Source organism: Hyalella azteca, unplaced genomic scaffold (genome assembly GCF_000764305.2).
Source record: "Hyalella azteca isolate HAZT.00-mixed unplaced genomic scaffold, Hazt_2.0.2 contig15055, whole genome shotgun sequence".
NCBI classification, from domain to species: domain Eukaryota; kingdom Metazoa; phylum Arthropoda; class Malacostraca; order Amphipoda; family Hyalellidae; genus Hyalella; species Hyalella azteca.
In genome coordinates, this window is record NW_025944920.1 from 56,999 (window position 1) to 201,177 (window position 144,179).

A 144,179-nucleotide genomic window follows, 5' to 3' on the forward strand; every position below is an offset into this window, starting at 1 on the left:
CACACCCAGGCAGTAGAGTCACCCACAGTAACGTAACCTTTGTTAGGGGCAAAACAAATAATAAATAACAATATAAATATTAAATAATTATTAACTAGTGATATTAATTTCTATAAATAAAAGTAAACGGGAATACAATAAAACGAATAAATGAATAGTGCTGCCTTGAATGCATGCCGCCATAAAACGTGCAGAACTGTGACGTCACACCCGTCGTGACGACACACGTTTTTTAGGGGCTACATAAACTTCGGTCACTGTACCGCGAACCAGTCGCAGCTCGCAGGGAATCAGCCTCAGACATGGATTGTGATGGTGATAGTGATGTAATCGGAAGAGAAATAAACGAGGATCATCACAATAAAACTTTTGGACAGTCGCCTTCATCAAAATTCAGTGGTCCCAGCACTTTCTGTCACTCCTCTGGCTCTGGGAAGGTATCGTGCATTTTCGAATTTTATAATTAAAACTTTAAATGAAATTATTATTAAAATTATTCTAGGAAATATTTTTTAAATTATAATCAATATTATTAATGAAATTATTATTACCATTATCATTAACATTATTATTACAATTATTATGACATTATCATAAATTATTATTGAAATAATTATTATTAAATTATTACGAAACTGGAACGAAGTTTTTTGGGTCAAGTAAATATATTTTTTCTAGTCAAGAATACTTTATTTCATGTCAAGGACGATTTTTTTATGGCAAAGATATATTTTTAAAGTCAATGATATATATTTTTATGTTAAGTAAATATTTTTTTCACGTCAGTGGTAGATTTTTTAAGCCAAGAATATATTTTTTCCAGGTTAAGGATATGATTTTTAGAACTGTTATTAAATGGAGGAATGTAATAGTTTTTATTAAATTATTCTTATTTTGAACTGTAAAGTGATGTTTTATCATTTTAAACCAGAAATTTGCAATCGTGGTAAAGGGACCATGGGGTGGGCGCCTTGCCCCAAGCCCATGGGCCCATTTTGACACTTTTTACAAAATAGTGTTTAATTACAAATTGGACAACTCTATATAGGCGTGTAATTCTCATCATACATTCCTCATTAGTTTACATTCCTCACTTTAAACAAAACAAAGAACTGCCTCGTATTAATTAAAACTTCATCAAAAATTTAGTTAAAAAAAGGGGGGGGGGCGCTGCCCCATCTAACCCTACAATTTTTATTGAAAGTTTTGTGAAATTATTATTGATTAGTTATAGAAATTATTGATTGATTATTATAATTAATATTGAATATTATTGATTAATATTTATTATTGTAATTAATATTGAAATAATATTAAAATTACTACCTATCAAAATTATTCTTATAACTATTATTAAAATTATTGTGTATTATTACAATTATTTACCAATATCCACAGGGCTCTGTTCTACGGCCTCTCTTCTATAACATTTTTACAAATGAGATCGCCTTTTCTTTTAACGTGAGCAACGTGAGCTGTAAGCTTTTTTGCTGATGACGCTGTATTTATAAATCTCGAGGAAGTACCTACGATTAGGGAATGGCTATGATGACGTTGCTAGGCATTTTAAGACTGAACGAACATATATGCTCCTGTATTGCTTCGTCTAGTATGTTCTCGAAGGCATTCATACTCAGAGCGTCAACGATACTAACAGGGAGGCTGTTTCACATGTCGGTGACTCGAAGCGAAAAAAAATGTCGCATGGATGTGTTATAACGCAGTCTGATCTCATAAAACTGACACGCCGTCGTCTACCCACTATTAAATATCTGATCCATTGGAGTGAATAAAGCGTAGGTAACTCTGATTCTATTTTTACTTTATTATTGAAAAGAGCTTGGGTGTGAAGTGGAGATGGGATTTAACGATGTTAAGCAATTATAGGCAGGATGTGACTTGACCGCAAAGTTAGGGTAGAAAACCGTTAGCGAGTTTGTTTAAAGTTTGGAATGGCCGAGGGTATCGAAAGGGCTGACCCTTGTGGAACTCGAAACTGTTGCGGCGTCCCGTGGTAGGCTTATGTGTGCGCGACTTCTGCCTTATACAAGCCTACAAGGACCCTAAAATTAGCGCCAAATGATTGTTCTACATTGGTGACCTTCGCGCCAGTACGGTCTGCAGCTCTCTCCGCAGACGTAGGTGATGGCCAGGGCCGTCGGCCGGCGGGGTCAGAAATAAAGGCAGCGCGAAACTTCGAGTTGCTCATGCCACTGTGACTCCGATATAATAACGCGAAAAATCTTCAAGTGAAGGCCGTAACTTCGCTTATTTGTACGGTCAACATTCATTGCTATGGTTGTGACTTAGCCGTGCAACAACGCGACAGGCCAAGAGACGTCCAAGGATTATAACGCTGGCAGTCAGAAGATTCACGTTATCGAGAACTTTGCAACAATTCTCATCGGTATAGTCATCAGCACAGTAAGGTCACAATTTGCATCAGAAGAAGCGGTGCGGTCACTATCACCAACAGCAGAAGCACGACAACGAGCTTGGAGTAGCATCATCGACTATGAAGACGAACCCCACTATTCAGAAATACGTCCCGAAATCTTCAATAACGTTATAAATTTCCATCCACAACCACCGAGAAAAACATCTCTTTAATCAGAAGAACATTTCCTTTTATTCCCAAAGACTTCACTTAAAAAAACAATGCATTACTTTACGCAACAGCGAAACTATGCGCAAATTACCTAATGGGTTTAATTTTATCCTATTGATCTAATTAAAATTAATCATTGCATCAGTGCAGGTTTGTTTCTACAAGTTTGTGCTTGGTCCGGTAGAGTCAGTTGAATATTTATCCCATCGAACTTGTTGTAGCAGCTCTTTATGAATTTACGGTCAAAGAAAATTTATTTCAAGGAAATTGTTTTGGGCTATTACGATGATATGTGAAGAGTCGAACACTTACCGTTGATTTTAATACTGGGCCTATTACGGAGCCGTAGCAATGCAGGCGAATCGCTAGACAGTGCGGTCAAAAAAGGCGTGCAGCAGGATCAAGTAATGCATCAACAGTTCAACACTTGAGTTACATTCTGTCTGATTCAGAAACCAAGATGCTATGGAAAGCAGCATTTGCACAGTCCACGAAGAAAGTCTGTAAAGCCTAACTGAAGGTCCAGAGCGTGATGCAACCAAAGCATTGCAGAAAGTGTTAAGCTCCGTCCACACGTTCAAACTTATCGTCAGTCTTGCATGTCATGCCAGGTTTGAGCGATTTTGACGGAAGACTGAAGAGCGTCCACACGCTCAAACTTTCCTTCAGTTTTTAGTGCGTTCGCGGCAATGGAGGAGCTAGTGCTGCTCGCTGCAGTGAGCGCAGTTTGTGCCACCATAATTAGGTTAAAGCGATGCAAACGTACGCGGTGGTCCCGAAAATGGTTAAAAAAAAAATACAATGAGGTTGATAGACAGCATACCTACCAGACAGCATTGACGACTTCATTTTGGCACATTCTTTTCGATAAAGATTTTATTTTCTTCGTTACAAAGTCTTTGTTTGCTGTATGATCAACTTCTTTGCACTTAGCGATCAATGCCGCATTGGCCAGCGCTCTCTTGTTCTTGTCACTGTAGCTTTTCGATCGAATTTACCATAACATGGGAAACTACGATATAACTCCATAAACTCACCAAAATACATCGCGAAACCAATGTCGGATATCCTGGGATATGAAAAACTAGAGCTAGCGAGGAACAATGTCACAGCTCTCATCATCAATATAGACTGAGATAGAGTAAAAGTTTGACCAATTAGTCGGTTGCCCGTCCACACGTTCAAACATATCGTCAGTCTAAAGCCCCGTCCACACGTTCAAACTTATCGTCAGTCTTGCATGTCATGCCAGGTTTGACCGACAAAACGGAGCGTGTGGACGCTCAAAGTTTGACGTCTTGCATGACGGGTGGGCGGAGTTTGAGATTTGACAAACCTGGAAAAGACGGACGGGCGAGACCTTATTTAAATTTTAATAAAATCCGTTCATAATTGAAGGAGTTATGAGTGCCACAGTTGAAAATGAAGTTAGGTTTTCCGTATTAACAAAAAAGTTATTGATATAAAAATCTGAAAAAATTCCCCCCGCAAAATACTGATATTATCTACTTATATTTGAAATTTGAATAAAATCCGTTCATAATTGAAGGATTTATGAGTGCCACAGTTGAAAATGAAGTTAGGTTTGCATTCGAGTTCGCAGGCCAGTTCGCACGCGAGTTCGCTGAAGTGTCGAATCGGTCATGCAAGACGTCAAACTTTGAGCGTCTTGTCGGTCAAACCTGGCATGACACGCAAGACTGACGATAAGTTTGAACGTGTGGACGGGGCTTTACATGAACCCAAATCTCACCCGTCCGTCTTTTCCAGGTTAGTCAAACCTCAAGCTCCGCCCACCCGTCATGCAAGACGTCAAACTTTGAGCGTCTTGTCAGTCAAACCTGGCATGACACGCAAGACTGACGATAAGTTTGAACGTGTGGACGGGGCTTTAGATGCTGCTGCCTAATTTTCGGCAGCTAAGAGTGGTACAATTATGAAATCGCCGTTGTTATAATATATCCTAAATTTTGTTACGATAAACGTCAACAAAATTGTCATATCAACGTTTTAACTATATAATGGCCATTTAGAAACTTTTGTACACATACAAAGTTCGTTTTTAGTTACACAATATTGAACGTCTCGTTCGATCGAAATCTCGTCGAAAATAAGTTCCAGTTCGTTCACTTATGACATGCTCATCTCATGAAATTTGGTATTTAAGTTCCCTTCAAATTTTGTATCTTAGTTTAGTACAATCGAATAAAATATTATTTACTAGTCCCTAATAACAGAGGAAAATTGTTTTGAATACATTCTGCCCTGCCAGTTCCCTGTTTTAAAACGCGTGTTTTTAAGACGTTGTTTTAAACGAGAAAGAAGCTCGAAGGGTTTGATCTAAGTTTTCAATAATTTGACAGAAATATTCATGCAAATGAACGATTAACATTTTTCAATACTGTACAGCATAGATAATTTTAGTGGAAACCGATAGTCTTCAAACACAACTAAAACTTATTTTGTTTAAATTAAACTCAACTCGTTCTTCGAACGAAACGAGAACGAAACGCGTCTCAAACAGTATAAATGAGTAAGCTGCTGACGAGTCATCTGGGAGTTGGTGCTAGAGCTTATAGTGAGTAGTGACGGCTGTCGGGCTGTGTAGCCTGTGTTCAATGTGTTGGATTGCTGGTAAGGTTTAAATTGAGGGATAGTTTTGACTCGATGCTTAATTTAACTACTAGTATTCGCAGTTAGAGTTACGAGGTGTCCGCATTCAACAAATTGGTCGATTTAAATTCATTGGTGAGTAAAATTTAGTATACCTAACTTGAGAATTCGGTTCGGTTATACCTGTAGTTGTTTAGTCTTCCAAGTTCCACAGGTGATTTAAAAATCCAGTTTTAAAGGACTAGACCATTTTCATTTTGTTTAATTTCTAATTTTAGGAAATTAGCATACCTAACACTAACAACATGTTTAATACTATTTTGAGTATTTTCCCTTACCTTTATCATGAGAATTGGAAATCTATTGATATTTATCTACATTATATTATTAAATGACTGCTTGCTGTTGCTGATGATCTGATCTGATTGTCTGACATAGCCAAAACAAGAGTGATCCAGCGTATGAAGAATAATAAATAAATAATAATAATGAATAAATTTAGTTATTGTCAAATAGCTCATCTGAATCTGACACTGACAGGTTTTAGGGTTAAAGCTCAGAGTAGGCTACCAGGATTGGAGAAGAGAGGACAGGGTTTGATCCCAGCTCTGTATGCCAGTTTCTGGTCAGAATTGGCAAGGAGGCCAGGCGCAGGCAGTTAAGCACAGCAGAATTGTAGCATTGAATTGCAAGTTCGAAACTGCAAAATGCTGTGTCCCTGTGTGAATGCAGAATGTTCTGCAATGTTAGGAATTGGCTTTGGCAACAGGCACACAGCCTACTAAATGCTAAAACTGGTATTATTATTATGTAGCGCTATGTGTCTGTGTTACTGTGTTTGACTATGAGTATCCTTTCAAAAATAATGAATATAGTAGTTGTAGTAGTTGATCTATTGTACTAATATTTGCACTTCTGCTTTTTTTATTAGCCTATGATCTATTGTTTTAAGTTATTAGCTTTACTTGAATCAATGTTTTTCATTTTTGAATACTTGATCAAGTTGATGCATGTTGTTCCAGTTCCCTGCTTTCGATATGGAGTATGAAGAATTTTTTGAAGTTGGCGATGATGAAACTCCAGAAGAAGAGGTAAGTTATGGTGTGTTTTTTTGTAATATTTCTACAATTAGTGGCATATAGTACTAGTTACTTAAAAATTGTTTAGGAAACTTCTTTCTGAGCTGGGATGGGGAGGGAAAGATTTTATTGTGGAAATAATTTTTCCTTTTTTAGTGTGATATATTTTAAAATGCAAACATGTGCTAGCTATTATTGAAAAAAATCTTGCAAATTCTAGCTTTTCAATGGGGACTCAAAATGGGTATGAGATAATACAATGTTTTAGGCTTCTTCCGGCCGCAGTTCCTCTGCACTTAGCAACAGTTAGGGGCTTAGGGCCTTAGGAGAAAATTTTTGTGATAATATCATACATCAAACTTCTTCTATGTCTACCCCTAATAACACAGTTTAATTTCTTGTGCAATCTACTTCTTGTAATAATAGGGATGCTAAAGTATGAATGTATGTATGATAGTAAATGTTAATGTAAAATTTATGTTCTAATTGAGTGAATTTCTATTATCTTCATGATTAATTGTGAGAGCAGTTGATTCATTTTTCCAAACAGGCATTGCTCTTGACATGTTGATTCCTTTGATCTGGATCTATAGGAAAAATAAGTTCTTGTTCTGGTAGCTATGGAATCTTCATTTGAATGATAAAGCATTGACATTGGGTGATTGTTAGATTATTTTGAAGGCATGTTTGTATGTTTCAGATTAATTTAGTGTCCTTTCTAAACTAATGAATCAATTGAATTATTACTGCACTATAATCTATAGCTCTGACATTGATGCAACTATGTTATAACAAAACTTTACCTATTATCGTTTGTCAATGTCCCTCATTGGCAACCAAGAAGTGATGATTGACATATTTGTTGAGATCATTTGTTGTGACACACCATACATGGTATAATGCTGATGTGTGTGTGGTATACTGACTCAAAGCTCTTGGTAATAAGATGTAGTGTTCAGCATATTTTTGTCATTTAATTACCTCTTATAAATTTTAGCTTTTTTGCAGGAGAACATTGACTACGAGTCACAGGCCCACAGAGCCCGCAACTACCAGCTGGAGCTCTATGAACATGCCAAAAGCAATAACTCCATCCTGGTCCTGGGAACAGGTTCAGGGAAAACTTTCATCGCCATCCTACTCATCAAACACCTTGCTAATGAGGTAGGAAAATTGCCTATGCACAACTGGCTCTCCTTTTGTGTTAGATATTTGTTATTGACCACCAGATCATATTTGGCAACATCATTGTTTTGGGTCCCAAACAATACAAGATAGTTCTTATCTATGGCTAAAATGTGTATTAATTACAAAGTATTTGCTGAAAAATTAAAACTTCTTTCTAAATGCAGAGGATCCTAATGAGTACAAATATATTTTCACTCCTGGGTGAGTGACATTAAAGTTTCAAGTGCTATAATAATTATAATTTATAATTTATAACCACCTTATAATAATTCATAGGTGGATTTAATGACTTTAAAAGATATTTTGATGCATAGTTGAATTGTTTGTTGTGTTGCAGCTACGTGGCGATTTCCCTGTTAAAGCCAAGCGCACAATAATGGTTGCAAACACCGTGCCCTTGGTGCGGCAACAGGCCAAGGCAATACGAGAGCATCTTGGCGGCTTTAAGGTGGCTCAATATGATGGCAGCATGAATGTTGACAGTTGGAACGAAGAAAAGGTAATTTCACTCTGTTCAATGCCTGCTAATATCTTATATTCAATCAAATTTACATCATATTTTTAACAGTGAATATTTGATACTCCTAAATTTATGTTGAAATTATTCTCAACTATGTAATCCAAATTTAGGTTAGACCAGAATTTGTGTAGATATTCAAGTTTTGACAGGCACTGAAAAATACATTATAATATATTTAGAAATTCTCTGTAAATGCATCATTGAAATGATAAAAGTAGTTGGTTAGTTTTATTACCTTTGATGTGGGATTTTAAAATGTAATCGTATGTAATGTATATAGGGCCATGTAGTATGTATGTGCCATGTAGTAGTATGTAATGTATGGTGCTATGTAGTAGTTAGTATGTAACTTGTTGTAGTATGTAATACTGTACAGAGGTGGGCAGTAGGGCGCTACATGTAGCGGTAGCGGTAGCGGCGCTACATTTAAGCAATTGTAGCGGTAGCGGTAGCGCCCGCTACACTTAGAGCATGTAACGGTAGCGGCCGCTACATTTCAAAGTAGCGCTGCCCAGCTCTGGTAATATATGGCATGTGCCATGTAGCAGTATGTAATACATGGTATCATGTATTTCGAAAGCAGCTCACTGTCACCGTCGTGGCAGTTGAACTTATTTTGATCAGCTATGCCTATGATGTAGCTATGAGTTACTAATGACCTCATCATTTATGCATCATTCAGTGATACTTGCTATCCATTTTTATCCATCTGTGACTAATTGACATCAATTAATTCTATTACAACAATATCTTGAAATTAAATCCAAAAAGCCATTTTTTTAATTGATGTGCCTTGATGTCTATATGACCATCCAATTTGCTAGGATACTAATGAACATTTCATGCTCTCTACATTTTGTGATCAATATTCTATGCACAAAATTTGCAATTTAGTAATAGCTTGCTAAATCTGCAGTGCTCGTGATGGACCTTTCTTGAATTCAAATTTTTTTTGTGATGGAGAATAATCATTGCGTAAGCATTGGCACAAGAATGATTTTAAGTTCAATTTAGCTCAATGCAGCATATTTCCTGTTTACAATTCGTAAACGCTGGGTACTCATGAGGTGCCTCTTACCATTAAAAAGCTACATTACCTTGAAAATTAGTCATCCTGATATACCTGCTCTTTCACTGATCAATATTAATGCTTTCATTGTTCACTTCTTACTTGTGAATATTGTTTAACTTCACAGTATTTTTAAAATATAAATTTGTTTGTTGGGTTTTAGCTTGATATCGTTCTGATTTAATGTTTTTTTACTTCTCATTTGTTTTAATGGTCTAATGTGTGACTCTTCTGTGTTCTATGGATATTGTTCCCTGAAAACCACACCTCCAAGTCTGTCAATGAGTCTGAGTTGTGGGGTTACAATGTCGTGTAGGCAAGGCAGTTGTGAGGTTACAATGTCGTGTAGGCAAGGCAGTTGTGAGGTTACAATGTCGTGTAGGCAAGGCAGTTGTGGAGTTACAATGTCGTGTAGGCAAGGCAGTTGTGGGGTTACAATGTCGTGTAGGCAAGGCAGTTGTGGGGTTAGGTTGACGACATTGACGACGTGTAGGCAGAATTACTGACTCCTTTATAATTCATTCTTGCGGTGACCTATGTCTCAAAAAGGCTTCTTTTGCTACAAGTTTCTCCGTTCAGTTATCTGACAATTTGACCTATTCATTTCTGACGAAATTCGTTCCGTACATAATTATTGACTGTTGATAAATATCATTATTTGCACGGTCACAGTGGCTTCAAGAGATGCGGGAAAATGAAGTTCTGGTGATGGTGAGCCAGATATTCCTTGATATGCTGAACAAGCACTTCATCTCCTGGGACCAGGTAATATCTGGGCATCAATTATATAAAGATTGTTATAAACGATTGTTAGGCACGTAAATAGTCACAAATATTCATCACAGAAACCTGTTCCTACCGCGAATTGATGTAATTACTGTTCAGGAATGAGTTTATATATTTGGCTGATTGATCTGTACGGTATATCCTTATCGAAATGGCTAATTGATCTGTATATCCTTATCGAAATGGCTAATTGATCTGTATATCCTTATCGAAATGGCTAATTGATCTGTATATCCTTATCGGAATTCTAGCACACGATTGTAAATTTTTTTTTTGTTAATTGTGTCTGGTTTTCTGTTCAGGTGAATCTGTTGATTGTGGATGAATGCCATCATGCGACTGGCAACCACCCCATGCGCGAAATCATGAGGCATTACTATTCCCTTTACCACACTCTCACTCCGGCCAACACTCCCCGGATACTTGGCCTGACTGCCTCCGTCATCCAGAAGAAATGTAAAGCTCACGAGCTAACTAAACTCTTCTCGGATCTCGAAGAAACCATGGGATGCCATCTTATAACAACTGTGCATCACGAGGAGGTGCTGAAGTTCACTACAAAGCCCCGGGAGATCGTAATCTGCTATGATAATCAAAGGTTTTCTCCTCTATCAGACCACTGTAAAACAGTGGTGAGCAAATTGAACAGCATGATGACAGAATTTGAGAATAAGGAATTTGACCGCAAAGAAAAGAAGCTCCTATGTCGTGTCCTTCGGAACATAGGGATCGCCATTGAAGACCTGGGTGAATGGTGCGGAAGTCAGGCCATCAAGTATGAGATTGAAAATTTCGAGGAAGAAGCTGAAGAAGAAGTCACAGATCTCCGCTATTTATTGATAGTTATTCAAGCACGACTTGAACCAATCCAGAAAGTGTGTCGCGAGGCCGAGGTACTTTACGACGACCTCGAGCCGTACATGAGCCACCATGTCGCCAAGTTTCTTGAGTTGTTGCGGCTCACTTCCCAGAATTGTGAGATATACGCTCTCGTGTTCGTGAAAACCCGAGCTACCGCTTTCCTACTCACTGAACTTCTGAAGAAATTGCAATCAAGAGGCGGCGTCTACAAAGACATTAATGCTCGTTGCGTCGTTGGATGCAATGCCGGCGGACGCTCTTCGAGCGACATAGCTCGTTCGTGTAGAAGTCTTGCTAAACAAACTGAGACTCTGAATGCTTTCCGTGCAGGTGAATTTAACGTTCTCGTTTGCACCAGTGTCTTGGAGGAAGGCGTCGACATTCGAAAGTGCAATCTTGTGGTTCGCTTTGATGAGCCTGGAAACTTTCGGTCCTTTGTTCAATCGAAAGGTCGAGCGCGTGCCGAGGACTCGATGTATGCCTTGCTGGTCGGCCCTGATAGCAAACTGCCCGGTGAGCTCGAACTTTACCGCAGTTTGGAGAAAGAGTTCCGGCATGTATGTCGAAATAGAGCTCATCCCCTGCCAGAAGAAATATTAAAGTCTTTTAATGATGACCTCCTGCCACCGTACATGCCATCCGGCTTAAAGGGGCCTCGCATCACTTCGGCGTCTTGCTTGACTGTGATTTACAAGTATTGCGATCAGCTGCCACATGATCGCTTCACCTCACTTGCGCCTAAAATCGTTGTTCGTGAGGTGGATGAACTCTTCGTAGCTACACTGGAACTGCCTCTCAGTTCACCGTGTAAGCACACAATCAGAGGAAAGCCCATGGAAAATCGTGAATGGGCCAAAAAGCAGGTCGCCCTGGAGATGTGTCGGTTGCTTCACGAGTGTGGTGAGCTTAATGATTCGCTAATGCCCCTCAAGAAACCTAAGATCTGCGAAGAGATGATGAAATCCATCATTGGCGACGATGATGAGGAGGACGACGTTCGCGGGAAAGTTGGTTCGAAGAAGCGTCGCCAGATCTACAAACGAAGCGTTTGCGAGGCTTTTTCAACTGAGCCAAAAACTGTGGGCGCCTGTTATTTGTACCGCCTGCGCCTCGATCATGCAGTTCGAGTAGAGAACTGTGAGAAGTTCGATGGCGACTACAGCTTGGGTCTCTGCACTGGTCAACCCATCGTGCCTGCCACTTTCCCTCTCTACAATAACAAGTGGGGGCAAATCAAGGTGAGTACGGAACTTGTGAAGTCCTTCAGTTTGTCAGCTGCCGACCTGGAAAATATCAAAGCGTTCAACAAATTTTTGTTCGGCTTTATGCTTGACATTCGCAGCGAAGTTATGGAGCAAAGCGAAGAAAGTGAGTGGCGTTGTTTGGTGGTTCCTCTGCTGAACGGCGCAGAAATAGATGGATCACTCATCTGCTCCGTTGTTACGAGCGACCAACTAAAGCTGGTGATGCCTTCCAAGGACGCCCGCAAACGCTTTGTTTACAACGAGTGTGCTTACGAAGATGCCATTGTTGTTCCGCTGTACAAATCTAAACAAGTTTACTCAGTCTACCGGGTAACTAAAGAAACTCCTTCTACAAAAATTGACTCTAAGATCACTAAAGGCCTGAACTACAGTGAGTATTTTAAAGGGAAATACAAACTTGACCTCAGTGAAGAACAATGTATGCTCGAATGCCGGCATGTGCCTGCTGAACTGAACTGCCTGGCTCCAGTCCCAGAAAAGTTGAAGAAGCGTGGTGGAGAGCACCCTAGGCTGGCTCCTGAACTGTGTTACGTTCTACCTATACCAGCACACCTGTACTTCCAAGCGTGCCTCTTGCCGTCCATCCTGCAGCGTTTGAATGGCTTGAGCTTAGCGTCCGATCTGATCACGAAGATCGGACAAATGAACAGCAACCTTCAAGGAACTCTGTATGAAGGGAATCGGGGCGTGCAGACTGTAACGCGCGTGAACCCAGACTGTACGCGGCTGCTTCAGTATGACTGGTGCGAGCGAGCCATCCGCGACGCACTGCAGCTCCACCCGTCGGGCAACTTGTGCGTGGCACTCGCGTGCAAAGATGACATGCGCTTCGATTACTTCAACAACGTTGTGGTGCCGGGCCATAACTCTGCTCTCGCTATGGACGTCCCCATCTTGCACGTACTGCAGGCGCTCACGCCGCTCAAGACGATGGATTGCTTCAACTTTGAACGCGTTGAAGTCCTCGGCGACAGCTTTCTAAAGTTCCATTTAGGACAGCTGCTTTTCCTACAGTACCCTCAGTGGCACGAAGGCAAACTCACTGCCCACAGGTAATTATCAATTAAAAGAAAGTCAAAACTCTTGACTACATTTTCCTGATACTTCTAAATTGAAGCAACAGAACACCAGTGAAACTGCTTGGAATATGTGTATTATGTTGTTGATGTTTTAATGAAATTTTTCTGTATGATACTTGAATGCCACTGTGATGCCCTTGTGGCTACCGCTGCAATTCATTTTGTTCTCTTCAACTTGACGTGAGTTCCTAATAAACCTACATACTTGCCACCAACGTGACCATGTCTCATGATGTTGATGTCTTGCCAGGTCGCAGTTTGTGTCCAACAGCACACTCTACAAGCTTGGCAAGAGAATAGCGCTGCCTTCCTTCCTGCAGGTGGGTTCTCGTCGTTACCTCATCTATGTACAGGGGCCATACTTTCAAAACTCGCTAAGTGAACGTAAGTACTTACGCTCTATTTTCTTGTCTATGATTGGTGGATTTTGCTTGAAAGGCCGTCTTTGATTGGCTGATGTACTTACGATCTCTTAACTTTTTTGAAAGTATGGCCCCTGGTATTTATTGACAAGAAAGTACCTTCTTATCTGTTTAATGATGGATTTTGTTGCCAATTGTGTTGATCGTTGGTACTCACTCGACTGTTTCTTTCGTGCACTGCTATGAAGATTTAGGCTCATCGTATGGAAAAAAGACACTCCTGGTTCAAAATTATGACTGTTGTGTAAATCTACGTAAGTTTAGGCTTTTTGTTTTTCACATCTGCCTTACCGTACTCTGAACATAAATATTTTCAAAAACCTGAAAACATTTTCAGCCTAATGGATGAAGTTGTCAAACAACTAAATGAACTAAATGTGTATCCAAATCAGGACGATATGCAATGAGATGAAATTACCACAATTTCTTAACAATGCCGCTAGAACCTAAATAGAGTAAAGGTTGGTACATAATCGGATGGTTGGCAATTGAGGTTGGTACATGATAGGACGGTTGGCAATTGATTATAATCTGAATTATACCTCAAGAATGTTTTCCATGACAGGCAACGAAGCTGGCGCCGCGAGAGAGCGGTCCTGCGCCAGGCTTCTCTGTGAAGCGCACCGTGAAGGAGACTCTCTTGCAGCGGGGGTTGTCTCATGAGCGCTGGCATTGCTACTCGGTCAGACTAAATACTAACTTCCTCTTATTGCTCAGTTTTTGTGTTACGGGACTCGTATTACCATTAACTTACATTCCGTTGTTTGTTTCCCCCTTCTCGTTTGGTATTAAATTTATTGTTTACTAACTTCCTCTTATTGCTCAGTTTTCCTGGAATCTTATTACTTTGAAGGGCTACAACATCCAAAATCTTGATATAATCACTAAGTAGCAATCGTTGTACTTTAACCGGTAGCCGCTGTCGCTTTCTAGTGACGCTGCACAAGAAAGTAGTGATAGCATCGGGGATGGAGAATAAAAAGATAGCTCGAACCTGTCAAAGTTATGAATAACTCTGTTCTGGGTTGACAGTCATAATCTTGAATGGATCTGTCTGATCTACTAATTAGACGTAGATAGACCTGAGGGGTTTTGGTTCATTTATAAATTGTCCGAATAACAGATTAAATACTCATCGGCCAGGGAAGGATAAATAACAAGTCGTGTATCTAAGCTTAAGTATTGAAGAAAGGTTCATGGGATACACTCGATAGAAGTTACAGGATCAAGCACAGTATGTGCAGTAGATTGGGAGATAGAGTTAACGACACTACATATTGGTCTGAGTGCCGGAGTCTGCATGACTGCAGCTGAAGGCTGTCTGCCTAAGACTGAGACTCTGCTGGGACTGACTAACAGTGCGCTTTCTCAGCTTATATACGCGGTGAGCCACGAGTAGTGACGTCACAGAAGGTGACGTAATAGTCAGTAATGACATCACAACCTGACAAACCTGTAGCTGTTCAAATGCATTCATTTACCATGCATCCTAAAGCGTATTTATTCATCATTATCTGCCTTCTATAAATTGACTGAATTTTTTTTAAAGGAGACTTACTTGTGTTCTAGACTAAATAGATGCACTTATTTGGGCGGATCGAAAAGTTTCGTGCTTTGATGTTGACCACGATACATTGGGAGCTATGATGCGTTCCTGAATTTCTTGATGTCGTTATAATATGAGAGTCTTCTTTAATAAGGACGAGTTTGGTGCTACAATAAAGTAAATCGAACTGGTAGCATTGTCCATCAGGCAATAATTATTTGCTTTCTATCGTTGTAGACTGCTCTGTTCTGCTATAGATCAGTCCTAGTAGTTAGGTAGTATGCACTCAAAGTATAGCAAATACTTGCTAATCCGCAAAATTTATATTATTCACCTTGTATTGGTTTATTTCACGTAAAATATAATTCATATATCTTGCGTAACATTATTCTAAGATATTTTTCTCATAAATCACCTCTTCATAAAAGACAGCAAGCAAACTAACAAGAGTTCGAAAAAAAAATTGAATGTAAGACCCAGTAAGGAATTTCGTGGCCGTATGAAAATTATTCGCCGGGCAGGACAAGTGCCGTGTGAAACATTACTGCTGGTAGCTGCGTTCTTGTTTAATATTGAAGTTCATGTTCGTCACGGAATTAATTGGCCTGTCACTTATAAAGTAGAAGGTAGTGATCCATGTTCTATTGTTCATCTACAATATATTTCTGGTGATAGTTGGTAAAGTCTGGCAAAGAGCAGCCTAATATTATTATAATAATTTATGTATATAAATATTTTCTGTTGACAGCCCAGCGATGCAGAAGACTCATTGGACAAATCTGACTGCGGCTGCTACGATCCCTGGGCTGAGCAGTCCGTCCCTGACAAGATGGTGAGCTCATCTCAGTATTTTTGCTTGACTAAAATTGCCTTGTGTTTAGAAAACTATCGCTTCAATTTGAAATTAATAATTTCAAATGGAAAATTTTGTGTTTTTTGGCTCGCTGCGAGTTTATATTCTTGGGGGAAAATGTGCACATGGATTCTTGAAAGGCGTATCCATGGGATGTTAAGAAGGTTTAGTTTTCATCGTTCTTTTTCAAGTAAACCGTCGGTCACTTATGGTACATTATCGATCAATTTTCTTGACCTATTTTCATTTGTATTTCTGTTCATCAATTTGCATCTGTGTGCATAAGAATTTCACCCGTTTTCTCGTTTAAAATGGTATTAATAAATCATATTTTCTTGTAAATGTTGTCCATAGACATTGTTGCTTAGTAAAATTCATCGATTCATCACCAGTGCACCAATAGAATTTTTAATAGCTGTCAGTCGCTAAATTGGTTTTGACGTCACAGGTCGCGGACAGCATGGAGGCGCTGCTGGGGTCCTGGATGCTGAGCACAGGGCTGTGCAGCACCCATCACCTGCTGCTGCTTCTGGGCTTCCCTGTGCACGCTTCCGTCCAGGTGCCACGAACTGCCATCCTCCCGCACCTCAATGACGACCAGGTACCACTGCTGCATAAATATTCATGGAAAGTACTGGCGGTCAGCAAAACTGTCGAATTGAAGCTGCCATTATTTACCGTCCAATTGGCCTCGGGTTTAGGCGCTACTGGCCAATGAAGAATCCAGTAACCCTTTACACATTTGAATGTTGTCCTGGCCGCTAGTACTTTCATATAGAGCCTATAATAATAGAGGGTCTTCATACTTTAACCACTCCCAAGTCCCATCATGTTTGTACAAATATTTCTTTTCTGTGCCTTTATATGGTGTCATTATGGCCTGCTCCTATACAGAACTAACACACCTTCCTAACTACTTTGTTTTTGTTGGATTGTCAGGTGTAATGTATAATTTTATTTTTTTTTCTTTCGTTCGTTTATTGAATTTCCTGCATTACTCAATGATTTGTCATTAGTTGCAGGATTTTGCAAAATGATCGTAATTATGAATTAGGACCGGTTGAGTAATCTTGTTACCTAATAAATTAATTTTAACCGCAGGGTAATGCTGACAGAGGGGTTTTGCGGCTCTACCACCATTACAGGCTCGAACAACTAGAAAAAGACGTCCTCCACTACTCCTTCCGCAACAAGAGCTTCCTCTTGCAGGCCGTCACGCATCCAACCTTCACTACAAATAAGGTATGGACTGGCACTTCATTCACCGCAATCAAGCAGATAATCACTTTGAAACGGTGTGTCACGTAAGAACTGATTGCGTTAGATTTATTTGAATGGAACGTTTCAGTTGAAAAAGAAATCAACTAGCTTGGCGCGATGAATCGGTTTGCCGACAGCCGTGTTATTAAGCGACGTATTTATTATTTAAATATAGTTGCGGTACTGAAACTGCTCTTTTTTTTTCTTTAATCAGCTAAGCAACTACTGGACAACTTGGTTGCTCCAACAGAATATACGTATATTAGCCTAGCTAAAGTATACAGTTGTTGCGCTTTTTATGTGCCTCCCTAAGAAACGTCTATATTTATGATTGCTGTCAAATTAACTACGTTTCCTCCAGAAACGTTTCTCTCGTGTCTGCCTTGAATATTACTTGTAACAATAAGATCATTGATCTGCTGTAACTCTGGTATTTCTGTCCTTAGCAATTTGTTGTTCTATTATTATCTAGCACGGTGTACAGTTATGAGAGCAAAGAATTGGCAAAAACTGATTTTGTTTTTCAGTTTACTGACTACTACCAACGGCTGGAGTTTTTGGGTGACGCGGTTCTCGATTTCCTTGTGACTGGCCACGTGTTTGCGGCTGCTGGGGAGCTTTCTCCGGGCCGCATCACGGACATCAGATGTCACTTCGTTCGCAACGACACTCTAGCCCACGCTTGTGTCAAGAGCGGCATGCACAGGTTCCTGCAGCACCACTGTCCTACACTTCACGGCGTGGTTAATATCTTTGTCGATCTTGTTGAACGGGAAAGCCGAAATGGTGTTGCATCTACCACTGAGTCAAACTTTGTGCCTGGAGCTACTGAAGCACATGGTCCGTCATCCGCATTGAACATGGAGAACGACGTACAGTCGCTCGATCAAGTTGAGGTACCTAAAGCTTTGGGTGACCTGGTCGAAGCCATCATAGGTGCCGTCTACCTGGACTCGGACTTGTCCTTGGACAAGTGCTGGGAACTGATACAACGTCTCATGCCTGACCTGAAGAACGACCGCAATTTTGCCGGCGTGGGTATCGACTGCGTTCGCCTTATGCATGAGAATGTCGTCATTGAGAACCAAGAAAAATTCAATGATGGCGGTTTGGCCGAATTCAGGATTAAGGTAAGTTATTGTTGTGTTGCACCTAGTCTCTCATTGCTCATGTCTGGTGACCGACTTTTACTAAAACTCCCACACTTTATGTGCTGATAATATTCAGCTGGTTGCAGGCAATACTTAACACATTGTTCCCCCAAATGCCAGTGTACTTTCAGTCAGCAACTACAGGGGTTAGACGAAATAAGGAAAACACCTGAGATATCCACAATATAGTATATTTTACTATACTAGTGTTGGTCCACCTTTTGCAGCAATTGCTGCCTCAATTCTGCGAGGTATTTACGAATTGTGAATTGTTTCCAAAGATTTTTAACCCATTCATAAGTTAAAACTCCCTCCAGCTCTTTTAAAGACCATAGCGGCTGGAATCGACTTATGACTTGCATCTCTAAAATCGACCATAAATGCTCCATAATATTCAGGCCTGGTGATTGTGGTGGCTAAATGAGATGTTCAACTTCATTAAAATGTTCCTCGTGCCATTTTTTCAACAATTCCAGCTGTATAGATCGGGGCATTATCATCTTTAAAGATGACGATACCCTCCGGGAACAGTGCTTGAACTATTGGATGAACTTGCTCCTCCAAAATTCTCAAATAGTCACAGCTCATCATTGATTCGCCGAATTTCCAAGAAATAGCACCCACACAACTACTTGATACTACTACATCTAAAGTCTCTTATGGGAAACATGAATTACATAAATTCTCTTGCAGCCTCGCGTGTTTCATAAAATCAGTAAAACATCCGTAGCTTCTAAGGCTCACGTTCTGCAAGTAGAATGATCATTACTGCAGACATACAAATTCTTGAAGTATTAGCAGGTTGTTGAAGTATTTTGAGATCATTTGCAAGTAGTCTAAATTCACCTGAAAATTGGGTCACGAGGTTGAATGTTATTTAAATATACAATGACTTTTTGTGTTGATAATTCCCCCTTTTTAGCGCATTTTCTCATTTATGGAAAAAATGCACTATTGTGCTCGCCATGTCCGTCTGTCTGTCTGTCTGTCTGTCCGTCCGTCTGTCCGTCTGTCCGTGACCTCAAGTTTTCGTCGACGAGAAAATGCGCTCTTTGTCACTCACTGCAGTGAGTACTGAGTTATATTTTTTTTGCTTCTACAGGTCAAAGGTTTAGAATGGCTTACCGGCCGCGGGAAAAATTTGCGGACCGCTAAGCAGGCAGCAGCGAAGCTCGTCCTGCAGCGCTTGTACGGCGATAAGTGGGCCACCGCCGGGAAGTAGTTCCCAACCTGGGCGGCTGTTTTTGCTGAAGCTGTTCATTTTCACGGTGTAGATGTTGAAAAATTTCATTGATTTCTTCATCCATATAAATTGAGTTGGTATAGAGAAACTTAACGTCAAAATTTATAAATATTAAAGACGTTGAATCAATTCGTCTCTAGGGGAAAGAGATAATTCACCGAGAGCTAACTTGAGTTTGTGCAATCCAGTTTTATCGTTCAATGCAATGTTTTAAACTGATTTTTGTGCCGTGCATTCAACTAATTAATACTGACTGTGTTTTAATATTTAAATAATTAAAAAGCAGCAAGGATCTAATACTTCACTTGATAAACGTAGGGCAGACTAGAGTTTTATGTCTACGTCATCGTGCTCCATGTTGGTTTTGCTGATGGTCACGAATTAAAATCGCCAGGTAAACAGGATGCATTATCTTACTATATTTGTATTCTTCACGAATTGCTAGATATTTAAATCGGGGTTAACAGGACAGCCAAAATCGGCTAGGCTCCGGTGGTGTCGAGAAGCGTCATGGCAGCTCGCCGAAGATGTCGCACCGGTGGCGGTGCGACGTCTGGCCGTGAGCTGCAGCGCTGCACTACAACTCGACTCTGTCTGACCCTAGCCTATCTTGGCTGTCCTGTTATGTTCCTGAGCATACAAGCTTTTATTGGTTTAAAACTGTATTAGCCTATCTTGGCTGTCCTGTTATGTCCCTGAGCACACAAGCTGTTTTTTTTGGTTTAAAACTATTAGCCTATCTTGGCTGTCCTGTTATGTCCCTGAGCATACAAGCTTTTTTTTTGTTTAAAACTGTATTAGCCATGAACCTTTTTAGGAATATTTAAGCATTATCAATGTATAACATGTGATGCCATGTACCGATCAATATGTGTACTTTTATCCGGGTGTAGTTTTCAGTGAACTATTATTCACGCCTGCATTAAGAAGCATGAGTTTTTAATGTATTCCATGTCTATGAGTTTCTTTTTTACAAAGATTGCCGATTATTCCTTGTTATTCGTGGTTGTTAATTTTTATTACGTCTCCTAGCAATGTAAACATGGAGACCTATATGAGTATATCTAAATATCTAATAAATAAAAATTGCCTGCTATTTCAGTTCTTTCCATTTCAAACTGGTATATTCTCTACAAATACATCTAAGACAATCGATAATCTCTTCGTTGGATTAAACATTCGTGAACTTGAGTTACTAAAGTCACCACGAAAAGATAAGTTCGTTTTCCACAGCATAGCTATAACTTCGGGTAGTAAAATACGATTACGAGAGTAGGCCGCAAATGCTTATCTGATAGATTTTCAGCACAGTAAAATTAAAGCGTAATCAAATTGAAGACGCCTAAGTGAAAATTTTCATGAAAAATTTTCGTACTTCTCGGAACCAAGAATTAGTTACCAGACATCGAGATAGATTTCTCATTACTGAAAGGAACGCGAGTCTTCTCTCGATGAGAATACTTACAAGAATATTCTCGAGCTGTTGCCTAGACCCGATCACATGAGTACACCTTAGTTCGCAACTTCACATCAGTGCCGCTATTTTGTAGTTTCACAACTGGAATACTTGAGTAACTAAACCAACCGATTCAGTTGAGCTGCGTGATGCGTCAAACAGAATTCATTATCACCAATTAATGGTTATTTAGAATGATTACTAATTGTTAAATAGTTACTTAAAAAAGTATTAAATCTTTAATGGAAAGTTTCAAATCATAATTTTATTAATTATTCGCTCTAGTGATGATTCAATCATCAATCATCCACGTGTAAGATGTAACCAATAACCATGAAAGATGAAACGAGTATGACTCTATCATTGATCCAAATGCTACGCTCTCACAACATCCAAACGTACGTGGAATTATGAGTATTGACGATTCAGTGCCGAGCTATGGCATTGAACAGGCAGCAGCCTGCCTCGTTCATCTCATTGTAGACTGCAAGACAATGTCTGATGGTCGTTTCTTCCTCACAATGCCTCCGGAGTGCAACCAATTGCTGACCAACGAACTATACCCTATAGATTCACAATATCGACAAAAGAGGTCGCGGTTTGAATGTGATTAAGAATAGATTTGTACCCTTGACTCATGAATTAAATGAATTGTCTCATCACAAAGTGAAGGTTGCTGTGTCTGAACTGAGTATATCAGAGACTGGTGATGGCCGATAGGGTTACTGCATTGCGGGCTTCGTGGCATCGCAGACGAACCTATTTTTCGGATTAATTTGACTAATTACGATTTTTTTAACTAATTACTTGGCTTCATTAGTACCGTATAATTTCTAAAATAACATGCGCATAGAATAATTATGGGCAGAATAATTTAATTTTTTATTCTTAATTAAATAAAACGTTAATGTCAACTTATCAACTGTTTTCTGCCTTTGGTTTATAATTTGATTTAATTGAAATTTATTAGAAGCACACCTCTTTCCGGAATTTATTTTGCTGTCCCGAAACGAATATTTTTTATGAAATTGTCAAATTCCAAATTAAACCCTGGAGTGTTTTTTCCACAGTAGCATACGCAGCTCATCACCTACGGTAAAATAGATGGTGCTGCTTATGAATTTGATTAAACTCTGCCATTTTGAATTTGTGACAGAGAAAGTATTTTATTCTGCGGGGCGGCCCAGTGGTTAAAGGTCAGAGTAGCAAGATTGGCGCAGAGAGGTGCGGGTTCGATCCCAGCTCTGTGCGCAAGTTTCTGGTCAGAATCGGCAAGGAGGCCGGGCGGTTAAGCAAAAGCAGAATTGAAGCAGTGACTTGCGAGTGCGAGACCGCAAAATGCTGTGAATGTTCTGCGATGTTAAGAATCGTCGACAGGCCTACGGCCTAATAAACGCTGAAACCGCTATTATATAACCTACAATTTTATTGGTTGTTTAATACGCTTACCTTCAGGTGACGATGAACAATACTTCTTTTTCAGAAGCCACCTCACGAAAACCGTTATTGATCGTTTGATAGTTTGCATTTTCTCTAGTGGAGCTTTCCCAAATTTCCTTGACGTCATTTGTCGTGCTGGAACATTCAAATCACGAAGGTGAGTAACGGAGTTGCGCTCGACAAGTTGGCGTTGGGTAAAATGATATTCGAAAAATGTTCAGCGAAGTGGTACTGGTACCGTTTATCAACATTCCGCGCAGGGAAGCGGTTAAAGCCGCTATTATACTTTGAGAATGTGAATTGGATTCACTAACCAGCCTACAAAATTTCTGGCTAATTTTCATTATAATTACATCACAATTACTTTTTGTGCGTGAAATGTGATATGGAAATATAGCACGAATGTAACATTAATATACTTTATAGCCGCCAAACGACCCAAAACATGCAGTATGAGAAAATTAAATTCAAAAGTATTTAGTATGTTTGAGTCTCACTGTACCCAACTGTGAACCATGAGTTTGAGTCTTTCCGTGCGTGGATATAACTTCCCAAATGTAGCTTCACCCCCTTTCTTCGCCCGATCAATCTTTTTATTTTGTCTCTAGTTCTGATCAATTGAGAACTTATTTCCGCTGCCCTAGGCTTCAACTATTTATTAAGACTTAAGCTTAGTTAGCATCATTTCCTGAGCAGTAACAATGCCAGGGATCCCTGAAACTACGCCGAGCTCTGACCCGGCGGAGATCATGGCGCTGATGTTCAACCCTGTGTCGCTGCAGACGGTTATATTCCCACTGTTCAGCTACCTGCTCGGCATCGGTGTGCTGCTCTACGACATCATCACCTTCTTCATCGCTGTCTCCAACGGCACGCGCGATCAGTACAAGCCTGTCGGCAGCAGGCTCGGCTTCGCAGCTCTTAACGGTTAATAACATTTTGAACTATGAAGTTATGAAACTTTCCCAAAAAGTTATGAGCACGAATATATTGGAATAATTAGAACAGCTTTTTTAGTACAGCTTTACGAGTTGTTACTGCTACTTTATATCCCCAAACTTTCAAATATGCAAATAAAAATTTGTTCTTAGGTGGAGTTCCACCGCCGCTGCTGCAGCGATCCGGCTCCTTTTCCCTCGCGCCTCCTGACCCGTGAGTCACGATGGTAGTTGGGCGTCGGCAAAACTATGAAATAAAATTACAAAATTAACATGAAACAATGATTTTCGAAATATTAAAGACTGGAATGAGTTACCTTCGAAATGACAGTAAAGGTTGAGCTGGGTACCTGTGTTCCGGGGAGCAAACAGTGCATGCGGCCTGATGACGGCTGGCTTAGAGAGGCTGACGAGAGTGGGCTTCAGGCACAAGCTCATGATCTTTGAATTAAATGCTAAAGCAGAGAGAATGTACTTCAATTTTATGCAATTCTTGCTGGTACAAATACTGAAAATGATGCGCACGTAACAATGCAGTGTTATTCTGCTTTTATTGTTTGGACCTCATTGTTGTGCAAAATACTGTGTAATGCTTCAATAATCGGATATCAAACCAAACGTTCTTTCTTTTTAGTCTTTAGTCTCCAGATCTATGCGCGCATTGTAGTGCATTATATAAGATTGTGTCAATACATCTGTAGTGTGTTTCTGTACCATTGTTATTATACAGGATCGCAATGTTCTTCAATTACATGATTGTATTGAATAATCTTAAAGCTTCATTTGTTGCGTCTCCAGATCCCTGGACTTGCTGAGTAACGTCCTGTCGGCGATATCTTCTTCTCAGTCACGATTCGCACAAGGCAATGGGGCTCCTGTGGCAACAAACGGATTATCAGCAACATGAATAATGTTATTTTAAATTAAAAACCGGCAAATGAATAAATTTTCAGTTTATTTGTGTTTGCAGTTTTATCACAATTCGTTCATGTGCAAGTACAGACATTAGCTGTAGTGTTCCTCGTTTTCATTGCGTGCACTAACAACAAGAATCTGATGACTAATAATAAACTGACAGTAACAGTGCTCTAGAATTGAACATTTATAAAGGAAAGCGAGGAGCTCGATTTTACATTTGATTGTTATATCATGCCATAATAGTATTTTCATATAAATTGCTTATCGCGAACCAAATTTTATCTTTAACCAAAATGAACCATAAACTCCCACTGTCCTGTAGCGAGCAAAAAACCACATTGTAGCGGATAGAAATAATTTTTGTTTAAGTATCGAAGTATTCATGTAATATTATTAGGCGATAATATTTATTTTATAAATATTTTACTGTTCGAAACTGCAAATTGTCAAGTTTAGTTCAGTGCTTACCGAAAGCAAAGTGCGGTAGGCAGCGACATGGGAAAGAATATTGTAGCGTGAAAGGCCGGAGCGGAAGTGTGTGCGGAGTTATGATCATATTTGAATATGTTATACGGATTGTGAATAGGTTAGTTACAATAAGATTGTTACAATAGATTGTGACAGTATAGTATGACCTAACGCACCGCCCAACACCTCCAGCACCTTCTACGCACTGCCAATGTTTTCTGAAACGTGAAGCAAGCAATTCACTAAGCAAATAAATTTGGCTTATCAGTCATGATAATTATCAAAGCACGGATCTCAATTTTTTGTCAATTCATACGTAATACACCATAAAATTACATTTGGCTTGTGGTTTCATATATATACATCTATGCCCATCATTCTATTTGTTGATCGTTTTGAATGACAATCGGAGAGGTAAAAAGTTAATTTTGCTGGAAACTCGGAGTTTATACAGAGATTATTTAGCACGGTTATATTCAAGTTAAAAAATAAAAATATTCATTCAATTCCATAATTATTGGTCAGAAATTGAAGGAAAGAGGTGTGCCGACTCGGTCGAATTAACTAGTTTTGCTGTTTCAATTGAGAACGGAAGGTTAAAATGCAAAAAAATCCTCGCCACAACGTGATGGGCATTAAAAATTGTTTACGTTAGAAAGAATTGTTGAACAATAAACCAGTGAAAACTCAGGGGGAGGGAGTAGCATTGATCACATTTTTTTAGCTCTCAATTTAATAATTTTAGGGGTAGTATCCATTCAAAAAAAATAAAATGCCATCAGTGAACTTAGAAAAATGAAAAGTCTGAATATGCAATAGAAAGTCTGAAATACATTTGTCAACTGAACCTGTACACTTATCATATATATCTGACTGTAGTTAGGAATAAACATCTAATCATGGAAGATGTTTTCATTTGCTAGACTTTGAAAATCTGCCATATCTCTTATTCTTTCGGCAAAATTAGATTCTCCTTACAAAATTATGGTTAATTATACCATAAACTTCCTGATGGAGCATTACTCGCCCACTTTTATCTCGTACCAAACGCGTTCTCTACTCGTAGTTAAGTGGTGCAAGCATCTGTTCGTTGGCAACGCCCGAGTTGACGAGCTCAATAAAGCACGGTATGCAGTTTAAAACTGTCCGGTCCGCCGTGTGGGGTGCAGTGTTCCGAAACCCGTTCTTGTATGTCAACGCGTTAACGTGAGTATTTTTATAAGTACATTAATTATGAATAGTAATCCAAAAATTTAAACAACACAGCTTTTGTTCAATCGAAAAGAATCTTTGGACAGGGTAAGGTCATGTGCTCAATATGCGCTGGTAAAGTTTACGAACCATAGATAGTCATGAGTTTTTTCGGAGACGAAATGATTTTCGATGCAAAAAAATGAGTTAGTAGTGTTCACTTATGAGTTCGTTGGAATTTTGTATGGATAAATTCACAACAGCTTGGTAGCTCTTAGATTCTCATTTTCTTCAACTAGAAGAAAGAAAAAAATGTTTGCAGAGGCATCTCACTTAGATAGTGCCGTATGAATTCAGGCGAAATGACTTTTTCTTGGGAATCTGCCACGATCGGCATTAATTTTTTACGAGAAACAAACCCGGGTCAATTAAAGTAGAATTAAAATAATCATATCAGCGTTTAATTCCTTGTTCTGATTGGTCAATTCTATTATCCACTCTTTTTCAGTTGCATATTTTTATTAAATGCACTTACCATCAGGAATAATTTCGCAAAAACGTCAACTCATATTGCTCACATTTTTATTAAACTGTCTACTTCCTACTTCTTAAAACTTAAAAGCAAAGAAAACTCCACAAAAATTCATACTATCTTTATAAATAATTTTCGGAGTCTAGCTCCATCGTCAGTTCGAAAAATCTAGAACACAGGTAAATCAGTAATTAGTATAGTCAAGATTGCAAAATCTGAAGTGGAAGCTAAAACCTTTAAGTCACTATCAGAAATTGTAATATCGTACTGCTCGGCGTGAGCGCGTACAGCCCAATGAGGGGGGCGCGATAGTAAGTGATAGCAATGTAGACGTGATAGTAAGACCACTCTTACTCCTATGTCGTGCGATCCTAGAATAAAGATTGCTAGACGTCATCCCGACGTACGGAAATGCACAACTTGTGCACAAATCGTGCACAACTATATTAAAAACTAGGGGCACTCGCATATGCATAGGGAGGATATCTTTGTACCTAAAAAAAGAACCGATTTTAAAATAGTTCACCCCAAAAAAAAACGAAGATTAACATTTGGAAGTACTTTGAGAACAAAAGTTTTAGCATTGACATATTTCGGATGCAGGGCCGAAGTATTGGAAAGTCACATCATTCCTACTGTTATCACATCATTATCATTCCTTATCACAACATCATTCCTACTGTTACGCATGGGAGCAACCCCATTGCACCGCTTAAACATGAAATTCTTTATTTAGGTAAACACTAGATTAGCCGGAAAGCGAGAGATATTGCGTAAAAATTGGAATTCAGCGTGCAAAGCATGGTAAGTAGACGAAAGCCCCCAATGTAAAAGTGTTGGAAGCCCATTAATATCAAATCGAAACGAGCATCAGCTAAAAAAAGCTGGTACTGAGCACCGAAACTCTATTGTTGACGACATATGAACTATTGGTGGTTAAGGATTTTTTGAGAAAAATTTATTTCAAGCAGGGAAACAAAGCACATTTATTTCAAAGCAGGGAATGTGCTTTGAACGAAGTTGCACATAACTCAGGCTGGGACTACCACGTGACTTCAACTTTACAAAATGCTACAATATATGCTGTAATGAACGAGAGAAGTTAAATTAGCATTATCTGAATTTTACTATCATGCAATTCCAAAACAACGAGAGAGATCTATTATTTGAGAGATCAAGCAAAATCCATCAGAATACTTCATTAATCGAATGGGTCTGAATCACAAAGTGCACCCAGGAGTACCGCAAAAGGATTCTCTATCCTACACTTTTTACATCCGACTAAACGTTCCCTAAATTATATAATATTTATTCAACACAGGTTACATAGCACTTGCAAACGATTTAACCCCATAACATACGCTAGTACAATGACAGGATGATTCCCACACATGTACTCACACAAAAAATTCAAAATATCCAAATAATAAATACATTCGAAAACTAATGGCTACCTTCATTTACCACCCTTTCACAAACGAATGAACATTTCTAAGATTGAATTCAAGTCGCTCTCTCCATGCTTTATAGTAACATCCATTGCCTTGAATTATTTACAAAAAATTCACTGATCACATAATTTTCGGTTTTTATGCATGAGCTCCTTACCTATAGTTTTTGTTAGATCATTGACTCCACAATACCTCTATGCACTCAACGCAAAATCGCAATGTACAAATATAAAAAACTTCTGAATGTAGAATTGCGTTTCACTAAAAATGCAAACCCGAATCAGAATTTCAGACCCACTAAGGAAACACCACACCCAATATGTTGATAAATGAAATATGATATCACCAAAAAATACGATGTAATTTATCGTTATTTTGCAATTTACATGTATGTAACAAACTATAAGGAGGGCTATAACGTTCACAATTTAACATTATAATTCGGTTTATTTCACTAGCATCTACACAAGAGTTTATGCACTTTCATATCCATGTTTTTTCTTAATATATATTAATTCTTCTGAATTATTTTTTTCAGCTGCCATCAAGATGGCCATGCAGAAGAAGCCCATGGACGAATTTGAGGAGGAATTCGTCAAGCTGGAAATTGAAGCCATCGCCTCTAAGTACAAATTCGACGAAAGTTTGCGCGGCAAATGGATGTTGTTCTTCAACCACGATTACATGGACGACATGTGGGCTAAGGCCGTAGAGCTCTACAGCGCTGGAGAGCTGCCCGGCATCATCTCCATCAAGACGTCAACAGCCGCTCCGTGCGAGCGTTCTGGTACGACGGAATACGGAGCAATACGCTTCACGTGTGGGCCTCACACGGACCGCGAACGAATTCTCCAATACGGGCAGCAGCTGGTGAAGAAAATGCAGTATTTCAATGTTGATTTCGGATTCGTTGCCTACAAGACTGATGGCCAGTCGAGGATCGGGACAAAGGCTACTGGAGCTACGAAGAATTACCTGTACCGCATGCCCGTGCCCACCTATGATCATTTAGATCAGAGGTATTTAAAATATTTTTCTTATATTTAGCGTAGAGCTTTAGAGGCCATCATAAGAGGTCTGCTCGCGACTGGCATTCGTTAGATCAAGGGTTTCATATAGTTTTTTCTTAATTTTCCGAGTTGCTTGAAATATTCATTAATTTCTACTCAACAGATGCAGTCAATGTACGAAAGTCACTTGATTGCTCAAATCGCAAATTAACAGAGAATTCATAAAACAAAGAAGAGGAAACAGAATTAACCATACCTTTATACAGGATAACATTTCGGAGTCCAGCTGAATATTCGGTTCGACAAACAATACAATCATTTTATAATCCAAAATTAAAATTCAGAGACATTAAAACCTAAAATCTTAAATTGAAAAGTAAATCAAATGTAGTAAAAAAAGTAAACAAATCAGCCAAAAATAACACAGTAAAACCGGCCAATCTGTTAACAATCTAAGTATGGGAACTGAGGGCGGAATTTAAGCTAGGCATCTGTTTGAAAATTGAACGGGATTATAAAATTAGTAAGTCAGAAAGACGGGTAGTGGAAGCTAAAATTTCGAAGTCGCTGTCGGACAGCGGGACACCGCACTGCTCGGTCTGAATTTTTTTGCGCAATACCTTGTCGTTTTAGTGCATGGGTTCGCGTCTTACCCAGTGTTTACTCGAATTAAGAAATCTATGTCCAAACAATATAATGCGATTGCTCCTGAATGTCATAATAGAAATGTTGTTTACTGGTCATTCCCATACTTTGGCCCAGCATGTGAACCGAGTTGAAAGTTTTCTTCGTGAAGTACTTTCCAAATGTCAATCTCCGGATGTTGTTGGTGAAAAATGTAAAGATCAGCTCTTTCTTCAGGTATGAAGATGCACTCCCTGACTTAATGCGATCGTCTCTAGTTCGCAAATACAGTTGTGGTTAATGCTCATCAGCGTGTGACGTCACGCAACTTTTAAGAACGCACGCAAGCGCTTGCGTCACGTCGTATAGAGAAATGAGTCATCGAACAAGGAATTTACTTGCACATCCTCCTCATTAAGTAGTTCTAATTAAAGCCGAGCATTGCCATGTCCTTGGGTCCGACAGCGACTTCAAAATTTTAGCTTGTACTACCAGTCTTTCTGACTAATGAATTTAAGAATCCCTTTTTAATTTCATACAGAAGCGTATGTTTAATTTTGCACTCAGTTCCCATCCCTTTGAGATTGTTAACAAATAGACCAGTTTTTTTCTTATTTTTGGCTGATATATGTCGTTTGTTTGTCAATTTTACGTTTTAATGTCTGACTGGGAATTAGAGATTATGAAATAATTTTATTTACTTTCTAGGCTTGTTGAACTGACGATGGAGCTAGAATCCGAAACTTCTTCCTTTATAAAAATATGACGAATTTCTGCACCATATTCTTTGTTTTTAAATTGCATGCAGTCAATGTTCCTAGATGGATAGGCATGGACAGGGTTTCTGAAAATCGGTCTTGAATAGTATATAGGTACCCATGATACGCGTGAACCCGTACATATGTTCTACGTCGTCACCTACGTTTAAATATTAACCGTGTGAATGCTTTCATAATTTCGAGATATATATGAATATAATCTACTTAAGACCTGAAAGTCGGCAAATTAAACGCATTTTACCGTACTGAATATTGTGTCCAATTACTACATTTACCGGACATGGGTTGGAAAACCGGAGAAAATCGCGTCCGATTGTGCACTCTGCAAAAAGTTAACACCTAAAAACCGGACACGAAAATAAATGAACTACACTACCGGACACCAAAAAACGCCAACCTCGTTAGGTTAGAGTTAGGTAAGGTTAGGTGTGTCTATAACCCTTCATTACGTTACTAAAGACCTTTCTACAGGGGTTAGGTCCATCCAGGTCAAGTTTTTCTACTAATTTTTTTGCAATTTAGAAAAAAATTAAAGTTCGGATAACTGTTAATGTTAGGAGTGGAAGAAAACATTTGAACACGCTTGACGGGGCATGAAGACTCCCATATCTAATTATCTATTATGAGTAGCAGTCTCTGTAATTGGTCAGTGACATGTATTTCCATCATGGTGCCTATGCAATTACTCGGGCTCATTATATAGCTTAAATATTTAATGGAATTTGCCCGAAATTAAAACATTTTTTAGGCCGGAAAAGGCTAATGTTTTCAGGTGATGAAATATTTAAAGCTTCAGATGCGTCATGCGGTAAAATTTGGCAAAATTGAGCTGACATGTCATAATTTTCAGATCGGGCAATAGGACGGAACCCCCCATAGAAGTGCCGTCGCGGATGTGGACTCGCCAGTGGGTCACTGAAGTGGTGGGAGATTACATCGAGGATCCTGCAGTTCTTGAAGATTATGCGAGATGGACCACGCATTTCACTAAAGGAACCCCTCATGACTCAGCATGGGTGAGAGCTTGCCGCCTCTACCGCAGTGGAGAACTGGAAGACGTCGCGTACATGCAAACGTCGACAGCCAAACCCGCGCCGGGCAAAGAGAACGTAAAAGAGGGAGTAATATTTTTCTACTCCCGAGACAACCTTTCGCCGTCAAAATTGCAGCAATGCGGAAAAAATCTTGTGCAAAAACTTAATTACTCATCGAGGCATAGGGAGCTATTATGTGGGTCTTACAAGACGGGCCGGACCTGGGTTGTACTGTGCCGGGTTCCCACTCTTGAATAGTGAACTCAACCCTGCGCCGTATGCCTACACATTAACACTCATTCATCAGCATCTCTACTGAACCATGTTTAGCCTTCTACCTATGAATTATTCGCCTTTAGCAACTTGTCCCGAGAAAGAGCTGTGTACCCCGGTGAAATTTGTTCAAATTTCATATCTCATTACTCCTTCTTTCGGTTAAAATTTAATTCAACGCAATAAGGGGTTTTTTTGCAGATATTAACACCGTGTTAACAATATCATGCCGTGATATTAATCTAGATAGACAGACCAGTTATGAAAGCATTGACGTTTATATCAGGAATTATTTACCTACTATTTATTAAATTGTATTAATTACATCATTTTATTGCACCAATAATTCCCAGGGGGGCGCGAGGAAGAAAATTTGCAATTTAATCCAAGAGAGGACATCGCAGGAGTCGGCAGGCGCCGCGCTGAGCTTATCTTGAAGGGCAGTAGCATCTAAATTGATCTAATGGCCCTTGTTAGCGACAATTATTTTCAAGAACACTTTCTAGGTAACTGAAATCCTAGCTAAATGAACAGTATTGAAATGGAAACTAGGAATGCATTAGACATGCTGGGTGGAAAATGCTTATCTAGAATATAAAAGTGAATTGAAATTACTCACTGGACGTGCGAAGGTTATGCCATAGGTCCTGTGATAACTGTTTACTTTATCGTGGTTGCCTCTTGCAGACCAACATTATTGCAGACCAAATTTGCAACATTATTGCAGACCAACATTATTGCAGACCAAATATAGTTGAGTACTCGAGAATATTTTTGCCTATAATGGTTCGTCAACGCACGAGATAATTTCACATTAATCTGACCTCCAGTATTATTCCACTGCATCCATCAAATTGAACTCAATCGAACGGCCAGTCGTAGACAAGAACAATGGATCATTGAAGCTAGCTCCACAATATAACCGAAACCAAACTTCACAATTTGTTACCTAATAGCCACGTACAAACTAAAAAAGCTATTTGCCAGCCAGGGAATCGAGAAGTATTACTTTAACCAGAGGATGGTGGACACGTGAAACGGCATATGGAAGAAGCGCCTACATAGATCACCTTCATTTAAAAAGCAGACTGGATGATTATTTGGCTGCTTACCTGTACTCGACCGAGTCTTAACTCGAGCCATTAATTTTTATACCAGGAGCTCGGATGTTCAATTACTTGCAGAAGTTATGTTACCTTTCATTTAAGTTTTTTTGTTCATCAATATAAAATGTAGGAATTGAATATGTAGAAAAAAGCTTTAAAGTTGCCATGGGTAATATTCGCGATTTTTTTTTTGCATTTGCAATCTTAAGTAAATATCTAAAAACAAAATAACTTTGGGATCGAATGTGACTCCATTTGCCACTACATGTGTCACGAGATATTTTGGTAACCAAAGGGTTAAAAAGATATTCAATTTTGGAAATTATAAAGCTACGGTTTTGTCCAACACGGGATCGCCCCAGAAAGACTCCTGCGCGTCTCGGAATAATTTTCTCGAAGTGAAACGGTACCACGGGACGAGACGAAAATTTTCCCGGAAAAGACTGGGGGAAGAAACCGTCCCAGAATAAGGAATGAAACGGACAGTATTATGATCCGTCAAATCAAGAATAGTCGGCAAGTTTTTGAAGAAAATAATCTTTCTTTAAAAAATTATAGAAATTATAAATCAAATGAAACGCTTAATCACCAAATACCGTTGCGCAAATACACCGAAATCGGAGCCAGATTGGGCAATTCTGTCTGTCACAATCGGTCGTCATAAAATTGTTCTGAACTCGTTCCTAACTGGTCACTATAATATGTAGAAACTTCTGTTATTCGCTGCATCAGCTCCTGTTCACATTGGGTCAATCAGTCGCAAGCAGTGGTTGAGAGCGAGTCGTCCCGAGTGAATTGACACTTCAGATTACTTAACACGTTGGAACAGTGAGTACGTAAGTGTGTGTTTATGTGAATGCTAACATAATAAGCTTTAACTTAATAACTGGGCAGACATTTTCTAATGAACCTTGGTAACCTTATGTGAGCATTAGCCTGATGAGAAGCGACAATGAAATTCAACAAATATTTAACCATATAATTCCTTTACATGCATCATGATGTGTGTTATAAAATTAGCTGTGACTGCATGGTAAATTGACCTAAACTTTCAGCTTGTCTTCCTATCGCTATCTCAGAATTCACCGATAAAACAAAATATGTTAATTTCATTCGAACAACATAACGTTACAATAAAACATGAAGTGAATGAAACGACTATTATGATGAGGGTGCTAAACAGGTAAAAATAAACTAAAACGTGAAATAAAATAAGTTCAATAAGTTCAGTATAAAAACTATAAATAGGTAAATTCGAATGTGACAATATAGTCACATATTAATACAATGCAATACAGAATCCCCAGAAAGAAGCAAAATCTAAATAGAAGTCTAAAAAAGGGGCCTAGGCTAGTTTTATATTTTCTATCTCGATATAAAACGGTTTGAATTACTGCGTCTCGTAAAGGAACCACGTTTCGACACCCATGCACATAGAGCCACCGAAAAACATACTTGAGGCTAAATGTGAATGTTCCTAAATCTAAAATGACGAAATAATTTAAGACATGGAGGCACCAAATGCATAACTACATAATATATCAGAATTTAGTCAAATGTGCAATCAAGAAAACCTGGTAATCGATTTTCCAATCAGCAGAGATAGCAAAGATATCGGTAGTGATTTGTCGGTATAGGACCTGCGCGATTAGCATCACCAACTTGTTTGTGGATTTCGCCGTCAGTGGTAATGAGCAGAGGTTATACATGTCGTATTCAATGGGATTGCGTCATAGATTGAATTTATTTTTTTTTCACTTCGAGATTTAAACAAAGCAAGAAATTCTTGGAAGCGATAAATAGGAATTTTCAGGTTCATCACCCAACTACTTACTGCCTTATCCTCTCATCATTTGAAGTTTGCAATTCTAGCCTTCCTGATAATACATGATTAATTACATCACATAATCATACACAAAGACGAAACTATCCTCAGTTGATGATGGTATAGAATTTCCGCCAAAGTTTTTATTGTTTGGAATATTTTCTTTCCTGCAAACCAATCGATCCTACAATCATACTATCTCAAAATGATATGGATGAATTATCAATTTAAAAAACAATTAGTGAATATTAGAGCTCTAAATGAAATTTAGATTACAGTAAATGGTTAATCGTTTCTGTGGAAGTAACTTTTCGAAGTAGCTATTATTATTTCTAGGCAATATGAAAATTCTTTAACAAATGTTTTAGCATCAAAAATATTTTTTTTTAATTCGGCAGCCGTCACGATGGCTGAAACGAGGAAGCCCATGGGCGAATTTAAAGAGGATTCCATAACTGTGGAAATTGATGCTATTGCCAAAAATTACATATTCGACGAAAGTTTGCGCGGCAAATGGATGCTGTTCTTCAACCACGATTACATGGACGACATGTGGGCTAAGGCCGTAGAGCTCTACAGCGCTGGAGAGCTGCCTGGCATCATCTCCATCAAGACGTCGACCGCCGCTCCGTGCGAGCGTTCAGGAACGACGGAATACGGAGCAATACGCTTCACGTGTGGGCCTCACACGGACCGCGAACGAATTCTCCAATACGGGCAGCAGCTGGTGAAGAAAATGCAGTATTTCAATGTTGATTTCGGATTCGTTGCCTACAAGACTGATGGCCAGTCGAGGATCGGGACAAAGGCTACTGGAGCTACGAAGAATTATCTGTACCGCATGCCCGTGCCCACGTATGACCACTTAAAGCAGAGGTATTTAAAGTCGCCTACTTTTTTCGACCTTGAGGCTTCCGGCATCTATTTTGTTATAGTACAAATTATTTTTAACGAAGGGGAACATCAAAAGTGTAGTCACAGCCGATAAACCCAGAATTCATTCACTCAGCTTGGGCACTATAACCTTCCGCGGTGCTGCGCCATATCATAACCAATGAAATTAACTCAGCAAGTTCATGAAAGTTCATAAAAATGATTATTTAACTACTCCGATTTTATTACTATGTTTACTATGACTGTCAATGCTGATTCTCGTTTGAGCGTGAATTCGTATGCAGCACTGTCACATATACGAGACACGTGCGGGTTGGTTGGTCCTGCAGTAGTTATTGTGATACATATTGAAACGTATCTGACGTAATATTTGTTAAGAAGACATGGAAATCATTAAAAATTGAAAATGTTGCTTTATTTAATATCTTGTGAATGTCAAAAGAACAGACAAACTTTCTAAGTGGGGTGATGAGAGTAAAAAGTTTAGGAACCAATGTAATTAAACTAGTGAAGGTAATTACTTTCTAAGGTAACATTTTTGAAGACTATGACATGAGTTGGGCATATTATAGACCGCGAATGGGTTCTGGAATTAGTTCGGAGTTGAACAGTTCGGAAGTTAATGAAAAACATTGGCATTTGATGAAATATATTATTTGCAAAGTAACAATACCTATTCTATTCATTACAATTGCGCTAATGGCAAGTCATAACATAACATAACATAGTAATGTCGGCGCTGAAGTGTAGGCCTGATGTGGCCTGTCGCCGATTCTTTTCCTTTTCGTGCCTTGTTCATCTATAGATCTAAACTCGTGTCATTTGACCGGATCTTTTCATGACTGACGATAGTTTGAAGTAGCTACTAGACTTCCACCGGGTTCGATAAGGAGCTAGGCATTTCAAATCTGAACATATATTTTTCCATAGCTTTATCTAGTCTGTTCTTGAACGCGTTCATACTTGGAGCGCCAACGATGTCATTGGGGAGGCTGTTCCACATGTCGGTGATTCGAAGCGAGAAGACGCTTCGAATCACCGACATGTGGAACAGCCTCCCCAATGATGTTGTTGCAAGTCATGATGTTGTTTATTGGTGATTAAGCAGGCAATTATTGAAGAATGGGCAAGATTGTACAAGTTGGTCATGCAGTGAAAATTTTCCAGACAGGAAAATATTTTGGTCGGAAAACACTAATATTTTAGGTGAGGTGTGGCATGCGATAAAATTGAAATAATCTTATATGTCATACTTTCCAGATCGGGGCAGAGGACGGAACCCCCCATAAAAATACCGTCTCGGATGTCTACTCGCCAGTGGGTCACTGAAGTGGTGGGGGATTACATCGAGGATCCTGCCGATTTTGAAGATTATGCGAGATGGTTGATGAAGTTCCCTGAAGGAACCCACCATGACTCTGCGTGGGTCAGAGCTTGTCGCCTCTACCGCAGCGGTGAACTGGAAGACGTCGCGTACATGCAAACGTCGACAGCCAAACCCGCGCCGGGCAAAGAGAACGTAAAAGAGGGAGTGATATTTTTCTACTCCCGAGACAACCTTTCGCCGTCAAAACTGCAGCAATGCGGAAAAAATCTTGTGCAAAAACTTAATTACTCATCGAGGCATGGGGAGCTATTATGTAGGTCTTACAAGACGGGCCGTACCTGGGTTGTACTGTGCCGGGTTCCCACTCTTGAACAGTGAACTTGAATCTGACATAGCGAACAGCGCCGTGTGCCCAATAATGACCATTCGAATTTTTTTCATGATTAAATTCGCTTTTAAGTACCCCAACTGATCTATGTTTAGCGTTATACGTATAAATTATTCGCTCTTTGAAACCTGTCCCCTGGATGAGCTCAGCACCCCATTGAAAATTGCTCAAAAATGAATGTCCCATAATACATATCAATTACCAAGGTGAAAATATTATTCGGTATAATCCAATCAAGGAAATTTGTTGCAGATATTACTATTGTGTTAACATTATCCCGCCGTCGTATTAATGTAACTAGATTTAAAAATAATACTGATTTTCTAATATTTCATTTAAATTACTATTGACATTTATATTCGTCATATATTCATTTGTCATATATATATTTTATTATATTTATATAAACATATTACTATTTTAAAAATTATTTATTAAATTGTATAAAATTTTTTCAATTTTATTGTACCGATACATAATCCCCAAGAGGGCAGGAGAATGAGAAATTTTATTTCTATTTGTGGCAGCCACCGTAACTGACGACTGATTTGCACTGATTATTACGGGCTATTGGCCTCATGCATGGTTAGTGGCGAGTGACGGCTACTGATAAATTTTTTTAGTTTAGTGGCCGTTGAACGGCCATAGTTGGTCAAGTTACCACTAATGGCCGCCTGATTGGCTGAGAATGACTACAACTAAAATTTGTTTATAGTAGCGGTTCATTTGCACAGAATTTTGAGTCAATTTTGATACCTGACATAGTTGATGAATCTTTTTTTGGCATTCGCTGACATAACATTAATCATTTACGGTTATACATAATTTTTTAAAATAATGCTATAGATATTATTCCCAGGAAATAATTGAGTTTTCAATATCTATTATTGATGTCTGTCACAATAACAATTACTAACCATTTATGACTAGTTCATTACTAATGTACTTCTTCGTACGACCTAAACCCAGGGTCCAGTAAAGAGGTGGGGCTTCGTCGTCAATGTTATACTATTTAGTCGTTTTTTAATTAATAATAATATAATATAATATAATATAAAATAATGTAATGTAATGTAATATAATATCGGGGCAGAGGACGGAACCCCCCATAAAAATACCGTCTCGGATGTCTACTCGCCAGTGGGCGAGTGAAGTGGTGGGGAGCCTATTCTTAACGTTGCAGAACATCCTCAGCATGTTGCCGGCTTGAACTCACAACTTACTGCTTCAATTTTGATTTGCTCAACCGCCCGGCCTACTTGTCGATTCTGACCAGAAACTGGCGCACAGAGCTGGGATCGAACCCGCGCTTCTCTGCTCAAATCTTCAAAAAACTGCAACCACTAGGCCACAATTAAGATAAAATGCCGATAATGAAATTCCGGAGTGGTTCGTTATGCGTTTTTTTAGGGAACTGTTATTTCGATTTGCAAGGAATTGGTCAGGGTTGCGACATGTTGGAAAAAGTTGGTCTGATAGATCTGATAGATGTCTTTATATGAACAGTGGACTTGGCTGTACCTGAGAGTGATTTCAGGATACTCGGTTCAACTTCTGGCTGCTCGGATTTGAGAATTTTGGAGTCTCTACATATCTTCAAACGAAAACCGTGTCTCAATAATGCATTTAGTTCATATAATCTTTAAATAGTGAATCGCTAGGCTCTCAAGTTTTATTCTTTTGAGACCCCTAGGACTAATTTGTTCCAACCGAGTCCTGTTTTTATATAATGTTAGGTCTTGTTCAGGTTTTATGTCTGTCTTCGAATTTTGACTTATAAAAGGATTTTAATCATTTTTAGATTGTCGAACTGGTGATGGAGCTGTACTCCTAAACGTTTTCAATATCGATATGGTGAATTTGCTTAGCGTTTTGTTTGCTTTTAAATTCCTTGATAAATGTCTTGTTTAGACACATTTGGGTTTTAAAATTACAAACGAGTTGCATCGTAAATCGCATAGAGTGTAGGTGTGGTTTCTGGCGGCGCATCAGGAGGCAAAGGGTGAGGAAGTGGACCTTGTGTGCGAGGTGGTCATTAAATTTACAGCATTAGTGGCAAATGAGTTTGAATATGTATTTACATAATGCGAGAGACGATTTTTGTCTTGCATGTAAAATTTTTCCTTTCAGTATTTGTATTGAAATTGTGGTAACTGGTCACTGCGGTGACTATTTTCATGAGGTGTGTGTTATGTTAAATTTCTATATAAGGTCTTGAATATTTTACAATGTTTGTGTCCTGTTTTTTTTATTGCTCCGTTTTCCTTGTTGAATACCTCAGTTGCTTTCTTTGTAGTAATTTTGCCAATATCGGAACCGTCATTTCTCATAGGGCAGATGCCAGTTGCGGTACAGAACTGACCAATAAAATAGAGCAGGGGCCTCCAAAAACTTTTTTTCACCAAGGGCCATGAGCGAGCTTTTTGAAACCTTCACGGGCTGGTCACGCCAATTAACTGTTTTTAGTTCATGCGTAACCAGAAATAAACGCCACGCTCGATTTTTGTACACATTATGTTGAACTACGAGATATCCTCGGTGAGCCGGATGGAACCTACATATAGCCGCTGGCCGTAGTTTGGAGACACCCTGAAATAAAGGAAACGTGATGATGAGTTCGTAACTGTTGGCTGGTGTCCCTAATCCTGTCCGTACTTGAGCGGGCAGCCGCTCTAATCCAGGAATACCAGGCATGCCAATTTAGGATCAACTCTGCTGGCGTTACGTTTGATCTGACAACGCCTAGAGAAGCGGTTGGAGTAGAAACAGGACATGTGATTCTCTGTCAGTGTTAGAAGCTGCATAGTCACCTTAATTATGCGTCGCAAATTAAATTATTTCATGTAGCCCATTTTGGTTTGAAGTTCTCTAATGAGTGACAATAATTTTGTGCGATTTATTGCTTAAAATCTGATGAACGCTTGTGTGACTCAAATTCTATTCTTTCCTAATGATACAAACTATCATGTAAAGATCGAAAAGCCCGTGATCGAAAATTCTGGTGACATATTGATAGAATTTTCAGTTTCAGTGCCTTCTGTTGCAAGGTTCATTTTGAATCGCCTCTCCATCAAATCGTCATGAAGTAAAATAAAGCACTGGCACAACACTGTCTCTGTGTGTTTTCTGAATTTTAGCCTTTGAAAATTACATCTTGTCTTGAAATAACTTTCAGCACGCGTAGGAAAAACATATTTCTCTGAACAGGTCACTGCGGACAAGCAACATACCGACAACGCACCCTAAGTTAAGTTTCCCTTCTCAGATCCCGTCTCCTCAGCGTAGCGTTTTCAAACATTTACTTGTCCAAGGTTGGACTTTTATGTATAATTTGATATTGACGCAATAATCCCTAATTAAATTATGGGATTATGCAGGTTTGTCTTTAGTTCTCCTAGTACTCTAAGGCTGCCTGAGTAGAAGGTAGTGAAAGCCGTTACCTAGCTTAATTATATTTCTTATATTAAATGCTCGACGTGGTACAGGGAGACATGGGTTGACAAGTAACGGCAACCAAAGCGAGGTATGCCGGAGTATAAGCCTAAGCGAGTGTGCGTGTGATAGTAGGCGGTTGAGGATTTACTGGATGAGTGCTTATGGCACTGACGTATACAAGCGCTACTGCGACGTCACAGACAGTAGCGTGCGCAATCAGTGGCAACGGTTGGGACGTTGACGTAGCTACATCAAAAATAATATAAAAGATGAATGATTCTCGAACATACGTTTCATCATCATACATCAAATGTGAACATATACTGATACCCATCTGCTTTTCTTTCACGGTAGTTTTATCTAAGTGCTCTTTTTGAGCAGCAAAGCATTTTGTCCTGAAACTTCTTTCTGAAAATTGAGCATCCTTCTCAGCTCGTCAGCTGAACGACTTTCTATCCACCCTTGGCATGGTTTGTCACGTGACCTTGCCGACGCACGACATGGGCGGACTGCTGAACGTTGTCATCACGCGTGCTGACCTTCAAATTCCGACAGTCGACATAATCGAGATCCAATATAAGACCATCGAATACATCAGTGGACGGTGCCATGTTTGCATCCGGTTCCAGCGTACAAAACCGTTACCTGTCGTCCGTGGCGCAGTATCGACGGCGATATCTTACGCGATATCGTCGTCTTATAGTGTTACAGCAACTAAGGACGCAAGGAAGGGAAGAGTCTAGCATCATGATAGCTAATATAGAGGGACTCTTCCCAAGAAGAAAACGCCACAAGATCGGCGTACTTAAAGAAATTGCTGAGACAGAAGGAATAGTCATGCTTGCCTTAACCGAGTCACACCTAAGAGAAGATATCCAAGATGGAGAAATCGAGATGAAAGGCTTTTAACATTACCGAGCAGATCGAAAAGAAGGGAGAAGAAAAGGAGGCGTTATAGTCTACCTCAGAAACTTCCTCGCGGCAAGAACAGTTCCCCTGCATTTAGGCTCCAATGGATATGTGGAACATGTTATACTATACATTCCCCATCTACATCTGTGCATTGCTATCGTATACCGACCGCCTGACTGCCCGCCTGAAAAATTCAATGAAACTCTCGATAGAATAGAAACAGAGGTTGCCACCTTAGGTGAACCTTCCCTAAATATTGTGGTTGCGGGAGATTTTAACCTACCACACATACGATGGCCAAACTTGGACTGTGCAGAACAGCGCAGAAATCAAACCAGAAACCAGGCAACACAACTACTTCGATTCGCTAGGGAGCACTTGCTAAGCCAACAGGTTCTGGTGCTAACAAGAGAACATAATATCCTGGATCTATTCTTCACCAGCAATGAAGAACTGATTGCTGATATTCATGTTGAGGAGACCACACTGTCTGACCATCGACTAGTGGTGGTCAAGACAACAATTGAGAGGGGAACCCAGCCAAGACCTATACCTCGAGAGGGGTTGATGGGCTAAATTTCCATCATCGAAGAACAGACTGGGAGGCCATTGGGAATGAACTCCTTGAAATTGACTGGACATCTGAATTCCTGGAATTAAACGCCGAAACAATGTACAACAAACTGTGCGAATTATTACTGCAGGTATGCGAGCGTCACACGCCGGAAAAAAACGACCCCCAAACGCCACATAATTCCGAGGGACAGACGGATCCTTATGAGAAAACGAGCGAGCTTGAACAACCAGATGACAGCTGCCTCCGGGAATATAGAGAGGCAGAGGCTGGAACATCTAAAGGTTAAAATTAAGGAAACTGAACGACAGTTGCAGGACTCACAAGAGGCCGAGCATCAAATTGCAGAGGCGCAAGCGGTGTCTGCCATTCGAGAGAATCCCAAATATTTCTACAAATATGCCCGGTCAAAGGCCAAAATCAGAGCCTCAGTGGGGCCTCTGAAAAATAACGATGTCCTTGTTGGAGATGACAAGGGCATGTGCGAACTTCTGGGAGCTCAATTTGNCAGATCGACCTCCCCTGCAACACTACCAGCGGCGAGAAGCAAGCAACAGCATCGTGCATCAGGTGGCCCAAATGAGGGCGGATGAACGATAATCAGAGGCGGCGATCCATCGTGGACTGCGACTGCTATGTCCCAAACAAATACCAAGGATACTAAGGTGAAAAACTGCAATTGTCCCGACTATGTCGGCCTGAGTCATGGCTGGCACTATAACAGTTAACGACCTCGGGCAACTCTACAATACCGAATTGACCTGTACACTCGCCAACTACTTCCTGCACACACAGTTCTGGTACCCAAACGAGTCTCCGACCCATGGTTCAGCGATGAATATCGGGTCTCGCAAAACGAGGTTCGACTGCTACAGAGGGGTATCTACCGGGCGAACAGACGCGGCAATACTGCTGCTGCAGCTGCTGTGGCCTCTACCTGGCGAGAAGCGCGGCGCATTTATCTCGACTTTCTTCGTTCTAAAAGATAGTCTTTTTAGCACCAGAGAGTCGACTCGCAATGCAACGCTCCTCGAGCGCTGTAGCGTTCGCTCGATAAACTCATGGGAAGAGGTCACACAGATGTTTCGGGTGACGTAAGCGTGGAGGAATTCCATGCGGCTATTGAAAAAAAAAATTCGGCTGTACGAGTGTCTTCGGCCGATGCTCCGCCGGCAACATTTACACCTTTCCCGGTTGACAGCGTGCTCCAAGAATTCACTCGCGTCACAGCTAACGCCTTCATCGCTGCAGCGCACGCGCTGCCCAACAAGCAGTGTGCCAGCGCTTTGCTGCCGACGTCGTTACTTTTAAGGGTGATGTAACCCTAGCACCTTTTTTGGCCGAACTGCTTACTTAAGAGGAATGTTGTAACCCTAGCACCTTTTCTGGTCAAACTTTTCAACCACCGCCTCAGCGATGGTGTTCTTCCGATGAACTTCAAATCAGCTTACATTAATTACGCCTCTATTGAAAATAAACAGACCTTGACGCTTCTGATCCCAGATCATATCGACACATCTCCAACCTGTCTATTTTGTCAAAACTGGAACGCGTCGTGGCCGACAGCTGAACATCCATCTTCAGCAGTCCGGTCTCATGCCTCGCCTCCAGTCTGCATACCGTCATCTCCACTCAACGGAAACCGCTGTGCTGAAGGTGCTTTCAGACATGGTGCGAGCTGTAGATCGCGGCGACATTGCGGCACTGGTTTTACTCGACCTGTCGGCGACGTTTGACACGGTCGACCACGCCTTTTTATTGCGTCGACTTGACTTATCCTTCCGCCTGCGCGGCACAGAACTGCGTTGGTTCGAGTCCTATCTCAGCAATAGATTCTAATGCGTTAGACGCGAGAACTCTTCTTATACGCCATCGTTGGTCACTTGCGGCGTACCACAGAGATCAATTCTCGGCCCGATCTTCTTCCTGTAATATACTGTCGACGTATTGCACATAATTGATTCACATAGTTTGAATCCGCATATGTTCGCCGATGACACTCAAATTTAAACCTACTGTGCTCTGGATAACGCTGCAGCGTTGCAGGACCAGATGTCTGTCTGCAGTGACGCCGTCTCAGACTGGGTCCGCTCCAACCAACTCCAGCTCAATGCATTAAAAACCTACTTTATTTGGTTTGCGACTGTTCGCCGCCAGCATCAGCTTCTAGCCAACCCTTTCGCGTGGGCAACGACTTGGTCATGTCTGCATTTTCGGTTCGAAACCTCGGCATTCTACTGGACTCAGAGCTTTCTATGAACAATCAAATAGCCAAAGTCACCACCGCTGGTTTTGGCGCTATGTTACGAATACGTAGTGTCAGCCGCTGTTTCTCGAGGCCGGTCCTCGAGGCTCTCGTGCTGGCGTTCGTTCTTACCCAATTGGACTATGGTAATGCCACACTCACGACTTCCAAACCACGGCACTAAATAAGCTGCAATCCGTAGTGAACGCTGCTGCGCGACTCGTGTGCAATAAGCGAACATTTGACCACGTAACGCCAATATTGCGCGATCTTCACTTCCTGCGCCTGCACGCACACAGTTCAAGGTCTACATTTTGTATGTCCGCTAAGGTTCGGCGGTAAATACAGTCGGACGCTGGCGGTATTTGCCGCCCTGTGTGAAAGGGGCCTAGTCGTAAATACGATAGATGATATAATGTTCATGTAAAACCAACGGTATAGAAGTAGTATCATGCCATGAGTCAGAGCTGATATCAGCCCCAAGTCTTGTGAAGCACTCAAAAAAAAAAACACTGTAAGATTACACACTGGTTCTATTTATCGTAAAAAATCGTGCATGAAGTTACTCGTCAATGGATTTAAAGTGTGCCTGAATATTATTTGAAATTAATTTCTTTTTTAGTCCGACGACATCCACTGCTTGCTGGTTCCCAGTAATTTCCAAATGTCTAAGCTAATTTTATTCATTTTAATTTGTTCGATTACTTTTCTTTGAAAATTAATGTTGCTTGAATATCAGGTTGCATATTAAATTACGCTTATCTCACATGTTCAGTAACTTTACGATATTACAGAATGACTAATCAGATGTGATAACGTGAACCAAACCTCGTTACTATCTGACTTGCCATATTATTGTGCTTGATAACAATCGATTAAAAAATAGCGTTCGAGACTAAATAATTAAGGTTGTCGTATAATGCTATCAGTTACCCAGAATTAAATCACTAATGTTCGGTCAAATCAAGAATGGTTGAATCTCTGGCAAGTTTTCAAAGGAAATAACAAAAAATTCTAATATCGAATGATATGCTTCATTACCAAATGATATTGCCCAAATTACACTGAAATTGGAGCCAGTTTAGTACATTCTGACCTCCATAATCGGTCGTCATAATAACGTTGCGAACTCGTTCTCAACTGGTAACTAATATGCATAGGCTTTTCTGTTCATCGCTGCTTGAGCTCCTGTTCACATTGTGTCGAGCGGTGGCAAGCAGCGGTTGAGCGCGTGTCGTCCCGAAGGAATTGATACTTCAGATTACTTACGACGTTAAAAAAGTGAGTATATGTATGTGTTTTTCAAGGTGAATGCTAAAATAACAGGCTTAAACCATATACGTGGCCATGCATTTTCCAATAAATTTTGTTAACTTTTTGAGGGTACTAGCCTTACTAGAGGGGACAATGGAAACCAAATAAATTCGTACCCAAATATCTTCTTTCGCACATATCTTAATGAGAGTCATGATGTCATTTAATTAGATTTCGATGCATGGTTAGTGGGCTTCTGCACTCGGCTTGTTAATCTATCACTATCTCAGCATTCACCAATAGAATAATAAAAATTGAACTTGAACAACGAAATACTCCAGTAATACGTAAAATAAATGAAACTGCAATTAATACGAGAGTGCCACACGGGTTCTCATCTTTAATATATTAAGTTCAGGACCTTGGCATCTGCGCGTCACAGTAATGAAACTGAAAAATATTGTCCCTTAAAAAAGGCTAAAACCCACTAGTCACTACCATTCAAGAACAACAGAACAGTCCTAGGATTAAATTTACATCACACAGTTTCATCTCCAAAGTAACTACAAGGTCGATAAATCTACAATTGGTCGTCAGTTGTTGGATGAACGCACCCGCCTGCAGTAATTCCGACGACGACTATTAATTGACGAAACTCACCGAAAGTGATTTTCGGTAAAGACAAAACGGATGACCCAGGGTAAACTCAATAACTGACTCCCCAAACCTACCACCTTCATCGCCTTCATCATCCCCTTTCATAATATCATCCTTTTGGACAAACGGAATTTTACAGTAACTGGTTATATTTGGCACATTCGCCAGCAATGTGGCGTGCAAACGTTCATTGTTCACGAGATTATGTGTTTAAAGTTTAAAGGTCCAGTTGCACTGAGTCAAATGTCCTATACATGCCTCTCCTCATTTAACAGTTATAAATTATTGCACTTATTCGTGTTTTCTTGAGGTTCGAAATGTTCGAAAAGAGGATAAAATAAGGTTCGAAATGAGGAGAAAATTAATTTTTGCAATATAAAAAATTTGCAATCGAATTAAATTGAGTACAAAATCAATTATTCTTTTATTGGACAGCCGTTACGAACGATGTCAACAAAGAGGAAGCCAATGGACGAATTTGAAGAGGATTCAATTTCTCTGGAAATTGAGACCATCGCCGTTAAGTACAAATTCGACGAAAGTTTGCGCGGCAAATGGATGTTGTTCTTCAACCACGATTACATGGACGACATGTGGGCTAAGGCCGTAGAGCTCTACAGCGCTGGAGAGCTGCCCGGCATCATCTCCATCAAGACGTCAACAGCCGCTCCGTGCGAGCGTTCTGGAACGACGGAATACGGAGCAATACGCTTCACATGTGGGCCTCACAGGGAGCGCGAACGAGTTCTGCAATACGGGCAGCAGCTGGTGAAGAAAATGCGGTATTTTAATACTGGTTTTGGTTTTGTTGCATACAAGACTGATGCTCAGTCGGTGATCGGGACAAAGGCTACTGGAGCAAAGAAGAACTATCTGTACCGCCTGCCCGTGCCAACGTACGACCATTTGGAACAGAGGTATATAATATTGTATAATTTTTTAAGATGCGGACCTTTCCGGGATAAATTTAGTCAGCTTACCGAGTATTTATAGCATAGGTCAAACTAAACAGCTTACTCGCAATCGAATTTAATTCACTCAGGAAGGCTTCTTGGAATGACTTTGCATGAAAATTAGAAAAAGACGCAACAGATGTTTTAACTGTGCACAGATATGAAAATATCAAAAGGTTTATTTAAGGTTTAGTATGAGTGTTCATCCAGATACACATCTGAGTATGAACACGTATGTTCTTCACTGTCGTATAGATACGTTTCAACATCAACCGTATAGTTTCTCCTCCAATTAGAAGCGATTTTAAAACAAGTCAGAAGTGATATTTAATTGTCAAGAAGGCTTGAAATCAATTAAAACCGTAAAACGTTACTTTTCTTAATCATTGGTGGGTACATGAGGGAATAAAAACTTCCTAATGGGTAAATGACTACAACAGCCAAAAAATGGAGCATAAAAGTAAGTAGAATGGGAACTCTTATAATTGAACATGTACCTGGAGTTCCTATCCGCGGCAACATTGTTGAAGTATCTGACATCACTTGGGTATTTATAAACCCAAATATATAACGGAATTTACTCGGAAGTAGAACAGTCTTCGAATCAATGACAAAATTTCGGCCCATATTTATCACAATGGCAGCAACGACAAGTCATAATGTAGTTCATTGATAATTGTGTGGGTAATTATTGAAGAATTAGCATTAGCATGAATTAGAAGTCGGTCTTGTTTAGAGCTTATTACGAACAACAAAATTTTGGCTGAAGAAGGCAAATATTTTCAGGTGAGGAACGAGTACAAGTTTAAGATCTGGTATGCAATAACATTGTAAAAAATGAGCTGATGTGTCTTAATTTTCAGATCTGGTATGGTGACGGAGCATCCCATAGAAGTGCCGTCGCGGATGGGGACTCGCGAGTGGATTGCTGAAGTGGTGGATGATTACATCGAGGAGGTCGCTGACATGAATGATTATGCAAGATGGTTGATGAAGTTCCCTAAAGGAACCCTCCATGACTCAGCATGGGTCAGAGCTTGTCGCCTCTACCGTAGTGGAGAACTGGAAGACGTCGCGTACATGCAAACGTCGACAGCCAAAGCCGTGCCGGGCAAAGAGAACACAAAAGAGGGAGTGATATTTTTCTGCTCCCGAGACAACCTTTCGCAGTCAAAACTGCAACAATGTGGAAAAAATCTTGTGCAAAAACTTAATTACTCATCGAGGCAGGGGGAAATAACATGTAGGTCTTACAAGACTGGCCGGACCTGTGCTGTACTGTGTCGGGTTCCCACTCTTGAATAATTAACTTAAATCTTACCAAACTGAATTTAAGTGTTTCAAGAGGAGCCCTCACAGGAACCCTTATTCGCTATTAGGCATCTCAACTGAACTAAGTATAATCTTCAACATTTAACTTATTCGCTCTTTGGAACCTTTCCCCCGGTGAAGTACCCAGGTGAAAATTGTTTAAATATTATATCCCATTATACACCACACATATAGCAATTAATATAACAAATTAGGGTGAAAATAAAATTCACCACAATCCACTCATTTAAGCATGTTGCAGATATCAATATAGAGAAACCAATATTTCGGAGTAATATTAACGTAACTAGATGTTAGAATGTAACTGGTTCTTAAACATACTAAAATGGAACCGTTAAATTTGATAAATGTAATTATTTTAAATTTTCTCAATCAAATTGCATACAGTAATAAATTGTGTTGTATCTATAACCCCTAACTAGGACAGGAGTACGAGATGTAATTCGAGGAGATTATTGAAGGAGTGCAATGGAATTCAAGAGAGTTTCTTGCTGTAGGTGTCGAGCAGAGGTGGGCAGTAGCGCGCTACATATTCAGTAGCGGTAGCGGTAGCGGTAGCGGCGCAACATTTAATTAAGCAATTGTAGCGGTAGCGGTAACGCCCGCTGCATATTTAAGTAGCGATACGAGGTATTGCCGCTACAGCGCTACCGCTACATTTATAGATAAAGCTTTTAGACTTTACTTATAGTATTAAATATTATTTAAAAACCAGCATGATACAAACATAATATAAATTACAGAATAAAACTGTACGAAAGATTTCGGTGTAATGTTGTCAAAATCAGCCTGTTACTAGTGTCAACATGTTAGTTGTTACCAGTGGGCAGTAGCGCGCTACATGTAGCAGCGCTACAATCTAGTGGGTGTAGCGGTAGCGGTAGCGCCCGTTACATTTAGAGCATGTAGCGGTAGCGGTAGCGGTCGCTACATTTCAAAGTAGCGCTGCCCAGCTCGATCTGGTGTCGAGGTTTGCTGTTATTAGCTTCTACAAAAAAGTATTTATATATGCCTCTTTATTACTAAATGAATAATTTTTTCAGTATGATAATACTTCATTGGGCCTAGTATGATATTAATATGACAAATTATTAGGCGATGTTCAATGTATTGTTACGAGCTACTTTTTCATCCCTGAAAATTTTTCTGCAGAAATAGAATGATAATATGAACTAAACTATATTTCTTAACCGTATTTAATGTATTTTTGACATGGAAAATTTCACATCGACATGAATGCTCTAATGATTGCGTAGTATATCAAGTACGTATGGAATTTAATATGCTATATATTCTAGCTCATTTAATTCAACGATTTAAAATAATAATCATTAAAAAATTATCGTTCGTGTGGTAGCAAATGGGAAATTTAATATTAAATTGTGTTGTTTATGCATTCATTCTCTTCATATTTTAAAACATAATTTCGAATATCTCTTCGTAATCATCCTAACGCACGACGCTCATATACGACCTGGGGCCGTATTATCAAAACTTCGTAAGTACGCAAAATCGACTTACAAGTGGCGTAAGTGCTGACTTGATGACGTAACTCTAGAGGTGGTATTATCAAAACATTTGCGCGGGAAGATACGTAACGTAACTGTACGCCTGCTCGGAGATGTCGTAGGTGGAGTTCCGCACAAGTTTAGAGTGTCTGCTGAAGCGATAGGAAGGAAACTATTGATTTACTAGCAAGTAGCAACACCTTGACTTGTGATAGAAATACGTTGGTGTGGGGAGTTGCCTGGATGGGAAGAAGGGCATTACGTGGGTTTAGGTCGGGATGCGGAGGCGTGTACGATCCGAGTGAGGGTGACGATCCGTTTAGGTGTTGGGGAATTATGATCGAAGAGTAAGAAGGTAAAAGTGAGAGGTTTGGGTCGTAGTTAGGGAGTTTCAAAGCTGTAGATGGGGTGGCAGCCGGATGGACAGTGGGGGAGTCTTTCGAGCTAGAGGGTGGTGCAGAACTAGGGTGCGGGTGGAATCGGTCTAGAGGGGCTAGTGTGGAATGGATGGGGTTTGTTCGTAGTAAGGTGTCTGAGGAGGAGGTAGGTGTGGGGAGGTGACTGGGTTCACGCGGAGCGTAGGCTGTGGGCTCGACGACTGCAGGGTAATCTGGCCGTGCGGCTGAGACTGTTGGGGGTATCGACTCGTCGAGTTGCGAAGAGAGGGAGTAGCCTGATCGAACGGATGAAGTGTCGAAATGGAAGGATGAGACCCCATCGTGGTTAAGTTGTTTTAAGCGCTCGTTAATGAAAGCTAAGCTCTGCGCGCAGTCTTCCTGAAGACCGCGCTTATTATCCTTGGCAAGTTGCAGATCGGCGCTGCAGCCCTGCCGAAGTAGTGTCGACTTGAGAAGCTTACAGCAACGGTTGTACGAAATCATCTTATCTTTCAGGTTTCTGGACCACTGGATCAGCTGCTCTGGTTCGTAACTCGCGTTTTCCTCATCTAGGTTCATCGACGTTAGGGTATCGATTTCGTCCTGTATAGTTTCTAGTAGCCTTTCTAGTTCGCTGCGGGGCAGCTGTCGCTCTCTTTTTGGTGGATCCGCGCTCGCCATCCTCTTCTCCTCCCCTGAGCCTGATTATATTCCACTGGCTTAGATGTATGGCTCAACGGGAGTGAAATAAAAATCCGTGGGATTTTTCTTCGCTTTATTTCATATGGGTGACGTGGAATACTGCACAAAAGGGTTGAGATTAGGTACTGGCTTGAGGGCGGGTCTTTAGACCCTGATAATGAGAAACTACACAGAGTTAAGATCAGATACTGGCTTGAGGGTGGGTCTTTAGACCATGATAATGAGAAACTACACAGAGTTAAGATTAGATACTGGCTTGAGGGCGGGTCTTTAGACCATGATAATGAGAAACTACACAGAGTTAAGATTAGATACTGGCTTGAGGGCGGATCTTTAGACCATGATAATGAGAAGCTACACAAAGAGTTAAGATTAGGTACTGGCTACGTTGCTATATCCTAGTAAGTAGTTTGCGTTAGAATAATGGCAGAAGTGCACTGTGTTACAGCACTTGAATATTAAGCACAACGTGGAGATGTCGTAATAATCTCAGACATCGGCTGGGCCTGTGACAAAGGAGAACACATTTTAAGATCAGCAATATCGTTTGGTCCGCTTACTATTAGTTTTAGGCAGGGGAAGGCGAGATGACGAATCCGGACGATCTTGTCAGGCGATCTTTACCACATGTTCTGACTCGTCAGGTTTCTGCAAGGTATCGGTTAAGGTAAGCGCATAGATCTAGGCAACCAAATAATGCTAGTTATGTCTATACTAGATGCTTAAAGTAGGTTCAAGAAACGTGTGGGGGATCCGCCATGTTTAACGATGCTATAGTCGCCATCTTGGCTTTTAGCGGGAAGCGCTTCAAAAATTTCTTAGGTTTTTTCACGTTGTTAGGGACGTCATGAAAGATTACAGCAGCTTAGGCTATGGAAATAGTCACGACTACACCTTAAATCTACTACACCGTTGAAATAACTAGGAATTACTACAAAGGCACTCTAACTGAAAGGTTGTCTCTGGTCCGCCATGTCTGACCACGCTATAGTCGCCATCTTGGCTCTTAGCGAAAAGCGTTTCAGAAATTTCTTAGATTTTTTACGTTATTAGGGACGTCATGAATGATTACAGCAGCTTAGGCCAAGAAATAATCGCAACTACACCTTAAATCTACTACGCCGTTGAAATAATTAGGAATTACTACAAAGGCACTCGAACTGAAGGATTGTCTCTGGTCCGCCATGTTTGACCACGCTATAGTCGCCATCTTGGCTCTTAGCGAAAAGCGCTTCAGAAATTTCTTAGTTTTTTTACGTTATTAGGGACGTTACGAATGGTTATACAACATTTTATCAGTCTGCGGTTGCGCACAATTCATATAGGTAAGAGGGAAAGCACTTAAGGTTACTTATCACTAGAAGAAAATCCACGTCGGTCCGGGTAAAATCAGCACGGGTGTTTGCGCTATCTCACTGCAAGGCAGACTGGAGCTTGGGGTGTTTCAGCAGTGTTGCCAGGTTTTTTCTGGGCGAGAATACCAGATTGCCTAGCTCAAAATACCAGAAATATACCAGAAATTCAATTGTCCAAAAAACAGACGATTACCTCCAAATTTAATGAAATTATTCGTCAGAAACGTTGGTTATAAAAATAAAAAAAATTATCTTATGTACTATGCATGTACCTAGCTTGACGCTAATTAGCCAAATTGAACACGTTATATTTTTCCTCTCTGTTTGGAAATTTTGACCCTTTTCTTTTCCTGCGTTTGATTACATTGATACTTTTTCCTCTTTTTATCACAGTGTCGCACTTCTCCTCCTTCGCTCAACATGAGCAAGTCACGGAAACAGGTCATCTTCCATTTGCTTATTTTCGTACATGCTTGCATATTGCATTTATCTAACATTTGGGGTCTGATCACTTGTTGCGGCTGAGCAGATAGCTATTGGTCCGAATAGCGGCCTCCAGTACCTTAGTTGAAATTTTATTTTGTTGCTTGTTTTTCACGTAGGTGACTTGTGAAAACATTCGCTCTACGAATGCATTGGAGATAGGGCAAAGTAGACAAGTGATGCAGTAGGCAGCCAGTTCTATGAATGGCCAGTTCTATATGAATTTTCAAGATCGGTGAAATATTGAATGGGACCCCAGAATTCAAGTGGCACACTAGAATTAAAAACCACCAAACAAAAATGGTGGAGCTTGCGTCGCAGAGATCGGTTACGACAACCTCACTCGTCCTAGACCATATCATCACTGATCAATTATCAATCAAGGATCATCACTCTCGTGCTTATATTGTACTAAGCACTTATGTTAAATGTTAACAATTAAATTGGGGTTATTTCATCAAGCGGTAAACTTGCGGGTCCAAAAATGGCGGGAAAGCTCTAGTCGCGCCGCTCTGAAGGTAATCTATATAATCCACGCCTACGCTGGAGGAAGTTCAAACTTCAGAGGTGGAACTTAATGCAGTAAATATGCAGTAAGCCAGAAAATACCAGAAAAATACCAGATTTAGGCAAACATACCAGATCTAAAATATTCATACCAGACACCTTTTGAAAATACCAGATTTGTGAAATCTGGTATAGAAATATACCATCTGGCAACGCTGGACCGTGTTTGTAGAGCAACCCAAGCGGGGCCTGTTTCTCCCAAAGAAAACGGAGTGTCGTTTAAGGGGGACTATGACAAAGTTCTGCCGGGTATAGATGATGTAGCTGAAGGGTGTGTTTGAAGCTGACGAGCGTCTCAGAGCGACGTCACAATGAATAAAAGGATTTTAAGAAGTTAATCTCTGCGTTCATTTTCTTCAGTCTCAACGCCATGCAAATCCCTTAAGCTCTTTCAAGAATTACGCTAATAAAGTTTCCCAACAGCAACTCAGGCTATACTTACCAGCACTTCCATTAAAGATCACATGTATTCCAAGCCGGTCACCAGGCAACCGTCTTCGCTGGAGGTTTGGTGCCCAAGTCCCAAGACGCCGCACTTGCCAGTCAGCCTTGGCCTGGTAAGGAGGCTTTTCTTGCAGCCGTACCGTTGGGCTGTGGTCCGGTGATCCCCCCCCCCCGGTAGGACAAAAATAGTCCTGACATCTTCAATTCAGCATCCATTTACTCAAAATTCACGTTCCGAAGTTACCAAATACAGTCTCGAAAAAAAACTACCATCGCAGAACCAAGGTAACTTCTACATTTCAGAATCATTGATTTCGGAGCTGATTGCTAAGATTCTCAGACTTCTTCCATGGGACGACCCAAGTTGAAGTCTCAATACTGATTAACGATGGTAAAATTGGATTAAATTGCGGGTAACTAATGTAATGCCACTAATGCGTCACTGTGAATAGCAATAATGCCGCGTAAAACATATGTTATAGGCTGCCTCACCTTTTTGCTTCACTTCAGGACTCAGTATACCGAGACGCTTTGCGGCAATATCCTGCTTCGACCACCAAAATGAGGTATAAAATTATGAAATCTTGTTTGTTTTAAAATAATTACAATGTGGTTAGTGGTTATTTATCGTACGCGTCAGATTTTACAAATCCTCGGGTTTGAAGTCTTGATCATATTTTGAGATTTTGTTTGGTAGTTTCCGAGGCATTCTAAAAATTTATCTACTTGATATACATTATTATTATCGTATCGTATGTAATATCGTATTATTTATCTACTTGTAAAATAAGCCTCAAAAAGCACACATGTACCTCGAATATGCTTGGTATATGTGTGCCGCCTGAAACAGATTCGACAGGCCACATCAGGCCTACACTTCAGCGCCGACATCACTATGTTAATGGAAGTTAATAACTCCGAAATATTCAATTAGATCTCAAATTATTTAAGTCTATAAATGACTATTTCTAAGTGCATATTGATGAAACTCGCTTCTAATTATGTGTTCCGAGCAATTAAAGCAAAATAACTGATATCGATGACCAATTAAATGTAAGTTAGAATTTAAATACGCATACACAATGCTTTTGCATGATATCGACTTATAGAAGCAATTGCATGTTTCTGCGGGAATAACGATTGACCGGAGATTAATTGTTGTAATCAGTTAGGAGCCGAACTGTGAAATACGTTACTAATAACTGATAAGTTAAAAGACGCGCATTGTTTCTCTGGTTTCATTCTACTTCAAATGTGCTAGCGAAATGTGTCGGTTGTAGAAGCATTAGGCTATTTGCTTGTTTTAAATGAAATAATTCAAATTAGTATAAGTAATTAAGTTATTGACTTAAATGAAGCATATAATTTGTAAAATACAAGCTCAATTGTTACAGGCCGTCATTGCAACTTAGCTCATAGAATTGTCGTCTGTTCCTTTGGTATCACGCTAAAGACTAGCCAAAAAGAAAATTTTGTAGAATGTGTGCACGTGTGAACACGTTGCGTATTCTCATTTCGTGTTAAACTGCGTGATTATCGCCTAAATTACTGTTTTACATGAAAATTAGTACTGAGAATATTTGCCATAAAAGTCTGGCAAATTCACACTATCGCCCTGCAATCGTTTCGCAATATAAACATTATGCTCACTGAGCCGTTGCCTTCCTGCCCAAGTGTAATGCTATGATAAAGCCCAAATAATCGTGTGAAGTCAACACAATTTACAAAATTGGAGGGAATTTTCATCAACTGACGATTCTCATACATTGTTCAGTATTCCAGAGTTAAATCAAACACTTCTGCGTTTTTTGTGATGAAGATCCTCGATCGTTATTGCGGAAACTTTGGACAGAAAATATAAACTAGAACATTCAATGCAAAAATTGATAGCGAAAGAGTATGATGAAAATTACAACTGTCTAACCTAAAAATTATGGTTGAGTTTTTTACTATAAACAACTTTTTTACATTTGCTATTAATAAAAATACATAGCACATCCACAGCGAAATAAGTCAGGGTCCTCAAATTGTCATAAGTCCTTTGTTTTCTGCCAAGTTATCGGATGAAAATAAAATTATCTTAACTATATATCGCATATAAATCATTTGGCAGGAAAAACGTTCATGCAACTTCCATATTAAGCTGGAATTAGTATTAGTGGGACGATGTTCTTTATTGCGTAACAAAGTAATTCTTTCATGTGATCTTTTTATCTGCAATGCGGAACACAAATCCGTTTGATCAAGTAGAATTTTCTAAGAGTTCTGGCCGCTGCTAAAAGTGGTTGAAGTCATTACATTCATCTATTATTGAAGTATTTGAACAACACGGTTAAAATAATAATGATGAATAAGTAGTGAAAATTACTTAATTTAATTTATACCCGCTCGTAAAATATGGTTACCGACTTTCCGAGCCCAATACTTTAGAAAAATACTCAACTGTTTCTATTTTAAATCAAGTGCACACAAAGTACACCCCAAAGAAATAATGAATCACGAACAAAATTTTCAGCTTCATAGCTTCAGTTTGGAAGCTATGCTTCCAACATTGATAGTGTTGGTGCTCCATGGTAGCGATGTACAGCCGCACGATATGATTGATGATGAGTTTTCGAACTTTGTCCAATTTCCCGAATTACTCGTGAAGTTAGTCTGTCGATAAATTGATTACCACTACAATTACTCAGTGTAATGTCATAAATGATGTGCACATGCAAAACTTCCATCAAGCCTCCTAACTGCTGGAATATTATAGCTTTTAATTCGTTCCTTGGGTCACAATTAAGTACCCAATGGAAAAAAGTTCAAGTACCTCGGGCGGTCCTTTTAAATGTAAATGAAAATGTAAAAAAATGTTAATGTAAAAATGAAAACGTGAATTAGCGCCGATCACATTGGCGCCGATCACGCACAGCAAATAAATCTGACAACGAACAATTTTGCTATAAAATCAAATTTACTGTGTAGCACTTGAATGTATTTTTCTCGTGAGATTTATGATCATTACACTTTGATTTAATGTTCTTGATTGATTTCCAGAGCCTGTAGCATTCCGAGCGAGAGAACCGCGATATTTTCTTTTGAAAAAAAAACATCAAACAATATTTTATCCAACGAAGAATTGCCTCACAAATACGAAAGGGGTCCAGAAAATTTATCGATAAGCTGCAACAAACTTTCTTAACGTTTCATAACTGACTGCCATTTAAATATAAGTCACAAAGCATGAGCTGTACCTGCATGATGCTTGCCACGACTTTGCTCTGATTGAAGTTCAAGCTCCCTGAAATTAGCAGCATTGACTGCAGCGTTAATACAATTTGACGCGCCTGAGAGGGCGTCTGCTTTGACTCGATTATTTATAATGAAAACAATCTTTTTGATTACATTTTGATGATATAAACTTCCGCCCTATATTTTAACGTAGAAATCAAAGATATAACTTTGAATTTAATGCCAATAATTAGAGCTAGACACAAGTGACCTTATTTTCTCAGAATGCACCAGCTGTGATGTGATGCAAGATTCAAAAAAATATCAATCTGAATGCAAGATTCAATAAAATATCAATTAAACTCCAGCAAACAGACATATTTTTTAGACAATACCCAAAGCAACTCATTTGAGCCTTAGATGAAGAGCATTTAGCCACCTTGAGACACAGGCTGCTTGTTAAATTGCTTCATGAATTTAGGAGAATCGCATGCAGTCGGTGATTCAGATCTCCTTCTCAAATATTTTCGGTTAATTTGAATAACGAGAGCTTATAAGCAATTTGAAGCTTCAGGTAATTGGTCTCGTTTCAAGCGTTTTATTACATAATTAAAATGACGCAAGTTTAAAAAAAAATTGACGATTATATGATAGACTTGTAAGGGTATACATTATAAGGTTTTATTTGTAGAGAAAGTTATTCAGAAATTTATAGTTGCAATTTTATTCTTTTAAATTCGAGAAATATGAAAAATTTAAATAAATAAATATAATTGGGGAATGTAATTTATTTGCACGAGCACGAAACGATCGAGAAAGGTCTGCTCAAACGATGTGGTGTTAATTGAATGCAGGGTGACTGCTACTGAGTTAGTAAATCAACTTTGCTAAATTGATTGAATAACATAATTTAATTATTACAGTAACATCATTCACGATTTATTAATTATACGCTGAAATACGCGTGATTTTAACTATCTATATATATAGAACGCTGATTTTGATGGAATCAAGCGCCATAAAAATAAAACATCTTCGCCTCTCGCATATTTCGCAGGTATGAACTGCTTACGATCATCCATGCACGTCTAGTCTGTAATATAATACTTTGTATTCCGTCTATTTTATGCTAAATATGTCATGATACATAAAACAAAATACATCATTATTACGTCAATATAATAAACTGAGGCAGATTGAGTGAATAATAGTGAACTATTATTCACTATTATTCAATCCTCACAGAATTTGTGATGAATGACTGTTGAACATGGAACAGAAATATCTAAAGTGTAAGAGAATGACGTTCTTTCATTCTGTTTCACGTTCGATATTTCATGTCGAATAAATTCATCCATGACACGGCAATTTTTTCGTGCCGAGGCTGCTAAACGATCTTGAATCGATGTCAAACGAAGTTATGAGATGTTTAGCCTGCATTCTTAACTATAGGTTGTTATAATTCTTAAAATCTGTTACAGATAACAGCTATTCGAGGATATTGGTTCGTAACTTGATAGAAAAACTGTTAAAGCGTAAGTTGTATTATTAAATTTTGTCGATCCTTGTTGATTTATAGCATGATAAATTCTAGGTATAAAAGTATGGTAGAGTAAACGATTTCATCGCAAAAGTCTGGAACGCATAACAACTTCAGGTCTCGCTGCATTGATTTTAAATCAAATACTCATTTTCCCGAGTAGTAATATATATAGATTATATCATTCGTCAAACTTCAGTACCGCATTAATCATCATAAATTGAATACGTCACCTTTGCTTCATTGGTGAAATAAATTTCAGTTTTTCTGTTTGTCAAAAAGTGTGATTACTAAAAAGTAGTGGATAATTAAATTACCCCGTGAGTCAGCAGATCACATACAGATCGTTTAAAAATAGGGTTCTCAGATGACTGAGAAATGGATTAATTCAATTTTACCTATTGTACATGTGTGATAAATGTTACAACATGCATGCTATCAATCATGATTTAATTTCCATTGGAGTACAAGAGATCACTGAGAATAATGAGTGATAGGAAATTGATGGCGAGTCAGCATAAAAATGTGCGAGTATGTCACGTAAACTCAATAAATGTTCTTCTGACACTTAGCAAAGCTGCTGTGGCATCACCATAATGCTGTATGCGAGTAATTAAATCTGCATAAACTATTACCTGGATGTAATAGGATAGCTTAAGGTTTTATTTTTTATTCTTGCTTTATATTATCAGGAAATTGTTTTTTAATGATTTGACCTGGGATCGTTTATGATAGGAACAGACTAAAATATTTATTTCAGATGACCTGGTGGAACCGCTGCGAAATTTTTAGTATTTCTATATGCAGGAATTATTGATGTTAACCATCAATTCACAAATATGTACTACTTTACAGAAACCTGATCAAGTTTGGCTTGGATGAAGCACATAGCTGTCAATGAAATTCAAATTTTTGTAAAAAAATCATGTTCATGTGCATGTGCAATAAATGGAGGATAAATGCTAAGAAATTTATCGTGATTGATATGGATTTATCATCAATCAATTATTGATCTATTTCAGCCAAGCACTTAGCACATGGATTAGACGTTCAAAAATGATCTCCCTAGCTAAAGTCTAAGCCATCGGTCACAAGTGAGAGAACACTCAGAAAATTAAATGGGTCACATTGTCAATACAGTGACAACGTACTTTCTTACAAATTGTACGATCAGATAACGCGCGTGTACACTATATCTCTCAATGACCGTGCAAAGCTGGGTCAGAATGACCCACGAATGGGAGGAGAGGGCATCACCATTTAGACAACGTTTCACTCATTTCATTGAGTGAGTACACTAACTTCATGTGAGTGCGTGGGTCAGCTAATGGCTCAGGTCACGAATTAACCTAAAACGAAACTCAGAATACCGAGCATTAGCTGAGATTCTGATCGCAGCCAAATTGGCTTTCGTTGCAATGAGTTTTAAGAGTAGAGTGGAAGCTTACATTTGCTAGAAAAATATTACACAGATCCCAAAATTATGGTATAAGAAAATTGATTAAATGCCGTAGAATAGAAAAATCCTATTTTAAAAAGTACTAAAAAATTCGAGGACAATTTATGTTAAGCCATTTCCTACGGCGAAGAAGGGGTGTAGAAATTGAAATGAGGATATTATTAAAGGAGAGGGATGCCTGCTCTTAGTCTTGGTGACTAGACACAACGGTTGGGAAAGTAAAAAGGGAAAAATTCGGATGATTTGAATAAAGTGACGTAGTCAGACATAAATTTAAATTGCCCAGAGCTGATGGCAATCATTAATTGCCGACTGTAATTTTCGCTTCTGAAAAACATGAGGTTTAGTCAGTGGCATATTATTTAATTTTTATTAAGCTTTTAATTTTACATCTCGTCAATGCACTTATTTTTTCGTGTTTGCATTGGCAGCTTATCCACTACAGCTGTGTGGCGCTAGCACTCCAGCGTTCTTAACGCTTGGGGTCTCTGTCGCTGATGCAAAGTTTGTTCGAGACCACATCGTTTGGCTCTAGAAGTAAAGCAGAAGTTTGACGGCTTGCCAAAACCGTTGATTAAAAATTTTATACCTCAGTGGTTTGCTTTTCTAAGCTTTGTTGATTGAATTTTATGACCGATACAAAAGTTCATATCAGTCTTTTCATGACGCGTTTCGTCACACATTTAAAGCTATCCTATCTTATAAATAATTGTCAGATACCTTTTTATGCTTTCCAAAATATGTCACATAGGCTAATAGTTTTTAAAGTATTCTTATTTTTTCAGACGTTTTCCCTTTTGTGACTTCTAAGCGAGTATTTTTACTATTTTGACATAACAGCAGCAACATCGCACAATAATGCCCGCGCTGTTATTAGTTTCATTGTGCGTGCTGATGTCAGTGCAGCAGGCGACGGCTGACACCATGGAGCGGCTGTCAGGCATGAACCTTCCTCCTGAGGCGGTCGTGTCATCGCGCCAAGTCAAAACTGTCTGTGAGTACTTCAATTTAAAAATACAACTAATACAACTAAATACAACTAAACTAACTAATACAACTAAAATACAAATAACTAAAAAATAACAAATAATAACTAATACAACTAAAAATACAACGTAATAAACCTAATTCAATGTATTTATTTGTGAAACGTCCATGGAAAGTACATTGAGATAATTTTGATATTAAGTAGAATTAAGAAGTGAATTTTGAGTGATTGCGAAATGAGGTATGCTGGATTCACTCGCAGACAATGTGAGTTAGTAAATAAGTTTTAAAAGTTGTACGTAGATAGCATCGAGGATTCTCGCACTCATAACCGATAACGTATATGCTTAAAATTGCCAAAGGATAATTTGTGAAAGTCAAACGTGTATTCACCAGCCAAACTAATAGAAATAAATGACATTAGATTTAGTTGTGCCGATAAATCTGGTTTATACAACAAATTCAATTTTTACCAGTTTGTGTGCTCATCACGAATGATTTGGTACTGCCCTGCAAATAAATCCCTTTGAATAGCTTATGAAAAATCTAAAGCTCTGAGTTGAGGCCTCGATCTCTGAAATATGTAAAAAAAATACTGCCACTAAATATAATTTCCAGGATGATGACTCGGAATTTCTATGCAAGTTTATAAACGATTTACTTGTAAATAATTGAATTACGAGTATTCCAAAGTGCCGATTCTTTCTGAAGGTTATTATATCCAAGAAAGTATTCGTAATTTGAACGTTCGTTCACATTAGGGTTTGTTTTTAAAGAATATCAGCTGAGAATTTCACCCATGCCTAATTTTGTGCCGAACTATGATCCGTAAATGTTTTTTATTGAAATGAAAACTAGAGAAAAATTTGGTTCGTGACTAAATTCCGAGTAATCAATTTTCAAGTCCTGTATCAATCAATGAAGACTAGCATCTAACAGGAGGGCGTTTTAATGAAGATATAACATTCAAGATTTTCATTCAAGAGCGGTATAAGATTCATTAAGCGTTAATTCAAATGCTTTGTTAAACTGCTTCGAATTTATTTCCTCCCAATCAACTTCCTGTGAAATACCCGATACTGTGAGTGTGTTCGCCTGACATTGGAGTGTGCAATATTGGCCGCCTTTGCGGACAAAATTAATCTTGATTCAGTCCGCGATAATTGCAACATGGATTTAAATATATGAAACCATAGTGCTCGTAGTGGACGCTGAAGTGGAAGCTTACAATTATATAAAGTACTGAGTAATTAGACGTAGAATATGGATTTTATTCGGAGCTCTACTACCTTGTTTGTGTGAACAGCAGGTCATCATTAAGATATAATTCAACGCTACATACTTCGCACCACAAGTGTTCCCTAATAAGGAGCGCAATATAAGAAAGTCCGAAATGGATGTCCAACAGTTTCCAGCATCACCAAACAGATCGACTGTAAGCAAGAGAGAAGGCAAGTGTTAAAGTTTGCTTCAGGAACTAAGTAGCAGTAAAAATGTAGGTCTTGCATTCGAACTTCAATGGATTAGCGGGAAACGTTTTACTGCGCATTATCGGCATTCAAATGCACCATCCTTTCTTTTACTGACAATCGGCTTGCCCAGTGAAACAATTCTATTAAACATTTAAGACAAGAGAACACTCTGCCCAAATATTGTTTATGCGAGATTGTAATCCACCACGTATGAGATGGTCACTTTTGGGATGTGTTAGGGGTAGGGAGTTGCTTACACCTGGACAGAAGTTAGGCAATTGAACTACTACAATTTTCTTGGGAACACCTGCTTCTCCAACAAGTGATAAAGCGAGTTATGGAAGACTATATCTTCGATCTCTTCTATGCTGACGATAAAGAGCTAGTGGTGGATTTTCAGGTTGAGTAAACTGCGCTGTCAGACTATCGGTTTGTGGAGGTTGATACGACAATTTAAATATACAATCAGTCATGACACACACTCATATCGGGCCAGACTGGACTACATTTCAACAATCAGAGTTAGAAGTGGGGGGTTAATTTGAAACAACACTCTGAAGTCGATTCGGTATCCAAATTCGAGGAGGAAAATACCGAGGGAATGAAAACCAAGATACGAGAATTTTCTGGCGGTGTATTAATGTACCTTATAAACACGGATACAAACGGATGCAAAATGTTCAAAAAACAAATGAGAAAACGTATACATAACAAACAAATTGCCTAAACAACGGACTAAGTACACGTGACGACTGATGTCTCGGGTGTGATTGGCGGCTGTAGCTCGAAAAGCCGTCAGTGTTTAGCAAACCGTTCGAAATGGAGTTGCGAACTCGTAACTGTAATTGTTGTTACGGCATCTGGTCAATCATTGTACGGGCACGTTTGAGGGCTTGTATCTGAGCAGAGACGGCTAATATTTGGAGGGGCTTGCGAAAAACAATTAAGATTAACACAATCATTAACAGGACGAGTCGCTGTGTATAACGTCTGAGGTACATCACCCGGCTTCTACATAAGAAGAAGGCAGCCCCATGCTTTACTGATCATGATGGCGTTAGATTCGGCGTAAACGTGGAGATTCTCGGCAACGTTCTTTTTTCTTTAATTGGAATTTATGGGAGCCTCTGAAGACTGGTTCAATGCGGCCCCATGTCAGAATAGTTCAAGGAATCTGACTGAATTTTGTTTTCAGGTACAAGATTGTTTTCTCAAGATTTCTCAATTGCTGAAGGGCTACAGAACGGGGCCACCAAAGTGGAGACCACACCGGGGCAGAGAGCACCACTCCAAGGCAGACAGCCCCACTCTAGGGCAGAAAGCCCCACTCCAGGGCAGAAAGCCCCACTCCAGGGCAGAAAGCCCCACTCCAGGGCAGAAAGCCCCACTCCAGGGCAGCCAGCCCCACTCCAGGGCAGACAGCCCCACTCCAGGGCAGAAAGCCCCACTCCAGGGCAGAAAGCCCCACTCCAGGGCAGAAGCAGATAGCCCCACTCCAGGGCAGATAGCCCCACTCCAGGGCAGATAGTCCCACACCAGGCCCTGGAACCTGGGGACACTAGCCACTACCTGGGGACACTAACCAGTCACCTGGGGACACTAACCAGTCACCTGGGGACACTAACCGCTACCTGAGGACACTAACTTCTACCTGGGGACACTAACTTCTACCTGGGGACACTAACCACTACCTGGGGACACAAATCACTCACCTGGAGACACTAACCACTCGCCTGGGGGCACTAACCACAAACCCGGGGGCACTAACCACACTTGGAGGCATCTTAATATCTTTGTAACGAATTTTGCAGTTAGATGCCGGGAGCATTTACAGGTGTTCAGGAGTTATACTTCACTTTAGCTGGTCGTACCATTCGCCGGCTCAACGCATCGGAGCGGGACAGCACGGCATTTTCAAAGTTCGAGAAAGATAGTTCCAGAAAGATGACATAGCAGCCGGCCGAAGCCGGCCACTGTCACGGGAGCTCAGCACAAAGCTCTCGGCAACTGTCTGGTGCTGTGCGGGCGACCATAGTTCGGATTAGAAGTAACCATCAGCAGAGTTGTACTCTAGTGCGGATCACACACTCATGTTCGGTGCTTCTTCTCAAACTCACTGTTCAAGTGTTTGACAGAACGATTCTTTTTCGTTATTTATCTTGCGCCCTAGGTGAATTTGGCCACTAGAATGTCATCTTTTCTTGAAAGATTTTGTGTCTTGGGAGCGATCGCCGTGAACGCATGAACTAGCAGGCTGCCGGTGCTGTAAATTTTTCAGTGTGCTCTGTCCGTTGCGGCAGAACGCTGGCTATTCACTGTACTAGCAAATTCGTTATGCTAAAGTTTCTTCCCTAACACATACTATTGGAGGATTCAACCTCACACTGTATGGCCGACAACTTTCATCGTCATCATCCACGTATACAACCCTCGAAATAGTTACCACCTCTCGCTGTTTCTTAGCTACCTTAACTTCTCTCCTCCATGCCCTACATCGAAATATTAATTAGGATGAGAATCTCTTACGCTTTAATCAATCCTATTATTATTATTATTATTATTATTATTATTATTCCATGAAGAGATTGTCGTGGCGTCTCGTTCAGATCGAACTTCGAGGGCACGTTACAAGTGGCTATATTTAGCAAAAAGTTCTACTGACCCGTTTTATTGAATTATAATAATGTAGAGTGGTAATAGATAATTGTTGCTTCGAAAATATTGAATTTTCTCGATCTCATTCGTCTCTGAAGGTGAATGTAAAGAGAGCTGCTTCGTGGACGCCGAGTGTCGCGGGTGTGCGAGCGAGCCTCTCCCCGGTGGGGGTCAGATGTGTCACTTCACCAACACCAACCTCACCAGCACCAACCTCACCAGCGCAAATGGCTCCGTGGCCTTCATCAAGCGTGAGTCTCAAACTCAACCTAACTCAGAATACATTCGATCATTCTTTCTCTCTTCCAGCAACTCTGATCATGCAAATTCTTATGCAGCTTTTGCGGATTCTAATTAATTGATACTGCTAGTAAAGCCGCCAAGGCATCAGCGATTTAGAAGGAAGCAATTTTGATAAAAGTTCTCAATAGATAATGGATTCCAAGATGAGAAAATATGACCAACCTGCGTACGGAAGACATCAATCAGTGATTTATTAAAACACCTCTCATTAACTATTGATCTGATGAGAAGCACCCCGCTATACAGGAATCGGAAAAGTGGAAAAAGTGACATAAATTTGTGGCTGAGGACTCTTCACTTGTTCGCAAACACATATCGCCTTCTCTTAACGAAATAAAAATCCAGCAGAATTTATTTCAGACCTCGCTGCAACTTACAATATTTTCACGCACTAAGATGTTGTTTATAAATTACCCGAACTCCCATGAGGTAGGTCTTAAGTTGCGCTCTGATACAACGAACTTTTTTGGCTCAAGATGTTTGCTAATGTCTTAGAGAAGCGTTTCGTGTACCGAATAGGTAGTAAGCTGCAGGTAAGATAATTAGGCTAGTTTGTATAAACCTGCTCCCTGAAAACTGTTCATTACAAGAGAACAAATAATTATTCTGTTGCAAGTTTCCTGTTTATTGATTATGCTTGGTTGCAGACGGTATGTGCGACGCTCCCTATGTGATCGTGGAGGGCGTGGGGTGCATCTTCGTGTCCAAACAATTGATGAACTTTTCGGATGCCGTCAGCCGCGGCTGCCCTCCTGGCTTCAGACTTTTCGATCCCGTCTCTGACCAAGAGTTCTGGAATGTGGCATCATACCTTCGATACCAGTGTAAGTGATACATGACTGGTATGTGGCATCATACCTTCGGTACCAGTGCAAGTGGTACAGGAATGGAATGTGGCATCATACCTTGCATACGAGTGTAAGTGTTATCCGACTGGAACGTGGCGACATTCCTTAGATACCAGTGTGTTAGATGACTGTAATGTGGTACTGCACCTTCACTTCCACGGTAAGTGTTCATGACTAAAATTTGGCGACGAACTTTCGATACCAGTATGTCGCAAGACTGGGCATGGTGAATTAACTACAATATCAGTGAAAGTGTCCCAGAACCAGGCCGTCTTGTAGTACTATAAACAATTGAGGTATCATCAGAAAGTTCGGCAGCTGTGAAGTATCTTAAGTCTTAACGATATTAATGTGGGACTGGACTGGGCCGTAGTGAAGTACCTAGTAAGCGATTGCGAATGTTCAAGTACCTAGTAAGCGATTGTGAGTGTTCAAGTACTTCGCAGTGTCAGGGCTACCTCAGCACGCGTGTACGGACGACGTTAATGGGATTTAGCGTGCAAAAAACTTTGATAGAGTACTTTTCAAGCACCTGGCATGTTAGAGAAAGTTGACCATCGCCTGCACTGAACATTTCGAAGCGCAGTTACAGAGTGCAAACTAGTACTATTCATTAATTCTCGTAACAAAAATAAATTTTTCTATTCAAAACATAAAGCAATTTGTTACGATGTTATTCTGTAGATGTAATAAACAAATACTGTTTTATTGCATCTCACAATGCCCATCTCCTCCTACATGCAGATGCCCGGTACCGACCTGACGGGAAGTGTGGACCAAGCTTCCCGCTATCAGACGGCGCACCCGCGGCCTGTGATACGGCCCTGATGTACAACATCCCGTGCTGCCTTGCCAACGGTACATGTGCTGGTCTCAAGCCGTGCACCTGCGACGGATGCGTAGACTTCAAAGGTAATTGTTCGGGAATTTACGAGAGAATATAGAATATGAAAAGTCCTATCTCTGAAGCGACTTATTGCTGCAGGCGGCTCAATCAGACTTCCGTCTCATTATCGATAAGCACTCACGTGCGGCAATGATTTTTCAACACTTATTCACATCCATCGTAAAGTCGAATTTAAATCGCAGCAGTTTCCATCAACAAATTATGTCAGTTCATTAAGGTCATGAAGCACGGCAGTCTCAGTTTCATTGCGTTTCTGACGTAAATTAGACAAAAATTATGACCTCACTTCACCCAGAATTCGGCGTGAAAGTTCAAACACTAATGTCGGCCTTATTCCAGCTCTGACGCGAGGTTTCTGGACGAGCCTGACAAAGATTGGAACAGAGTGGAAGTTCGCGAACGGTCGAGTAATTCCGTCAGCTGTGAATTCCAGCGTCTGGGGGCCAAATGAACCAAAGGCAAATAATTTGTGCGCAGCCATGTGGAATGCTCCCCAATTTAACTACTTCTACAACCTTGCGGCCCTCCAGTGCAACACCACCCTGATACCGTTCGTCTGCCACAGGAAAATCTGACTTGCTTCGAGCAGCTGCCACCTTGGAGCAGATACAGAAGATGCATAATTTATTGTTCCGAAAAGCATATTTTATAATGAGGACAGACATCTAATTTCCGGTGCATGCAAAAAGTATCCGACACAAAGGAAAAACTTTATTTAATCAAAGCTTATTCCACAAAATAATATAATCAAAAATTATTCTAATGTAAATTTACATGGGAATTACAAATATTATATCAAAACAACAATATCATTAAATGTTGAATTGATAATGCAGTTTTGTAAAAGTCGAAATTCAAAAAGCATCCAACACTTTGTGAAAAAAAAAAGAATTTTTATTCGCCAATAATTTCTTATCCATTATGTTCGGGGGGATGTTCTATAAGCAGAAAACGTTGGAATACTCTAAATGCAAAAGAACGTCATAGACATTTTTCTAACTATGGTCATTCGTTACCTGGCATCGTCATTAGAAGGTGGTCTAAATTTTACGCTCTGCAACAATGCCTAAAACTGAAGAATTGTCTGCAACAATTGGAAAATCAAATATTCAGCTACACAGAGATGGTTTTGGGCATAGAAAAATTTCATCCTTGTTGAATATCCTAAGTTCGACAGTTGGTGATACTGTTCGGAGGTGGAAATCATTCCATCATTCCATCTTTCTACTAGTCTGCCTCGTCCTACAAATTTTTCTGACCATACGTTTAGGGGTTTAGTTTGAAAAGTACAGAATAAGCCTCGACTAACTGGTTCTGAACTGCAAAAAGACTCCACACGGCTAGGGCAACTCATGCACGGTTTACGGAGAGGGATATTGAGTTATTGGAATGGCCAAGCTAATCACCTGACCTCAATCCGATTGAAAATCTGTGGCGGCAATTGAAATTGAGGGTCCAGGAGGGAGATCCAAGAAATATTATCCAACTGTAAAAAATTTTCAAGGAAGAGTAGAATAAAATTCCTATTAGCACATGTGTTAGGCAGGGCAGGGTAGCCCAGTGGTTACAGTTCAGAGTGCCAAGATTGGAGCAGAGAGGCGCGGGTTCGATCCCAGCTCTGTGCGCCAGTTTCTGGTCAGAATCGGCGAGGAGGCTGGGCGGTTAAGCACAGCAGAATTGTAGCAGTGAGTTGCGCGTTCGAGACTGCAAAATGCTGTGAATGTTCTGTGATGTTAGGAATAGGCAACAGGCCTACGGCCTAACAAATGCTGAAACCGCTATTATTATATTATTATTATGTGTTAATCTTGTGAACAAGTATTCAATCGGTTGGAATCAGTTTTGGCTGCTTGAGGTCACATGACGAAGTAATGAGTAAATTTGCTCACTATATGTTGGATACTTTTTGAACCTTGACTGTTACAAAATTTCAATTATCAAGTCAACATTTAATGATTTTGCTGTTTTGATATGCTTGATACTTGTGTTTCCCATGTGATTTCTCATTAGAATGGTGTTTGTTTATGTTATTTTGTTAATTAAGCTATAATTGAATAATTTTTCTTTGTGTAGGATACTTTTCCACCCACCGTATTTATTTTAATTTTCATGAGAAGTTTCGCGAATTGTTATTTTCGTGATATATTTGAGGTTAAAAATCAGTCCTACTCGTGTACGAACGAATAGTAGTACTACTACTAAATTAGTACCTAGTACTACTACTAATTTACTAGCACTAGAACATCAAAAGAAGTAAAGCCTACAAAAGAAACACACGGTTGGCAGTATCCTGCATTCTCAATTGAGTTTCTCGGCGTCTAAAAAATGTCCATTTCTAGCTAAAGATTCGGTTTCGAACCTTAAATTATTCACTACTCATGTTCTTCACTGCATTGGTTCATTTATTTACATTATTATTGTTGTTGGAGCGATTCAATTTTCGATTGAAATATCAGTATTCAGCAGTCTTGACGAACAGATGGTACCCAAGTCAGGGCAAATAAATTACCATAAGTAGAAGAAATAGAAAAAAATAATCATTGGGTTCCATTGTTAAAATGTTCGAGTTTTGGATCAGCAGACATCTAGGAAAATACTTTTTCAAACAATTTTGCTGGCCATTTACTGTAAGCTGGTTTCCAATTTAGAAGTCTTATACAAGAGTAAAAATCATTTCATGTCTTCTTCATTGGTCTCTGTTGTGATCTTCATTGGTTCGAGCTTCAAGAGTACCCATATGTGATGTGAATGACGGATAATTATAATTGATCAAGTCGTCTTACCACTATGGCGATTCCCGCACCAAGAAATGAAAGTTTTATTCAAAATGCCTGTCCTTCCATCACCTTTCTTAACTTTGATGTTCAGATAGCACTTTTATTCATTTAGAATGAAAAACCCAATCTGTGCACTGTAGAGTCGTCAGAGTAGGATCACGATATACATATTTATATACTGTATTGTATATTATTTTTAATCTTATAACTGCACGATGTTATAAGATTAAATAGATTGCACGATGTTTTACGAAATCCCCGATCTCCAATATATGGAAGAACTCATAAGGAACTTACTTGTTCCATTATGGAACAACTTTACCTAACTATATAAATATACCTACAGTATATGTACCAATGCACGTAAACAATTGTATCAGTCATATACAAGGTGCACAGTTAGCAATCAGATGCAGTTCAAACAAGAAATTACAGAAAGTAATTATCACACATTGAATATTTATTCAAATTACCGAGAAATTATGACACCTGCCTACGTTAAAAATTTAATCCCCACCCCACCTTCCGAAGCTATGTGGACGAAACTCTTCAATGCCAGCTGACGCAATGGAAATTAGACCTCATTTACTCGCTATAACTTAAATCAGATTTGAAAGTCTACCAAATTCTTCATCATAAAATGGAGATGCATGATCGATAATCAAAAATACAAAGCGGCGTAAATTTAAAAGTTTCCATAGAAGCGCGGATTGTAGAAGACCATCGTTAACGCATCAATCTGCCAATCCCCAGCTCCATTTCGCAGACCGACTTGTGCGGACGCTGTCGCGTCACGGTTTCTAGCCTTTCAGGTGTATCTCAACGTCAATTGATCCGGGTTCGTTTATTGTAGTCTACGCCCCACAGTATCACATATTGTGCAATAAAGAACAGCTTTTATTCCAATTGCAATTAAGTGAGTGTTCTGAACTTTATTTATCGTTTCAGATTATATTAAACGGTGCGCTCCCTGTAGGGCAGCCTTTTAACCAAATAATTCAAGCACAGTTATCAAAATTATTAATAATTGCTGATAGTTAATTAGAAGTGCTGCCAGGTAATTACAACGGTCATACTGCTTCATAATAAGCGTAAACGGGTCGTTGTCAAGATTAGCGAAATGCGATGAGTTAAATTTGTCCTCTTATGCTTTTCTCATAGAAATTTGTTTTCTATAAATTTGTTTTGTATATCATTTTCACAAAACAAATTTTTAACATTTGTATATCATTTTTAGCATAAATTTGATTTGTATATCATTAGAAGTATCAGCTAAATACCAAAAATATAATTCAGATCGATAATTGAATGGAATGTTATTGTTACTATCAACATGTTCGCGTCAAATGTATTGAGATAAAATAATATACGTTTAAAAATTACTTTTTAAAGACAACACTTCCAAAAAATCCAGTGTCTCCACTCTTACAGATGTACAATGAATTTCTCATCTAATTTTCGAATATTAAAAAAATTGATTTTTCAGTTTTTTTAATATATAAAATTTTTTTAATATATAAGTTTTTTTTCCAAAATTATTTATTCTGTTAATTGATTCAAGCATTGCCTCTGACTTCACACAAGTGTGCAAAATTTCAGATCAATTAGACAGGTAAAAGTGTGTCAAATATCAGTTATAAGATTTGTAGCTGACAAAATTATTTTTTCAAATTTTTAATGTTGAAAAAATTTTTTTTATTTTTAAAATCATTTATTTTGACATTTGATTCATGCATTGTCTCCAAATTTAAACAAGTGTGCAAAATTTCAGGTCGATAGGATAAGTAGAAGCGTATTAAATTTCGATTACAAGATTTGTAGCAGACAGACAGACAAACAGACAAAAAGTGAAGTTAAAGAGAAGTGTTGTAAAATGTGCATGAATTTGGCAAGGAAGAAATGTGCACGTTATTTTATTTATAACTTTCTAGACCTGATTATTCTTAACAATATCCATAATGTACACGGTTACTGAATGAGCTTTCTTTCTGAACGGGCACTCATAAAATTTCATGCATGTGATGGGGTCGTATTCATTACTCTTTGCTTCCATGACATTACCTTCCCTGACATTACCATGGTGACGTGTCAGACCATAAGGAGTGACGCAGCAGAGATTAAAGAGTGAGGTGTCAGGCAATAAGGGTGACGCAGCAGAGATTAAAGAGTGACGTGTCACACCATAAGGGTGACGCAGCAGAGATTAAAGAGTGACGTGTCAGACAATAGAATAGAATAGAAGTGTCGGCGTTGAAGAAATAGGCCCATGGCCTGTTGCCGATTCTTAAACTTTTCGTGACTTGATTCACAAGGGATCCGAGTGACGCAGCAGAGATTAAAGAGTGACGTGTCAGACCATAAGGGTGACGCAGCAGAGATTAAAGAGTGACGTGTCAGACATTAAGGAGTGACGGAGCAGAGATTAAAAAGTGACGCAGCAGACAATAAGGAGTGACGCAGCAGAGATTAAAAAGTGACGCAGCAGACAATAAGGAGTGACGCAGCAGACATTAAAGGGTGAAGAAGCAGAGAAAATGATGTTAATAGGGCCGGTACCAATTGCAACTGGGCGTAACGTGAGACTTTATCTTATCCGCAATAACCCAACCTTGGCTCGCCACACTACTTGCAGTTCAACACAGTCACCGAAAAGAGAATAAGGACGATCAAATATGAAATTTTCATCAAACAACGACACAAAGTTAACAGAGTGTGTGTAAGTTGGAGTCTGGTCAAGACTTCCGAGGTCTCTCTGTGCGAGAGATAAAACTGTTACAGACACTAAACGTCTAGAATGGTTCACGCCTAAAACTACATCATTAAATCGAAAAAGACCACCTCACATTTATAGCTATACAGGTTGACATCACACCAATATATTCCAAGTCACCATAGAGCACAACGATATTGGTCCTATTTAAAAATATTAAATGATACAGTGCGCAGTACACACCTGTCCAGTATGGTACGTGTGGCAAATCGAGTGATCCTATATCCTATATGGAAAGCGACTATTCCCGATTACAATTCAATCAGGCAATATCGCACGATTCGTTTAGAATAAAAGGAATAAATATAAAAGAGATTTATATAAGGTCTTTTTATCTCCCCTACAATGTAATAAAGTGGAGTAAGACTCGGTAACTATCTGTTGTGTAATATTTTTGAACTAGAAATTTATTAAATCAAAAAACAACGTTTGGGTTTAAATCCATTACTATAAAGTCGTTTACGGATTAATTAATTCAGGAATAAATCGCTAATGCTTGCATAAACCACAAATCGTTTAATTATTTGTAGGTTTGCAAACCGTAATAGGAAATCAATAATTTCAAATGACGTTCTCAATCATGAATTACCCTTGCATAAATTTCATCGAAATTTTAGACATTCTGGCAAATTCCTATCACTACAATCAGACGTAAAAATCTCATTATACAAACTAGTTTTCAACTGGTAACTAATATAGATAAGCTTCTCGTTATCACTGCATCAGGTGCCGTACTCATCATATGTCAATCTGTCACCAGCAGTGGTGGAGCGAGCGTCATAAGGAGCAAGTCAATACAATTCAGTTTAATCAGTTTCATTTAGTCTCTAAAAAGTGAGTTTGTGGGTGTTTGAATATGTGAATGGCCACATCACAAGCTCAAACTTTATAATTGGTTATAAATTTGGCATGCAAGTGGTTGCATGTCCAGCTTCTTATGTTGTAGCCTAATATATGAGAGTGACAATGATAATTCATTATTCTTCACACTCATACATAGCATAGAACTACTATATTATTTTGGGTATGAAACTCGAGATTTCAGCCTAACTCTTATCAAGTTCAGGGCCTAGGTATGTACGTTTCATCAGAATTAAACAATAAATTCAGAAGTATTGCGCAGTTATTTTTACTATACTCATGGCTGAGTTAAGTAAACTAACAAGCTGGTTCAAGTAACCGTATAAACTGAACTATCCTAGCAATATTACTAATACTTACTGAATGAATTCGTATGAATTGGGGTATGATAAGGAATGTTACAGAATCATTAAACTTGAACAAAATTTACGGATAACTGTGAATTAATATGGATTAATTACTAGTTTTAATCATTAGAAAAGACTCATCTTGATATGTTATACAATAAGGGCGTTACACTCCGTAAAATTTCTTGGGTTCGTTGTCAGGTATAAGGGAAAATCTTATTAGCGAGTTAAAATTGTTATGGTCCTGACTCGTTAGTTAAAAAACTTAGTTCGGGCACACATATACTATACGTAAGTTAACGAAGTTAACTCTCAAATGTGCAACTAAGATAATTCATAATCTAGCGTTCGAGCTTCTCATCAGCAGAGATAGTAGAGATAGTGTTTGTGATTGAGCGACATATATCCATGACAAGTAGAATTATCGTCGTTTTTTTACAACACTTCTCTTTAACTTCACTTCTTGTCTGTCTGTCTGTCTGTCTGTCTGCTACAAATCTTGTAATCGAAATTTAATACACTTCTACTAATCCTATCGATCTGAAATTTTGCACACTTGTGTAAAGTTGGAGACAATGCATGAATCAAATGTCAAAATAAAAGATTTTAAAAATTAAAAATTTTTTTTTTTCAATATTAGAAAAATTGAAAAAAATAATTTTGTCAGCTACAAATCTTATAACTGATATCTGACACACTTTTATCTGTCTGATTGATCTGAAATTTTGCACACTTGTGTGAAGTCAGAGGCAATGCATGAATCAATTAATAGAATAAATAATTTTGAAAAAATTATATATTAAAAATTTATATATTAAAAAAAATTGAAAAACTAATTTTTTAATTTGAAAATTAAATGAGAAATTCATTGTACATTTGTAAGATTGGAGACACTGGATTCTTTGGAAGTGTTGTCTTTAAAAAATAATTTTTAAACGCATATTATTTATAACATTAACAGTGATAAACGCATTTCAAGTTGTACTAACCGAATGTTTTCCCAGGCTGTGCAAACATTAAACTTGCATTTAAATCCCGAGAATTGTACGAAGCGGGTAATTCTAGGCTAATAAAAGGAAAGTTTGTAAGTAATATTATCTAGGAATTGTTTCAAGTAATTTTCTTGAGCTGACTTCTAACTTTAATTTAGTTATTTTACTATATTACTAATTTTAACATCTGATTGAAATGTACCTCTTCGTCTAAGGCGAAAGATGTGTGCCACCTTGCCAGATTTAATTTCTGATTCACTCACGTACTGCTTGCGATAATTTTTTATTATTAATACATAGAACTAAAATTACTAAATTTGAATAAAATATAAAGATAACCTCATTAAAACACAATGACATCAAAAGATTCAAAACTGCTTCCATTCGGCAGCCTTCGTGATGGCGACCGAGACGAAGCCAATGGATGAATTTGAAGAGGAATCCATTACTATGGAAATTGAAGACATCGCCGCTAAGTACAATTTCGATGAAAGTTTGCGCGGCAAATGGATGTTGTTTTTCCTCCACGAATACATGGACGACATGTGGGCTAAGGCCGTAGAGCTCTACAGCGCTGGAGAGCTGCCCGGCATTGTCTCCATCAAGACGTCGACCGCCGCTCCCAACGTCCGCTCCGGAGAGACAGAGTACGGAGTGATACGTTTCTACTGCGGACCCTATGATGACCGAGAACGAGTTCTTCAGTATGGGCTGAAACTGATCGAGAAAATGCAATATTTCAGCAATAATTTTGGATTTGCTGCTTACAAGACTGATGAACAGTCGAAGATAGGGACCAAAGCGACTGGAGCGAAAAAGAATTATTTGTACCGTCTACCAGTGTCCACGTATGATCATCTGGAACAAAGGTAAATAAAATGTGAAAAGACCAAGAAAAAGCTCAGTTGGAGGTTATTACAGCACATAAGCCTGTAGAACTTGCGGTCGTCTTTTTATGGATTTTATTGGGAATACCGTCAATTTTGATATAGTAGTTTTGATTTACTGTATCAAAAAGCAAGGTAAAATATCGTATTTAACCGCAAATACCAGACTTATTGATCAATTACGCAAATGAAACAATTTTTTTTAAAAGTTTATTACTGGGTTTGCAAAAAATGAAAAATTTAATGTTTCGGCATTCATTGTTTATACAGGGTGATTCACGGAAACTTCCTCATTTGAAAGCTCAGTAAAAAAGGTCCAGAAAAGATTTCGTTACAATATAAATTTCTTTTTGTGAAAAAAAAAAACATTCCAGAACTTTTTTATTATTTACTTTTAAAGATGACATCGGACAAGTGACGGCCCCCATTGTCAAATCGTTTTTTTTTTTCGATTTTCAGTTAGTCGATTTTGGAAGTTCAGTTCAACTCACTGAAGCATACTGACGGGTATATTGGCGATAGCTTGGCGTATATTGCTCTTCAAATGTGGGACAGTCATTGCAAACAATTGATTTAAGATAGCCCCATAAAACAACTACACGGACTCAAATCGAGGGATCGGTCCGGTCATAGAAGGTCCCCTCTCAAGGAGATGAGGCGATCTGCAAAATGTTGTCATTGAATATCCCGCTGTGTGGGCCGTGGCTCCATCCTGTTGGTACCAGACGTCCATGACATAAAGAAAAGCAGTCAATCATTTGCGTGTACCGAGCTGCCATCACAGTAACTACGCGTTCTTTTCTTTAAAGAAATATGGGCTAATTATGCCGACTTTAGACAGCGCACACCGCAAAGTTTACTAGTATACTCAATGAAGTGGCCACTGATGAAGTTCGCACGGATTGCTATCACTCCAATAACTCCTGTTTTGCTTGTTTACGCTGCCGGAAATATAGAAGTGAGCCTCATCACTAAAGAAAACGACTTCATCGTGAGGCAAGTTTTCAAGATGAACTTCCCAGGCATTTCGGCGAGCAATAAAATCTTTTTCGCTGAGTTCTTGTGCCACAAACATTTTGTAGGGATGAAATTACAGTTCTTTGTGGAGTATTCGTGCCACACTGATATTCGAAATCCCCAGAATAGCAGCGTGTTTGCAATCTAAACGGTGTGCCGAACGCAGAAATGCCTCTCTGCTCTATACGTTTCCGGATGTTGTGGTAGTTCAATGATCGTAGAGAAGCGATAATGGAACTACAATTACAAAAAACGCCTCGACAGTCAACGTACGCTGCTTACTTGTCCATTGCATAGTGGCAACTGACTATACGGGAGAAATAACTTCATGACTTTGCCGATTATATGAAATGTTTATTGCTCTTTTCCTACAACATCTGGCTCTACGCGAGAAATACAAAACAAGGAAGTTTCTGTGAATCACATATCATGTGCAGATGTGTACAGGTACGATACTTCCCGAATCAATGATGTTTAACATTTTCTAGATATAGAAACTTGCCAATCATTCAAGTGCTTGAAGTAGCAGCTGTGAATTTTTCAATAAGCCCATCTGTATGAGCTTGCAGGTGGGAGTTTGCCCATCTGTATGGGTTTACAGGTGGGAGTTTGCAAAAAGCCCAAATTTTCCAGTGACATTTTTTTCGCGACCCGCATCTCTTAAAATTTATCTACTTGATATCTGCCGTAATTTTCAGATCAGGCAAGTGCAAGGAGCCCCCCATAGAAGTACCATCGCAGGTCTGTACTCGTGAGTTGATCCATGAAGTGGTGGGGGATTTCATAAGGGATCCTGTCGACATTAGCAACTATTGCAGATGGACAATGGAGTTCCCTTCAGGAACCCCGCATGACTCTGCATGGGTCAGTGCATGCCGCCTCTACCGTAGCGGGGAACTCAAAGATGTCGACTACATTCAAACAACCACTGTCAAATCTTCTCTGTCTAAAAATGGAATGATACTTTTCTTCTCACGAGACAACCTTTCGCAGTCAAAACTGCAGCAATGTGGTAACAATCTTGTGCAAAAACTTGATTATTCGTCGAAGGACGGGGAACTTTGTGCATCTCAGTATATTGGCCGAGGCTGGGTGGTACTGTGTCGGGTGCCTGCTTCTCAAAAGTAAACTAATTCCTAACCGAACTGCACCGCGCCGCTAGCCCACACACACGGGCACTCGATCATGCGCTGCTTTAGACATCATTGCTGAAACATGGTGATCGGGAACATTATACAGGTATTTTTATTGGAATACGTCCCACGAATGAGTTGTGCACTTGCGTTGGCATTATTCACATTACATACCCCGTAGCACTTCATACATATGTCTTACGAAAAAATACATTTGTGGCTCAAAAAAATATTGTGTAAATAATATTTCAAACGCGATTAGCACTAGACCCTGGGATATGGCGGCACATTGTACCTACTAATTGTGAAGCCATTTAAAAAATATTGGAAATAATTTTACCTGTATTTAATAAGTTAAATTCATTACGCAATTATTTCGTATAAATATTCCTCATGAGTCGCACGATAAATTGAGCTGTAAGTGATAGTGGTTATTGAAGAACGAAGGTGTTAGTCGGTTTTACTTCATTTAATAGAATATTAAATTAAAAACTCTCTCAAACTTATAATCGTTTTTGTTATTTGTCGCGTGGAGATTTAAAAGGAAGATGTAAAGGAAATTATTTATAGTTAGCAAGACGCTTCATGCAGAACTTCTCGCATTGAAATAATTTGACGACCAAATGTGGCACTAAAACATAAATTAGACTCGAGTTTGTTACACAAAGGCAATTTCATTGCCTTTGTCGATCCAGTAATCGACTAATTTCATCACCCGGTGCCTCACGCATTTGTTTGTATTGGTCCTTATCAGCGACAAAAATTTCCAAGCAGACAGTCTGTACCAAGTCAATCTTATAATTTGTAGGGAAAAATAAATTTACATGGGAAAAGAGAGGTTATATTAGATACCAACAATTGAAAGAACACACAATAGAGATGAATGAAAATCGCGTCAAAGATGAAAATGAAGCTGATGTATTTGAGAGCAGATCCATCAGCAGAGCTCTAAAATACAGCGGTTATCAGGAGCTGCCTAAATCACGATTGAGCGGCAATGGGATTTTTTGAACACTAAGATTTTTAAAGGTCACATGCAGAAAAGTACATTGAGGTTTTGAAATGAAGTAAATATTTTATTCAAAATTTCAAGTTTGTTTTAATTCTTTTAATCACAATTCTTTCGTGTGTGAGAGTTCAGGAAGATTCGATTGTTATAGCCAAGATAGCCATTGGAGATGGCCATGCTTCAGATGATATTATTTCAGAAGTAGGGTCTAATAATAAAAGTCATAAGTGAGCGTTCTACTATATAATCCTCAAGGACATCTTCAGAGTTTTGCGTAGACATAATTTTCTTAACGTAAATTTTTTAATATTTCGTAATCTGAGACATGAATTTCTTGATAATTCTTAATATGAGTCAACAAAAGATTTGACGGAAACAATAAAAGAGCAAATTGCCCGCATGATTTCCAATTCAATATGCAAGGCGGGGAAGGGAGAATAAATTCAGAAGCCTATTGAATTTACGTTTGAATACCTTTCTGCAGATTTAGTTATATTAGGCAATTGAGAAATATTTGCTTACGCTTTGTTACGTGTTTAATCGACTGAGATTGATATATTTGCAGAAAAACTCATAGTCTCACATGTAAATTATAATTTATTCAGACAGGGAAATCTTGTGACTCGAAATGTGAAAACTGTTGTAGTGAAAAATGGTATTATAAGGAATAATTTTAACTGTAAACGAATATTGCCTAGATTAGGTAGAAATTCAGGAAAGAGGAATGTCAATAGAGCAGAACTTTATATAATAAAACAATTTATATGCAGAGATAATGATATAAATTAAAATATAGGCATTTTACCAGTTTTAAACAGCAGCGTTTAATACTGCTGAAAGTTGTTGATTTTGCGTAACATCGTGAGAACCTACATCATGGAACTTTTTCTAATTCTATCAAATCTAACTACATTCGATCATATTGTTCAACTTGATGGTTCGTTTACAGACGCTATAGACGGTATTTTATATAATTACTGATCATTGCATGTCATATGAGCCTAAAGTTAAAAGTAGGTACCGAATTTCAGTCACAGCGCATTGATAATAAAACCTTACATTCAAAATTTCAATTAAGTCCGTTCAGTATTGAAGGACTTACGAGTGGTTCGATTGAGCGTAAAGTTAGGTTTGCGTTTGAGTCCGCAGATGAGTTCGGAAAAGTGTCGATTCGGTAACGTTTCGGAGCAGTTAATTCGTATTGAAGCCTGGAGAGTTATTAACCGTTTAACTATACTAAAAACTCACTTGTTCGAATAAAAAGTAATAATGTTAGAAATCAACTACATTCATTTTAATCGTTCATGTTAACTTTGAATTCAGTCGTCATAATCTCGTTCCGAGTTCGTTTGTTACTCGTCACGAACGGGTTAATCCCAGTTCCTTTGCATCCTTGCAGCTTCGCTTGGTCATGACGCATGGTCACTGGTCACTCTGAGTGGTCAGTCCGACTCGTCAGCTTCAGCTGTTGACTTCTCTTGGTGCGCGCTGTTGTAGAAGCGGTGCTTGTGTTTTCGTATTGAAAGTGAGTATTTATTCACAAATTTTGATGAGTATCGATCTTACTAGTTTTTTTTTTGCGTTTCTACTTTTTCGAGCGACATGAACATGATGAAAGCTGATTGAGAGGCATAAAAGAGATTATGAGAACTAATTAGAGGTAGCTAGCCTAATAGTTCTGCTTGCATGTGGAGCTCGTCTCTGACCTTGAAATACTTTTGCTTTGATTCCTTTTTTTACGTGAAATTATACGATTTAAAATCTTGACAAGTTCGAACGGATCGCCAATTTATTCGTGAATTAAAAAGGCATTTTAGTTTTTACTGTAAACCTCAATATACATATATATATATATATATATATATATATATAAGTTAGAAGCAGACAAGTACCTCATATTTAGTTTTTTTTCAATCAAATGATGAGAAAACGAAAGCTTTTCCAGCGGATTCTTTGCTCATAGCTAGGTAACTCGATTTGCAGCATAATAACCGACTCTTGTACATTTTCGAAGCACATCATTGATATGACATGATGAGATCAATGTTGGTTAGTACCTAGTTGAAGGCTAGTTCAAGTGTTCAACCATGGATGAGATAGTCCTCACTCCTCACACTTCTCAGCTGCTATTTTTTGCTTTGTTATTATGAAATGTCCATTGCAAAACGATTCTCTCCATAGGTACTTGGTCGGTAACCGTAGGTTTTCCTACGGATAAAATTAAGACGAGGATTTTTGGGGGATTTTATTTATGATTAAACAATTCAGGTCTAGTAGTCGCCCTTCAGAACGTTTTAATACATGCTCAACATTGTCAACAATGCTGTCGAAATCATTAAGTGTTAATATTTACCTCAGTCTTGAAATGAAACCATATCGAGATAAGAGCAGGAACTCAAGTGTCGCATCTTGTCACTCACAGTGACATAAGTCCCATCGTGCCATCAGTAGGTATTCAGGCTGATCATCTGATAAGGGATCACTTTGATGGTGTTTTCTAGATTATCATTAAGTCCACCTAAATTCGTTAGAAAACGTGAAAGTATTAACGAGGTGCCCTTAATTTTTAGTCATAATGAAATTTACATAATTTAATTTCTGTTAATTAATTTAATTTAGAAAGTTGATTGATTAGGTTCATGATTTGGATTTTGGAGTAGCAAAATATTAATTTTAAAGCAATAAATGATCATCACAAAAAGATGAAATGATGGCTATGTTATATTCATTAAATTTAGTTGGCTATTCTAAAATTGAATTTTGTTAATATTCAGACCTTATTTTTAATTTTCCTGACCTCGGAATTTTAACAGACCAAAACTCTATTATTTTATAAATTAAATTTCTACAGCAACATCGTCCTTGATAAAGATAGGTTTCAAATAGCAGTACCATTAATAATGTCCATTATCCATGATCAAAGCACGTTGAATGTTATAATACATTATGATTTATGAGCATTTCTTTGTTAATATCAATGTTCAAAAAATGGGAGAACTAATGAATTTTGTCAATTTCTTATTCAGAAACAAAGACGGCAGGTTACAAAAAGAAAAAAAATTGAGACACTACTCAAGCAACTGCTGTGGTTATATGTATATTTATACTCCACTGAATTATTTTTGTGGGACGAGCAGCGTTTTTTATACCTGTAATTTTCTCTAATAACACGTGCTTCCGAATTAAATTTCAGACTAGCCTAGCAACTCCCATGCCATCCAATACCCTAGCTTTTAAAAAATGTAATCGCGTTAATATTATGGGAATTGCCTCATTACACGAGACAAATCAACGCGGACAGGAGCGAGTGATGACATAAAATTTGTGGAATCATATGAATATGTTTATTCTAATTAGTTTGGTCTAGGTAAATAAGAAACGGAAAAACAGTTCACGACAATTTTTAACATTATGACAACTATGATCACCATTTATGGACTCGTTCATTCAAGGCCCTAATTCACCGTTATTGTGTGATGGGCCTCGGTAATATAGGGTTAGCCCTCAAATATTAATTTTCCTTTTTAATTGTTAACAAGTGCATAGTCAATGCTCACAATCGTTTCTCCTTTCTTTAGCAGACGCAACGATGGCGGCACCGAAGAAGCCAATGGAGGAATTCGAGGAAGAATTTATCAAGTTGGAAATTGAAGAAATCGCAGCAAAGTACAAATTTCACGAAAGTTTGCGTGGCAAATGGATGATGTTCTTCGAGAACGAATCTATGAACGACATGTGGGCGAAGGCTGTAGAGCTCTACAGCGCTGGAGAGCTGCCAGGCGTCATCTCTATCAAGGCGTCGACCGCCGCTCATTGCGCCCGCTCTAGTGACCCCTCCTGCGGAGCAATACGCTTCAAGTGCGGGCCTCTCACTGACCGCGAACTAGTTCTTCAGTACGGGCAGCAGCTGGTCAAGAAAATGCAATATTGTGATACTTTGGGATTCGTGGCATACAAAACTGATGGTCAGTCGAGGATCGGTACCAAAGCAACAGGAACGAAAAAGAACTATTTGTACCGTTTACCAGTGCCGACGTACGCTTATCTCCAACAAAGGTGAATAAAATTTAGGGAACTTCTGGCGAGTGAACACTGCTGCTTGCTTAAGGTATAGAGCCGGCCTTCCATTGCGTTACTGTAGCGCTGTGGTTAGCACCACGATTAGCGCAGTGACGGCGGGACTGAAATGAGAGGAGCTAATCGTGGGTTCGAACCTTGGCAAGCTCAGTTCATTTCTCGGTGTCGCTGGTGGGCGGCTCCTGGTAGCCGTCAGAAGGTGGTGCTTTCAGCATGGCCATGGGTTGGAATCCCTAAACGAACTCTGGGAACTTACCTGAGGAGATAGTTCTTAAAAGTCGTAGCTTGTAGCTGCTCTATAGCTTCCAAAGCTCATCCTAGAATTAATTTCGGAATCGTATTACGTATGAAGTATTTGATAAAATCATAAAACCGAGAAATGCTTCTAAATAATTTAGTGCAATTTTAACATGATTAAGCAATGCGTATAGTTCCATACAGTCATACACAGATAATGAAATTTGCCTAAAACTCGAACTAGACTTTGGCGCCCCAATTTCGATTGAACATTAAATTTAATTAACGTTTAAAATGACATTCGAATTAATTAATTCATTTATATAAGTGTTATTGTTCATAAATTAATTATGATTTATTGGCAATTCTGCTGTGAATTATATCTTTTGGGTTCCGGAAGACAAAGAAAATTAAAATTAATTATAATTGCAAGCTTTCTGCTGGAAATTATTGCGTAAGAAATGATACAATTAATTGATAATTCATGCAGTGGTTCATGTTATTTTGATGTTAAGCATCAGCTAAAGTTTCAAATCAGTAATTTTCTTTTATTTCCAGATCGGGTATGTCCTCGGAACTCCCCACAGAATTGCCGTGCCTGACGTCGCATAGTGAGTGGCTTAGTGATGTGGTGGGGGATTACATCCAAGATCCTGCAGATCTTAGTGATTATGCGAGATGGACGATGCAGTTCCCTAAAAAGCTACTCCACGGCTTAGCATGGGTCAGAGCCTGCCGCCTCTACCGAGGCGGTGAGCTGGTAGACGTTGCATTCATGCGAGCGTCGACAGACAAAGCCAAACCGGGCAAGGAGAAAATTAAAGGTGGCATCATTAGTTTTTTCTGCCGTGACAACCTTCCGTTGACGAGACTGCAGCTCTGCGGAGAAAATCTTGTGGAAAAATTAAAGTACTTTCACATTAGTAGAGAACTCAAATGCGTTTCTTACAAGAGTGCCTCAAATAAACCAGAATATATAGAATTGTGCCGAGTTCCCACCCTTGAATCTCACCGTCGTGCTTAAATAAGGCGAGCTTCTCCGGGTTCTCAGTCTTCGCCACTTGAATGCCTTCACTCCTGATCATCTTTAGTAAAACTAAATCTTTCTCCTTCAATAGAAATCCTAAAATGCTATTCTCTTGAACTATTACTCAGGGACTGCACGTTTCTTGTCTCATAATTTGAACCATTAGTTTTTACAGATTAAATTGAACATTGAACAATAGACACTTTTTGGCGTCTTTAAAGCTGTAGCAACGGCTGCTAAATGTGCTCATAGCTCTGTATTTTCAAGTGCCTCGCTCATTACCGAGGCGTTATGATGATTTTGTTTAGACCAGTGGTTCCCAAACTTTTACAGGCTGGCGCCCCCTTAGCTTCCCTGTGAATTCCCTGCACCCCACCCATAGACACATATGGAAACATTCATTCATTTCTTTCTTGATATTTTGTATGCTGCAATTTAAAAAGAGAAAGGTTAACATTTAATATAACGACAATTACAACATTTCTTCTCGCTTCGAGTCACCGACATGTGGAACAGCCTTCCTGATAGCATCGTTGACGCTCCGAGTATGAACGCCTTCAAGAACAGACTAGACGAAGCTATGCAGGAGCATATGTTCAGTCTTAAAAATGCCTAGCAGATTACGGACCGGCAATACGTCCAGCAGCTATCTCAATCAATCGTCAGTTATGGAAAGATCGGGTTCCAAAGGCCGGATCCCTTGTGAATCAAGTCACGAAAAATTCAAGAATCGGCAACAGGCCATGGGCCTATTTCTTCAGTGCCGACACTTCTATTATATTCTATGAACAAGAATCGGCAACAGGCCATGGGCCTATTTCTTCAGTGCCGACACTTCTATTCTATTCTACACATGAATGTGTATATCACAAATAAACCCAATTTAGTAAACCAATCTAATTTTTTAACAGTTTTAACGGTTTTAGCAACATAGAATGATAAGTAAGCATTTACCAGTAACCTTAACATAGTGATCTCGGCGCTGAAGTGTAGGCCTGATGTGGCCTGTCGCCTTAAATGTCTCTCACTTAATGTATACTTAATGGGATGGATATGCTTGGTGCAGGAACATTAGCTTCTCAACATCAGGCTGGAACTCACTAAGAAGAAGTCCTAGATCGTTTATGTTCCTAAGTTTTTTGCAGGAAACTACTTATTTTAATGCCTATAGTGTCATTATCACAAGAAAATTTAGATACACCAGCACGCTGTATGCGCAAGAGATGAACATTGTTCAAAAATTTTTTCTGAGCTGTGATAAGAATCTTCTTGATAATTATACATTTGTACTATTTAGAAGTTCAAATAATTAATTTGTTTCATAAATCTATTCCAGGGACGGGTTATTAAAGGTATCATCCTAATCTGTTGAACGGAATTAATTTGTTGAACGACACTTGATTTTCTTCGTTTTAGCGAGATGGAAAAATTTACTTCCCTGCATTAGATTTAAAAACGTGTATTAATAAAGATGTTGAAAAGCTAATTAACTCTAAACTATCAGAGATGTGACAATATAACAGCCTTCGATGCACCATTATTTAAGCAGTTAGCTATATATCTCACTCAATAAATTCTAACAGCTTTGTGTATTCTACAGATATTGAAATTCATCAGATTGTACTCCAGTTTCAAACGATGTCATTTATTGATAACAATGTAACTTTACTAAACTCTATATATATATATATATATATAAATATATAAAAAAGCATTTTTTGTTAAATCAGACATTGAATTAAATCAGATTATTATACCCGGTATTACTAAAACAGTGAAATGGTTTTTATTCGATATAAATAGAAAGCATTGAATTCTGTTACCTATTCCTCCTACCAAGCGTTCAATATAGTTTATCACTAGCATGAGCTCAATAATCGTACCTCACTGGCAGTGGAGGCAGTCAGAACTCAGAATTACTTGCACAGTTGCACTACATCATAGGCATAGTGATGATCATAGTCACCGTGCCAGCGGGTGGGACAAACCTGTTGTTCACTTCAGAGTTAATTAAACAGTGGAAGCTATTAATGTTGTTTAAATGAAAGAGTTTTCTGATAAAATTATATTTAGGGATAGTCACAGAAAACAAATGGAGAAGAGTGTGGCATTGATCAGTGGCTGTAGACGACAGTTCAACTAAGAAGAGCTAAGAATACTGTTGGCTGTTGCTAGGCCAAAACCTTAGTTTATAGGGAGCACAGCGTAAGACTAGAGTGACACTGCAAGAAAAATAAATGAAACATTAATAACCCTAGTGCTAAATAAAGAATTCAGAAGCAAAATAATTGAATCTCTTAACCAATGCCAGAATTTTAATGTAAAATATTTATTATGAATTAATTGCATTTAAACTGACCGTCAGACAAAAAATAATCAATTAGTTCAACAAGAGAGTCATTTAAATAATCAAGATACGTTTAGATAACTATAACGCAGGAATAAGCCAATGACCATTAAATGCAGTGAAATGTATAATGAGCAAGGAAACTAACCGTTATGCACGAATTACAATTAATCTGATAAATGACTAACAAAGTATACAAAATATTGTTCCATTTCGGAGAGCAGACTTACTTGGTCTTACCAATACCAAGTTTGCACTTCCAGAGTCCAGACTGGGAACGCAGCCGTGCACCACCAATTTTGTGCACCAATAAGCCCTGAATCGTACGCCTTGGATCTCTCCGGACATCCACCAATCAGCCGTGAACCACTCGCCTTTGTCTTCCTCCGCGGCCTCGCATAGAACCTGCCGTGCACCACCAGGCTGCGGATCGAATCTGACTTCCGGGCATCGTTAAATTACGTAATTTTACGTTCACCGCATCTGAGGTTAGCTTTCAGATAGCATAGTTCTGTTCCAAAATTTATCGTCCTTCGACAAGTGGCCGTTCGACCGAGGGCTGGTTCGACCCGGGACGCAGTATAGACCCCTACATAGCCCTTGCCCACAATTCAATATCTATTCCTTTCCGCTCGTAATCACGCTAGAGGGCATATTAGCCTGTGTGATTAAGTGCCTTAAGCCATAGGTGCCATTTCCTTTCCTGGATATGAATCAATCAGCCAGATAACATCAAGCCGCCGAAGCAACAGCCGTGGGCAAATAGCCAAACTGTTGCGTGCTTGTATTATACACAGCCTGGAGTCTTCGCGACTTTTGAAAATAAGCGCCCGACATAACAGCGCCGTTACGTCACAGCCACTGCTTCATCGCGCTCTACTCCACAGGCAGAAGCGCTAACCGCCGTCCCTATAACGCCATGCCCCGGTTCTCCCCCTTCGCAGCCAGCAGAAGGCTTTTCTCGTTGCCCGATCAGTAATGCGCCTGGCGCGATGGAGGGACCTAACCTAACCAAACCTAACCTAACCTGGCGCACAACTGATCAGCAATTGAAGAAAGCCTTATGGCTGCGAAGGGGGAGAGCCGGGGCATGGCGTTATAGGGACGGCGGTTTGCGCTTCTGCCCGTGGAGTGCAGGTCTGCGGCCAGTAAGGCTTACGGCGTGTGTAAGAAGTGATAGTATGGGGTAAAATTCCGTGGAGGAGGACCTGTTGACAATTGACTATTTGATTCAGCAGGCTTTGGAGTGAGGTAGGTGTTGCTTAAAGTCGGTGTGGGGAGATGACTCAGTTACCTACAGCTTCTTGGGTGTGAGCTGAGTTTAGTTATAGCATTATAGGGTAGGCGTTGGCGCTAGGGCTTGTTTACGAGCTAAATTTGTGGTGCAGGGCTGCGCTCCCGTTCGACCCAGGGTCTAGATACGGACGGCTTGAAGTGTTGAAGGCAACGTTCCGCAAGGCAGGAATCATGATGGTCCATTACATCCAGGGCAGTGGTGGTCTTCGGCAGGCGACCCGTCCAGACTAACTCAATAGACGGAATGCTAGTGGCTGCTAGTTACTAAATGACGGAACTGAATTGAATGTGACTGTCGTTAGTTATGCAAAAAATTACTCTGAACCAAAACGGAAATATTAAATTGAGTCAGAAGTTATTGAAAAATAATGAATTAAAACACAGACTGGTTGAGTGATAAAAGGTTAGATGCCTTCCGGCAACAATACTGTACATTATACTGTCAGCATTACATTATACTGTATGTAACACTTATTACTGCAGGGAATTACACGCGTTACGAGACGCAGTTGAGGAGCGAAATGATAGGCACTGCACACAAGTAAGAAGGATGTGAAATATGTAGGGACTTAGTGCGTTCTATTTTCTTCGAGAGTTTTGTAGGGTGGCGTAGAAATAGAAGATTGGGTTCATCAACAGATAGCTCGGAAAGATTAGTAAGTAAATCGAAATAACTTATAAAACAACAAGAAGGCAATTTACAGTTTCTTGCCTGGAGGAAATAAAATAGATAAACGATTAAAATATATAAAGCTGAGTAAATAAGGAAAGTTGAGAACCGATACCAACGTATATTTAGGCTTACTGTAATAACTAGTCGTCTCCGGGCTCTCATGCGTCGCACTGAATCGAATGAATAAAAGTAAGAAAGAAGTTGTAAGTTCTGAACAGGTAATTATAGGGGGTTTTATTATGCGTTATATTGCACATATATTTATACAGTATAACATATGCAAAACAAACGCACACATATATTCTTGTACAGTAATGCGTTATATTGTACAAATAGTAGAATTCTTTCTTACCCACAACACGAACAGAGCGTGGATGTAGCAGTGATACGTCCTCATGTCGAGCCTAACTGGGACAGATGTCCCGCACAACGCAGAAAATGCATCGATGTTTGGACATTGGCCTTGTTATTTCGCTGAGTGTCTATGTATATTTAATGAGTTTCGATCAGTTAAACTGTTAAAGACTAATGCTCAATGAATGGCACCCAGCTACTCGAGATGGTGATGTGTGATAATGTGAGGTTGGAGATGGTGAGGTGTGACAATGTAAGGTTGGAGATGGTGAGGTGTGACAATGTGAGGTTGGAGATGGTGAGGTGTGACAATGTTAGGTTGGAGATGGTGAGGTCGCAGCGTCCACGATGCAACTCACTTTGCATTCATTTTCAATGACGAACAAAAATTAATCAACGTAAAAATTTAAAAATATGACGAATTATAGTATTAGATTAAGCAGTATCTGATATAATAAAACGGATTTAGAATAATAGAATATGCTTGTACATTTAGAATTAGAATGGAATTTTATTTAAAACAGACGAGTTCGCACCCATGGTGAAAAATCTCTTGACTTCCAGGACCTGTAATTTAAACTTCATTCCTTCCACTTGACTGGCAAACCTGGCATTTCGAAAATAGACCTTAACGTCTTGTAGATAAATTTAAGGCACGGCTGATTCAAAATTGAGCTCATTGTAAGCTTGGTTTCTCTGTTTCACGCACAAAACTGTTCTTATCGTTACTTGCCGACGTGTATTCGGCACATATGATCATTTAGATCAGAGGTATTTAAAATATTATATTTATATTTAGTGCCGAGTTCTAGAGATATTGTCCTTTTATTTAGCTCAGAGTTTTAGAGGCCATCCTCAAAGGTCTGCTCGCTGCGGCTTGCATTCGTTAGATGAAAGGTTTCATATAGTTTTCTTTTTTAAATGACCAAATTTCTTAAAATATGCATTAATTTCTATTCAACAGATGCAGTCAATGTACGAGAATCACTTTGTTGCTCAAATTTCAAATTAACAAATGATTAGAAAGCAAAGAAGTTGACACAGAAATTCACCATATATTTTTAAAGGATAACATTTCGGAGTCCAGCTGCATGGTCGGTTAGACAAACCTAGAAAGTAAATACAATAATTTTGTTATCCAAAATTCAAAGTCAGAGACATTAAAATCTAAAATCTGGAACTGGAAAACAAAAGATCAATCAACCGAAAATAACGCAGTAAAACTGTCCTATCTGTTAACAATCTCAAGGGGATGGAAACTGAGGGCGGAATTCAAGCTAGGCTTCTGTTTGAAAATTTAAAGGGATTAAAAAATTAGAAGTAAAAAAAGACGGGTAGTAGAAGCTGAAATTTCGTAGTCGCTATCGGACAGCGGGACACCGCACTGCTCGGTCTGAATTTTGTTGCGCAATACCTTGTCATTTAATGGGTTCTCATCTTACCCGGTGAATACTCGAATTAAGAAATCTATGTTCAAACAATATAATGCGATTGCTATCGAATGTGATAATACAAAGGTAATTTACTATTCATTCCCATACTTCGGCCCAGCAGCATGTGAACCATGTCGAACGAGTTGAAAATTTTCTTCATAAAGTACTTTCCAAATGTCAATATCAAGATATTGTAGGTGAAAAATTGCAAGATCAGCTCTTTTTCAGGTATAGAGATAGACACGTAGAGACTTAGATAGATAGAGACTCAATGCGATCGTCTCAATTTTACAAATGCAGTTGTGTGCAATGCGCATCAGCGTATGACGTAACGCAACTTTTAAGCGTGACGCACGCAAGCGCTTGCGTCACATCGCATAAAGGAAGGAGTAATCGAACAGGCAATTTGCTTTCACATCCTCCTGAGTCAGCAATTCGAATTCATGTCGAGCAGTGTGATGTCCTGGGGTCGCTCAGCGCCTTCACAATTTTAGCTTATATTACCGGTCTTTCTGACTTATGAATGTTAGAACCCCTTTTTAATTTCATACAGAAACGTAGCTTAAATTTTGCACTCAGTTTCAACTCCCATGAGATTGTCAACAAATATGCCAGTTTTTCTTATTTTTGGTTGATTTGTCGTTTGTTTGTCAATTTCACGTTTTATTGTCTGACTGCGAATTTTGGATTATAAAAGGATTGTATATGTACTTTCTATCTAGGTTATTTGAACTGACGATGGAGCTGGAGTCCGAAAGGTCCTCTCTCCTCTGATATTGAAATATGGTGAATTTCTGTACCATCTTTTTTGTTTTTAAATTCCATGCAGTCAATGTTTCTAGATGTGTAAGTGTGGCCACGGTTTCTGATAGTCGTTCATGAGACATACACCCATGATACGCGTCTGAACATGAACCCGTACATTTGTTATATGTCGTCACCTACATTTCAACATCAACTATGGGGCCACTTTGATAATATTGAGATATATATTAATATATTCGTATTGAAGACCGGAAAATCGTTAAATTTAATCCATTTTACTACACTACAGTCCTTATGGGTAAGCTTGGAAACTTGTTATGAGTGAAAGAGAATAAGTAAACATGCTTGATGGGACATGAAGACTTCTATACCTATAATGAGTAGCAATCTTGGTAATTGGCTATTGCCATGTATATCCATCATGGAGCCTATGCCATTACTCGGGCTCATCATATATCCTAAATATGAAACATTATTAGGCCGAGGATAGACATTTTTCAGGCCTTTAAAGGCTAACATGAACATTTATGCAGGAAAAGGCTGACATTTTCAGGCGATGAAATGTTAAAAATTTGAGATGTGTCGCGGTAAAATTTGGCAAAACTGCGCTGACATGTCATAATTTTCAGATCGGGCAAAAGGACGGAACCCCCCATAGAAGTGCCGTCGCGGATGTGGAATCGCCAGTGGGTCACTGAAGTGGTGGGAGATTACATTGAGGATCCTGCAGTTCTTGAAGATTATGCGAGATGGATTCATCCATCTCGCACCACATTCATCATTATGCGCACTAGCGTCTCATTCATCCATGTTTCATCCATACCTCACTCGTGTTTCATTCATCCATGTTTCATCCATACCTCACTAGCACTTCATTCATCCATGTTTCATTCATACCTCACTAGCGTTTACTATTACCTCACTATTACCTCACTATTATTGGGAACCCCTCATGACTCAGCATGGGTCAGAGCATGCCGCCTCTGCCGCAGCGGTGAACTGGAAGACGTCGCGTACATGCAAAGTACGCGAAATACTCCGGTAAAGTTAGTCGTTTTTTGAAGTTCAGTAATTCACTGAAGCATTCGGACGGGTATGCTAGTGATGACTTGGCGTATATTGCTCTTCAAATGGGGGACAGTCATTGCAAACAATTGATTTAAGATAACCCATAAAACAATTACACGGAACCAAATCGATTGATCTGGCCAGCCAAAGAAGGCCACCTCTCAAGGAGATGAGGCGATCTGCAAAATGTTGTCATTGAACATCCCGCTGTGTGGGCCGTGGCTCCATCCTGTTGATACCAGACATCGATGACATTAAAAATGACGTCAATCATTTGCGTGTACGGAGCTGCCATCACAGTAACTACGCGTTCTTTTTCTTTAAGGAAATAAGGGCTAATTATGCCGTATTTTTACACCGCATACCGCAAAGTTTACTAGTACTCAAGGAAGTGGCCACTGATGAAGTTCACGCGGATTGTTATCACTCTAATAAGGCAAAGTCACCCATGACTTTGTCTATCATATTAATTGCTTCACGCTCTTTTCCTGCAACATCTGGCTGATGGTGCGAAATACAAAACAGGAAGTTTCAGTGAATCACCTTTCATGTGCAGATGTGTACAGGAACGACACTTACCGAAGCAATCATGTTTTACATTTTCCAGATCTAGCATTGGCTAAAACTTGCCAATCATTCAAGAGCTTGAAGTAGCAGTTGTAAATTTATCAAAAAGCCCCCCTGAATAGGCCAACAGGTGGGAGTTAGCAAAGAGCCCAAATTTTCTTTCAAGTGACAGTTTTGTCGCGACCCGCATCTCTTAAAATTTGTCAAGTTGATATCTGCCATAATTTTCAGATCAGGCAAGTGCAAGGAGCCCCCATAGAAGTCCCATCGCAGGTGTGTACTCGTGAGTTGATCCATGAATAGTGGGGGATTACATAACGGATCCTGTAGACATTAGTAACTATTGCAGATGGACAATGGAGTTCCCTACATTAACCCCGCATGACTATGCATGGGTCAGTGCATGCCGCCTCCACCGCAGTGGAGAACTTGACGATGTTGTCTACATTCAAACAACCACTGTCAAATCTTCTCTGTCTAAAAATGGAGTGATACTTTTCTTATCACGAGACAACCTTTCGCCGTCAAAACTGCAGCAATGTGGTAACAATCTTGTGCAAAAACTCAATTATTCGTCGATGGACGGGGAGCTTTGTGCGTCGCAGAATATTGGTCGAGCCTGCGTGGTACTGTGTCGGGTGCCTGCTCTTCAATAGTAAATTAAATCCTAACAAAGGGAACGCAGCCGTGCACCACCAATTTTGTGCACCAATAAGCCCTGAATCGAACGCCTTGCATCTCTCCGGACATCCACCAATCAGCCGTGCACCTCTCGGCTTTGACCTCTTCCGGCCTTGACCACCACCTGCCGTGCACCACCAGGCCGCGGATCGAATCTGACTTCCGGGCATCGTTAAATTACGTAATTTTGCGTTCACCGCATCTGAGGTTAGGTTTCAGATAGCACAGTTCTGTTCCAAAATTTATCGTCCAGCGACAAGTGGCCGTTCGACCGAGGGCTGGTTCGACCCACGGCCTAGATACGGACGGCTTGAAGTGTTGAAGGCTACGTTCCGGAAGGCAAGAATCATGATAGTCCATTACATCCAGGGCAGTGGTGGTCTTCGGCAGGCGACCCCTAACAAAACTGCACCGCGCCGCTAGCCCACACACGGGCACTCATGCTCTGTTAGACATCATTGCTGAAACATGGTTATCGGGAACATTATACACCTATTTTTATAGAAATACGTCCCACGAATTTGTGCACTTGCGTTGGTATTGCTCACATTACATACCCAGTGAAAATTCATATATCTTACGAAAAGAAATTGTGTCACAAAAGAAAATTGTGTAAAAAATATTCCAAACGTGACTAGGACTAGCTAGACACTAGGATATGACGGCACATTGTACCGATTAATTGTGAAGCCAATTAAAAAAAATATTGGAATAATTTTACCTGTTTTAATAAGTTAAATTCATTACGCAATTCTCCCGTATTCCTCATGAGTTGCACGAGAAGTTAAGCGGTAACTAAAAGTGATTATTGAAGGACTTAGGTGTTAGTCGGTTTTACATCATTTAAAAGAATATTAAATTAAAAGCTCTCTGAACTTTGTACTCTTTTTTGTTGTCATTTGTCGCGTGGAGATTTGATAGGAAGTAGCAAAGGAAATTATGTATAGTCAGCAAGACGCTTCATGCAGAACTTGTCGCATTGATGTAATTAGATGACCAAATGTGGCGCTAAAATCATAAGTTAGACTCGAGTTTGTTACTTTTATGCACTTTCATTGCCTTTATCAATCCACCAATCGATTAATTTTATCTCCCAGTGCCTCACGCATTTGTTTGTATTGGTCCTTATCAGCGACAACTATTGGCGGTCTATTGCCTAGCAGACATTCTGTACTAAGTCAATCTTATAAGTTCTAGGGAAAAATAACTTCAAATGGAAACAGAGAGGATATATTAGATCCCAACAACTGAAAGAAAACACTCGCTCCAGTTATCGAAATGAATGGACATATCGAGTGAAGCAGAAGTTTTCCTAATAATACAATTTAACCTAGTCACTTTGGCATAGCAGTAATAATCGCTATCAGAACTTTCCAATATAAAAAGAGGACCGCTTTAGCAACGCGCAAATTTCTAAAGGTTTTACGTCAGATACGATCAGGAGTGCCGGTAGGAGGACGATCAGTTGCACGATTGCTCATAAGCTGCACGGCTGGCCTAACATATCGAAGCACCGTGGTGCAGTCGTCCGCGCTGGATTGGTGCCAGTTTGTCAGGTACCTACTTCGTTTTGTATCTTCTCAAGACATCACCAAGCCATCATTGCGTTATGGCTTGTAACAGACCTCCCTCTGTCTGCAAACACTTCTCCCAAGGTACTCTCCCAATCCTCTCATGCAAGCGGTACGACTGAGAATAGCATGAAAGAGCAGGACTAGCTTAGAATGTTCGGAAAATTGGTGAAAGAAATGAAGTAAAAAGTCGATATGAAAAAGTAACTTGTAGCATTATTTGATTTCAATTAGGTGCTCAGTTGAGGAGCGGTCAATTCGTCAGTGCTTTAGTCAGTTTAGTGGGTTCGCGCGGAGTGAGGAGTTATTGTTAGTGATGCGGTTCTATATTCGCATCATTTGTCTTATAATTTCCTTTGCGAGAAATGTTTGTGCGTGATCTCGATATTGTCATGCGTTTCACGTTGTTTGTACTTTTTATAGTTTTTATGTGAATTTTAATTATGGCGGCATTGAGGATATTGGTTATGATGGAGGGCTCGCTAGAAACTTAGATGTTGGGAATCAATCGTCATGGATTAAGTAAAATACATGTCAATCGTATTAAATGAAAGGATTAATTTTAGAAAGGTAGATTTGATAGATTTACTGTTAGATTTTGACAAATTTAGATTTTCTACTACAATTGTTGCTCCTATATAATGTTGGAAAACTTACTCATGGCTTTCATTATATTTGGGTGTTGTCGGGCTTTTGAGCAGAAACTGAGGAACTCATCTGCTCACCCGGCTAGTTCAAGAAAGAGCATTGATTTTCGGTTTATGCCCTGCCAACTCATTCTCGATCACGCACTCTCGATATTGTGGATACGTTTTTAAACCGATGCTGAAACAAATTTTGATGCCTTAGGCACATTTTGTTGGCTTTACGTTGAGCAGAATTTACGGATCACAGTGTGTGTTCCTTGGGCTTTGAAGAAATTACACGATCAATCGCGGGAGTTCTGTTCTGACCGCTGAAGCGGAAGGTGTGCTGTGCTGAGCTCCCATGACGAAAGCCGGCTTCAGCCGGCTGCCACGTCATCGTTCTCAAATTTTAAGTGCCCGTGGATGCTGTACATTGCTGTCTCGCTCCGAGGCGTTGAGCCGGCGAAGGAGCTACTTGCTATAGACAAATACCTAGCAATGCCCACTGCAAAATGCAGTACCCAATTCTGCAGTCATTCAGCCGTCAAGAAACATGGACAACTCTTCAGAACACCTAAATTTGTTGCTGAACCTAATTTTTCCTTACTAACACCGTAATTTCCTTAAACCGTCCTGTCATGGGGCCACATTGAACTAGTATTCAGAGGCTCCCATAAACTTTAAAATAAAAAAAAAAAGATCAATCGCGGAAATTACCCTCCGCGACTTTAGAGCTGCTTTGCTGTCACGCGTTGAAATCATAATCGTCAAGAATGATCCACACACGCTCGGCATTGCAATTTTCTGGACAAGTTAGGCATATGGCATAGATTAGGTAGAAATCCACGATATAGGAAAGTCACTGGAGTAGAACTTTATGTAATATAATAATTTCTGTGCAGAGGCCACGATTTAAGTTATATAGTTATAATTTAATATAATATGGTTAATGTAATTAAGTTATATTTAAGTTATAATATAGTCATTTCGCCAGTTTTAAACAGCAGCGTTGAATACGGATGAACGTTGTTGATTTTGAGTGACATCGTGAGATCCTACATTATGAAACTTTTTTTTTCTAATTCTATCAAATCTAACCACATTCGATCAGATTGTTCAACTTGCTGGTTGATTCACGGATGCTACAGACGGCATTTGTGATACTTACCGACAGAGGTGGGCAGTAGCGCGCTACATGTAGCGGCCGCTACATTTTCAGAAGCGGTAGCGGTAGCGGCGCTACATTTAAAGCAATTTAGCGGTAGCGGTAGCGCCCGCTACATATTTAAGTAGCGATACGAGGTTTTGCCGCTACAGCGCTACTGCTACATTTATAGATAAAGCCTTTAGATTTTACTTAATAGTATTCAATATTATTTAAAAGCCAGCATGATACATACATAACATAAATTACAGAATAAAACTGTACGAAAAATTTCAGTGTAATGTTGTCAACCTCAGCCTGTTACTACTGTCAACATGTTAGTTGTTACTTGTTAAGTTGTTACCAGTTACCACTTACAGATATTTTTTCACGTTTCAGTTTGCTTACAGTTATTTTTATGTTTCACCTTCCCTACATGGATGTCTACTTTAATCTACCAATCTCAAAAATAATCCACATATATATACAAATAAAAGACCGATTTTTAGCGCATTTTCTCATTTATGGAAAAAATGCACTATTGGGCTCGCCATGTCCGTCCGTTCGTCCGTCCGTCTGTCCGTCCGTGACTTCACGTTTTCGTCGACGAGAAAATGCGCTTTCTGTCACTCACTGCAGTGAGTACTGAGTTATATTTTGTATATGTATATGTATATAATTTTTGAGATTGGTAGATTAAAGTAGACATCCATGTAGGGAAGGTAAAATATAAAAATAACTGTAACATATATTTACTGTATCTAACCCGTACTAGTTCGGTTAGGTTAATTGCAATAAAGTTGCATTGATATGTATGGAACAATAAGGACCTAAATTAAAGCAAAGTCATTTAAATTCCTCTTATGAAACCATACGTAACCCTAACATTTAGTTATTTACCCTTTTGATACTTCAAATCTTTATACGCCATCCAGGTGTGACTATCTCTTTCCGAACGCGTTTTGTTGCTCGTTCAATTCTTTGTTCCATCGCTCAGCCTTTCAGTCAGACCTCCCAGAGCTGGGTGTTTCCACCCAGATCTGTTTTTTCGCCGTCACCTGGATGTCTGGGTGTATTTTTTCGTTTTAAATGGCCAAATCTGTTTTTTTTTTTCGTTAAGTTAATTTTATCTAATAATATAATGGAAATATTCTCAATGTCTTAAATTTGATTATGCAGTCAACACACAGCGAATGGAGCAACGCACTAACCATCAGACTATATTTTCCCTAGCTGACAGACGATAGTGGTATTGTACGAGATCATTACCAGTTTTGAACGCGTTCATTACCAGTCAAAGCAAAGGCTTACGATTTCTCAGCGCACAGTGCACACTGCACAATACCGCGCTCGCTGTTGACACGTGACAAGTTCTAGTTATGTCGTCACAGTCGTGCGTTACGTTGAGCTTACTGTTGCTTTTGTGCCTATCGGTGCTGTTAAATTACCATATAGTGAACAGTGAAAGCCCAAAAATGGCAAGTCCTCCGAGAAAAGTAGCTAAAAGTTGGTAAGAACATTAGAGTTATTTCAGCAGAGAAGAGGCAGTTCAATCCACAAGAGCTTCAGCTAATGATCCAAGTGAAAAATCATTACATAAGCAACCAAACGCTTTGAATTCGGGTGGACGTTGCATGAGAGTTATCCTTGCTTCCAATCTTGAAAAATTACGTTAGATTTAAGACGGTTTGTTTGAATTTCTTAGTTGCGTTGTGCTTGCAAATCAACAAATGATTCCCAATTCCCATTAGAAGAAGATGGCAGTGTTGCAAATTTACAAATATTAGATCACGCTGCCTCAAGAGATGTCACCAATCTGCCAGTTTTATAGTGAACGTAGCAAAGAATTTCCCCCATCTTGTTCCTTAGAATGTTCTAAACCAACTCGATGATGAATGGAGGCCCTTTCGACAGTTTAACGATGTATCTCTGATTTGCACTTCAGTCCCTGGCTTCTGGCATTTACTGCGTAACATTAAATACGGGATGAATCAACCAAAGTTTGAAACTCTGTCTAGTTTTATGACAAGGTCTCCGAAACGTTTTCTATAAAGATATGAATTTTTGTTGACTATTATTTGCTTTCAAATTCTTAGTAGATAGCTGGCTGTGGTCTAGTAAGGTTGATTGTGTACGCTGGTCCGGCACACCAAATGTCGACTAACACCACTCTCGTTTGGTGTCACTCTCTAGTAGAGAGCCTAATTGATCTTTATAGAAAAAATGAATGCCTATGGAGTGTTTGGTCAAAGGAGTACAAAAATCGAAATGCGAAGGAACAAACTATGGTAAAAATAGTTGGAGCTTTAAGAAACTTGTGTGTAGAAGTCACCATTGCTGAAAGTCACCATTGCTACTGTTCAAAGCGCGCGGTCTCGAGCTATCGCTTTACGAGCGTAGTGTGAACGGTTGTGCGCGGTGAGGCACTGCAGCAAACGACTCAAAGCGCATGTCGTTGCCGCTAGTGTGAACGGCGCAGCTAACAGCCTGTCTGTGCGTGCTCTAGTTTTTGCGCATAGCAATTTCAAAAATATATAAAATGAACAATTTTTAACAATATGTACAAAGATTTGTATAAATTAAATCTGTATCGATAGATCACTATTCTCGTTAATTACAAAGTGTTTGCACTCGTTTGAAAGCTACAAACAAGACGTGTTCAACAAAGCTACTACCATAGATGTACATGCAATAATTTTTGCGTAAGGCAGTTTTGAACTTTTATAAAATGACCATTTTATAACAATATTTACAAATTTTCATTTGAAAAATAATATTTATAGATCATTATTTGCGTTAATTGCAAAGTGTTTGCACTCGCTTGAAAGCTATAAACATGACGCGTTCAGCAAAGCTACTACCATGGATGTACAATGTACATGCAATAATTTTTGCGTAATGCAGTTTTAAACTTATGTAAAATGAACAGGTATTTTATTTATATTTATATAATGTCCCATTAATAGCTTATTGTTCACGTTAAAACAAGAATTAGTCTAAAGACGCGTGCTGTTAACCTAAATGCAAATATGAAATAATTGGCAATCGGAAAGCTTGGGCTACAATATCAAGGCATACTCTTCTCTTATTTTTGGCATATGCTTCTATTTTCAATACATTTTATCTTATTTGGCTCACTTGACAAATTTAAAAATCCAAAAAACGTCATCTGAAAAACTTAATAACTCCTGCAGTATTCAAGCTACAGCAATCAAAGACATACCATTCGATTCGTAAATACCATACCTAACGACTTTAGGAGCCTTTTTTTAGCGTATTTTCTCATTTATGGAAAAAAGGCGCTATTGTACTCGTCGTGTTCGACCGTCCGTCTGTCCGTGGCTTCACGTTTTCGTCGATTTTGAGAAAATGCGCTATCTGTCACTCACTGCAGTGAGCACTGAGTTATATTTTTTTGAATTTGTGCATGGTTTGACTTATTTATGGGAGGAGTGGGGGTGGGGGAGTTAGGAAATGTGGAAAAAAGGAAAAACGCGCATAAAAGAAAATCAATGAGGGAAATCGAAAATCGGTACTCTAGGGCCGCTAGATAATTTTGTTGCGAATTGAATAAAATGTGTCTCGATATTGTAGCATGTGATTTGCAAAAGTTATTAACTTTTTAAAGTACCCCAATTTTCGCCGTTTTCTATTAATTTCGCTTTTTATTTAATTTTTCCGAAAAAAAATCACACGAACAAAAAAGTTATCGCTTTCTGTTTACATATGTGTACCAAGTTTCAAAACCCTAAATAAGTTTTTTTTTACCGTAGCGGTCCCCTTGAAACTGAGACAGTGACAGATAGGTAGATTATTATCACGACAGTTTCTTACGAGGAAGCAACAGAATTGCTACACACTGAATTGAGGATGCAACATAATTGCTACAAAAAACAGAGAACATCAATTTAGCAGCAGCCAAGAATTATAATTCCATCAGAAGTAAGTAAAATTGCAATGTTTTTGATGAAATTTGTCGTCTAGTTTTTTTTACAGAATCTGAGTTTTTTTTACTGAGTAACTATCTAAGTTTTTCTCAAATTACTGGCTGGGAGCCCTGCTTTTAGTGGGGCCTTATAGTTGGGCATCATGTCAATAATTAAGCCCCTGCCGGGTCGTGGTATGCGTTTGTTCGCAGGTCGGTGTTTACCTTTAATTGCGAATTGAGTTTAATTATTTAGTAATTAGTTTCATTACTACAAGCTTTTGATTATAAAAAATTTGAACTTATTTAAATTTGTTGGCAAATTAATCAACAAATAGTCTCTGCAGCTAACTGAATTCTGAATAGTAAAGTTTATTGGATCTTTCCGGTAAATGTAACATATGTTATTTCGTTTTGTAATCGTAGCGCCTTCAAAATGATTTGTACTGCTGTAATTGTACTATTAACATTTTAAAAATATCACTTCTACCCCTATTTGTTGCGGCTTCTCACCATTCGGGTTTCCAGATAATGCGCATGCACTTTTTGGGTCAAATTGGGTGGAGTGGATTGGTGTGGCTGAAGAGGAAAGCCATTCCAGTACCTCTTTTCGGAAATTTTAGAACCTTGAAGTCTCGGAATATTATAAATATTTTTTTGAAACTACGCAAAACCTCTGGTTGACGCCTCTTCTACATCAGTGGTTCCCAAACTTTTTCAGGCTGGCGCCCCCTCTGGCTCCCTAGTGAATTTCTAGCGCCCCCCCCCCACAGACATACGCCTATTTCTTGAAATTTATACTCTGCAATTTTAAAAGATGAAGGTTAAACACAAATGTGTATTTCACAAATAGAACCCCATTTATTGAACCAATATGTTTTTCAGCTGTTTTAACTGTTTCAGCACTAGAAACATAGTACGTCTCGGGCGAATTTACGGCCGGACTCGTACGTGGCCGACCTCAAGGCCAATCTCCAAATTCGATTATCAATTAATATCTCCCAAACTAATGAACGCATCTCTGTGAAACTTGGAACATGTATTCATCAGAACCTAACGGTGATGTTCAGCTCGTAATTTTTTTATTTCACCTTCATTCGTAAGTTACGCGTTTATTGCGAAATGGCCGAAATTCGCAGCGATCAAAGAATTTCTTCCAAACTATTGAACAGATTTGAACGAAATTTTAAATATACATTCCTAACTACCAAACGGCGATTTTTTAGCTTATAATTTTTTTCGATTTGACCTTCGTTTGCGAGTTTTTTCATTTCACCGTCATTCTTGATTTCACACTTCCTATATTTGGCCCGTATCGCCGGGTAATTTGTCACTTAAATTCGCGGCGATCAAGAAATTTTTTCTTAACTACAAAACAGATTTCAACGAAACTTTGCATATAAATACCTAACCTCCCAACCTCCCAACGGTGGTGTTTAGCTCGTGACAATTTTTCTATTTTGCTTTCGTTCGCGACTTATACAAATATAGGAGGAACGACCGGCTTTTCTAAAGGCCGGTTTAACCAAGAGGCAAGAGCCTTATACGTATAGCCGTATAATGGCTATACGCAAACGAAGGCAAAACGAAAAAATTGTAAACATCACCTCTGCTGGGGTTAGGTATTTAAATACTAAGTTTCGTTCAAATCAGTTCAGTAGTTTGGAAACATTTCTTGATTAATACGAATTTAAGCACGTATTGCTGTTTAAATCATGAATAAAGGTGAAATGAAAAAAACTCGTGAACGAAGGCACAATCGAAAAAAATTTCACGAGCTAAACATTACGGTTCGGTAGTTCGGACTGCAAATTCAAAATTTCGTTCAAATCTGTCCAGTAGTTTGGAAGAAATTACTTGATCACTGTGAATTTTGGCTAGTATTGCCATATAACTATGGCAAAAACAAACGATGGCAAAATTCAAACAATTTTCACGAGAAAAGCATTATTGTTAGGTCCCAATAAATACGTGTACAAAGTGTCATCGAGTTTAGTTCATTAATTTGAGAGATATTCCTTGATCATTGAATTTGGAAATTGGCCGTGAGACCGGCCGCGAGTCCGGCCGTTAATTTATCCAAGACGTAAACCCTGGAGAGGTTAAAAAACAGATCTGGGGAAAAAACCATCACTGGGAGTCAAGTGCTGCACGTGTTGTGTACAAATCGTCAAACAAACGTTCGCACTTCTGACATTGACTTCGGACTACCGCCCCCCTATCACCCCTCTACCGCCCTCTTCTACCTTACCGCCCCCAAAAATCTTTCCACCGCCCCTAGGGGGGCGATATCGCCCACTTTGGGAACCACTGTTCTACATGAAGACTTATATTGAAACTATGACTTATTCATAAACTCTCGTTCGACTCACCAGATTATTTACGATGTTGTTGCAGGTTTAGTCGCATGAAAAATGCTGAGAAATCATGCATGATACGACGCTTTAAAAAATTGAATATGACATACAAATTTAACTACTACGCTTGGGCTTTGAAAAAAACGCTAGGAGGTGCTACTTCAGGAAACTTAGATTTGTTCTCGATGTAGAGTTTATGTATCTTAGTATTTTTTATAGCACGCAGAATTTTTTTCACTATGTACCGAATCATTGCTTTACTAGACAATACAAAAATTGTCAAATAAACTGAAGTAAAAATTCTAGTTGACAATCCAACTTCCACAGAATTTCTTTATGCCATAGTCTGTAATTTTTCTTTTTTTTTTAAGAAATGTTAATGTTTTCGACGGCTCTTTGCTCAGGAACCGTCAAGATGGCAACTCATACAAAGCCCATGGACGAATTTGAAGAGGAATCCATTAAGTTGGAAATTAAAACCATCGCCGCTAAGTACAAGTTCGACGAAAGTTTACGCGGCAAATGGATGTTGTTTGCCAAGCATGAAAGTGTGGACGACATGTGGGCGAAGGCAGTTGAGCTCTACAGCGCGGGAAAACTGCCAGGCATCATCTTCGTGCAGACGTCGACAGCCGCCCCTTGCGTCCGTGCTGGAGAAACCGACCGCGGAGCAATACGTTTCGCTTGCGGGCCTCACACAGACCGCGAACTAGTTCTTCAGTACGGGTAGCAGCTGATCGAGAAAATGCAATATTACAGCACAGATTGTGGATTTGTTGCCTACAAGACTGATGCCCAGTCGCGGATCGGGACCAAGGCGACCGGAGTTAAGAAGAACCATATATACCGGCTACCAGTGCCCACGTACGATCGATTGGAGCAGAAGTTAGTAAAATTTAGAAATTTTAGGTGCTTAATTTTTACACGGTTTAGGTGACAGCGGTTTAGAGTAGTGTTCCAATCCGGGATCGATGCCTCTATGGCAGAGTGATACTAACCTTTCCTCCTTACAACCCAATGTAACAAACCACAATATGCATGTTTCGAGTCTCACAAATGTTGTGAACAGATTTTTGCAATTAACTATAAATGTCATCGACATTTTACTCCTTTCACTTGCGAAAATTTGGTGAATTATCCCATTTTGAGAGCCATTACTACAGTGATACCTACGTACCTCTAGGAGTTTTTTCATTAATCGTTTTCTAAGTTCACGGAAGCTTCTCGATGTAACCAATGCATACATTTATGATAATGAATTTAATACAAAAGAGCATAGTAATGTGAGTAATGTGTACATTGGCACATATATAGAATGTTTTTTTTTAAATAAATTAAAGTTTCCTAGGAATGATGAGTGCAGCAGTACATTATATGTGATCATACTTAATTTTCAGTTCGTTTGAACGAACTCGTTCAGAGGCTGGTACTCTGTGAGACTGGGCGTCTCACATTTCAACATTGAACGATTGGCATAACCTTCGATTGTTCGATTGCCAGACCTTAAAATTAATTATGTTTTGAAAACCCAATATTAGCAATTTAAAAATTGTTATTTGAGTCATATAATCTTACTGAAGGATACGTGATCGGAAAGCAGCTGGCTGGCACGGTCAACGTTCAAATATACTGTAGGTAAATAAGTACTTGCCAGAGTAAAATTTCTAAAATTAATCGTGCTAACATTATCAAGGCATGTTGCAGGCAATGCAAATTTCATTGATCCAGCTAGCCCGAGTTCGAAGATATTAATCTCAAGTATGCTAAATCGCAAGTTCAGCAAGAACTTGAAAGCAAAGGAAATGCCAAGTAAATTTGGTAAAGTTTGAAATTGTAAATCGAATGGTTTTTTACGTTTCATTTGTCGTTTTCTCCTTACTTAGGTTTAATATCTTTAGTGTTTAATTGATTTTCAGTACTGAGTGTATTTATATTCTATGAATTTTTTTTACTGAAGATGGAGAAACGTTTTTATTGAAGATGTAAAGAATTTGCTTGGCATTTTCTTTGCTTTTGAATTATTGGTGAGCTCGAAGATTTCTTGAACTACATCGATTACGCTCATGATGAGCGCAGATAAGTCGGCAAATGACGTAGGCGTCGTAAATTCCAGTGGTGTTAATTCTGCAAATTCATATAATGATCATTAATGGAGGGCTAATTGCACATTTCAGGTAACCCCGTAAAATCTTCGCCAGAGCCTAGGTGCACGAACAACTGGGGTAAGGAGTTAGTTATGGGCGCCGGTTTGTGGGCAATTTTGAGCCACAGCGAAGGCACAAAATTTCCCACAAACCGGCGCCCGTAACTCTTTACCCCAGCTGTTCGTGCACCTTGTCTCCGGCGAAGATTTTACGGTGCTACCTCATATGTGCAATTAGCCCTCCAGTTTTGAAGCTCATCCTAAACAAGCGTTCGTTCAGCTAACACGTCGAGTGCAGCGCGGCCCCCAATGGCCTAAAAACGACCAAGTCCGCGGACAAAAAGGCCTATATATGTTATTCGATACATACTAGTAAATTCGCAGTTTCCAGTGTAAATTTTAATTTTCATTTGTTCGTAAATTTAAACTTTAATGAGGTAGTATTTGCATCATAAATTTTTGTCGGCCAACACAATTGAAAAAAAAATCGCTGAATTTCTCAGGAAAAAAGACCCTGCAACCCACCGGTGGGTCGTACCGCACTCTGCGTGTTAATTATAGAATATGCATGTGGTGACTTACTTCTTCAGGGCTTCACACCTGCTTCAAGGTTGTATCAAGTGCCAAATTTCGAGGGCATCCACAAGCTAACATTTTCCAAAGCAAGCTTACGGTATTATTTGCGGGTCGGTGGAGATATATATGCTGTTGCGGTGACATTGTCTATGCTTTAATTGAACTTTTTATCCAATGAATGCTAACCCTTTCGAATAATGAATCGATAAAATTTGAAAACATGATGATTTGTATCCAATATTTTCAAAGCGGTAATATTTTTTTTCCAGGTCGGGCAGATTCTCAAAAGCCCCCTTGGAAATGCCATCGCGGATTTGTTTGCGTGAGTGGGTTGCTGAAGTAGTTGGGGATTACCTTAAAGATCCTGCAGATATAAATGACTATCCCAGATGGACGATGCAATTCCCTAAAGGAAGAACCCACGACTCGGCATGGGTCAGGGCCTGTCGCCTCTACCGCAGCGGCGAACTGAAAAACGTGGCATTCATTCGAACGTCGACAGCTAAAGCCCCACCGAACAAGGAGCACAACCGATATGGAGTTATATGGTTTTACATCCGTGAAAATATTCCGAAGTCAGAATTGCTCCACTGTGGAAATGATCTTGTGAAAAAATTAAATTACTCATTCAGATATGGGGAACTAAGATGTATTTCGTACAAGACTGGTGAATACGTTGTACTGTGCCGAATTCCAACCTGTTAAGGTAAGAGCCAACTACTAACCAACCAAAATTCATCGCCCCACATGCCCAAAATGGGGCATGAATTCGGCATTGAATCGCCCCAGTGAAATGGATTGCATCCACACATTGGCTGCGTCAGCGAAATAGGTTGCGTCTACACATATTTGTTCCTCGAAATTTGTCAGGTTCGTTTTACTTGAAGACGCACGCAGATTTTATTCATAAACGGAATCTCAATTGGGTTATTTTCACATACTGTTTTTATTGGAATTAAATCCCAGACGCGACTTTTATGAAGTCGGAGATAATGAACGGATTTGCCCTTTGTGGTCGCTTTTTATGTAACTATTCAATCGAGCTATTAAATTCTAAACTCTTGTACTTCTGCGAATTTTACCAAATAATATGCCAACGTAAGCCATTTCAACTCGGAAGTCGTCATTTCAAAAGTAAGTTAAGAACTGTTCCGCATAGATGTCGGTCAATTTAAACTTCTAATCTCCCTCTTCATCATCGAACATGTTAAGTGTATCAGAACAACAACTTGACGTCTCTTCACTTGAAAAATGTAATATTTCGAAGCATTAATTATCTATTAACACTCTATATAGGACGAGGAATTGTAGTGGTAAAAATTCATCTCTCAACACATCAATTATTTCTCGCATTTACCACTTGATTTTCGCTGGATGATCATAGAGAAATGATTTGCTTTGGTCACAATGTATGAACAGTTTTTTGAACACCATAATTATTCTATGCTGGTCTAATGCCAGGTTTCTCACTCGTTCAGAAACAACCCCGATTCATATATGAATACAATGGTCTACCAACGTTATACTTCTGTAAAGTCTATGCGTCTTCAAAAGTCTTATCCAAATTAATTGTTTCTCAATTTTTTTTTATATCTTTGTTTGCGACTTTATTACGTCAAAAATAAATAAAATAAGCAGCGTTTGTTTTTCTTAGCGGCGCCATTTCTTCCGTTGAAACTTCTTGTTAGTATCTTCAGCGGCTACACAGTATATCGACTGGTGCAGTAATTGTTCATTGCTTATGAAAGTTACGATGGAAAATTGTATTTTGCTTTGCATTCTATAAAAGTTGGCAACGATGTCAACTTGTATTTCAGTATGGAAGAAATACAATGTCTGTAATTTCAGGTTTGTTTTTAGCTGAACCGAATTTAGATCTCTTGTTACGCAGGGCTTGTCCCTTTCATTAATTTTTCAATCCTTTGGTTTATCGGATGCAGTGAAAATGTCAACTAGCGTACGTAGAATTTTTTTCTACTGACTGTAATTATAACTGAAAAATAAAGTTCTAAGCGAGAAATTCAATGTATGATAATTTACGAATGTTAAACAACTATCTACTTTATAAGGAAGAATGTGAGCTGAGCGTGCGGAAATAGTCGAATGACATAATCGTCGAAAACAATGCGGGCTCGGAAAACTTCATTTAAAAAATGTCAACTCATCAAAAGTAGCCATTGCAACAATATTATACTGGCAGTTTTTCGTGTCTTAACCTGACATATTTTCAAGTTCGTTTTAGGAATGAACTTTGGTAGATATCGAACGTAGCCCGTCTGGTGCATGCCCAGCCCCCGAAGTGTAGTGCGTGTTTCCCATTCCGATCTACAAGATCTCAATTTAAATTCAAAGTCCAAGCACAAATTCACCAAGAATTTAAAGGCACCAAAGACGGTATGGAAATCCACCATATCGTCATTAATAACAGTGAAAAAAGCGTTTGTATTTTGCGATATCCTAACCTCAATTAGTATAGTCGTTGAGCTATTTTTAAACGAGTTTACGTAATTAGGTGAATATATAATGAATTAGGCCCCTAATGGTACACCTGCACGATTGATTCACCCGTGCCACGAGAGTGTCTCGTTTGCGGTTGTATTCCATGCGGAGGTGAGATATAACATCATGCATATATACCACGAATTCATGAATTGAGAACTCAATGGAATACAATTTGAAAATTAATGACCAGATAATTAGGCTATTTATCATGAGTTGTAATATTTTACGTTATTCAATAGAAAATGTGAACTAATTTTTCTGCTTGCATATAAAGTTTTATTGAATTTCGAAGTTTGTGGAAATATAAACCCGGTATGATTTTATTTCTCATTGCCTTATTTTGTGTCTTAATTTACTAAAATATGGTGTAATTTGGATATTATACATCCATGGCGCATCCACAGAATAATATAAAATAATTATCATTTGGACTACGCACACCTCATTATATTGAAATGAACAAAGTAGAATTTTCCATGTCAAAAATACCTAAATATATATTAAAGAAGTAAATTCAGTTCATCTCGATTAACTTTCAAATATATGAAAATACGATATATATATATCATTAAAATTCAATGACATGAACGGATATGCCTGCGTGCCTGAGATACGAGTAGGGCATTTAATTTCAACCTCTGACTTGCATCCACAGATTGGAAAGTTGTGCAAACTCGACTCGAATTTTGGAGTGACTTATGTACGTAACGCTGGAACTCTGCTACTACTTGAAGGCACGTTTGAAGGAGCAGCTTAACCCCTATGAAGCATTATGTAAAATTTCAGGTATGAAGAAAATTCATATTTCAAAGCCGCCTTCAAACTAAGGGATAAAAAGCTGTCTTGCGCCCTTCTCCGTTAATTGCCGAATTTCACTTGGTGCTTCCCCTCCGTCTTCAATGGATGAGGGCATCACTTAGCAATGTTCAAAAAGGTCAGAAAAGAGAAAGTTTAATCACATCGTTGGTGTCAATGCGGGAACTTGACAAGAGAATACAAGAAAATAAGACGTAGTTTGATATAGATGTAGTTCGATGTATAGTTGCAGGTATAGCAAATCAGGACCGGCGGGAAATTCTCAAGCCAATCTAAAATAAACTGTGCCAGACAGTATTCTAAATATTTCAACTCATTGAATGGAGGAAATTTGGCCCTGAACTAAAGTGAAGCTGTAATTTTCCCGAATTTCTCCCAAAAATTCACTCCAAATATTCGACCCAGAAGTGCCGAAGGAGTTAATTCGTATAGAAGTCTGGAGAGTGTTTAAGCTTTAACCGTTTAACTATACCAAAAACTCGCTAGTTTGATAAAAGGTAATAGAATAGAATAGAATAGAAGTGTCGGCGTTGAAGAAATAGGCCCATGGCCTGTTGCCGATTCTTGAACTTTTCGTGACTTGATTCACAAGGGATACAGCCTTTGGAACCCGATCTTTCCATAACTGACGATTGATTGAGATAGCTGCTGGACTTATTGCCTGCTCCGTAATTTGCTAGGCATTTTAAGACTGAACATATGCTCCTACTCTATTTTACTGACTTCACTGAAAATTCAGTCATTCACTGACACGGATCATAAAAAAATGCAAAAAGAGTTCCGAAAACGGCACAGTTAAAGTTAAAAGTTGAAAATCTGGGACCGCAAAACACGAGCGTCCGCTCTCGACCACGGCTGAAACTTGTTTGAAATAATGTTAGAAATTCAGTACATTTATTCAGTACATTATCAGTACATTTTGATTGTTCAGGCTTAACTTTGAATCTTATATTGATGCTGGATACGCCATTCAGTCGTCATTATCTCGTTCCGAACTCGTTCGATACTCGTCACGAACTGGTGCCTCCTTCACCTTGGCCTCGCAGGCTGCAGCTATGAGCTAAGCAGCTTCACTATTCACTTGGTCAGTTGGTCACTCAGAAGTCAGTACTCAGAACGTCCGAGTGTCCTACTCGTCACTCGTCATTTGTAGTTGTTGATATCAGTTGGAGTGTTTTGTAGTAGAAGCGGTGCTTGTGTTTTCGTACTGGAAGTGAGTATTTATTCCCAAATGTCGATGTGCATCGATCTTAATACTTAATATTTTCTGCGTTTCTACTTATTCGTGGAGTTCGTCTATGATCTTGAAAGAATTTGCTTTGATTCCTTTTTTTACATAAAATTGTACGATTTAAAATTTTGCCAAGTTCGAAGGGATCACAAATTTATTTGTGAATTAAATAGATATTTTTATTCATACCGTAACCCTCCATATGTAACATGAAAACAGCCAAGTACCCCTAATTTTAGTTTTTTTATACAAATGAAGAGAAAACGAAAGTTTTTACCAGCGGATTCTTCGCTCATAATTTAATAAGCCGAATTATAACTGATACATGTACATTTTCAAAACACATCATTGACATGAGATCACGAGATAGACTTTCTCAGCTTTTATTTTTTGTGCTGTTATTATGAATTGGCCATTGCAGTACAATTGTCTCCAAACTAAGTCTTTTCTTTTGGGGGATTTATTTGTGACAAAAGGTTTCGGACGCTAAGTGAGGCAGTCGAGTCGCCCGCGCCAGAACGTTTGAATGGATGGTCAACAATGATGCTGAAAACTTGAATTAAGCAATCTTTAATTGTTAATATTCATCTCTGTCTTTAAACCATCTCGAGATAAGAGCAGAAATTAAAGTATTGCATAGTGTAGCAGTGATTCAGTCCTATGGGTCAACAGGATGATCACTTGATCAGGCTGATGATCTGAATCATTTCACCTTTGATTATTTCAAAATTCAATGGTGTAATTATAGATTATCATTCAGTCCACCAAAATTCCCAAAAAAACGTCGCAGTATTAAAGAGGTACCCATAATTTTGAGTCGTTAGTGAAAAGTTACATAACATAGAATAATTAATGTAAATTAATTTATTTTAAGCCTACTATGTTGTTTTCATGATGTTTGATTTGCAATTATAAAATTGAATTTTGTTAGTATTTATTACTACATGTATTATTTTTCTAACCTCTGAATGTTAACGGACTAAAACTATAATATTATATCAATTTTTAAGGCAAAATCATCAATAAAGAGAGGTTTCAACTATCAGTAGGCCTACAATTCTCCACGATCAAAACGTCTTGAATGTTATAATTCGTTATTATTGGTAATGAGCAATGTTTCGTTCTTATCAATATCCTAAAATGATAGGAAGTAATAAATTTCGTCAAATTCTCATCCAGAAACAAAGCTGAGAGGTTACAAAAAAAAAAAAAATTGTTATTCTAATAGAGCAACTGCTGTGGTTATTTATTAGTACACCACTGAAGTATTTCTATCAGACGAGCATCGTTTTCTACACCTGCAATTTTCGCTAATTGGTCGTGCTTCCTAATTACATTTCAGAGTAGCCCAGCAACTCCCATACTGTCCAATACCCTAGTTAAAAAAATTAATCGCGTTAATATTACGAAAATGTCGCCTCATAATACGATACAAATCAACACGGACACGAACTAGTAATGCCATATAATTTATTGGAATCATATGTGTATGTTTATTTAATTTAGTTTGATCTAGGTTTATAAGAAACGGAAAAACAGTTCACGAATCACAACTTTGATCTGCATTTATGGACACATTTATTCAAGGCCCTAATCCACCGTTGTTGTGCGATGGGCCTCGGTAATATAGGGTTAGCCCTGAAATATTCATTTTCCCTTTTAATTGTTTACAAGTGCATAATCAATGCTAACAATCGTTTCTCTTTTCTTTAGCAGACGCAATGGCGGTTCCGAAGAAGCCAATGGAGGAATTCGAGGAAGAATTTATCAAGTTGGAAATTGAAGAAATCGCGGCAAAGTACAAATTTGACGAAAGTTTGCGCGGTAAATGGATGCTGTTCTTCGAGAACGAATCTATGAACGACATGTGGGCGAAGGCTGTAGAGCTCTACAGCGCTGGAGAGCTGCCAGGCGTCATCTCTATCAAGGCGTCGACCGCCGCTCATTGCGCCCGCTCTAGTGACCCCTCCTGCGGAGCAATACGCTTCAAGTGCGGGCCTCACACTGACCGCGAACTAGTTCTTCAGTACGGGCAGCAGCTGGTCAAGAAAATGGGTTACAGTGACAGTTTTGGTTTCGTGGCATATAAAACTGATAGTCAGTCGAAGATCGGTACCAAAGCAACAGGAGCGATAAAGAACTATTTGTACCGTTTACCAGTGTCGACGTACAATCATCTCAAGCAAAGGTGAATAAAATTTAGGGAACTTACGGAGAGTGAAAACCGTTCTTGCCTGGTCTATAGACCTGGCCTTCCATTGCGCTACTGTGGCGCAGTTGTTAGCGCCACTGTTAGCGCAGTGACCGCGGCACCGACATTAGAGGAGCCAGTCCTGGGTTCGAACCTTGGCAAGCTCAGTTCCTTTCTCGGTGTCGCTTGTGGGCGGCTCTTGGTAGCCGTCAGCAGGTGGTGCTTTCAGCATGTCCTTGGCTTGGTGTCTCTAAATGACCTTTGGGAACTTTTTACCTGGGGGGGTAGGTTTTAAAGTACATAGATATAACCGAGAAATTATTTCGAATAACTTCGTGCAATCGCAACGAAAATTAACCACCAAATTAACCATAATTACACAGGTAATGAAAGTTAGCCTAAAAGTCGTAATTAACTTTGGCGCCTCGATTTTGATTGAACATTTGGAGAATGTATTTAATGTATTTGGCGTTTCATGTGACTTTCAAATTTGGTAATCCTTTGATTTATTAGCAATTCTGCTGTGAATCATCTCTTTCGGGAACCGGAAGACATAGAAAATTATAATTGTAGGCTTTCAATTGGAAATTACTGCGTATGAAATGATACAATTCATCGGTAACTGATGTAATTTTCATGTTCGGCAGTAGCTAAAAGTTTCAAACCAGTAATTTTCTGTTATTTTCAGATCGGGCAAATACTCGGAACCTCCCATAGAAGTCCCGTCGCGAATGTGGACTCACTACGTGATGGCTGAAGTGATGGGGGATTACATTGAAGATCCTGCCGAGCTTAATGATTATGCGAGATGGACGTTGCAGTTCCCCAGAGGGCGACAACACGACTCTGCATGGGTCAACGCTTGCCGTCTCTACCGCAGCGGCGAACTGAAAGACGTCGCATACATGCAAACGTCGACAGCCAAAGCTAAATCGGGCAAAGAGAACAAGAAAGATGGCGTTATCACGTTTTTCTGCCGTGACAACCTTCCGTTGTCGAGGCTGCAGCTCTGTGGAGACAATCTTGTTGAAACTTTCAAGTACTCCCACAGAAAAGGAGAACTAAAATGCGTTTCCTACATGAGTGAGTCAAACGAACCAGGATATATGGTGCTGTGCAGAGTTCCCACACTTGGATCCCACCGTCGTGCTTAAATAAGACGAACTGCTCCATGTTCTTAATCTTGGCCACTTGAAAAGCCGCCTTTTGTCCTGATCATCTTTAGTGAAACTAAAATCTTTCTCCTTCAATATAAATCATAGCAGGCTACCGCTACTCTGTTGAACTATTCCTCTGGTACTTCAATTTTCTTCTCTCTTATCATTTGAACTATTGATGTTTACATATTAAATCGGAAATTTTGCAATTTTTGGTGTCTTTAAAGCTGCTGTTTTCACACAACGACGGCAAAATCTGCGTCTCAATTCCCTCGCCTATTTCTGATGCTTTACTATGATTCTGTTTCGACCTTCTGCTGGCTTGAAACTCTCCTGTTATCTCACCCTCGCCATTGTTAACCCCCACAACAAAAAGGATTGTCGCCCATGTTTAGGTTTAACTTTATTTGTGGTTTTCTCGCTATTTTCCGAGAACAATTTTGATTTTTTCAAGTGAAACATTTTACTTTCCAAGTTCTTTGCAGGAAACAGCTTATTTTAATTTCAAGTGTTATTATCATAAGAAAATCTAGATGAGATGAACAATGTAAAATTATTTTCTGAGCAGTGATGAGAATCTTCCTGATAAATGTACATCTGTACTATTTGAACGTTCAAATCATGTTAATTTGGTTCATAAATCTATTCCGGGTACGGGTTATTGAGGGTATCATACTAATCTGTGTAACGGAATTAATTTGTTGAATGAAACTTGATTTTCTTCGGTTTTACCAGATCGAAAAATTTACTTTCATGTGTGAGATTTAAAAACATGTATTTACTTACGATGTTGAGAAGCTAATGAACTCAAAACTATCAGAAATGGGATAAAATAACAGCCTTCGATGCACCATTATTAAAGCATTAAGCTATATATATCACTCAATAAATTCTAACAGGTTTGTGTACGGTGTATTAACGATATTGAAATTCAACAGATTGCACAGTACTCCAGTTTTCAAACGATATCATTTATCATGTACAATGTGACTGCTTCCTAAATTCGACATAGAAAAAATCATTTTTTCTTAAAGCAGATATTATATTAAGTCGGATTCTCATACCTTGTATTACTAAGACAACGGAAATTATTTTTTATTAGATATAAATTGAAATCATTTAATTCTGTTATCTATTCCTCCTACCCAGCATTCGCAATCGTTCAGAATCAATAGCATGAGCTCAAAAATCGTGCAGGAATCGTAAATCATACTGTACCTTACACTGTCAGCATTACATTGTACTGTATGTATTATGTAACACTTATTACTGCATGGAATTACTCGCGTTACGATACGCAGTTGAGGTGCGAAACGATAGGCACTACACATAATTAGAGCTTCGTGTCAGGAATGAATGTTTCTCATCATCGTATTTACTGTTTTAAGAATGATTTGAAAAATTTAGGGACTTAGTGCGTTCTATTTTTTTTCGAGAGTTTTATAGGATGACGTGGGTACATCATTAGATAACTAACTTCGAATGATTAGTAAGTAAATCCAAATATATTATTATAAAATAACAAAGAGGCGATTAACAATTTGCTGCTCGGAGAAAATCCAATCGATAAACGATTAAATATTTAGAGTTGAGTAAATAAGTAAAGATGAGAATCGAAACAACCGTATATTTAGGCTTACTGTAATAACTAGTCGTCTCCGGTCTCTCATTCCTCGCACTGAATCGAATGAATAAAAGTAAAAAAGAAATTGTAAGTTCTGAACAGGTTATTAATGGGGGTTATATCATGCGTTATATTGCACATATATATTTGTACAGTATAAGATATATATAATACTATATTATAATACTATAAATTAATACTATTAATTATAATACTATTAATTAATTATACTATTATAATATACTAATATATACTAATTATATTATACTATTAATTAATTATACTATAATACAGGGTGTTTCAGAATTAAGTAACCCTTTTAATTTGTTAATAAATAAAAAACTAAGAACGTTATGAAGTTGAAACTTGTTTTATTTAAAAGAAGAACATTTTTATGGTAATATTGTATCCTAGTTTTTAAATATAATATCTTTTAAATGCCCACTACAATTGTTTTGACAAAATAGGGCTCTTCTCTTCGTTGCTTTCATAACCTTCATTAGTGTTTCTGACGAGAGTGCAAATTTTTGATATCNGGTGTGACAATGTGAGGTTGGAGATGGTGAGGTGTGACAATGTGAGGTTGGAGATGGTGAGGTGTGATAATGTGAGGTTGGAGATGGTGAGGTGTGACAATGTGAGGTTGGAGATGGTGAGGTGTGACAATGTGAGGTTGGAGATGGTGAGGTGTGACAATGTGAGTTGGGTATCGTGGGGTAACATGTTGGGTATCGCGGTTACCATCTTGGTAAATTTTCCAGGTATTTAGAAGACATATTGTTTCAGAGTTCTCAGCAACGTAGGTTATGTCTGCTGGTTAGAAATATTTAGCTAATATTTTCCGATTATTTCATGCCTGTATCAGATTTTAAAAATCTAAAACATCTGTTTATATACTAAGGGTCAATAAATGTAAAAAATTCATAGGAAAGGAATGTGAGTTCAAAACTTCTGCTAAAAATTCTATTTTATTACGCTGGGATATCCAAAAATAATTGTAATTCTTCGGAAGAACACTGAGCCAAGATTATTATTGAGCTGCAGGAGCCACGATAATAATGGACCTGTTGTTAATTGTGATCGAAACAGGTCGAGCAAAGATGGCTCGAGCATCGCTTATAACGCTCATGTATTCAATATTTTATAAATGCCTCATATTATGCACAAATGGCATCCATATTAAGTTTTGTCGCTCGGGGGAACCTTTTATTTCATCCATCATGTGTTCTGTATTATGCATACCGCATGCATTGTTTGATGCATAAGCACCGGCAAGGCTAGTCTTCATCTAGTTATTATGTGCGGAATAATTAATGATTAACGATACAAAGAAATGCAGGAGAGTGTTAGGGTGCATATCGGCATAAATATTTTGTGCGTTCAAAAATTCATTCGCGCAGTAAAGGCGAATCACAAAAAAAATAAACATAAAGTTATTCAAAAGAATAATATACCAAGTAATATTGAAAATTTTTTTCGTGCACACTAGTTGAAGACTACAGAGTAACTCTTATTAAATATAAATATAAAACAGTTCATATGAGTCTCTTGTACTCAAAAAAAGTCGCTTCAAATACATCAGCTACGTACAAAAAACGAAAAGAGTTGAGCCTTGTTCGTTATTTGTTCTAGTTCAATCAATACGGCATGAAGAATCAATACACAATACACGCAGGTTCATCTACCATGAAGTTCATGGTATTGAAGAAGTTATAGCACGTTTAAACTTCATATTTCTGTGAACGTAACTTAAAAACACGAATTAACTATAATAGTAGTATTATAGTTCCGAAAATTTGAATGATAATTTTCAAGGTTTTATCCAGCAATGCAGTCAATATTCCACAAAATATAATTCAATAGGTATGTGCGATTATAAATTAGTAATAAAATGAATTCGTGAGAGGGCATTTTTTGTTAGTAATTTTTTCTCACCAGTAGCCAATCATGGCGATCATTTATTTTGGTTTGATTCTTTGCTCTTCATTGAACGCGAAAATTGAAATGGATTTTTTTCAACAATGAGTATATAGTTTGTTTATACCTGTTAATATATCAATGATGGATGAACACTTAATATAATGATATATGTTATTATCTGATTTATATAAAAAGTATTATGGCGATTGTACCCATTTTCAAGTTTTCAAGTATATTGACAGAAAATTATTTTAAGATTAAATTTTCTGTCAATATAATTAAAAACTTGAAAATTCATTCCATAATAATGAATGGAAGCACTTATATGAAAAAACTATGCACTTCAGCAAACCAACATCATCACCAACGTGGTTATCTTAGAGATACAAAAATCGAGAGTCGCCGATAGCGCTCGAATGTTGCGTAAATGGGTGGTAATAATCTATTCCTTTTAATTTTCTTGTACATACTTTTTGCTCAAAAATTCCTGAAACGAAGTTTTTTTCTTATTTGAGAGGTATATTCTTCAGCAATATATTTGAGAGTTAAATTGCCACGATATCATAAACTTAGTCCAAGGTCCTGAAGGGAAGACATTGATTTTAACATATGAAAATATATTGACATGAAGAATCTCAATGTTTCGAGTTGTCGAAATTCTTCGACAAGAATTTGTTTTCTGTCAAAATTCCGACGACTGAAAATTGCGTTTTACTGATCGACATGCCAGTTGATGCAAAGTCTAATCAATGCCATCATCACCTTCAATACAGAATGTTAATATAACTGTTTGCATGCAATAACCCAAGCTATACTTACCAACACCTCCATCGCACGTCACTTGAATGCCGACGCGGTCTCCAGGCAACCGACTTGACTGGATGTTTGCCACCCCGGGGGCGGGCTTGTCATTCTGACTTGGTCCCGGAAGAAGCTCGGACCGTGTGATCAGGAGCGGGAGCAATGTCTGAAATTAATATATCACTTTATTTAATTTTTTTGGATTTATTTTAATGATGGCAGTGTAATTGTTATCACTTGGACCACCTTACTATTATATATATATTTTTAAACTGACATGTTGAAAGGAGCTGTAAATTTCACTCGTAATTTAGTATAAAATGGGTTCATCCGTATGATAGTCCCATGAATATTTTCTAATACTCGGTTCACAAAATAGATGGTTAAGCTGTTGTAAGCTCGTGGTGAGATGGGTCAACTGATGATATTTATCCTAGCTACCATTTGCTCGTTCATGGTAAGATGGGTCAACTGAGGATATTTATGGTAGTTAACCATTTGCTCGCTCACGGTAAGATGGGTAAACTGATGCTTGTTGTGTCTTGCACGACAGTGCCAGCGATGGGATTTGGAGTGTGGTGTGTATTTCATATTTGCATGCGACTACAGAATAGTAACGGTCAACATCGGGCGAAAATGCCTAATTTAGGTGAAATAAAAGTAATTAGATTAAGGGTTTTAGGTGTTAATTAAAGGTTTGGGGCCCAGACGTTTCAGATTCCGTGCTATATCGCTTGATGACTTGGCAACTTGAAACGTAAAAATTAATAAAAATACGAGTTTTTTAAAGTAAGTACCGTTTTGAAATTATAAATTAACAAGTGAATTTCTTTTACAAAAATTCATTCACTTGAAAGGCAAAACATAACTCTTCTGTTCTAAGTAATTCCCATTATTATTGGAGAATTTAGCGTATCTAGGGACCAGCCTTTGAATGCCATAGTCAGAGAATTTGATTATACTGCCTGATTAGACAATTTCGCAACGAACACTTCTTGAGACAGCAGGAAACTTTGGATCTAAGAGCGAAATCGTGAATCGTCTGTTATCTTTCACTTTACAGTCCACTTTTTGAATTAAGGCATCGGTAGCGACTGAAGGTCTCCCAATTCATTTATGATCATGAAAGTTTATGCGGCCTTCTTTAAAGGCATCACTCATAATGTGATGCCGAACAATTCCATAACTCGTAATGTTTTTACCATACACTTCATTGATTTTACGATGGACATTAATTGATTTGGAGCCTTGAGTGCAGAGAAAGCTTTGATTGAGAGAGAATTGGAGCCTTGAGTGCAGTCGGCAAATTTCTAAATATGTACAGGCATTTTAAAATCACGTAAACACATCGTAGACTCGATCGGATGGTTTCGTATTATCGTTTGTGGCTTCCCAGCAGATGTTACTACACGGCACAAATGTTCTTACCAGCGGCCTCATCGTTGCAGTCGCGTAATTTATAATGCTTACATACTCTACGAACAAACCTCGTAGCTTGCCATGAGCTGTGTTTTCAGCGCTTATCTTCAGGCAGTGTACCAAATTAGTTTTATTTCGTTTTTTTAGCGCATTTTCTCATTTATGGAAAAAATGCACTATTGTGCTCGCCATATCCGTCTGTCTGTCTGTCTGTCTGTCCGTCCGTCTGTCCGTCCGTCTGTCCGTCCGTACGTGACCTCAAGTCACGGACGAGAACGAACGGATTTTCAAGTCACGGACGGATTTTCTCAAGACGAGAAAATGCGCTCTCTGTCACTCACTGCAGAGTACTGAGTTATATTTTTTTTTATTGTTTTCCCTATTTTGGAGTCCCGAAACAAAATGAATAACAATGTGTTTTTCGAACGAAAGCAAAATTGGTAGCAAAAACCTTAGTGAGAAATGATAAATTTGCCCTCTGTAAAATCTTGCATTCTCGCAATTGCAAATAGAGCTGAACGCTTTAAAAATATAACTGTCTATTCTGAGACACTTTTTAAAAAGCGTTAAGAAGAAAAACATATTTTTTTCTGTACGTGCGGTCTATAAATTACATAGAGCACTCGGAGTCAAGTAAGTCAGTAAGTAAGGTATTTTTATTAAAGTAGTTGTGGGCTTGAATTGAGGTTTAGCTAAAAAAATCTTGATATGCGTAAAAAATTCGTCGCTGCGACTGATGTGTGAAATTTGAACAATGATTCTTTGGACAATGTTCTATTCTAGAACACAATATGTATTAACTTTGAAGATTGAACCTGCACTGCGCGATACAATGGCAAAAAATTAAACTCGTTAGAGCCAAAACTTTCTATGTATTCATGTCCTGGCGTGCAAAGCTATTGGCAATTCATAAGCCTCGACATGAAACAGCGAACGGTACAGTGAATGTTCGAACTTATCATTCAAACTACAGGCATTAAGTTTTTTTATCGTTAACAACTATGAGGCCAAATTGTAAAGTCAATAGTTTAGTAGTTCCTCCTTGTGTGAAGTACGATAGACGATTGAGGACATAATTGATCATTTCGATTAGGCTTTGAAAGTGGCGTTAGTGTAGCAATTTGAAATAAATAAATCAAATAATGCTCACAATTCTTTAAATATGCTTGAATCACAGGCAATATAGCTGCTGTGAAAAGTTCAATTCTAAAGTCAGCCTACATCGCAATTTTCAATAGCGCCCACCCAAGGTAATAACTTTAATAACTACACGAAAAATAATGTGACTACGAAAAGTTTTTTAATCAGGTTACGGAATTGATCGAGTGCAGTGAAATTAAAATTTAGTTAATTTTTCAAGTGAAGAATCGGATATACTCTTGACACGCGATAATTGATTTTGTGTTTAATTCCTTATGATTGCAGCCTTCTATGTGTCGTTATTTTGAAAATTAAAATAAACCTACTGAGCAAGAATTTATTATTAGAAAATTTATTTATACAAATAATTTGGAAACATGCTGTTGTCTGTTTGCTGCAGCACATTTATACGCTAACGTTTTCTGAGCCGCACTAATTTAAAATAATTGCGAACTAAATGTACTGTTGGGAGCTTTGCGTGACTTGGGTCTGATTGAGGCACTATTTTATTGATATACGCAGTATTGATATAAGAGTCCATACAATATCATGTTTCTGTATGGCTGCCAACTTTTACAAGATATTGTATTTGACAGTATTTTTTTCTTCTTTCATGTTCTTTAACAGCAAAATAATCTGATGGTACAGTGCCCTGAATTTTGATCATCTCTTCATAATTAGCGCAACATCGCACAATAATGCCCGCGCTGTTATTAGTTTCATTGTGCGTGCTGATGTCAGCGCAGCAGGCGACGGCTGACACCATGGAGCGGCTGTCAGGCATGAACCTCCCTCCTGAGGCGGTCGTGTCATCGCGCCGAGTCAGAACTGTCTGTGAGTATTTCAATTATAACTATTTATAAATAAAAGACATTCGTGATAAAATTTCAAAATATCATAATTTTTCATATTTTTTTAGGCTATGAAAAATTTTGTTAAATAAACAGAAGTGTAGAAATTCATAGATGATTGAATTTCCAATTCGCTCTATTAAGTGCCTAGTAAATGTTCATTGGTTCTGAATAGGGAGGTATTCAATGCATTACATTCATCAGGTATTCTTTCAGATGTACTGTCAAGTGCTCCAGATTTTAGCTTTTGTAGCTACTGTCGTCGCCCTTCATTGGAATGTTTTTGTCTGTTCAGCAATCACCATCGATCCCAGAGACAAATTACTCTACGGAGATTGGTGCCAGTGTTTGAGTAGCAATCGGAATTCTGCTGCGCTTATCTTTTGATTAATCTTAGTCTATATATGCTATGGTTTGAGAAAATTGAGTGGAAGACCAGTCTGGAATGTCAGGTCAGAAATGCAAATAACCCGTGGCACTCCACAACCTTGATTGAGCAGACGGCAGATTGCCATGAATTTTGTTGATGGAAATAATGAGCTTATGAGTGATTGTCGTGAAGGATTTGTATTCAACAAAGGAGTTATTCATCGCGTTTACCGATTAATTGTGGAAGAGGTGCAATTTTCATAGTACAGTTCGACACGCTCGTGCATCATAGTGACACTTATAAATATTTTCATTAGGATAAATCACAATCAACATTGCTAATGAAGTCGATGTAAATTACAGTTACGTACTGTCATTATACACCAGCAATTTTATGCAACTCATTACGCAGAAATTTACTAGAAAACTATCTTTGCCATTGTTTTTATGTTTTTTCTCTTCTTACGGTATCTCATTTGAACAAAAAATGAAAAACATAAACTTTCACATTTAATGATCGATCATTTCTGACTTCAAGGAAAACACAAACATAACTGTAATAAATGAATAAATACTATGGCAATACTTCTTAAAGAATTTCTGATATGAAAGTAGAAGGTTATCGAATATGTAGTTGAGTCCATACCAAGACAAATACTGAATATAATGATTCGGTCGTGACGCACACTAGCACGAGAGCCCATGCCCTTTGTGTTCCATTGGCCATTATCATGCTAATGATCACGAAATAATAAACCGTGTATTTTCCCACTATATATCCCTACAGCATGTTGGTGTAATGAACGGGCCCATCGATTTGCATAACTAATCATGAATGCAGTCAATGCATAATACACAGAAGTTGAGCTCAAACTGCCGACGCTCAAGCCTTGCATTGCCGGTCGTTACGTGTTTTATTGATACAATAAATGGGGCTACCAATAAAATGCATGTGTATCATAATTATTTCTCTCTGTTCTCCCGGAGAATTTCTATAACCGCTAAAAAGAAAATCAACTTGCAGTATTAAAAATAGATAAATGATTTCTAACAACGCGTTTTTTCCAGTAACGCGCTAACAGTAGTCTGTTTTAAATAACATTACTTACTTGTTCCTACGTATATTACCTTTTCTTTGACCCTTCATCGGCAGGATAAGTTTGGATGAAACATGTATGTATTTATGTTCGTAAAAATAAATCGGCGTGCAAAGAGATTCAACTAGCTGAAAAATGCCAAAAAGGCTCTTCTTAAAAATATTCTTTGAAGAATATAAAAATATTGTATGTAGCTCAACCGGGCAATGCTCTATAACAGCAATCTCTAGAATTCGAACAACCCGTTGACAATTTTTTGAAACGGAGGTAATTTTGATTAATTAAAGATAGAACATTTCAACATTACCTTGGATATAGAAATTTGACTCCCGTCCAATTTACGGAGAAGTTAATGACAATATTATCTTTTCGTAGGTACATTTTAGCCTAACTTATAACACTATGAGATAACTCTCTTTGAGATACTGGGCAGGCTGTCTTCTAAACTTACGACCCATAGAAGTTATTGCTGTGACGGTATACGATACCGAATTTGTCACGAGCTTGAAGGAAATAAAACAGTTGTACTTTGGAGATTTTCACAACAGCAAACACACAATGGAATCAAAGGTAGAGGCAAACATTACGACTAATTCTGCAAAATATACAATATATGTAACCTACAAATGATTTATAAGTTTGCCAGAAAGATGTTTGATTGATTATAAGAGTGGAAAGAATATAGCTCATAATATCGATTACAGCAGTCAGAAAGTTCAGATGAAGCTTCATAGTGAACTGTTATGGAGCTTTATTTAATAGCGCTGCTTTGTATTAGATAACGAATATTTCATGAATTATTTAATTTAATGAATCTTTTTTGCCTCTTATGAACTATTTAATTTGTTGAATCTTTTTTGTCTCTTATGAACTATTTAATTTAATGAATCTTTTTTGCCTTCTATGAACTAAATATATAATTTTTCGTTGGTCTCATTTATCTCTGAAGGTGAATGCAAAGAGAGCTGCTTCGTGGACGCTGAGTGTCGCGGGTGTGCGAGCGAGCCTCTTCCTGGTGGGGGTCACATGTGTCACTTCACCAACACCAACCTCACCAGCTCCAACCTCACAAGCTCCAACCTCACCAGCTCCAACCTCACAAGCTCCAACCTCACCAGCGCAAATGGCTCCGTGGCCTTCATCAAGCGTGAGTCTTAAGTCCTTCATCATCCCATGCACTTGCGTGACAAACTTGCGACTCCGGCTACCTGGTCCTGACTCGCAAACCTGATTCGGGGATTTCCCACCATACACCTTTGCTCTCAGCTCGTAATTCCCAGTCGTGAAAATGAGTCCTGTGAAGGAATTTGTCGCTGCAGCTATCGTGTTAAATGGAGTATGGAGGTACATGTTAAGAAATCGACAGTCGTTCTTTTATAGATTATCGAACATCCTTCTCCAACATAGTCATTTCGTTTAAAACAAATTAAACGAAATATTAAAATTAAGATAGAATAAAATTAAAATTGCGAATTCACCAAAACAAATTTAGCTCCGTGAGTAAATTCACGAACCTAGTAAAATCATCTCAGTACATATATCCCCTTAAATAAGTTCTTATTGTGGAAGTCTTAAAAGCCTTCACAGGATGTTCGATGAAATGTTCAATCTTCAGAGTCAACATCAAAATGCTGGAACTCTACACTTCAGTAGGGGCAGGTTGAACAGCCTGCCACTTGCTGTTCCTGAACATCATGTCCACTGTGGCCTCGTCAATTGAACAACAGAGAGCAACTCGCGTGTCTGAACAGTACTCTGAGAATCCACTGAAGTAACATGCGTGATGGAATCTCCAACACTCTTGACACTTATCAGCCTCGTCTACTCACGAGCTTGTCACTTCACTCCGAATGAACTGTAGATTTGTACAAAATGAATTTACAGGAGATAATAAGCCACAAGCCATCAACAATGAACTGTTGTGCACCTGGCAAGGTCGCCAAAATTTAGGTGCTCAAAAGAGCTGGGGCTCTGCAGTAGGTCCGTTTGGCATTCGTTACTAGGCTCGGGCTTAATCTCAAGGTGAATTGAACGAAGAATGGCAATGCTTCGCATTAAAAAAATAGAAAACTAGATTATAGATTATAAATTAATACTGTATATTAGGCGGAGATATCCACAAAGCGCATAAAATTGAACGATAGATCAAAATCGTAAAGGTCTCAGCGGGAATTCGGCCTGAACAGGGCTTGTCAGTTACAGTTCAGTGCAGCGCGATCAAGAAGGAGTCCTACTGCCCCCGCTCCTACATTGGCTGTGCTTACAATAATTATTAAAGGTTTTATCAGCTTGAAAATAGAACCCACATCTTAGCGGGATGCCAATACCCTTACACTGCCTCAAAGAAGCCGTTACGTATATACAGGGTGTCAAAAAAAAACGATACCCAACTTTGAATGACTGTAACTCGAAAAGTAATAGAGTTAAAAAAATTTGAAAAGTCAGAATTTGTTCCCTATGTTTTTTTCCATCTCTCCACCAAAAATCAGACGGATCGATATAGCCATAAGCGTTTGATAGAACTTTCAGTGACATGTGCTAAAATCGTGCTTGCGCAAAGTTTTAGTAAGATCATTTTGCATAATCATTACGTTGTCTTGACATGTTTTCTTTTCGCTGTTTTATTTTTTAGCGCCCTTTCTCATTTATGAAAAAATGCACTATTGTGCTCGCCATGTCCGTCTGTCCGTCCGTCCTTCTGCCCGTCTGTCTGTCCGTCCGTGACTCCATGTTTTCGTCGACGAGAAAATGCGCTCTCTGTCACTCACTGCAGTGAGTACTGAACACAATAGTGCATTTTTTCATAAATGAGAAAATGCGCTAAAAATCAAACAGCGAAAAGAAAACATGTCAAGACAACGTAATGAGTATGCAAAATGATCTTACCAAAACTTTGCACAAGCACGATTTTAGCACATGTCACTGAAAGTTCTATCAAACGCTTATGGCTACATCGATCTGTCTGATTTTTGGTGGATAGATGCAGAAAAACATAGGAAACAAATCCTGACCTTTCAAAATTTTTTAACTCTATTACTTTTCAAGTTACAGCCATTCAAAGTTGGGTATCGTTTTTTTGGGGACACCCTGTATAACGAGGCAGGTAAGTCACTGCGTGGGTTTAGAAATGTCAATGTAATCCGGTCCTCTAGAACACTGTTCATCAAACGATGGAAAATAATTCAGCTGCCCATTTTTTTATTTTTTGCTTCGTTGCAGACGGTCTGTGTGACCCTCCTTACGTGATGGTTGATGGCGTGGGCTGCATCTTCGTGTCCAAACAATTGATGAACTTCTCGGATGCCGTCAGCCGCGGCTGCCCTCCTGGCTTCAGGCTTTTCGATCCCGTCTCTGACCAAGAGTATTGGAACATGGCGTCGTACCTTCAATACCAATGTATGTGTAGCGTGACTAGAATGTAGCGATGTACTTTCGATACCAAGGTGTGTTACAGCACCGGGCCCTGATAAATTTCATATGATATTAATACAATTATCAGACCTGGTATGTGGTGAAGTACCACTACCTCGAATAACAGTGTTACAGTACTTAGATGAATTGGAACTACCTCTTATATAAGTGTTCGTTCCACATGACCGGGATGGTACGGTGTGCTGGCTACTTTTAATTTTTTTTCCATCGGAGAAATGATTATAATTAAGACTTGTTCTGAAAACTCCAGGGCCTCGTCTGGTTGGGTAAAATTGGCCCAAATTTAGTGTTTTATCAGTTTTATCAGCTCCATATCTTCTGACATTGCTTATATTAATTTCCATTGTATCTTAAGGCGTAAACAAACTTTATTATCACGATTTATATGAAGGTTTGGTCCAAACTTATCTCTAATTCTTAATTGGGGAAACATTGTCCTATACTTATTTAAACCATATGAAACCTATTTTTAATAATGGTTGCTTTGTTAGAAACGATTAAATTATCACCAAAAATTAATTCTCTTTACCTCATTTATTTCAAAACTGATAAAAAATGGTAATCAATTTACATAACTGGAAAAACTCCTTGGTAGTGAAAAATATTGTGCTGCATGGTAAAAAAAAACATTTTTTTGGAAGGTAATCTTGTTTTTATGGCCAGCGGTGAAACCTATTTCTCTTTTTCATGCATTCTCTTGAAGGTCCTTAAGATGAGCTGACAATTTTGTCAGGTATATTTCTGTCCTTGATATTTAGCAACCACAATGCTATCATTACTGCAATTACTTTTCGCTAGCTGTCAACAGTGGTTGGCAGTAGTGGCAGCTCAGGACTAATAGCTTTCTGCTATTAGTCCTGATCCAGTTATCTTTTCGCATCATCCAACAGCTTGACACCGTTTAGGCAGGTCACAAAAAGAACTATTGCCAAAGTCCATCTCACAATGCCCATCTCCTCCTACATGCAGATGCCCGGTTCCGACCTGACGGGAAGTGTGGACCAAACTTTCCGCTGTCAGACGGCACTCCTGCGGCGTGTGATACGAACCTGAAGTACAACATCCCGTGCTGCCTTGACAACGGTACATGTGCTGGTCTCAAGCCGTGCACCTGCGACGGATGCGTAGACTTCAAAGGTAAGAGCTTGGAGATTAGTTAAGATAATTATACCACACTTCCTAGTTCTGAAAGGAAAGACTGCGGTTGGCGAGTCAATTAGTCCCTTCGTTCAATTATCGATCAGCATTCATTGGCGCCAATAATTTTCCAACATCATATCTCATTCTTGGTAAAGTAAAATTTTATTCTTATCAGTTTAAGTGATTCCAATAAATTTAAGTGATTCCATAAAATGATGTGGGCCAGGCCCTGTCTGTTTCACTGCGTTTCTCGCATTAGAAAAAATGACTAGGTGTATTCAGCGAGAATTTTGCGAGTAAATTAAAGCTCTAATTTCCGGCCTCATTTCAGCTCTGACGCGAGGTTTCTGGACGAGCCTGACAAAGATTGGAACAGAGTGGAAGTTCGCGAACGGTCGAGTAATTCCGTCAGCAGTGAATTCCAGCGTCTGGGGGCCAAATGAACCAAAGCCAAATACGTGCGCGGCCATGTGGGGTGCTCCCCAATTCAACTACTTCTACAACCTCTCGGCCGCCAACTGCAGCACCACCCTGATACCGTTCGTCTGCCACAGGAAAATCTAACTTGCTTCTATCAGTATTTTGATCTGCGACCAGGAACACATGATGCCTAATTTATGTCTTAGATATATATTGCAGGAAACGGCAGAAGCGCATCATTTACTTTCGCTGTTGAACAAAAATGAGATCACCTGTTCATTATTTTTGTTCTGTATTTTTGGCTATATGATCTCAGCTTAATTTGCTAAATTATGGCACTAAACCTTCATAGGAACAACCTCTCAACGGAACACATGTGCGATGATCAGCTACTCGCCTTCCGAATCGCATCTATGCAGGCTTCAGAATCACAGAAATAAAATAGCCAGATGATGAAATTCGATGGATAAAACTACTTGAGACACTTTATAGTCGTCTTGTAACTTCTCAATACTCACGAATTCAAATTGGCGACCATTTAATGTGTGCTGGCTGGAAATTGATAGCTCTAATGTGTGCCCTTAAATAGGCAGATATAAATCACTTTAAGGTGATATCTGGGCACGGGGGCTTTGTGGTCTGGAATGCCGTGTTCCAGCGTACTACACAGCTCCTATTTAGTTTCCCTAATTTTTTGAGCTAAAATAAAGAGGGTTTTGGCTATTTTCCGTTAAAAATATTAAAATCAAAATTACAAATACATGGTGTATTTACATAGCTCTCAGGCCGAGTATCCTTACTGTATGCTGAGGCTGTGCGTTGGCACCAAGGCTAAGTTAAGAAAATTAAAACTTTTAGCATAAGGCTGCACCCCTGACCGATTAAAAATGAAGTTACAGGGCAGAAGAATTTGACCACGTTACTTAATAAATAGAAATTGGACTTATGCACTCTAAATTCCTAAATAATATTAGATGGTACATGCATTGTTGGATCTTAAACAATTTTAACGTGGGAATTCACAAAAATTTCAGCAAGACGGGACTTTTTTGAGCAAATTGGGATTATTAGCTCGTCAAGCATGAAATTGTTTTTCTTTTACTACATCACCAACTACGGAGGCAACAGGCCAAGACTGTACTGATTATCCTGCACTAAACTTTGCATCTAAACACCATATTATGCTTATGGCCTTATGTCAAGTCTAGGATGTCTTCGTCCATGGTCACGCTGATGCATCGCTTTCGTCGACCACTGTCTTCAAGCCGCCGATAGCAGGTCGCCCGCTACCGGAACCCGGAGGTAACTAAGATGCTCTTACCAGTACTCAGATGATAGAGTGGACGGGTTAATGAAGGCAGAATTGATTCACTGTTAATTGGTGTCGTTAAGGAAAGATTCCAGGCGCTCCATTCAGGACCGAACGGTGTTCAAAATTGTTGCTCCCCGCTGCACTAGAGTCCGAAGGCAACGGTGACAGCAAAATCCAGTCCTAAATTCTGCAATCACGCGTGAATTTTGCGTAAAGGTCCGAGTGGATTCCTTACTGTATACCAAAATATGTGTTTGTATTTACTATGTTCGCATAAGAGTATGTTGTAAAGGAGTTTATGCAAGTATTAGCCCTGTAAAGGTGTCTGCACTTTGCACACTATAATATATACTGATTGAAGCACAAGAGCCGAGTTTGCTTAGAACAGCACTGATAACTCAATCCATGTTATTATTGATATTATGCTCATGGAAGTTTAAGGAATTAATTATTTCTTAATTAATTATGATTAATTAATTTAATACCATCACACTGTATTCACATTCTTCACTGTATTCACAGTTAACCCACAAACCGCCGTATGTCACTCTCCGGGAACATAACTTTCAATTTAAATTATACATAAACTATTGAGTGTAGCAACCTGAGGACGTTTGTACGCAACAGAGAACATTTTAAAGTTGTCGTACGTGGCGGCAACCATCAGTGCAAGTCATTTTGCGCTCACTAGCAACGTATCCTTTTTGTGAAGTAGACTTGTGAGAATATTGCTCCTGTTACTCATGTCAGGCGGTAGAGGGTTAATGATCGTTGTCAGAGGGATTGAAAAGCAGCAGCAGTTTTCTCGTCGTTTGAACCTCATTTTTTTGGGTTTATTTGAAATGTGAAGAGAGGGTCTCGATAATTGCGAATGTGAAGTGTGGTCTAAATGTTTTATCACTATTATCATTCTCGTATTTATACTTCGTATTTTTATCGTGTGGAGAACGAGGATTGTTCAGCAATCTCATGAACGGTTTTGCAGATCACAGAAAACACGAGTTTTTACAATTATATTCGTGCACTGGGTAAATACAATAGACCAGATTCTCTATTCACATCCTCTTGTATCGAAAAAATTAATGCATATAGAACATTTAAATTTTAAAACCTTAATTAATTCCGGAAATCTCTGAACCTTAAGAAATGACTACTTCTATAAAAAACTGATAATTTTTGTTTAATATATATGTTTATTATTCCCCAACAAGTTGAATTTGGATGATTAGATATTTGCGCGTTATCTCATTTAGCTCTTCTTTAGCGTGTTCCTTCTCATTTAGTAATTAAATATAATATAATAATAATAATATAATAATTAAATCACATGATAACTGAGTGAGTCTTCGCAATAAATGGGCACATACAAAATTTTGTTTAATGGAGTCATATTCATTATCCTTTGCTACTTTGGTTAATTTAGCCCGTATTTAGCGTTGTAGCAGAGAATAAAATGTTGTGCGGCTTACTTGCTAAGATTAGCACAAGACAATAAAGGATAACGCAGCAGAACATTAAATGTAACGCAGAGAAGAGCAAAGAGAAACGCTGTAGAGTAAACGGTGATGCAGCAGACAGTAAACAGGGACGCTGCAGTGAGTAAACAGTGACGCTGCAGAGAGTAAACTGTGACGCAGCAGACAGTAAACAGGGACGCTGCAGAGAGTAAACAGTGACGCTGCAGAGAGTAAACTGTGATGCAGCATAAACAAAAGAAGTAAGCAGGTTACAGTGAAGAGTTGAAAGGTAGCTGTGGACCTTTTGTCATATTTAATTAATTTCTCGTTATGAAGCTACTGGACACAAAATCGATAAGATTCCGTGCGATCCAATTATTCAACAGTGAAGCATCTTTAATTTTTTTAACATGAATTTGCTCCACAAGTCGTAATAGAAAGATTTTAGATCTCATGAGTGGAAGTTTAAGGAAGTTATTTTAATATGTCTTTGCCTCTTTGGTTACATAAATAATTTTCATATAATTGAAGTCCTTTCTGCAATTTTTTAAAAATTGTTTCCTATGTAATATTTCAATGCTGCTGGAGAGTTATCAACGACCAGACGACAGTTTCACGAATGTGGTAAAGTTATCATTCAAACATTATTGAACTAGGTCTTTATATATTATGTAATCATAAGAAATTTACTCACACGCACACGAAAATATCAAGAATATAAATATTTCGTACCACATACACAAATATACGATGACATAATATAGGAACATAATATAATATTCATTTAATACTACGGGCAACAACTCTCGCCGATTTACAACAGTGTAATTTTTTTAGTGAATTCTCAGTGCCAGTCGAAGAATAATAACTTTTCGGACTGATGTGCGTTCACGCGTTTGTCTATGTGCACCCAGGGTGGACAAAAATTGCAGGGAAAAAATTAATAATAATAATAATAATGACATAATTATGCCTTAATTCTTAGAAGTTATTCACTTCACTGAGAAGTTTTTAAAGAAAATCGAAAAAAATGAACTGTGTGAGCTCCAAATGAAAAAATGAGCTCCCAATGAATTGTTTGACAGATCATATATGGTAAAAACCATGATGAATTACTCGCCTCAACACAGTACACAGAAAATGTTTATCAGCTAAATATATAACATATTTTAGCCTTGATTTGACCAGACCAAGGCGTGGTACAACGAGTCGTGGTACAACGGTACAAGGCGTGGTACACGGTCATGGCATGGAACTTCCTCATAACTTCATTACTTCTTCCCGTTGCCTTGCGCTCTTTCTACCTTTTTTGTATTTCTTAATCAATATAATTTGCCATATTTAAGATATTTATACTGATGAATTTGTCCGTCTATTCCTTTCCTCATGTTTTTATTCTATCCACTATATTAAATGGCATCCAATAATTTGATAGAATCTTCTGATTATCCATGCACAAATGTTCATCGATCAAGTGATAACATACATGAATTTCTATTTTAGCCATGCTTTATTTTACTTTACTGTATCGTCTTCTGATTTAATTTCACAAAACAAGAATCTTCATGAAAGGAAAGTGTCTAATTTTCTATTCACCTTTCCGTGAAGAATTAACACTGAGAAAGGATTCATCTCTCGGGAATATTTGAATTCCTGCTCCCGGCTTTCAGAACTGAGCGACACAGAACTGCGTGACGGGGTCACCGATCGAGCAGAACCAGTCGAGATAAACCAGGTTCTGATAGCCGAGCTCCATGCAATCCTGTCCGCCATAATTCGGGTTGCCTGATCCCCAGTTGATGATGGAAGTCGGTACGACATCTCCGGTGCTCCAGGTGACGTAGGCTCCGTCTGCCCGACGTACGATGTCCACGTAGAAGTATGTGGCGGATCTTATGGACAGAATGGCCTTTTCCTGAAAATAAATTACAATAATTGGATAAAAATCAATTTGAAGGATTTCAAATTATCTATTTTATTATGTATTGTATTGTTTAAATTATCTATTGTATTGTGTATTGTTATTGTTTAAATTATCTTTTGTGTTATGTATTGTTATTGTTTAAATTATCTATTATGTATTACCATCAAATACTGTTTAATTTACTGTATACAAAATAAACGCTACACTAGTATTTCAGTTTAATTGCCTGGATTATATAAATAAGATTTCTAACGTTCACTACATGATCTCAAAGTCGGGAGTTAGTTTTAGACAACTGCAAGATCGATAATTCAATTACGGGAAGATTTAGGCACAACGACCAAAAAGTGACTACTGTACTGCAGGTATCTCAGACAAACGCAATTCGGCTGCATGATCTGAGCTTTATGTCAAAAACCAGGATACCGCACTCCCCATATCATTACATATTTAGATATCCAAAGCTTTCTATCACATCCCACGATGACCAACACAAACACTATTATGCTCCAATACATCTGGTCACACGACTGAAGGACACGTCAAATGCGGTTTCATTTAATTAAAACAAAAGAATTTCAATCTGCACTTAACCTAGAGGCAATGCCATTGGCAGAGGCATCTCAACTCGCCCTAACTGGGTTTCAGAATCTATGTTGAACAATTTCGAATATAATAGTTTTCAACTCATCGTGGCGTCATACTTAGTAGCACTGACAAGCATTGAAATTTGGCGTAATCATAACAAGCATTTAGGCAAAACATCTGTGGTGAGAATCCATCAGATTTAAAAGCATTCAAATGTTAGCTACTGGTGTCTGTTTGAATATACTCAGTTTTAAAGCTTCAAATTCTTCTGTCCCACACGTGGGAAAGCGCCCGCGAGGGTGGAAATTTGCATGGGCAACCGCTCGTGGACAAGAAGGCTCATGGGACTCATCTGCGTGGAACTAAAAATGCGCGTTCCTCGTAGGGTAACAACTCAAATCGTAGGGTGATAACTCAACTCGTACGGTGACAACTCAACTCGTAGGGTGATAACTCAACTCGTAGGGTGACAACTCAACTCGTAGGGTGACAACTCAACTCGTAGAGTGACAAATCAAAATATTGCGAAGCCATAAAGACATTGCTCAAATTTATCCAATCCCAAAGCTGCTCTTGCTAACGTAACGATGTCGTTAACATGACGTCAGTGGACACTCAGCTGAGCTAAATCTTGTTGAGCAAGTCCATTTGAATACATGCAGATCTCTTTGAATATTTGAATATTCTACAGGCACGGCCTGCACTCTCGCTCGGACGTTTTGATGTTCTCTTCATACGTCAGAATTGCGTCTCTCGCGTGAAAACGACCAGTAAGGAATAAATGTAAGAAGTGAAAGTTAATAAGAATGTACTCAGATCTCTTTGAATAATTTTCAAATTTGTTCAATAATTTTCTATGTTGGGTCTGCGTTCAACCTCAATTAAATAATTATTTTTTGTTTAAAAATTAAAATAACAAATATCCTCCTAAAAATATATATGCTCCACTAAAATGTTCATGAGACACGTGCGCAATATACTGAACTTAAATTACGTGTATTACAATTGCAGGTCTTTCACCGAAGATATGGACGCCAAAGTGTGAACATTTTTTAAATTTTAAATGTAAATTGGTAAAATAAAATATTAAACTATTTTTTCGGGACATATTACATATAAAAATGTTCGTCCTGACTCAAAGAATATGGGAAAAATAATTTGATCAAAGTCGTGAGGTTGAAACTCGAGATATAATCGCGATAAGATGATTTGTCGAAAAACTCGTTCACCATCTTTTTTTGTAATGGAAAAAATTTATTTAATTGAACTTTTTTGGGACAAAAATTATACCAAAATATTTTTAAGCCATGTGAAGATATTTTGGTGACGTTTGAAGGAAATCAATTGAGAATTCTCGAAGAAAAAAATCTCGGGAGTAAAGCTTCGGCCTCGCTCTTCTAGTCGCGAGATATAATTTGTTACTTTTCGAATGATGGTTCCGATGAAAACACGCGTACTGGCGAGCAAGTGGGGACTTGCACCCCGGATCCATTTGTTTTATGCGGGCAAAAAAAATAATTGAACTTTCGATCAACAAAATATTGATGAATTTTCTCCAAACTAATTTTGACCGACGGAATTTCCGGGAAGTTTAATACTGGGAATCTCCGTGAATTTGTTTTAAAATTTTATGCTTGAGGTACGGAAGGCTCACCAGGGGCGAGATCGGGTGTGGCGGGAGCTCCATGCCCAAGTCCAAACACGACTGATGAACTCCACTGAAAAGAAACAAACAGAACAAATCTCTTAGATTATACGATGTTTTTGCCATGTGCCCTCGTTCTTACTCCATCCATTGGAACCGTTCTGCCCCTTAATAATAGCCGACTAACCAATAACCAATAATGCCGAATACAAAAATAATCGATTACTTATGTGGTTTAACTCTACATCCATCATCAGATTTGACTTAGCAATCTACCACTAACCACATTTCGGTACCGAATACTTATGTACCAACGCCACCATTCCACCATACTCATTGATCACTGTACAGAACCAATTTTTTACCCTTAAATGAATCGCATCAATTGTACACTTCTACCAACTTATCTAATATGTGCACTTGTTCGTCATTTTTCTATGCCCAAAAAGGAGAAATGCATTTCTTCTTCGGTGTGCTGTTCCTCACATTGGTGTGAGGCGGTGGTGTGAGGTGAGTTACACCACCGCCAAGTGAGTTGGCGGTGGATTGGCGGTGGTGTTACTCACTTGGCGGTGGTGTTACTCACTTGGCGGTGGTGTTACTCACTTGGCGGTGGTGGTACTCACTTGGCGGTGGTGGTACTCACTTGGCGGTGGTGTTACTCACTTGGCGGTGGTGTTACTCACTTGGCGGTGGTATCTTTCGGTTTGTACTCGTAAATATGCAAGTTATCCCTGAAGCGGACGCGCCTGTACACCGCCGCTGGTGTGACCGTCACGGCGCCGGCGATGGACGCGTCGACGACCAGGCGGCACGGCGGCTGAACAAACGTGTGTTCAATAAGCGTGTTATTCATGAACAATTGAACATGTTATTCTAATGATGTGCTCTCGAACATTGTCTATCTTGAACATGTCAGTCTCTAACATAAGTTTCTTTGACAAATATGTTCGAAAAATGCCGGCCACAGCATCAGGACTGTCCCGATTTTATCGTTCAAGATTATAGGGGATTCTGGATATGTATTGTAGTGTATGTATGATTTGACGATCTTGGGTTGAATTGTCGGACTTGTAAATTACTGGTGAAGTTGTCCCGTTTAGTACTCATATCTCAACATTGTCAGGAACGCTGGCGGCTTAAATAATTTCCTCAGATGGGAGTTTTTCAACCTTTTTCATTAAAAATGTAACAGTAAACAGTTACTTATATTAAAGCTTGTGTAAAGAATCCTGGGTTGATTCCTTAGGTTTCGAGGTTTAGTACTCATTTACAAGTTTCTGAAACAACACAAAAATCATATAAGGAACGTATTCAAATAACGACTTAATTCATATTCCAACTGTAAGTATAACATGAATCATATATAAACAAATTACTAATGAGCTCTCACCAAATTACTGGAGCTATGGCATCAATACATCTCAGCTGACAGACGACTAGTAAATGAGTTGGCGACAAGAATTGAAGCTTCTACTCTATAGAGTAGTCGGTCTATAAGAAATGAGGATGCTTTTAACAGCATGTCAAGTTCAGTTTTGAATTTTTCTGGCGATGCAAGTAGATGTTTAATCAGGTTTTAGCGAAGCGATATTTCCTTCTGTCAATAGCAATTCTTCATTGATTGCCAAATCTGAGGGTAATATGAATAGTGATAAAATAGTGAGTTGCCGCCTCGGCCAACCCCCTTTTATACAAGCTTAAGATTTCTTGGAAGTTCTGCCGAGTTTGCAAGGTGTGAATGTTGTTTACCTGCGGGGCGGCCATGGTGAAAAAAAAATTAAAAAATGAAATGGTATCTGCAGTTTTATTATGGGTTCTGTGTCTGTATCTGATATTGAAATCGTACTCAGCTAATTTGTTTATTGCTTCCACTAATCTGGAATTTCCTCCGGACATATTGTAAAGATAGGGCAGGAGTATGTGATCCGTGTACAGTATAAATTTAACTTCAAATTAGAAAGATCGAAAGGTTTTATCCCACATCTTATAGCTTCGAGTTTCCTTTCGATCGTTGAAGACCTACATTGTGTGTCTGAAATTTCGCTCATTTAGATAATTCCCATTATGAAAAGATTAGCCATAAATATCTCCATGATGATACAATACGTCATGAGCTTCTCCATCATGAGCATACTTATCATGAACATCTACATGATGAACATATCCATCTCCACGAACATGAACTCTATTAACGCCGCCATTATTGACATATCCATCAAGAACACGCCCATCATAATAATTACAAGACCTTTTAAAACATGTCTTCAAAGATTTAGGCTTGCCCATAGATAACCAACTTATCCTTCATGAAAATGGTTCTTGAGACATACTGTAAGCACGGATCATCAATCACCTTGCCCATGCATAAACCAACTACTCCAGAACCATGTCTCGAGATTAATCCAGCGATCTTGGTGGAATAAAGAACTTATCAAATCGATGCCAAGAGATTAAAGTTCGTTTGAATTATACTCCACTTCCTGTTTCATTTACAGCTTACACACTTTGTCATCGATTAGAGGCATTTAATCGGACGCGGTAAAATAAAATTAAGGTTCAAATAGTCAGCAACTTCACGTGCGTGTTGGACATGACATGATGACACGGTCACGTGTGGTATATCGTGAGCTGATCAAGTGGTATGACGACGTGGTATGACGACGTGGTATGACGACGTGGTATGATGATGTTGTATGACGACGTGGTATGACGACGTGGTATGACGACGTGGTATGACGACGTGGTATGACGACGTGGTATGACGACGTGGTATGACGACGTGGTATGGCGACGTGGTATGACGACGTGGTATGACGACGTGGTATGACGACGTGGTATGACGACGTGGTATGACGACGCGGTATGATGACGTATTCTTAATAGTCTGTCTTTATTCTCTGCAGAAATATTGGCACGTGTAATCCATTTCAAGAAATTGTCCGGTTGTTTAAGTATTCATTGTATTAAACTTTAAAAACTCATTCAACTTCAAGAACAAAGGTACTACCAGATGGCCTAACGATGTATCGATACCGATGTTGCGTGTACGAGTATCAACATCTAGGTCGCACATTTTTGGTTCCCATTACTTTATGTATTCTGGAATGAATGTTTAATTTCCAAATATATTTAAGATTCTAACTTTGTAAGTCGCTGCTGAATTCTTTATTTTCTAATACACATTGTATACGTCCTGTCCACCTAGGGCACGCGTGTCATGAACTAGGTACCTGTTGTCTGTTTTATTACGATCATTATTTTTTATTTGGTGCTGGGCCTCGAGTGAAGATATAAGAAAACATTTGGCCGGTGTGTTTTAATTCTGAAGATTCAATTGGCAATGTACAACTGTTTTAATGTCGTGAACTATGTTCTAAATGAACGATTTTACTTATCAGTGATAACTTACGTGAAATACTAATTTTGTGTTGTCATTTTTTTGCAATTGTATATGGTTTGTTTTGTACAGAATCCGATATTGATAAAAGAAGAAAGAAAAATCGTTTAATCAAACCATTAATTCGTAAGCAAATATACATTGCAGTCTAAATTTCAGGTTCGAATCTCTAGGATATAAAATTATAAATGGACTGAGTTCAAATGTTTAGTAAGCGATTGGCAAAAAAGTCAGACTAGGACTTGAATAATTAAATTATAACGAGAGTTGTGAAGTATTACTAGTTGCACCTGATGCTTAATCACCGCAGAACCAAAACCTGGCAAATGCGGTCTTTATTGTTATCATTTGTAAATGCCCAGATATATGTACAGTAATGAGTGAAATTACAGATAGCGCCTCCATTGAAGTTCTTAGAAAAAGTTGGAAGACATCAATTGAATTTATTATTCAAACTCACCCTTAAACTTTAGGCAGTCTCAGTAGATAGAACAGAGCATCACGGAGGTCATTAAACTTCTAATTACTTGAAAACCTTATCGCATTAACCTTCTAATTATTTAAAAACCTAATCGAATTAACTTTCTAATTACTAAAACCCTTATCGCATTAACCTTCATGATTTAATTATTTAAAAACCTAATCGCATTAACCTTCTAATTACTAAAACCCATATCGCATTAACCTTCTATATATAATTATTTAAAAACCTAATCGCATTAACCTTCTAATTATTAAAAACCTTATCGCATTACCCTTCTATATATAATTATTTAAAAACCTTATCGCATTAACCTTCTAAATACTTAAAAACCTTATCGCATTAATCTTCTAAATACTTAAAAACCTTATCGCATTAACCTTCTATATATAATTATTTAAAAACCTTATCGCATTAACCTTCTAAATACTTGGAAAAACTAATCGCATTAACTCACCACTGAAGCTGCCCAGACGAACCCCCCACAGACGTCGCTGACGGCGCATTGCGCGGCGCACGACATCAGGGTGTCCGCATCCCGGTTCTCGATGGTCCACAACGCGTACACCAGAACCTTGACCAGAGTGAATAACTCGCCTATTCCTGTTGTCATTTTCGCGTAAAATTTCAAATTTGTGTTATTGATTGTTAAACCTTTACTGTCAATGAGAACTGTGATTTACTGTGAATGATACTATGTATTCTGAGAAGTAAGGGTGAAGGAACACNTTAACCTTCTAATTACTTAAAAACATAGCATTAACCTTCTAATTACTTAAAAACATAGCATTAACTCACCACTGACGCTGCCCAGACGAACCCCCCACAGACGTCGCTGACGGCGCATTGCGCGGCGCACGACATCACGGTGTCCGCATCCCGGTGCTCGATGGTCCACAACGCGTACACCAGAACCTTGACCAGAGTGAATAACTCGCCTACTCCTGCTGTCATTTTGGCGCAAAATTTGGAATTTGTGTTAATGATTATATATAATTTCTTGTCTGATTCTGAGAAGTGCGGTAAGAGAACACATGTGACTTCGTTGGACAAAATTTTTTCTTAAAAATTTTCGCTTACTTTCAAAGAAAATTCATCGGGGGGCGCAGTCGTCGGCCACATATTTTACTCCTAAATTAGCAAGTCTTGAAGCCAACACTGAGCCAAAACATGCACAAATATCATTAGCTTCAGAGCTTGGAAGCCGCAGACACCGCGAGAACACCACAAGTCATGCCACTTCCATACACTTTTCACTGCTAGAACACTTCCATATACGGCAAGTCACACCATGTGCACTTCCAAAGCGAGTCTTTTATTTATGGATACATGAGCAATCCCAGCATCACCTTTGCTCCTATCTAATTTCCTAGCTGGCAGCGGCCAATGAGGTTAAAATAGATGCGGTTATATATGTTTCATTATAGTGGAGAGTCGAGGTAAGTGCAGAGGTAGGGCCATGCTGGGGTTGATCAGACTTGAACAGAACCCGTGGACTTGCGTAATTATTGCTTGAGGCACGTTACTTCAATGCCTACCTTATAGCATGCTTATATGATATAGGCGGAATAAGAAGGATAGTGGTATGGAATAATGCTGACCATCAAACCTACATGTCATTCATCGATAAATTTGTCGATCAAGACAAAAACAAATTAATAAAAAACTGATCAATAACCGTATATCGTACAGATGAACTACGATGCATTCGTGGAGATCCATGTTATGTAATTATTTCTTATATTGTTTAAAAAATGGATTACGATATGATTGACTTGCCATATTAACTTAAAAAGCTCATATTTTTAATTAGACTCCTTGACAACGTTTTGGATACCAGTTACAATCTTGCTTCCTTTCATAGGATTCAGTTTCTGAACTTCGTGATTAATTTGGTTTGTATCTTAAATTACTGACTTTGATTACTCAGCCTATTTGTGAAAAGTAGTTCACAATTTAATTCGATAGTATTCAAAAGACAATTGGTATTTATTCTGCATACCGCTCAAATTAAATGTGAGCAACATTATTCCTTAACAGTGAGCTTTAAAATAACATGCATAACACCATCGACTTTTTTTCGAGTTCTCACAGGGATAACGTAATCATCGTAAAATGATTAAAAACCATCAGAATGTGGCAGGAACTGAGTACACCAAACTAATCACGAAGGAAGCATGCACACATAACCGATCAACTCAAACAGAATGCAAAGTTGATCAAAGATATTCTAACTAAACCAAACATCAACTAAATTCACTTTATATTCTAATTAGACCAAACATATTCTAATTAGATGAGATATTCTAACTGAAGCAAACATCAATTAAATATTGCGCTTTACGTAAGAATTCAGTCAACCACTTTAAAAGGGAATTGTCTCAACTGATAAAAGCAACTTGGTACATCAACGTCGATAAGACATCAAGCGACCTCTTGCAAGTCCTGTTAGCTACTGCATGAAGCAGCCTACACCATTCGAATGTTACACTTAAACAGTGAAGGTATTGACGTGACTTCAATTCATTTCAGAGTTGTTTCTAATCACAGTGGTTCCTAGTCTTTGAACTAAATTACATTTGATCGATCAAGGTTCCAGAACCCCTGCCAAATGACCCGTGCCATTCTTCGCTATAACCAATTAACTGCACTAAAACTTTCTATCGCATCAAAACTTTATGCTCGGATCTAATACGGAGAAATTTTGGAAACGTACAGCGGCAGGGTAAATACAATTTTACTAAGTACAATTGTACATAGCTTAATGCTATATTTGAATTATTCTAAACTGTGGCGCACCTAATTTTTTTAAATCAAAATTAGTACGTTATAAGTACACAATCAATATAGTTCATAAAAAATATACATAAAAAGTAAGCACGAATATCAAACTTTAATCCCTGGGCGCTTCAGCTAAACATTATTTTTATATAATATAATATATTTATTTTTATTAATATTTTTAAAACATTTTTTCTAGTTTGAGAATGCAGTAAGAAATTACTTTACTGTGCGATCATAATTTGATTACATTAAGTCAATGTGATCACAAATATTCTAAGATTACAAGTATTTGTACACATTCTGAATTGTACAAACAAAAAGTTGGGCTGTTGGTGATAGAGAGCGAGTCAATCAGGCTCTAACACGGCAGGAAAACCTGAGCGTGTAGCAGGTAATCAGTAGAGGCAGGTTAACTCGACGTTGTTTTAATGTTTAATCAACAGGTTTGACATTTAGTGCCTGTTGATTACGGAAAGAGAGACGATATTGATTCGATATTCCTAGAGCAAAATAGTACGGACGAATTTCGTGTGAGTATGTCAATTGTATTAGGTACTACTAGTGCAGTTGTATTACACTACTGGGCATCTGTTACACGTGCACTACCGCGCACCTGTTACACGTGCACCACTACGTACCTGTTACACGTGCACTACCGCGCACCTGTTACACGTGCACTACCGCGCACCTGTTACACGTGCACTACTGCGCACCTGTTACACGTGCACTACTGCGCACCTGTTACACGTGCACTACTGCGCACCTGTTACACGTGCACTACTGCCACGTGTACTGCCATGTACTACTGTCATTATATTTCAACAAACTGTTTTCTATTTAAGCGATTTAGTAAACGTCATGGAAGTTGAAAAGAAATTAATTATGACATATCTTTCACCATACGGTTTTCTAGAGTTTTTATTTTAATGATGAATTTTATGTCAAAATAAAATTCAGGATTACTTGTAGCCTATTCATTGTTTTGTTATTGAAGCCAAAATTTATATCGCGTGACCCAAGAACGACTTGTCTTTACGCTTAACATAAAAACACTTTAATTTTTAATGGACAATCGGTATAAATTCATTTATATTAATTCGTTAGGTTTTAGGTCGGGATGTCAGGATGTTGTTTGTTCGTTTGTCTGTATATCTAAAGGAATTTTCGTGCACGAACCAACAAGTAATCATTGCCATATTATTTTTATCTGATATCTACATATTCTTACCAAGGTGATGATAATGATAATTTATTTACATGGATAATAATAAACAAATTTCATCTGGGTTAAAAGGCACGCCCAATTTATTCAATTATAATTTTCTCATAGGAATTATTAATTTTAATTTTGGAACGTTATGTTATTCTGCAAAGAAACTTTCTTCTGTTAATGAATAAAAGTAGACACGAATTATTTGCAGACTAAATATTTTTTTTAATGCTAAACTTTATTCAAATATTTATTCAACATTTCTTTGACTATACGCATAACAGTGCATTCAATTATCAAATTAGACAGACGACGAAGCACATGCTTTGAACTCGCATTCGTTGGACAAGCAAGTAAGAAATAAAATGATATCGCCATCACATCAAGTAATCAGCTAGAATATTATATTATATTATATTATATTATATTATATTATATTATATTATATTATATTATATTATATTATATTATATTATATTATATTATATTATATTATATTATATTATATTATATTATATTATATTATATTATATTATATTAAAATATATTATATTATATTATATTAGCATATGTTATATTTTATTATTGAGTAACAGAAGCAGTAGACCTTGTTGAATACACATGGCATAACATAACATAACATAGTGAAATCGGCGCTGAAGAGTAGGCCTGATGTGGCCTGTCGCTGATTCTCGTACTTTTCGCGACTTGTCCACAGGAGGTTTAAAAACAGGTCATTCCACAGGATCTTTTCAAACTGACAATAGTTTGAAATAGCTACTAGACTTGCACCGGGTCCGATATGGTGGTAGGCATTTTAAGTCTGAGAATGCATCTTTGCATGGCTTTATCTAGTCTGTTCTTGAGTGCGTTTATACTCAGAGCGTCAACGATGTGTTCGGGGAGCTAGGCTGTTGCACATGTCAGGGACTCGAAGCGAGAAGAAATGTTGTCGCGTGGATGTGTTACAACGAAGGATTTTAGTTTATAGCCGGTGCCTCTGGTGTTGGGTCTTGTTTCAAATTCTAGTAATCCTTCGGGGACCTTGTATAAACCGTGGGTATACTTGTATACATCAATGAGGTCCCCACGCAGACGTCGATAACTGAGGTTTGGAAGCTTAATAATTTTTAATCATTCTTTGTAGGACTTGCCCTTTAAGCCTGGAATTATCCTTGCTGCCCGTCTTTGAAAATTATCCATTAAGTTTTTGTCCTTTTCAAGTC

The 144,179-nt window shown here is 38.6% G+C and overlaps 11 protein-coding genes and 1 long non-coding RNA gene across 18 annotated transcripts; 11 read left to right on the top strand and 1 right to left on the bottom strand.

Moving 5' to 3' along the window:
* The first annotated feature begins 5,139 nt into the window (after positions 1-5,139).
* LOC108670123 (endoribonuclease Dicer) lies at positions 5,140-20,639 on the top strand. Of its 3 annotated transcripts, none has more exons than XM_047884257.1 (13): positions 5,140-5,186; positions 6,244-6,312; positions 7,309-7,464; positions 7,826-7,987; positions 9,750-9,842; positions 10,166-13,041; positions 13,319-13,388; positions 14,056-14,172; positions 15,785-15,868; positions 16,338-16,490; positions 16,991-17,131; positions 17,677-18,279; positions 19,403-20,639. In XM_047884257.1, the coding sequence occupies exons 2-13, from the start codon at positions 6,259-6,261 to the stop codon at positions 19,520-19,522; spliced, it is 4,629 nt and encodes a 1,542-aa protein (XP_047740213.1). In that variant the 5' UTR covers positions 5,140-5,186; positions 6,244-6,258; the 3' UTR covers positions 19,523-20,639. The 3 variants fall into 3 exon arrangements, with proteins under 3 accessions (XP_047740213.1, XP_018013063.1, XP_018013061.1); XM_018157574.2 differs by having other exon boundaries at positions 5,154-5,356; XM_018157572.2 differs by having other exon boundaries at positions 5,155-5,242.
* Positions 20,640-22,431: 1,792 nt separating this feature from the next.
* Positions 22,432-24,562, top strand: LOC108670112. Its single transcript, XM_018157561.2, has 4 exons — positions 22,432-22,596; positions 23,136-23,366; positions 23,531-23,591; positions 24,176-24,562. Exons 2-4 carry the CDS (start codon positions 23,141-23,143, stop codon positions 24,282-24,284), a joined length of 396 nt encoding a protein of 131 aa, XP_018013050.1. The 5' UTR covers positions 22,432-22,596; positions 23,136-23,140; the 3' UTR covers positions 24,285-24,562.
* A 1,345-nt stretch (positions 24,563-25,907) lies between these two features.
* Positions 25,908-31,981, top strand: LOC108670111. The gene is made up of 3 exons (XM_018157560.2): positions 25,908-25,969; positions 28,476-28,956; positions 31,201-31,981. The coding sequence occupies exons 2-3, from the start codon at positions 28,487-28,489 to the stop codon at positions 31,640-31,642; spliced, it is 912 nt and encodes a 303-aa protein (XP_018013049.1). The 5' UTR covers positions 25,908-25,969; positions 28,476-28,486; the 3' UTR covers positions 31,643-31,981.
* Positions 31,982-33,526: 1,545 nt separating this feature from the next.
* On the top strand, positions 33,527-37,494 carry LOC108670116. 2 transcript variants are annotated; one of them, XM_018157565.2, is made up of 3 exons: positions 33,527-33,591; positions 34,987-35,464; positions 36,743-37,494. In XM_018157565.2, the coding sequence occupies exons 2-3, from the start codon at positions 34,995-34,997 to the stop codon at positions 37,185-37,187; spliced, it is 915 nt and encodes a 304-aa protein (XP_018013054.1). In that variant the 5' UTR covers positions 33,527-33,591; positions 34,987-34,994; the 3' UTR covers positions 37,188-37,494. The 2 variants fall into 2 exon arrangements, with proteins under 2 accessions (XP_018013054.1, XP_047740221.1); XM_047884265.1 differs by having other exon boundaries at positions 33,533-33,595.
* An 8,078-nt stretch (positions 37,495-45,572) lies between these two features.
* Positions 45,573-49,089, top strand: LOC108670115. The gene is made up of 3 exons (XM_018157564.2): positions 45,573-45,644; positions 46,710-47,191; positions 48,091-49,089. Exons 2-3 carry the CDS (start codon positions 46,722-46,724, stop codon positions 48,530-48,532), a joined length of 912 nt encoding a protein of 303 aa, XP_018013053.1. The 5' UTR covers positions 45,573-45,644; positions 46,710-46,721; the 3' UTR covers positions 48,533-49,089.
* A 598-nt stretch (positions 49,090-49,687) lies between these two features.
* Positions 49,688-52,741, bottom strand: LOC125179101 (uncharacterized protein PB18E9.04c-like). The gene is made up of 3 exons (XM_047884264.1): positions 52,498-52,741; positions 50,289-51,794; positions 49,688-49,705 (listed from the first exon to the last, which is right to left on the bottom strand). The coding sequence occupies exons 2-3, from the start codon at positions 51,123-51,125 to the stop codon at positions 49,688-49,690; spliced, it is 855 nt and encodes a 284-aa protein (XP_047740220.1). The 5' UTR covers positions 51,126-51,794; positions 52,498-52,741.
* An 8,388-nt stretch (positions 52,742-61,129) lies between these two features.
* Positions 61,130-68,073, top strand: LOC125179099. Its single transcript, XM_047884254.1, has 5 exons — positions 61,130-61,204; positions 65,423-65,575; positions 66,275-66,451; positions 67,220-67,387; positions 67,722-68,073. Exons 1-5 carry the CDS (start codon positions 61,135-61,137, stop codon positions 67,955-67,957), a joined length of 804 nt encoding a protein of 267 aa, XP_047740210.1. The 5' UTR covers positions 61,130-61,134; the 3' UTR covers positions 67,958-68,073.
* Positions 68,074-73,694: 5,621 nt separating this feature from the next.
* On the top strand, positions 73,695-79,255 carry LOC108670118. Of its 3 annotated transcripts, XM_047884255.1 has the most exons (4): positions 73,744-73,763; positions 75,142-75,221; positions 75,521-75,998; positions 77,732-79,255. In XM_047884255.1, the coding sequence occupies exons 3-4, from the start codon at positions 75,529-75,531 to the stop codon at positions 78,159-78,161; spliced, it is 900 nt and encodes a 299-aa protein (XP_047740211.1). In that variant the 5' UTR covers positions 73,744-73,763; positions 75,142-75,221; positions 75,521-75,528; the 3' UTR covers positions 78,162-79,255. The 3 variants fall into 3 exon arrangements, with proteins under 3 accessions (XP_018013057.1, XP_047740211.1, XP_018013056.1); XM_018157568.2 differs by lacking the exon at positions 75,142-75,221 and having other exon boundaries at positions 73,695-73,763; XM_018157567.2 differs by lacking the exon at positions 73,744-73,763 and having other exon boundaries at positions 75,106-75,221.
* A 1,374-nt stretch (positions 79,256-80,629) lies between these two features.
* LOC108670119 lies at positions 80,630-84,949 on the top strand. 2 transcript variants are annotated; one of them, XM_018157569.2, is made up of 3 exons: positions 80,630-80,700; positions 82,754-83,231; positions 84,048-84,949. In XM_018157569.2, the coding sequence occupies exons 2-3, from the start codon at positions 82,765-82,767 to the stop codon at positions 84,511-84,513; spliced, it is 933 nt and encodes a 310-aa protein (XP_018013058.1). In that variant the 5' UTR covers positions 80,630-80,700; positions 82,754-82,764; the 3' UTR covers positions 84,514-84,949. The 2 variants fall into 2 exon arrangements, with proteins under 2 accessions (XP_018013058.1, XP_047740212.1); XM_047884256.1 differs by having other exon boundaries at positions 82,757-83,231.
* A 15,878-nt stretch (positions 84,950-100,827) lies between these two features.
* Positions 100,828-108,788, top strand: LOC125179100. The gene is made up of 3 exons (XR_007157143.1): positions 100,828-100,983; positions 103,728-104,208; positions 106,312-108,788. It is a non-coding gene; the product is annotated as an uncharacterized LOC125179100 (long non-coding RNA).
* Positions 108,789-110,442: 1,654 nt separating this feature from the next.
* On the top strand, positions 110,443-115,059 carry LOC108670121. Its single transcript, XM_018157570.2, has 3 exons — positions 110,443-110,573; positions 112,305-112,779; positions 113,471-115,059. The coding sequence occupies exons 2-3, from the start codon at positions 112,313-112,315 to the stop codon at positions 113,934-113,936; spliced, it is 933 nt and encodes a 310-aa protein (XP_018013059.1). The 5' UTR covers positions 110,443-110,573; positions 112,305-112,312; the 3' UTR covers positions 113,937-115,059.
* A 6,409-nt stretch (positions 115,060-121,468) lies between these two features.
* LOC108670122 lies at positions 121,469-129,108 on the top strand. Its single transcript, XM_018157571.2, has 5 exons — positions 121,469-121,677; positions 124,110-124,307; positions 126,380-126,556; positions 127,562-127,729; positions 128,064-129,108. Exons 1-5 carry the CDS (start codon positions 121,542-121,544, stop codon positions 128,294-128,296), a joined length of 912 nt encoding a protein of 303 aa, XP_018013060.2. The 5' UTR covers positions 121,469-121,541; the 3' UTR covers positions 128,297-129,108.
* The last annotated feature ends 15,071 nt before the right edge of the window (positions 129,109-144,179 follow it).

Coding starts and splice junctions, on each gene's coding strand:
- LOC108670123 (XM_047884257.1), top strand. CDS start 6,259: ATGGAGTATGAAGAATTTTTTGAAGTTGGCGATGATGAAACTCCAGAA. Junction 6,313..7,308: donor ATGAAACTCCAGAAGAAGAG/GTAAGTTATGGT, acceptor GCTTTTTTGCAG/GAGAACATTGACTACGAGTC. Junction 15,869..16,337: donor AGTCCGTCCCTGACAAGATG/GTGAGCTCATCT, acceptor TTGACGTCACAG/GTCGCGGACAGCATGGAGGC.
- LOC108670112 (XM_018157561.2), top strand. CDS start 23,141: ATGCCAGGGATCCCTGAAACTACGCCGAGCTCTGACCCGGCGGAGATC. Junction 23,367..23,530: donor CGGCTTCGCAGCTCTTAACG/GTTAATAACATT, acceptor ATTTGTTCTTAG/GTGGAGTTCCACCGCCGCTG. Junction 23,592..24,175: donor TCCCTCGCGCCTCCTGACCC/GTGAGTCACGAT, acceptor TTGCGTCTCCAG/ATCCCTGGACTTGCTGAGTA.
- LOC108670111 (XM_018157560.2), top strand. CDS start 28,487: ATGGCCATGCAGAAGAAGCCCATGGACGAATTTGAGGAGGAATTCGTC. Junction 28,957..31,200: donor TATGATCATTTAGATCAGAG/GTATTTAAAATA, acceptor CATAATTTTCAG/ATCGGGCAATAGGACGGAAC.
- LOC108670116 (XM_018157565.2), top strand. CDS start 34,995: ATGGCTGAAACGAGGAAGCCCATGGGCGAATTTAAAGAGGATTCCATA. Junction 35,465..36,742: donor TATGACCACTTAAAGCAGAG/GTATTTAAAGTC, acceptor CATACTTTCCAG/ATCGGGGCAGAGGACGGAAC.
- LOC108670115 (XM_018157564.2), top strand. CDS start 46,722: ATGTCAACAAAGAGGAAGCCAATGGACGAATTTGAAGAGGATTCAATT. Junction 47,192..48,090: donor TACGACCATTTGGAACAGAG/GTATATAATATT, acceptor CTTAATTTTCAG/ATCTGGTATGGTGACGGAGC.
- LOC125179101 (XM_047884264.1), bottom strand. CDS start 51,125: ATGGCGAGCGCGGATCCACCAAAAAGAGAGCGACAGCTGCCCCGCAGC.
- LOC125179099 (XM_047884254.1), top strand. CDS start 61,135: ATGGAGCGGCTGTCAGGCATGAACCTTCCTCCTGAGGCGGTCGTGTCA. Junction 61,205..65,422: donor GCGCCAAGTCAAAACTGTCT/GTGAGTACTTCA, acceptor TCGTCTCTGAAG/GTGAATGTAAAGAGAGCTGC. Junction 66,452..67,219: donor ATCATACCTTCGATACCAGT/GTAAGTGATACA, acceptor TCCTACATGCAG/ATGCCCGGTACCGACCTGAC.
- LOC108670118 (XM_018157568.2), top strand. CDS start 75,529: ATGGCGACCGAGACGAAGCCAATGGATGAATTTGAAGAGGAATCCATT. Junction 75,999..77,731: donor TATGATCATCTGGAACAAAG/GTAAATAAAATG, acceptor CGTAATTTTCAG/ATCAGGCAAGTGCAAGGAGC.
- LOC108670119 (XM_018157569.2), top strand. CDS start 82,765: ATGGCGGCACCGAAGAAGCCAATGGAGGAATTCGAGGAAGAATTTATC. Junction 83,232..84,047: donor TACGCTTATCTCCAACAAAG/GTGAATAAAATT, acceptor TTTTATTTCCAG/ATCGGGTATGTCCTCGGAAC.
- LOC108670121 (XM_018157570.2), top strand. CDS start 112,313: ATGGCGGTTCCGAAGAAGCCAATGGAGGAATTCGAGGAAGAATTTATC. Junction 112,780..113,470: donor TACAATCATCTCAAGCAAAG/GTGAATAAAATT, acceptor TGTTATTTTCAG/ATCGGGCAAATACTCGGAAC.
- LOC108670122 (XM_018157571.2), top strand. CDS start 121,542: ATGCCCGCGCTGTTATTAGTTTCATTGTGCGTGCTGATGTCAGCGCAG. Junction 121,678..124,109: donor GCGCCGAGTCAGAACTGTCT/GTGAGTATTTCA, acceptor TTATCTCTGAAG/GTGAATGCAAAGAGAGCTGC. Junction 127,730..128,063: donor CGGATGCGTAGACTTCAAAG/GTAAGAGCTTGG, acceptor GCCTCATTTCAG/CTCTGACGCGAGGTTTCTGG.